At 53.4% G+C, this 142,315-nt stretch overlaps 2 protein-coding genes and 1 non-coding gene across 6 annotated transcripts; 2 read left to right on the plus strand and 1 right to left on the minus strand.

The window, feature by feature from the left end:
- Positions 1–56,327: 56,327 nt before the first annotated feature.
- On the minus strand, positions 56,328–110,745 carry USP46 (ubiquitin specific peptidase 46). 4 transcript variants are annotated; one of them, XM_040966867.1, is made up of 9 exons: positions 110,601–110,745; positions 86,476–86,556; positions 83,216–83,429; positions 80,108–80,337; positions 74,918–74,994; positions 64,939–65,022; positions 62,291–62,488; positions 59,917–59,995; positions 56,328–59,595 (listed from the first exon to the last, which is right to left on the minus strand). In XM_040966867.1, the coding sequence occupies exons 1-9, from the start codon at positions 110,634–110,636 to the stop codon at positions 59,494–59,496; spliced, it is 1,101 nt and encodes a 366-aa protein (XP_040822801.1). In that variant the 5' UTR covers positions 110,637–110,745; the 3' UTR covers positions 56,328–59,493. The 4 variants fall into 4 exon arrangements, with proteins under 4 accessions (XP_040822801.1, XP_040822798.1, XP_040822799.1 ...); XM_040966864.1 differs by lacking the exon at positions 110,601–110,745 and adding an exon at positions 108,377–108,625; XM_040966865.1 differs by lacking the exons at positions 64,939–65,022; positions 110,601–110,745 and adding an exon at positions 108,377–108,635.
- A 22,354-nt stretch (positions 110,746–133,099) lies between these two features.
- On the plus strand, positions 133,100–135,076 carry LOC121146994 (60S ribosomal protein L39). Its single transcript, XM_040966600.1, has 2 exons — positions 133,100–133,167; positions 134,711–135,076. The coding sequence occupies exon 2, from the start codon at positions 134,805–134,807 to the stop codon at positions 134,958–134,960; it is 156 nt and encodes a 51-aa protein (XP_040822534.1). The 5' UTR covers positions 133,100–133,167; positions 134,711–134,804; the 3' UTR covers positions 134,961–135,076.
- Positions 133,223–133,343, plus strand: LOC121147637. The gene has a single exon (XR_005882451.1). It is a non-coding gene; the product is annotated as a small nucleolar RNA SNORA26 (small nucleolar RNA).
- Positions 135,077–142,315: the final 7,239 nt, after the last annotated feature.

Below are 142,315 nucleotides of genomic sequence, written 5' to 3' on the forward strand. Positions count from 1 at the left end.
CATGATTGTGCCATTCCCCAGGAGGCCCTTATCAGGGGATGCCTGACCTTGAACTTGCAGCTTCCAAATCTGTGAGCTAAAGAAGTCTTTCTTCTGTAAAATTTCAGGTCTGGGGTTTATTTTACAAAAAGGGGTGTTTCAAAAATGGAGTGACAGGAGAACATTTGCTTTCCACACACTTCTTAGTTGTCTCTGCAAAGGTCCATTTCCCTGGCTCACTGCCACCCTTCTGGCCTCATGTAAGCTAAATGGTTGCCGAAGAGGCCCATCTCCTACTCAGCTACAGTGCAAAGGGCTTCAACCCTGAATCATGGTGAAACATGAGCATTCAGTCTGTAACACAGCAGAACATCCAGTATGCAAGATCAATAAATGCTATCTATTTCTGGATGCTTCTCTTGGCTTCTGAGAAGATTCATGCTGAGAACTCTCAGACACAGAATAGAGTGCCGCTGTCAGTAGAAACCAGAGGATGTTGCCTTCTCAGAGAAGGGCTAGGAAGCCGTACAGGTCTGCCTCCAGGGCCCAGGGAAGCCCAAGACACACCTGTGCTGAAGGACCCGCACACAGCGCTGCTGCCTGATTCTAACCCACGGAGGCCGGTTGGGTATCTTGTTGAGCTGCGCCTTTAAATCTGACTCAGTCTGGGTAAAAACACTGCAGGATGAAGCAAGGAGGTGAGGCAAAACATTCACATCGAGGCAAGCTGGGATGTCACAAAAACACAAGGAGGCCAGATCAGAGCAAAGCCAGTAACTGGAAGAGAGCTGAGGGGTCAGAGGGGCAAGCGAGGCAGGAGAGCAGACCCTGAGAGAGACGGGCAGGCTGAGGGAGAGGGAAGCACATTGTCACTCAACACAGCTCCAAGAGTTCTCTTCTTTCCCACAGTTCTTTAGTCTGGTCTCAACTTGACTTTCTTGTTGGAGCCTTTCTTGTCTTCTGAGTGGGCTGGCTTTCAAAAGGCAACTTTAAATAAGCGTGTCCATAAAAATAAAGAGAACCAACCCAACATGAGTATGTTTCTATTTAATGATGCATGCATCTTCCCAACATCATGAATGCCGAGTCCCGCTCCCTGCTGCCTGGCACGGATGCAGGGAGGGACCAAGCCAGCAGCCAGAGGGCTGCTCTCCAGGAGCAAAGCACGAGGCCCGAGTGCCCTGGACACGTACACAAGATGGGGACTGTGGTACAACAGTCCTCTCTTGCTTCGCCGTACCAGCACGTTCTCGCAGCCTTTTCTACGCTCCATGCTTACTGCTTCTCAGACACATGACAGAGTTCACAAAATGAATCCCGTTGGAAGACGGAGGCAGAGCCAGCTGGGCGTTTAGGAAAACCAGACTCTTTTAGAAATTGTTACGGCCATGGAAGGAATCAACATAAATTTGCATGCAGACTAGCATTAAGCACTTGGCTGAGGTTTGAAATATTTTATGGTATTTATGCCTCACAATGACTTTATAATCCTCCGATTTTCAGAAGAGGAGATTAAGCTCACAGACATCAGTGGGGACCTAAACAAAGCCACGACTCCAGCCAGGATCTGCAAACAGGTCTGACTTGTGAGCCACAATCAAGGACCTTGGAGTGCAAAGAAACGCAGATAGCTGTCGTGAGAATTCAGTGCTGGGAAGGCAGGAGGCTAGCCTTGCCCACGTTCTCACAAATGCTCGGAATCCAGTGAAACGTCAGTGTCTCCTTCCTGGTTTTAGATTCGAGCTCCGAGATGAAGTGCATCTCCAACGATTTGTCCGAAGACGAAGGCTAGCAATGGTTTGAAGCTGATTAGCGATGTAGCCAAAGGGACCCAGCTGAATCAAAATAAGATGTCTTTTAATTGAAAACAAATGAGATTTTTTGCCAGACACGATTAGTACAAGTTGTGCTCAGTGGAATGGAAGATAATCTGTGATGGTGTGATGGCAAACATCTGGATTCGGGGAAATGCGTGGCGGAACCGAATTGTCCGTGCTTGCACAGCTGGACCTGATCATCTTAGGGCAGAATCTTCTCACCCTGTCGCTCTCATTCCACCAAACAAAAACAAGTGTTTGCTCCAAGCCAGTCCTAGGTCCCATCTCCAGCCTCTCCGGGGACTCGGATAGCCGCGGCAGGAGACCGTCACCTCATCAAGCCGCTGACCTACAGCCTCGGTCGGGCTACTGGGATTAGGCCGGAAGCTGAGTGTCTGCCAGTCACAGTTGTACAAGCACAGGGTTAGACTTGGGCAATAAATCTCTCTCTCAGCTTCTGACAAAGTCCCATCATGCTGCTGCTGTTTATTTCTCTTTGTTCTCTGCTCGGAAAAGGAAACAGAGTCATCCAATCTGACAGTGTGGTGGGTTAGTTTTGGGTTTGTTTTTTTTTTTCAACAATTCAAGGCCCCTGTTAAAAGTGACTTTCTGAAATGTCCTTGCTTTCTCCAAGAATTTACTTAATCACTGACATTCATTTTGTAAGGAAGAGATAAAGGGATGGCCCCTATTTATATACAAGAACATTCACTGTCAATAGCAAGAACAATGAAGCTAGCTAACACAGTTCTTGCAACATCTGCAGCTCTGTACTGTGGGACTGGTGAAGGTGGCATGTCAGAGCACCAAGGGGCATGGGCAGAAAACCCCCGTGGACCACACGTAGCGGCCTGTGACGCCAGGGCCCCAGCCACGGCAGTGTAGACGAGGGGTGCTGATGTGTCATTGCTTACACGGGGGGGAGGGGAGCAGTGATGATTCAGGAGGCGGCAGCAGGCAGAATGATGGCAGTGGCAACGATGGGTATCAGAGTAACTGGAAGAGGAGATGAGGGAGAGGAGGAGGACCACTGGCCTGTACAATAGCTTAGAGAGAAGCGGTACGCACTGGGTCGTTGCTGTCCACCTTGCCTGACTTAACCTCTCTCCGCACATGGCCACCTCAGTCCCAGCTGTGCTGCCCTCCCAGGCTTACTTATGTGTGTCTGCCCTGTCCTGTTGTCCACTTCTCTAAATTACTAGCCTTCAAGTCAAGGGAAGTTATTTTTTAAAGCCTTTCATTTCCTACTACTCATCAGAAATTTATTTTTTGAAACAAGTTCAACTATTATAGTAAGTAAAAAATAGTACATCACTTGGCATAAATTAGAAACGCTACTAAAATCTAAAAGCAAGCCTCTGCCATCAGCTCCTTCTCTGACACGGGCTTTGAACCTGAGGTGTTATTTCTTGAATAAAACCGAAGATGGAGAGTGTTAGAAAACTGACAGATGTCCTCAAGTCAGCATTGAACTCAACTCTTCCCTTCCGTGAACTCAAAGTTCTGAACAAGAGTTGGAAAATGAACGGCTTTCTTGGTGAGCGACAAAACGCCGTTTCAGGACACTAAGATCAGTTAGTCGGGTCCCACACTGCACAGACTCTGCAGGGAAAGGTGGTTTTTCCGCCTCTGGAACACTGGAGATCCCATGTCCAGGCACACCGGGTGCAGGAAGAGGGACGGAGCAGGGGCAGCTGTGCCATGGCTGCAGAGCCACTGGGAGAGTGGGCTGGTGACTTGGAATTTTAAAAGACAAAACAAACGTTGAGCAAGAAAGAAACCTAAGCAATTGGAAGTAGGTCAAGGGACCACAGGGGACAATAGCCAGGCAGGCTGGCAAACAAGCCAGGCAGGCAGACCAGCACAGGCCATCTGAGAACCGTGCTCCTTCTCAGGTGTCAGCTGTGGCCACGCAAACACAACAGACAATGAACAACAATAAAACCCAGAGCAGAGTGTTGACACACCCCTCCAGCATACAAAGCCAATTTCTCACTGTCAGACATTTTCCTCGGGGCAGTTGATGGCAGGTGACAGGCCTCTCTGTGTCTTCCCAGCATTACACAGACGCCCATGGCAATGCTATCTGCTTCGTGCTCATGCCAGCACTGAGAGTGAGGGGGTACTCCCCATGGTCATGATGCCCAAGGGCCCTGGAGCTAGGCTGGGCAGCTAACCCAGGAGGACTAGCCACATTGGAGCCATCGCCACTATCTCGATGGCTCCGCGAACAGGAACAAGATCTTTAGTGACTTAAACTTTATTAATTCCCTTGTGGTGCTCAGGAGGACTGCTGCTCTCTGCTCGGCATCACCCCCTGGGTGGCCAGCACAGCACCCGCCTCAGTCCCAGCATGTGGCTGGTCATGGACACCCAGGCCTTGAGCTGCCTCCACCTCTGGTGCACACCTCTCTTACAGAAGCAGGCAGGGGCGAATGCCCAGTGCATACCCACACGGTACCCACAAATCCTACTGAATCACTTGATTCTTCAGTCTAGACTATCCATGCCCCACGTGCCCTTTCCTTAGGGGTTGCTATTAAGGAGCTGGGGTTTGATGAACAGATATTAGCACCCTCAAGTGGCAATTTTGCAGCGCCCACACGTGCCTGGAAGCCTGTGGGCCTGTGTGGAGTGCAGGCAGAGTAATGAGTGGCTTACACACTAATCACCAGGGTCCTGGTGACACCTCCCAGGAGGATGCCAAGAGAATGTCCTGTGGACCCACCTCCCGTGGATATTCTTGTTTCATAGGAGCACAGAACAGCTTCCTGAGTCCAAAGACACACGCCCTCTGGCACCGTGGCACACCAGGGCATGCCCTGCCCCTGCTTGCCTGCCTGCCTTCATGAGAGGCTTCTGCCTAAGACGACCCTGGACAGGCTGAGGGGTGAGGCACATGCTCAGTGGGAGACACCATGTCTAAGGACTGGCCCTGTGTCCAGGTCCGTCCCACCTTCTCCAATCTTGGTGGGCAAGTGGGTAAGTACTGTGAGGAGTGGTCAAGGTGGCAGGGGAGGGGAGGCCAAGAGGTCAGCCCTCTCTGCATCCCTGGGCTGTGTGAGAAGCATTCCCTGAGAGAACTGGTTAGAAAACAAACAATAAAAAACCAAGCCTAGAATTCTGCTGTCTGGAGCTTAAATGTTGGTTAGAGAAGTTTGTACAATGCAGAGTTTCTCAGAAGGAACTACCACAGCAATGCCAAAAAGGTGGAGAGGCTCTGTGGTTTGGGTCTGTTTGGTCTTTGCTTTTGTTTTTAAGATGTATTTACTTCATTGGAAGGGAGAGTGGTACAGAGAGGCAGGGAGACAAAGACAGAGAGATCTCCGATAGACTCATGCATAATGGCCACAAAATGGCCACTAACCAAGTGGCCAGGACTGGGCCAGGTCAAGGCCAAGAATCAAAAACTCCATCTGGGTCTCCCATATGGGTGCAGGCCCCCACGGGTTCAGTCCGTCTGCTGCTGCTTCCCCAGGAGCATTATCAGTAACTGGATCACAGGTCAATGGCTGGGACTTGAACCTGTGTCCTCATGGGATACAGGCATCACAGGGCTGGCTTATCAGACCTGTAGCAAACATTCCTGCGCACAGAAATTGCCCCCAGCCAAGTCCTCAGCAGGAGGCAATACGCAAACGTTCTGTGTTGTAATCCGGGGCCTCCAATTCTGGGTCAGACTCAGACAATCCTTGGGAACGTGGGCTCATTTATAAACCAGTGCTGCCCAGGCTGAATGTGGGCGTACTCGGAAAGCTGCTACGAAGAATTAGCCCAGCAGGCTTGACACAGCTCTCTCAAGAAGGGATTGCTTGCAAGGCTGACCCTGGGCTGACATTTGGGTGTTCCCAACCAACAGTTACCTGGTATCAACAAACAAGTAGCAGTGGTAACCACCAAATGCAAGAAAAGTTTACACGTGGGAGTTGTTCATTTCTAGAATTTTCCATCCAATATTTTCCAGAACGCAATTGATCCTGGGCAACTAAAACCATAAAGGAGGGCCATGGATGGAGGCCTTGGTTGGTGAGGGGCTACTGGCGTTCATTATAATTTCTAAATGTTTTACAATTCAGTCACACCGATTGGCCACACCAGCTGCAAGGGGACGGAAAGGTGGCTTTATGGTGACAATTCCGTCATCAGCGGGCTTTCTGGCTTTCTCTACTGAGCAACAAGAACACGAACGCTGAGGAACAATGAATGGTCTGCCATACAAACAAGGGCTTGGAGCACAGTCAAGGATCTTTATACCACAGCACAAAACTAAACAGGCCAAAGTATTATGTCGGTTTTAGCAGACTTCTTATCTATAAAAAGCTTTATTCTGTTAAATTATTTACAAGCTGTGAAATGTTCCACATTTGGATGGAAGTGAGAATGTCCTTGACATTGAATCCCTGTCACTCTCTTTCTCTTTCTTTTCCTTCTGTTTCCTAAATGTTTCTAAAAATGTTCAGAAATCTATAAAACAAAGGTCAAAATCAGGGCCTGGTGCAGTAGCCTAGTGGCTAAAGGCCCTGCCTTGCGTGCACCAGGATCCCACATGGGTGCTGGTTTGTGTCCCAACTGCTGTATTTCCTTCCAGCTCCCTGCTTGTGGCCTGGGAAAGCAGATGAGGACAGCCCAGAGCCTTGGGACCCTGCACCCACATGGGATACCCGGAGGAAGCTCCGGGCTCCTGGCTTCGGATCAGCTCAGCAATGGCCATTATGGCCACCTGGGGAGTGAATCAGCAGAGGAAGATCATTCTCTCTCTGTCTCTGTAACTCTGACTTTCCAATGAACATCACTAAATCTTAAAAAGGACAAAATCAAGCCTCTTGTTCCTGGTTCTCCGTGCATCTCATAAAATACAGCGAACACAGGGTTTTACCAAGTTAGCACATGACAAACTGAATCCTGGGTCATGCTCTCCTGCAGAGACACTGCTGCCTGTCAGCTGGAGCTGTACAGTCTGTCAATCGGGGATTAACAAGGCTTCCTTAGCATTCTGGGAACATCCCTGAAATGGCACACGAAATCATGGGTGAGCACGCATCCCTCCATAAGCTCCATCGCTGAGCAAAGGAGTCTGTAAGCTACACGATGGCAAATGCTTCATTCACGGTTTACTTCTGATTTTTGAAAAATGATACATATGTTATGACCTGGCGCTGACAACTTCCCAGTATCATGGGAAGAGAAATTCGCCAGCCAACCAGCCAAGGCCAGACGCATGAACAGGCCCTGCCGGCTGGCACTCACAAGGGGGTCTTAATTACAGGGTGCTTCTACCACCCACAGCTTGTCTTGGAACAAGCAATTCTTCAATGACATGCCTGAGTTTTGTTTAGGATGACTCACGCTCTCCCAAATCGGCAGTTAGGACCAATCCTAGAACTTCTACTTTCCGTTGTAAGCCCCTCGTTTCTTCTCCTCACCCTCCTGCAATGGCTCATATCTTCAGTGTGACTTTGACTGCATCCTGGTGAGGTCTACAGTGATGTGATCAGAGCGAAATCCAGAGACCCATGTCCAATCAGGCACTGTGTTACATCTACTTGAACATGCCAAGATCCATGCAATCTACAACAAATCAAAAGACCCACACGCTAAGGAAAATGAGTGATAAAATTTGCTTTTGTGTTGCATTTTTCCTTAATTTGACTAGAAGTGTGCAAGGCACATGGAGTGATAATCTGAGCCATTCAGCTCAGCCACAGGAAATACGTATACCTCGTGAGGTTAACAGTCTGGGCTTCGGAGTGATGACAGCTCCTAGCAGCTATTGTTAGGTGTGGGCAGGCTGCGGGCAGGCGTGCCCAAGTCTCACTGCTTAGGGATTAAGTCTCGCACTGCCACATGGTAAGCAGACACTTGCCAAGGACACTTTAGGTGACCACTCTTCAGGACTTGCACCTGCAAAGACAGTTCTGTCACCTTAACAAGTTTCACTACAGCTCTCAAATCATGTAAAATGTATCAGGAACTGAAGTACTATAGTAGCTCAAATGGGATGCAAGCTTCTCTCTCACCAATTGCTCAGAAATAGCCAAGAGACCTAAATTCCCCTCCCACAGCGTGTCCCACAATTTGGGTTCTTTCCAACTTGTCCCTTCTTCCTTATCAGGGAAAGACCACCAGCAGCACGGCAGTGTTACTGTCTGTAGCCAGGGGGAAGGGGAGAGAGAGGAGAGCAGAGAGGGGAGGGGAGGCACTGGGTCAGAGCAGGGTGGCGCTCAGTTCCCCGTGCCCTGTGGACCCGCAGCCCAAGCTCGTGCCTCACTGCCCGACACAGTGCGTGAGGTGCGGGTCACAGCTGGACCTCTGAGAGACTGGCCATGTGTGCATCACTGCCAGGCCAGTGGACTCCCGGGAGCAGGGACGGGCTCAGCCTTGGAGTGGCTTCCTAGAATTAGCAGAGGCAGAATACAATAGAAAGGGTATTAGATGTTGAGTACAACACACACTTCTCAACCCTGTGTTTCTCCCCATTTGTGAGATTTTTAAAACTTGTTATTTATTTGAAAGGCAGAGAGAGGGAGAATGAGAGAGAGGGGAAAGATTCTATTTCTTAGTTCATTTACCCAAATGGCCACCGTGGTCAGGGATGGGCCTGGAACTCCATCTGGGTCTCCCATCTGCATACTGGGTGCACAGGTACTTGAGCCACCTTTTGCTTCTCCCCCAGGCTCATTAACAAGGAGCTGTACTGGAAACAGGGCATGCGAGACTGGCACCAGTGCCCATGTGGGATGCCCACATGATAGGATATGGCTTTGACAGGGAAACACAAAGCAGGAGAACAGAGCTACTAAGATGCTCCAACAGCGGCTGTGCCCTGTTATCTGAGGAAGCAACTGCCTGCCGTTATTCTTGTCTGGGGAAGAAAAACATCCTAACATCTGCTCTCCATACGCCCTCCCATAAATCAGCTTGACCAACCAGCCTTGGCGGGAGCTGGGAGCTTTCTGTGAGTGTGGCCACAAGTCACACAGATCGGTCCTCTGCGTGTGGTCCCAAGACTGTGATCTGAACCCATCAGTGCTGTGCCTGGGAGTGCTGTAAGAAGCCTTAGTTTGGGATCAGCCTCATTGGAGGTGACTCTGCTGAACCTTCTGACCTTCCACTTCGCTTCTGACGCCTGCCTGACCGTCGGTCCTGTTTCCTGGGACAGCTGGTCCCCCTGTGCCACAAGGTCAGCGTGGAATCTCCCTGTTACTCTGCTTTAGTGAACTGCCGTTCACCTTACCACATCACGGAGTAACAGTCCCTCCCGCCCCCATTCACGGTGAGGACTTAGTGTCTGACACATGGGAAAATGACGAAAGCAGGGAGGGAGACAAAGTGGGGGTACCTAACAGAGACAGGGGACCCCGGAACCAGTGTTCCCCAGACACAAGGCACAGCGTGAGGACAAGAGCAAGGACCACGTGCTCCAGTCCACGTCCATGTTCCCTGTTCATTGTTGGTTCTCTCCTCCTCCAGCCCCCACGACTAAACTCACACCATCCAGGCGCAAGAACTAAGAAGGGCAAATGGATGATGAGGAGAATTCCCACGGGCCCGACCCCAGTGTCTGGGGACGGTACACACTGAGTGAAAGATGAGGACTGTGCCCTGCTGAAGCGACACACTGGCGATAAGGAGCTGCTCTCCCATCCTGATGGTTCTGCGGAAGTGACACGCGCTCGGCTCCTCAGGATCCACGCATCTCCCAGCGACCCAGCGCGGCTCCGGGTGTCACGTGGCTCTTTGTGGCTGCTCATGCTTTCTCAGCCCGATGTGGACGGTGGCAGCTGTCCTGCTGTCGCACGGAGGGCTGTGGGAGGAGGGGTGAGATCTCTCTTGGGACCCTCTACAGCCTTGCAATGTCTGAGGTCAAGCTGTACAAGTAGTTTCCATTTTACGGCCCATAAAACCGAGTCCTGCCCCGTGGCCCTCCTGCCCCACAGCCGCAGAAGCCCTCCCAGCCCAGGCTCGAGCTTTCCTTTGTTTCGGGGGAGCGACCTCCCATCTCTCCTAAACGAGTTCCAAGCCTTGAGAGGCACTTAAAATCAAATCTAAATTGATCCAGTGAATCAAAGAAGTAAGTGAGTTGACCCAACCTCTCATTTTCCCCTTAGATCAGACCTGGTATGTTCTATGTCTACAGAGACACGCCCGACTCCCGCCTTCTGGCCCGGAATGCGCAGATAATCTACTAACTCCAAAGGAAATTCTGCAAAAATAAAGTTTAGCTGCAATGATGGATGAAGGCCGCCCTCACTGAGAAGATGCCAACAGGACGACTAGCAAGTCTGTCAAGCTGGATGCCTCACGGGGAGAGTCTAGGTCCCCGGGCTACCCTCTCTCACATCACAGGGCTTGATAAGGACAAGTGATGTGGTTTTAGGGTTTCACCAGAAAGGACAGGAGCGCAGAATGTAGCCGGAAACCTGCAAATGCCTGCAAGTCAAAGGCTCTGTCCCCAGGGCAAGCCAAAAAGACTCAGGGAAAGCACAGCAGATGAGTGACGTCCAGTCCAGAAACCCCCCCCCCCCCCCCCGTTGTGCAAGCAATGCAGGGCGCAGCAGCACGACTGAGTGGGGCTGAGCGGGGCTGAGTGGGGAGGAGAGTGGGCACTGTGCCCGTGAAGGACGCCCTGGGATGCACTGGCAAGGCCATGCCTTCAGTGCAGGCCAGCTCACTCACAGCACTGGGGAGAGGAGCTGCCCTCGTGAGCAGAGATGAGGTGGGAGGTTCTTCATGCAACAGGGAATTCAGATATGAGACACAAGTGTGGGCAAGGCAGACGGACTCTGAGAGGGAGAGCGGCCAGGCACTGAGACTGGGGAGAGCCAGGTGACATGGTGGGGAGAACAGACATGGGGGCTCGGGGGGAGCTGAGTGCTCAGCCTGTATTCAGGTTGGGCCTTCTAGGGGACTCGGTCAAGTTCTTCCTGCCATTTCTCCTTGCCCTGGTCCTTATTCTCCTGGGCAGAAAGTTTTCTGGGTGTGAAATTGGTAAGGTTCCTCCCCTGGTTTTATTACCTGGTGTTCTCAGAGTGGATAGCCCACTTGGCACTGGGCAGAGGAGATCCCCCTGCTGCGACTGCCTCACCGAGACCACCTGCTAAGCTACTGAGGTGTGGCTAGTTTAAAATACTGGGTAGCTTCCACTGTGTGCTTCCAGCCTGCTAAAGGCTGCTGCATTTCCCCTGAGCCACTCACACAAATCCAGGTTAATTGCCAGCTTCCTGTCTAACACCCGTGTATTAAAGGATGTGCAGCAGCTTCCAGGATTTCTACCTGCTGGCTAACAACATTCTCTGAGAAGCGAGAATTAGAAACATCCCCAGGCATAGCCAAATGTTCCTCCCACCCCACTAAGAACCTTCCGGAACCTTTGGACACTAAGAGACGTGGGGCTCAGTTCTTAGTCTCTGTGCCCATGCCTGGTTTAGAAAGTTTACCCTGTGGCTTAGGAGAAACCTGCCAACCTTTAATTTACTCAAACATAGATAGCCATAGGGGAAACAGGATTGTACTGGAAGAACCGTGCGAGCGTAGCAGGCTGGGTTTGGAACTGTGGGGTGGGGGCAGGGCCCCAGCCGTTGACCACGCACAGAGGCATGTCAGTGGGGGAATCGTTGGGTCAGGTCAACTCGCGCAGGATCCTGGGTCAGCAGCCTAGGCAGAAGTCAGCAAGAACAGGCAGAGAGAACGGCAGCGCTCACCGTCAAGACAAGCCTCAGCCTGCAGAAGCCACAGCTCTTCAGGAGCCCCAAGCCCCATCGTCTCCCCTGCCGAGCTTTATAATTGCAGCTTGGCCTCCACAGGAGGCCAAGAAGATAACTTGACATTGGCACAAAAACAATACTGATTTTTTGCCATCATACCTGCTGCCTGTGAACTTTTTAAAGACCTTGCTTAGACCAAAATAAACTTATTTTTAAACATTTCTCCAGGAAACCTTTGACATTTCCTTGTACACTTGGGAGGTGATAGGGCCCTTAAGACTTTTAGGGTCACAAAATTATAGAAAACTCTACTTAAAATGACTTAGGCAAGAAGAACACTTACTATCTTGGAGGAGAAAATGTGCAGAGATGAAATGCCTTGGGGGTTGGGTGATTCAGTGGCTATCCAATGTCAGCAGCCCCACGGCCTCTCCTTTCTGCTGTGCCACTGCCAGCAAGGTGACTTGTCCTTGACTAATTCTAGAAGGACCACCACAGTCCCCCAAATCACACCCAGAGACAATATCTGGTAACAGTAGAAAAACCATTTCCTGTATGTCTGTGACCAGTGGGGGGCGCGCTTTGACTCATTCCCTAGAGCCTACAGCTGGAGTTACCTTGAGTCTGGGTAACAGGGATCTCCCAGCAAAACTGGGATACCCTGGCAAGGAAGAAATGGAAAGTTATTCCACAGTAGACATCTAAGCACGCCGTGAGGAGTGACTCGAACACGGGCCCTGCAGACTACAGCCTTTTGATTCTGTGACCTCCTGCCTTTCTGGCTATCTCCTGGTATCTTGCCTGAGACCTCATCCACCGTTCTCGCGCCCCCCCCACCCATCACCCGTGGTCATCTCAGTCACCTGTCCCTGGGGCCCACCCGCAGCCTCTCCCAACAGTCCCATGCCCCACACCTGGCAGGCGCATCTGGGTTGTATAAATGAGCCTCCACGCATGCCCCCTCCTTTTCCTCGCTCTCCCGACCTCCTCCATCTTGCCCCTGCCCCTGCCCTGGCAGCCTCATTCTGCCACCAAGGCAAGAAACATTGCCCTTCCTGTTCCCCCCCTCCACCCTCACTCTCGGTCCTACCCTGCTGGAATAGAGGACCGCCCAAGCACCTCACTGTGTCTGGGATTTTGGCTTGCGGTAAATTTACCATAAAAAGATGACTTGGCTGTGGGAATTAGCTGCTTGTTAGAGCTTTACACTTGATCTTACCCAAAAGGCCAAGAAGTAATACTTTGTAAGAACTTTAAGTGTCTTTAAAACCTAACACACACAATTTAATTTTGTTTAAATTTCACTACTATCCTGTGAGAGAAGAACATCACTAATTTTGCTTAACAGCTTAAAAACTTGAGCAAAGTCAAGCACCTTGTCCAAGGTCCTCCTGCAGGCTGGCAGTGGGGGTGAGGATTCTGACAAGCGCGCTGGCTTCAGACAGCACTTAATCATCCAGAGTGCCCAGCACCACCACACTGGTACCGAGCTAGGCCTCCGCTAGCACCCTGCTCCATCACGAAGAGGTCACAAGCCGAAGAAACCCCACCAGCTTTTTAAAGGACAAACACAAAAGCCAGTGGAGTACACTGGGGACATTTTGTTGCTACAGCAATCGCAACTATCTTCTAAGGAGAAAGGCTCATGGGGCTCAGGATTGGGCAGCCTGGCTCCCAGGTCCCCGAGAGTGTGCGAGTGTGTGTGAAGGGATTCTGTGGTGTGCAGGGGAGAAGGTGATCAAAAAACAAAGTTTCAATTAAACAAGAAGAAAATGAAATAAGCATTTGATTCAGTCATGGGAGCCCAGAGGAGAGCGCGGGAGGGCTGTGGCCTGGTCTGTGCCTGGTAGAACTGCTCATTTTATTTTGATTAGTTAGTCTATTTATTTGAGAAACAGATCTCATCTCCTGATTCGCTCCCCAAATCCCTACAAAAATTCAGGCTGCATCAAGCCAAAGCGAGGAGCCAGGGACTCAATTCAAGTCCTCCACGTGATGAGCAGGACATAGTCACATTATCCCATCTGTTGCCACCCACAGCCTGCATTGGCAGAAAGCTGGAATCGGGGACACGGCCAGGCTCAGACCCAGGACCTCCAATCTGGGATACAAGAATCCCAGCAGGTGTCCTGCAGTGGTAGGCCAAAATCAACCCCACTCAGAAGCCTCCTTTTAAAAGATCTACTTATTGGGCCCGGCGCGGTGGCGCAAGTGGTTAAAGGTCCTCGCCTTGCACGCCCGAGATCCCATATGGGCGCCGGTTCTAATCCCGGCAGCCCCGCTTCCCTTCCAGCTCCTTGCTTGTGGCCTGGGAAAGCAGTCGAGGACGGCCTAAAGCTTTGGGAACCTGCACCCGCGTGGGAGACCCGGAAGAGGCTCCTGGCTTCGGATCGGCATAGTATCGGCCCGTTGCGCTCACTTGGGGAGTGAATCATCGGACGGAAGATCTTCCTCTCTGTCTCTCCTCTCTGTATATCCGCCTTTCCAATAAAAAAATAATAAAAATAAATCTTTAAAAAAAATAAAAAAAATAAAAGATCTACTTATTTTTATTGCAAAATCAGATATACAGAGAGGAGAGACAGAGAGGAAGATCTTCCATCTGATGATTCACTCCCCAAGTGGCAGCAATGGCCAGGACTAAGCCGATCCGGAGCCAGGAACCAGGAGCCTCTCCTAGGTCTCCCAGGTAGGTGCAGGGTCCCAAAGCTTTAGGTCGTCCTCGACTGCTTTCCCAGGCAACAAGCAGGGAGCTGGATGAGAAGCGGGGCCGCTGGAATTAGAATCAATGCCAATTTGAGATCGCGGTGCTTGCAAGGCTAGGACTTTAGCCACTAGGATACTGCGCCCAGCCCAGAAGCCTCCTTCTTAAGAAACTGTTTGGATTCAGCGGTTTCTTTGTTTTTTGGCACATTCTGATTTGGACTCTGTTCTGCTCATCCGTGCTCCTGCTTGGTTAGAAAGCTTGTCCTGGCCTGGGGTTTCCTTGTTGAAGCTTCTTGGAATGGCTGATTATCTTATTCCATCGTTTGCTGAATAACAGCCAGAACAGCTCTTTCCTCTTTCTCTCTTCTCCATTCCCGACTGCCATTGTCAGATTTGGCAGGTTATAACTGGCGCCACCATTTGCTACTTGATTTTTTTTGTAACTCTCTTTTATAAGCTTACAGCCCTTGCCTGGAACTTTTGAATCACACTCTATTGGAACACAAATGGATTTTGAACTCTGTCGTTCACATTTGCAATGATAATAAGTACTAGAGTCAAGCTGAGCAAAGAAAATCCGCAGTTCTCCACAGAAGAACACGAATAATGCCGTGACTCATTCGCTGCGCACACCCACGCCTGGACGCTCCTTGCGATGAGTCTCCCACTCTGCCCCCGTGCCTGCCGCAGTCACAGTGTCTGTCGCTGGTACAAAAGCGCCAAAGCACAGCAGCGGTTTCTTCCACAGTGACCCAAGGGGCTGAAAGTAAGCTGTTAGTAACGGTAAAACACCTGTTATTGTGAGCACGAAATTCCACGTCAGAGTCCCTGCCATGGAGAGCCGACGGAACAGCCAGCGAGCAAAGCACGCAAAGCGTGTCCCTCCCATTCGAATCAATTTTAATTGCAAGTGGTCCTTCTGGAAAAATATGACCCTCAAAAGCTTCACCGGTTCAACTTGCTAGCTCCTTGAAATACGCAGGTTCAAGAAATTCTGGATGTGGGTGTCCCCCAAGATCCCCATATTTAAAGCCATAATCCCAAGGTTATGATGCCAGGAGATTGGGCCTTTAGAAGGTGGGTGCATAAGAGACCCCAGAACGCTGCGTGGCTCCCCTGCTCTTGGGGGACACAGTGAGAACATGGTCGTCATGGAAGCAGGAAGCAGCCCCCCCAGTCAGACAGCAGGTCTGTCCACACTCAGATGGCAGAGCTGGAGTGGCAGCTGTGGGACACCCCCAGTCCGCGGTGCTCGGGTGTGGCAGCGAGGTCTAGGACAGGGTCCTGAAGAGCGGAGCAAGAGGACTCAACGACAGCGAGCGCAGTTCACTTGCCGCAAGAGCGCCGCTGAACTGAGGCTTCCGCTTGGCTCAAGACCCTGGAAATCTCCCACAAAAACTTACCGTGCGGGTCATTGTAAGGCTAGGCACTGTGCTAGAGGGAATAGTAGACTTGTAGGCCTTCCGAACTGTGGTCTGGGCTTCTTATCTGTAGTAATTCTGAATTTGTCAGCTCTTCTAGTCTGCCAAGGAAAAATACATCTTCAAATTACAGTGCTGTGTCACAGAGGAATTCCCAGGGAAGATAATGGACATGACTGTGTACTGGCTGACAAAAGCCAAATGGAGAACGCTCGCTCTCCTCGCCACGATGCAGACGCTGGCCTTGGCCGAGGGAACACTGAAAGCAGCTGGGATGCTGACGAAGGTGCAGGAGACCAGGAGGCTGAGAACTGTGGTCCCTGTGTGGAGTGAAATGAGAGTGAGCACGCACGCCTGCCCAGCTCGTCCAGGGCTGTGACACAGGCCGACAAGCCGCCTCCGTGAGCTCGGTGCCAACAGGAGCCATCCGCAGAGCTGGGCAGAGGGCTGGCCGCTGTGTGGCCATAGCTGTACTGCATGGCTGAGCAAGGCAAAGACGCTGCTTCTGGAATGTTCCAGAAGCCACCCCACCTTCGTGGAACCCTCCTTCCCCTCCTCCATGGCTGGGTTTCTTACAGAGAATCCAACCTGCCACAAGGTAGATTCTATCAGAAAGCAACTCCAGGCACACTCAGAACATAGAGGCGAAACGACCCGGCTCCTAGCAGAGGCCTGAATAACGAAGTCACTCAGAAGAACGTTGCAGCTAAGCTACAGAGCCCTTATAAACATGGACGGGGAAACGCTTGGCCAAAACAAAAATTACTAAAACAAATAATAAAAAGGAAAGAGTATCAGAATAAGTGGGTTTTGCTCTAGGAGTGCAACGCAGAAGTATCTTCAGAAAAGCACGTCAACACATGCGGAGAAGGGCGGGGCAGCTGTCTGAATGTAGAAGGCAGTGCGAGGGGAACGGGTGGCGTGAGGCTGAACGCCGGGAACTGACACACACTCAGATCAAAGTGCTGACGTATCACAGCTCAGTGGGGTGTCTGTCATAACATACACTATTCTGGGCCTGGTGCGGTGGCGCAAGTGGTTAAGGTCCTCGCCTTGCAAGCCCGGGATCCCATATGGGCGCCGGTTCTAATCCCGGCAGCCCCGCTTCCCTTCCAGCTCCCTGCCTGTGGCCTGGGAAAGCAGTCAAGGATGGCCCAAAGCTTTGGGACCCTGCACCCGCATGGGAGACCCGGAAGAGGCTCCTGGCTTTGGATCGGCATAGCATCGGCCATTGCGCTCACTTGGGGAGTGAATCATCGGATGGAAGATCTTCCTCTCTGTCTCTCCTCTCTGTATATCCGCCTTTCCAATAAAAAAAAAATAATAAAAATAAATCTTTAAAAAAAAACATACACTATTCTGCATGAAGAAGCTGAGAAGAAACTGGTAGGCTCAAAAGGGAAGGTGGCTGATGCCTTGATTAGTTTATGCTGTGCGCCCATTGAGATATTACACTCCACTGCACAAAATGGTAAGAACTAAAAAAAGTTTTAATACTAAAATGATTTTTTAAAAAAATCAACAAATTTTAACATCCACAGTAACCCAGTGGCTATCGCCAAGACCCCATATAGGTGTCACTTCATGTCCCAGCTGCTCCACTTCCCCTCCAGCTCCCTGCCTGTGGCCTGGGAAAGCAGGCGAGGACGGCCCAAAGCCCTGGGACTCTGCTGGCTCCTGGCTTTGAATCAGCTCAGCTCTGACTGTTGTGGTCACTTGGGGAGTGAACCAACAGACAGAAGATTCTTCTCTCTATCTCATTTTCTCTCTATAAGTCTGACTTCCCAATAAAAAATTTTTTAAAACGAATATGTCCCCCCAATAAATTGAAAATAGGTCCACACAAAAATATTTGTATGCTAATATTTATAGAATCACTATTAATAATAGCCAAAAATTCAAAACAATGCAAATCGCCATTTGACCTAGAAGTAAATGGATAAATAAAATGTGGCTTTTTGACACAATGGTGAATTTTTGTCCTTGAAAAGGAATAATTTTTTTAGTATTTATTTTTATTGGAAAAGCAGATTTACAGAGAGATGGCGAGACAGAGAGTGGGAGAGACAGAGGAGAACTTCCTTATGCTGATTCATTCCTCAAGTGGCCACAATGGCCAGAGCTGAGCCGATCCGAAGCCAGGAGCCTCTTCCAGGTCGCCCACACAGGTGCAGGGTCCCAAGGCTTTGGGCCGTCCTCCACTGCTTTCCCAGGCGACAAGCAGGGAGCTGGATGGGAAGCGGGATACCAGAGTACTAAACGGTGCCCATATGGGACCCTGGCATGTGCAAGGCAAGGACTTTAGCCACTAGGCTACCACACTGGGCCCAAGGAATAATATTTTAATACATGCTGTAATGTGGATGAATTATAAGAACATTATGGAAAATGGGAGAAGACAGGTCCAACAGCAACATCTTCTGAGATGTCATTTCAATGAAATGTCTAGAATAGACATATGTAGGTGGCTGGAGAGGGGACTCGTGGCTCACGGCCCGCGTGGGAAGGGAGTGGAAGTCAGTGCTAGAGCTGATGATGTGCTGGAATTAGATCATGGCGAAGGTTACGCAGCATCGGAGCAAACGAAAAGCCACTCAGCTGTACACTTTAGATGAAGTGGCTGGACTTTCTGGAAAGGCTGTTTTCTTATGTAAAAATATAATAACTGGCACATATTTCTCAGACCTTATCAAAACAAAGTTTATATTAACTTCTTTCTGAGAGCCAGCCCTGACATGACCTAATCTTCATAGAGAAAATGCTGTCACTCTGTGCATAGAAGTTACTGCCACCCAACCCGTCCAGGAGTCGGGCATCTCTCCCCTTGCACCCGTACAGAAGGGAGCACAGGACACGCCACAGCAAGAGGTTAACTTATTGTTAAGATCTGGCAGATCAAGCTAGATCATGGCCCGCTCGCTGCAGGGGCTCACCGTCTCTTTCTGTTCTAATGTGTTTTTACTTTGGTGGTGCCGGTGGTGCTGGCGTGTGCTCATGGAATTCAATCAGTTCAGCTACCAGACAGATTTTAAAGGATATTCTGTTCCAGTGATGACCAAACATCACTGGAACATTCCCATCATTTCAGCCTAGAAAAAGTGGATTTGCACACTGCAGTTTCGGTGGAGAATGCCACACTTAAAAGCCCAGGATGCTGCACTCCAGACCAGTGCACCAAGCGCCTTCCAGCAAAGCCTGGAGGATGTTACCTGGGATGTGAGCTCAAAAACCAGGAAGAGCTCAGCGCCTGGTCTTAGAACAACCGTTTGAGGACCTGGCTCTAGTCTTGAGTCCTCCGCACTCACCTGATTCATGGAAGCCTCTGTGGCTCTGGGCCCCAATTCCCCTCTGTCACTTACAGGCCAAAATCAGTGGTAGATTCTTGGTATTTTAGTTTAATAAACTAAAGTTCTCCAGAAAAGCAGATCTCATGGGATATGTCTCTCCATCAATACGTCTATCTCAATCACAGATGCGTGTGTTCATAAAGGTCAAACACATAGATGCAGAGAAGGATGGACAGATGATTGATCGGCTGACTGATAGGCAGAAAGATAGGTGCTGACTTATTTGAAGGGATTGGCTTATATGATTCTGGAGGCTGATGAGCCCCAGTTTGCGCAATGAGCAAGCTGTAAGCTGTGACGGCAGGCAGTGAGGTGCCCGTCTGAAGGCCAGTAGACTGCAGACCCAAGAAAAGGCTAACGCTTCCAGCTGGGCTCTGAAAGCACCAAGACATCTGACCCAGCACAGAACAATCAGAGAGGAGGAGCTGCTTTGCTGCAGACAGGCTCCGTCTGTATTTTTCTTCTCGGGCCTTTAACAGAATCAGTGAGGCCCACCTGCACAGGACAGAGCCATCTGCCTTCTCAACCTACTGACTCAAATGCGAATCCCACCCAAAAGCACAGCCCACCCAAATGCTTGACCGAATCTCAGTGCCTCGTGCTTAGCCGAGCCGACACCTCAAATTCACCAGCACAACGGGCAAGCCTTGTCTTCAAACAGAATCAACGCAGAGGCTGCTACACTTGCTGAAAACTTCCGTGGTTCATCTGACCCACCTGCCTCACTTTTGGGGCGATGCCCAGGCTAGCACAGCAGGCCAGCCGGGTGCCGAAGCGCCAGCGTCCAAGGGCCCGCCAGGCGCCTAGAGCCTCACAGGGACGTTAGAGGCAGAGACTGCTGGTTCTGCATCCCTAGCCAGCGTTCACTATCTCACAGTGATGTCGGTGCTTTTTGGAGCACTCGAGCCTCTTACCTCCCCCTTCCTCCAGGTGTGGGAAGAAGAAAAAAGAAACTGTGGATGCGACGGCCTCACCTGCCCCGACCCTCAAACCTTCCCACCCTAATCAACTATGTAAACATCATCAGAAGTCAAACTAAGAACAAGAAACAGTGTTTGTAACTCCTAGAGAAGATCACTTCTGCCCTGCCCTGCTCTGCGCGACGGCAGCGTGGCCAGCTCCGTGCTCTTTTCCACATTTACATGATTCTCAAGATCTAGTCTCTATATTCCACGAAAATTTTTTTTAATTATTTATTTTTTATTGTAGAGTCAGGTATACAGAAAGGAGGAGAGACAGAGAGGAAGATCTTCCGTCCAATGATTCACTCCTCAAACGGCTGGAGCTGACCCAATTTGAAGCCAGGATCCAAGAACTTCATGCAGGTCTCCCACGCGGGTGCAGGGTCCCAAGGCTTCGGGCCGTCCTGACTGCTTTCCCAGGCCACAAGCAGGGAGCTGGATGGGAAGCGGGGCCACCAAGATATGGGATCCGTACGGATCCATATGGGATCCTGGCCCTCAAATGGCAAGGACTTTAGCCGCTGAGCTACTGCGCTGGGCCCCATTCTCTTTTTTTGTTTGTTTTTGTTGTTTTGTTTTTACACAAGGAGCTAGAAGGAAGTAGAGCAGCCAGGATATGAACTGGCATCCATAGGGGATCCTGGTGCATGCAAGGTAAAGACTTAAGTTACTCTGCTACTGTACTGGGCCCATATTTCTTCTTTTCCTTAAAAAAAAAAAAAAGCTGAATCCGAAAGCTTCTTACACTGAAGTGTTAAAGTCACATATACTAAGTATTATAATTTATGAAATTGGTTGCCTTTTAGATTGTAATATTCGTCCTTAACTTATCACAGTATATCTTGATTTATATTTAATGTATAATGTAAGAATTTTGTAAGAATAAAATTCCATTTGAACTCCTTGTCCTTGATGCTATTGCTGTTTTATATTTTAAATCTATGACTTATTAACCTCAAGTGATTTTGTCATTGTTTTTTGACAAGTTACATTGTCACTTTCTTTAACATATAGTTAATTCTCATTAAAAGTAACTGAACAGCCACGAAAACTGCTGAGTAGAAAAATTCTTCTTAAAGATGTATGTATGTATTTAACTAGGCAGAGTTAGAGATCAGGCAAGTCTTCTATCTTCTGGTTCAGTCCCCCAAAAGGCCTGAGCAGTCAAGGCTGGGCCAGGCCTCCCTGGGGAGCCAGCGGCTCCAGCACCGGGGCCACCTGCCACTGCCTTCCCACGAGCATTAGCAGGGAGCTGGATTCCAAGAGGAGCAGCTGGGTTTCACGGTGGCCCCATGGGAATGCTGGTCCTGCGGTAAGCAGCCTAACGCTCCGTGACAGCTCCAGCCCCAGTTCAGCTCTTCCCATATCCACCCACAATGTCCCATTGCGGTGCTCGCGGTGCTGCCATGCCTGACTGACAGTCGCCTTCCGCCCGAGGAACAGTCCCCAGCATTTCCTACAACGTGAGCGGACAAAGAATTCTCCCGCTTCTGATTTTTCACCTTCCTTTTTGAAGCATGTGTTTTGCAGACAGAGAATTTGCCACTGACAGCCCGTCGTTCCGGGACTGCTCGCTGTCCTCTGGCCCTAAGTTGAGGTAGTCAGCTAGAGGGATCGTACTCCGCCGGCCTCATCACGCTCTTGCCTCCTGCCGTGTGGCTTGTGTCCAGAGCGGCTGGCGTCCTGCCTGGCTGGTGGCTTGCCTGCGTCGTGCCGAGGTATGGTTTCGTCCTGCTCTGTGACGCTTCTCAGCAGGTGGGCATCTCTGCCGGGATTCCCAGCGCACGGAGCTCCACGCGTCCTCAGCCAGGCCAAGCTTCCTCACGCACTCTGGGTCGGCTCTCCAGTTTGGGTCACATGGCTGTCAAGCTCCAGAGTTCACGTTCATTCCCAACCCAAGGTCGTCCCTTAGAGCCACCTCCTCTGGTGGCTCCTTACTCTACACTATTTTTTCAATAATTCTTTCAGTCCTTTCCACTTGATGACGTTTTTGTTTGTTGTCTATTGTTTTCCTCACTGGGACAAAAGCCCCCAAAGGACTTACTTTGTCTAGTCTGGGACCTGTGCGGCGCTGTCTCCCGCCGTGTGCTCTGATCCATCCAGTTCCTAATGACTTCCTCCCGGGCTCCTGGAACCTCTGGATGCAGCAGAGCTCCGGGAGGCTGCGCAAGGTGAAAGCTGCACACAGCTTCTCTGTGCCTTAACACGCAGCTGTGATCTCATAAAAGAACACTTGCCAAAGATAGAACTAGGGAGATCCGCCAGAAAATGTCTGGAGGCAAAATGCTCATACCTGCCTGCATAGTTACCCCGTGAGCTGGGACTCTGTAACTAATCACAGGGGAATAACAGCTTCCCAGGAGCCCTTGTCTCCGTGTCCAGAGCGCTGGCCAGCTGATCCCCGCTGCTCCGGTACAGAAGCAATCTGAGATGAAGGCGCCCAGGGGGATGGACTGCCATCCATGTCCCTCTCTGCCCCTTAGCAGGAGGCAGCGCAACGGGACGCAACCCAAGAAACTGTCCTTAAACAACCACTCTGTTGGCTGCTCCCTGGAAGAGGAGCAAGTACAAATTTTTTTTTAAAGATTTATTTATTTATTGGAAAGTCAGATATACAGACAGGAGGAGAGACAGAGAGGAAGATCTTCCATCCGATGATTCACTCCCCAAGTGAGCGCAACGGCTGATGCTATGCTGATCCGAAGCCAGGATCCAGGAACTTCTTCTGGGTATCCCACATGGGTGCAGGGTCCCAAATCTTTGGGCCATCCTCAACTGCTTTCCCAGGCCACAAGCAGGGAGCTGGATGGGAAGTGGAGCTGCTGGGATTAGAACCGGCGCCCATATGGGATCCTGGCGCGTTCAAGGCGAGGACTTTAGCCACTAGGCCACGCCACTGGGCCCAGGAGCAAGTACAAATTAACAACTACATCATAATCCACACCTGGACATGGGTGTGATGAGCTGGCAAAATCTGGCCTATCAGCAGTCTAACCAAGTTTAAGAGCAAAATATATTTTTTTCCAACTCTACTGTATTTCTCATTATTCTGGAAAGAGACTAGACTCTCAAATTTGAAGATCTTTTGTCATTTTCAAAACAAATCCAAATAAAACGTACCCTTTTCACATTGTTAGACTGTATCACAGCTCTTGGGGCAGTGCAAGCCCTCACATCCCCCCCGGGGCTCTGTGGGAATGCTCTGAGCTGTCACAGGGCAGGCCAGCTCTGCCCATCTGATGTGGCTGTCAGCTTGAATAGAGTCAGCTGGGTGTGCTAGCCACAGTAATCAGGGGGCAGCAGCCTAGCAACCCCAGAGGAAGAAGCCTCCCGCCTCGGCCTTCTTTCTGCCTGCTTACTTCCCTGATAAGAAAAACAAATGAGCTTTCCCATTAAGCCAGAGCTCTGCTTCATTTGGGAAGGTCACATATCTCGCCAAACCAAGGGCCGAATGCTTAATCCTGGGTTAAAAAGCCAGGGGGCTTTCCAGTTTACAGCTAACGCTGGTTCAGTGCCAAGGGCGGCAGAACTCGAGCACTAGGTTGGCTCAGCTTGGACCGTTAGTCCCATTCATCTCCACAGTCCCCATACGGGGCAGACAACCCACCACGCTGACAACAACCCTCATGACATTGAGGCCGTTTGTTGGGGCACCCCCTTGCCAACAGCGTCTCAGTTGATGCCAACAGCCATCTCACTGATCCCCAAATCTCTCTCTCCCTCCCAGCTGCCACCCCTCCACTCCCCATGCAAACCAAGTGTCATCAGAACCCACAAAGCTTGTCCTCTGTCCAACTGATCAGCGCACAGCAAGCGTGAGCATCTGTCTTTGCGAGGGAGACCCCGACGGCACTGAAGGCGCTCCGTCCCCCCAAGCTCTGCTGAAAACCACACCCGTTCTCAAAATAATGTCCGCCACACTTTAATCTACTGGGATCTGTAAAACATTTTGCTTATTTGGGTCAGGCTGATTGATATCTACCAATTACAGGCTAAAGAAACAAATGTTAAAGTATTAATATTTAATGCATTTTAAAACAAATTAACCCATTACTTGGTAGCATCAAAACATATATTATTAAGCATACCTCTGTTGAAGCCCTTTAATTCTTTTTTCTTAAGATTTGTTTTTCTGGAAAGGCAGAGTTACGTAGAGAGGAGAGGGAGAGAAGAATCAAGACTTGCTCCAGCCTCGAGTTCAGGAGCCCAAGGTCCTGAGCCATCCTCCGCCGCTTTTCTAGGCCATTAGTGGGGCGCTGGGTAGGAAGTAGAGCAGCCAGGGCTCGAACCGATGCCCATGTAGGACGCTGGTGCCACAGAGAGAGGATCAGCCTGACATGCCACTGCATGGGCCCTGAAGTCCTTTATTTCCATCAAGACATATTAAGGTTGTATTTTATCAGCTTGGGCATTTACCTCATTAAAAAAAAAAAAGATTTTTTTTAAATTAGAAAGGTGGCTTATACAGAGAGGAGGAGAGGCAGAGAGGAAGGTCTTCCTTCCAATGATTCACTCCCCAAGTGGCAACAATGTCCAGAGCTGTGCCAGTCCGAAGCTAGGAACGTGGAGCTTCTTCCGGGTCTCCCACGTGGGTACAGGGTCCCAAAGCTTTGAATCATCCTCTACTGCTTTCCCAGACCACAAGCAGGGAGTTGGATAGGAAGTGGAGCTACTGGGGCACAAACGAGCACCCATATGGGATCCCAACATGTACAAGGCAAGGACTTTAGACACTAGGCTACTGCGCCAGGCTCAAGATATATATTTCAAAAGGGCCCGGCGGCGTGGCCTAGCGGCTAAAGTCCTTGCCTTGAACGCACCAGGATCCCATACAGGCACTGGTTCTAATCCCGGCAGCTCCACTTCCCATCCAGCTCCCTGCTTGTGGCCTGGGAAAGCAGTTGAGGACGGCCCAAAGCTTTGGGACCCTGCACCCATGTGGGATACCCAGAAGAAGTTCCTGGATCCTGGCTTCGGATCAGCGTAGCATCAGCCGTTGCGCTCACTTGGGGAGTGAATCATCGGATGCAAGATCTTCCTCTCTGTCTCTCCTCCTCTCTGTATATCTGACTTTCCAATAAATAAATAAATCTTTAAATATATATATATTTTTTTGAAAATAACTCTCAAGGCATTAAACATGATAGCAAAATCCCCTAAAGAAGTGAGCTGGTTACTCAGGATCAGCTGACACTATTCATAAATGGCTGTATAGTGTGCATTTTAACGTGTCTGCCTCACCTAGAGCTACCAGACAGTGGTCTGGAAGAAAAAGTGCAAGTAGAGCATGTCCGCCGGTTTGAGTGCATGGAATTGAGTGGCTGTAACAAGATGCACAGCACAAAGCTTGGAAAGGATAGAGTTCCATGCACGGCAAACTTGAGAGATCTTTAGGGGTCTCCTGGGGCGTGTGGATGGACACTGAGCAGCCACATGTGTGGAGACACCTCCCAACGCTGGGAAGAACTGCTGGAAAGCATTAGCACGGTGCCAGGAATAGTCGCCTCCCCAACAACTGGAGAGAAAACTGCGTGACTCACAGACCAGGAACAGCAGAGCGCAACAAAAGCCCGCCTCACCAGGGCGGAAATCGGACTCAGTTAAAAACCTCACACACACACACACACACACACACACACGCGCACACCCCAAGGGCCAACCAAGCCAAGTCCCTTCACTGCATTCCAAAACAATGTTCGCAAATACCCAGGACCCTAAGAGGTAAAATCCACAATTCTTGGCCTCCAATTAAAATAAAATTATCAGACATTTAAAAACAACCAGGAAAATGTCACCTACAATGACCAAAAGCAATGGAGTCACATTGGGCCCAAACATGATACAGATAACAAGTGCAGTAGGCATGAAACCTTAGACGTGTTCCAAAGTTCACGTTATCAGGGGAGGGAGGGACCGAACAGCATGCCTTTAGAATTGTATCTGCAAACGCATACTGAATCTGTTCAAAATGAATTTAAAAATTTTTTAAACTCAAGAATAAAATTATTATTCTGCAAACAAAAAAGATCAAATCAACTGTCAGAGCCACTAGATTCACGGACATCGGCACGAACATGAAAACTACAGAGAAAAAAATCAACATAACTGAAGATATTTCAATGAATTAAAATTACACGATCCAAAGAGGATAAGGAGCAGGGCTGCAAGCGGATGCAGAGAGCCGAGGCCCCGGGCGCCCAGCAGGCTCTGCGTGTGCTCATGCTGGAAGCCTGGGCGGACGGGCGGGGAGAGGCCTGAAGGGATGACGCGCCACAAACTTCGCACATTTATGAAAGACTAACTTACTCATTGAGAAGCACAAATTACCCTAAATAAATAGACCCACACCAAGGCGCCGTGTAATCAGTCAAAGGCAAGAGGGTCTCAGGCACAGCAAGAGAACAAGTCCCCACCCAGGTGTCCCAGCAAGCGCTCGGCCGGAGGCTGTGGGGACGCATTCAGAGTGCTACAGGAACTGCCACTCAAATGACACAGCAAGCAGAGCTGTCACTCAAAAACGAGGAGGAAGTAACACATGTCCAGGGAAGCAAAAACTGGCAGCTCTTCCCGAGCACACGTGGCCGGAGAAATGATAAAGAACGCATTGGGATCAGAGCCTGAGGCTGCGGCGTTCGCCTGTGTGAAGGTCAACGGCGACACAGATCAATATGAAGTCATTATCGCTATCTTTTTGAGTTTTGACTCTGCCTTTTGACCTGTTATTTAAAAAGCTGCGACACAAAATAGTAATTCTAAATGTACAGGCATACAACATAACAGGATGGAATTTATGCAAGTATCGTAGTCAGTGAAGGAGAAAAATGCATGGCATTGGAATTACATTAGTACTAGATCGCTGTAAATTAAAGTATTAATTGGGGCCAAACTCAATAACCTAAATCCTTACCTTGCATGTGCTGGGATCCCATGAGGATGCCGTTTGTGTCCTGGATGCTCCACTTCCCATTCTGTTCCCTGCCTGTGGCCTGGGAAGGCAGTGAAGGACGGCCCAAAGCCTTGGGATCCTGGAAGAAACTCCACGCTCCTGGCTTCAGAGCAGCTTGGCTCCAGCTCAGCTCCAGCCAACACAGAAACTTCGGGACTGAAGCAGCAACGGAGGGGCTTTGTGTCTCTCCATCTCTCGGTAATTCTGCCTTTCCAATAAAAATAAATAAATTTTTAAAAATATTCATTGTAATCTCAAATTACTAAAATTAAACTAAATTAATTTTAAATTAAAGTACATATATATAATAAAACAAACAAGAAATGGAGCAAGTTAGTTCACTAGAAAATCACGTAAGCAAAAACAGCTTTACTTTAAGTTCAGCAGAGTCCTCGCCTGCCGCCTGCACCCCAAGGTCCACACCAGCCGCCTGCACCCCAAGGTCCACACCAGCCACCTGCACCCCAAGGTCCACACCAGCAGGAATCCGGACTCAGAAGCAAAGTGATCCACAGTGTGTCAGCAAATCAACGACGCGTCAAAGGAGTGCTCTGTAACCACCAGGCCTCACACCTGATTGCTAACGTTGGCCTAAGGTTAATCTTATATAGTTTACCATATTAAGGTACTTGAAATACGTGTGATCATCTGAGTGGATACAGAAAGGGGCTTGACAAGGTGTAACACCTGATCTCGAGGAAACCTAATGGCAACTCAGAATGAACGGGAACTCCGTCCGCTGGAGAAGCAGCTTTTGCGAAACCCTGAAGATAGCACCATTCAAACTGAAAAAAGACCAAGCCCTTAACTCCTACGAACAGGGACAAAGAAAGAACAAACAAAGAATTAATTCTTAAGAAATACAAACAGCAAGCCACAGGTTGGAAGAAATACATGTAGCTAAAATATCTTATTAGGCTGTTCAGAATTTTTTTAAATGCTCAAGACTGATAGGAAAAACATCTCACTTTCAGACGGGCAAAGGAGACACGCGATACCAATGACAAGCAAACACGTCAAAAATGTACCTTGCGGATCAGTATTGTTGGTAAATGTTGGTGACGATGTGGGAGAACCCCGTCACACACTGGTGATGGGCCAGCCATTTCAGACCCAGCTGGCGGTTTCTGAAAATGTCAAACCCGCACTAGCACCTGGCCCAGTCCTTTGCAACCTACTTCCTCAAGAGGAATGATAGAATAATGTGAATGTGAATTTCCAAGCAGTTTTATTTGTAATAACCAAAACCTTAAACCAAACGGTCTTAAATGAATAGAGGTACAAATTATACTGTTTCCACACAATGAAAGAATACTCAGATCTGAAGATGAAGGAGCTTTTGATGCATACAAAAACGTGGTGAATCTCAAAGCACTTATTAAAAAAGACAGAAATTGTACAGGGCCTGTTATTCCACATGTAAAATTCTGTAAGCTGCAAATTAAAATACAGCATAAGTAGTAAGACCAGGAATTGCTGAGCAGCCAGGGAGGCAGGAAGTGGAGGGCAGGAGGTGGAGAGGCACAGAGGGCACTTGGCAGAGGCCGTGGCTAGCTCATGGCCTTAGTGAGGGGAGGAGTCCATGGGCACAGCCCTGCCAAAATTTATTAAATCACATGCACTTTAACCATGTAGTTTTTCCTATTTCAATTACACTTTAATAGCTACTCAAAGAAATAATTGTATTTTCCAAAACAAATCAGTGAGAAAATTGTCATTGTCTGACATTCTTACACATCTGCTTTATGTAACACTTGATAAAAAGCAGCTGGGTTCTCATATCTGCTTACTGTATTCAATATTCTTTAAGTATATTTTTAAAAAGTCCATTTTCATACAAATATAGTTGGGAAGGGGAGAAATATTTCCACAGCTTTTTCAAGTCATTGTGGCTACTCCTCTTTAATGCCACACTGGAATGTCATAAATGGTAGCTTTTTAAAGATTAATTGCAAGATTCAAAGCTATGGTCCAGTGGCTAAATCCTCACCTTGCAAATACCAGGATCCCATATGAGTGCTGGTTAATATCCTGGCTATTCCACTTCCCATCCTGTTCCCTGATTATGACCTGGGAAAGCAGTAGAGGATGGCCCAAAACCTTGGGACTCTGCCCCACATGGGAGACACAGAAGAAGCTCCTGGCTCCTTACTTTGGGCTAGCTCAGCTCCCACTGTTGGCGGCCACTTGGGGAATGAACCAGTAGAAGGTTCCTTCTGTTTTTCCTCTCTATAAATTTGGCTTTCCAAGAAAAAGTAAATCTTTAAAAGCAAATCTTTGCAGCATGGGATCTGATGCTAGATTAACAACTTTTCTCCTTCTGCTATGTTAAAGCTCATTCGGCCACTGTCTACTTTGTAAGTCTTCTTCTCTAAATACTTTTGGATAACAGCATGGTGATTCAGAAAACATTGGTTCAGTTAATCTTGCAGATCTGCCCAATGCTGACACGAGTCATTGTGTGTGTATGTACATGTACACACACACGTTTGTATATAACTATATCACTAATATTATCAAGATTGAGAACCTGGCCAACTCAGAGTGATGGGACCAAATTATAACACAAGGTGTTAAGCTGTACTTTCCTTCTCATTCATACATTGGAGAGTCAACCCCCAATGCATCAGAACACGATATGACTTGCAAATAAAGAGTTTAAGTAGATGTTTAAGTTAAGTGAGCATGTTAATCCAGTAAGACTGAAGTGCTTGTAAGAAGAGAAAGGAGAAGGTGTGTGGTGGAGGAACCACCATGTGAGGAGCCATCAGCACAAGAGTGTGGCCATCAGCAAACCACAGAGAAGTCCGAGGAAAGCAAGCCTGCTGGCACCTCTACCAACAGGGTCCGGCATCCAAAATGGAAAGAAATGTCCATGGCTTACGCCACCCAGTCTACCGCGGCCGCTAACCACCCAGCCCACCAGCCATTTCTCACACTTCCACTCTGGTCACCAACCATTAAGCACGAAGAATCCTTGCCTTGCAATGCAGCTCCTGAGTACCTGGCAGTGTCCTGGGAACCCACTGCCCACAGGATGACTCCCACGTCAATGGTGAGACGGTATTAAGAACACACTTACCATGGAGTTGACTTTCAGAGAGCACCAGCCAGGTTCTTAAACTCAGCAATCCACAGTTGTTTGTGGACAAAAAAATGCTGACCATCACCACTCAGGTTCAGTGAGATACATACAGCAGATGGTAAGAGTGTGCCCTCCTTGTTGCCTGGCGTCTTAGAAGCCTGGAGAGGAGGGTGGTCATGTGATACCGCGCCCAGTCGGCAACAGGTGCAGGAGGACACAGGAGCAGCCAGCAGGACAAGGCTGCAGGGAGAGGGCGCTGTGTGTGGGCAGCTGGCGGCTTCATGTGCAGAAACCCAGTGGAGCAGATGGAAGCCCTGGACTCAGCCTTCGCACTTGCTGGCCTCTCGCTGACCTGCAGAGTTAGCTTTGCCCCCATAAAGAAAGCTGTAGGTGCTCCCTTGGCCATAATACAACTTTAAAACGAAGTCATGGGCAAGAAAATAATAAAGCTTTAAGGAGAGAAGAGATAGCGGTTAGGTGGGATGGAGAGAACTCCCCAGAGAGCACTTCAAGGGCCCACGTGAGACCGTGGATGCCCAGCTCCTGAAGGCTCTGATTTCTTCGTTTGCAAAATGGGAGCGTTGAGTCAGCTGACTTCTCGCATCACTTCCTGCCCTAACAGGGAGTTGACTCCACAGTCTGTTTAGAGAACGTGGAGGATGCAGGATGGAGTCTGAGACAGCCTTCCATCCATGTGCTCTACAAGGGAGTCACGCTAGCGAGGGTGTGCGCCCGAGGCTGTGACAGTCCACCTCCCAGTGCCTCCCGCAGGATCGGCATAATGTTCCTCAGCACCAAACGCCATGTTCCAGGTGGCCATCCATCTTAACTCGGAATACCACCCACCTCTGCTTCCTGTCTCGCTCCTCTCCCATCCAAGCGCAATGGCACCAGCAGATGAATTCATGGAGCGTAAATGCTATGGCCCACACTCTGAGTAGGCAGGGGACCAAGCCACCAGGGCCCTAGGTTCTGCATCTGTCTCACAGCAGACGCATCTGGTTTCTGCTGTTCTGCCAACCAGGCCATCTCTGACCAACATCCCCACCTGTGCGATATAGCAGTTGATTTGTGAGCCACTCAGGCTGGCAGTGTACCAAAGATAAGGGTTCGAGTCCCATCTTCACCAGTCATCTGTATGCAGAGTTCTTGGGAACAATACTCAAGAACTTGTTTCAGGGGCCAAAGCTTCAATATTGCAACAGGTTAAACTCCACTTGGGACACCAGAATCCTGTCTCAGAGTGCTGGTCCCCATCCTGGGAGCTCTGTCCAGCACGGTAATCTGGGGGGAAAAAAATACTGAGGCAAGAAACCCCAAGCCAGACTCCACAACACAGCTGGCACTCCCAGAGTGGCCCAGTTCCACCTTGTCTTTATTAGGTCATGTACATTCTTTCACGTGGATAACCGGATGGGGCTGGGAGTCCCTTCCAGGCCACTGTATGAATGCTGATCCAGGCACTGCTCCTCCTCCCTGCAGCTGACTGGCAGGTGCAGCTCAGAGCAAAACATAGACAAGGCCCTGTTGGTACCTGGTGGGCCTGCAGGGAGAGTAGCACGCAGAATAATGCTTCCCACCTCCACCTGTCCAGGCTGTGCAATCCTTGGAAACCATGAACACAGGAGGGCCCACACAGGGCAGAGGCAGCGAGAGCCAGGGAAGCGTCCAGAGGCCGGAGACTGCGCTGGATTTTCCAGGGAGACCCAACACCATCCCAAGTGCACTGCCAAGAGGGAAGCCGGAAGAGGAGAGGAAGGAGTGAGACAGCTGATGACAGCGGCCGGAGGTCACAGTGAGGGGAATCAGGGCCTCAGTCCGGCAGGACCTATGGCTTACAGCCGCTGAACACAGCAAGGAAGCGGGTTCTCCCCAGAGGCCTCTGAAAGCACGCAGCCCTGCCAACAGTGAGAGGTGAGAGAAGAAATGTGTGGTGTGCTAGCTGTGATAACCAGAAAAGACATCGCTGTGTGCGGGATGGGCTGGCTCCACCAGAGAGCCGGGGCAGTCTCCTGGTGTGGCACATGTGTAAGAATCCACGTGCTTATGTGGTTCGATTGCCCAGATGAAATCCCAGCCCCACCATGCCCATGGCTACTTGCCCAGCAGCAATCCAACAGCAAAAGATACAGAAAATTGTAACTGAGGTTTGCACAGTGCCTGGGAGAAAGCCATGCCCTCACTGGATCCTCACTCCCCCATGAGGTCTGTGGTCATCCACTCCATGTTACAGAAGAGAATGCGAAGGCAGAGAGGTTAAGTAACTTGCACCGCATCACACAGCAGAGGAAGCAGAGCTGGCTTCAAAACCAGGCCTTCATGCTATCCTCCATGAGTGCCGTCCAGGGCTCAGGGGGTCCAGCAGGGGCAGAGGCACAGGGTACAGGAGAAAAGGACTGTCAATGGCCCCCAGTGGCTCAGGGCTGCAAAGCTGACCTCTGGCAAGCTCCTCCCCGGCTCATAGGCAGGGTCAGCATCGCAGCCTTCCTGCCTGCTCGTGGGTACCAGTACATGAAGCCAGGCCTCGGAGGCCCCATGTTGTGGGATTGCAGGGGTCCTGATCACAGCAGAAGATGACCAGCAGAAGGTCCTGAGGCAGTGACCATGGACGTGGTCCAGCAGACCAGCACCATGGGGCAGACTCACCTCGGCTACCTGCTAACGATCCAGCCTGGCCATATTCCACACCTGCACCAGCTGGCTTGGGCTTCGGTGCTGGCGGGTGCAGGCATTCAATGCACTATCCAGACTGGTGGCTTGGCCACACACAGCAGTCAGCCTCAGCCCCGGCCGTGGGAGAGCCAGACCCTGCGCCCTAAATAGGAGGAAATAGGAAGAGAACCTGAAACAAGGCGGCTGGAGGCCCAAGTACAGAATGGGCATCATCATCACCAACCACACTGGGGTGGTAGAGCTGGGCACCTGCAGCTCCTGCCCCCTTGGCTCCCAAAACCAACAGGAGGGAGCAGGACAGGTCCACAGTACCTGCCCACCCTCCTTCCTGGCAGTAAGTGACTCAGACCCCCCTTCCCTCAGGGGAAGCAATGTCCCCTCTGGCAGCAGCTCATCAGTCTGGTCAGTGCACAGGGTTGCCTGACCATCCTGCTGTCTGTCCCGCTGTCTTGCTCAGCACTCCAGGCCTCTGTTGCTGCCTTTGTCTCTGTCACCCCATCACTGTGTGTGCCTTTCACACTCACACACACCTACTCACACTGAGACACTTGTACGCACATACTCACACTGACACACACACACACACACACACACACACACACACACATCAGCTCTGTCGCTTCTATGAGCCCCATCACCACGGGGGTGACCTCAGGATTAGAAGCCCCCAGAGGGCGTCCCTCCTGATAACTGAATGTACTAATGGTGGGTAAACCTCAATCCTTGCTCAGCTTCAAGGCCACGGGCATCTCCATGCAGCCATAGAATGCAGTGTGAGGATGGCTGGGATTCGGACGTCTCTGAGGATTCACCTGTGCTATTCTGTTCTCGGGAGCTGCTGACATGCCTCAGCGCCACTCGGCCACACGAGGACCTTGGAGGACCCTGGGCATTCCCTGATCTCAGCTGTGTGTAGGGCTCCCCGACCCCTGTCCTCCCTGGGCTTTGTGACTGAGGCCTGCTTGTCTGGCTCTGCAGGGTTGGGAGCAGCAAGGCCTGGGCCAGAGGTGAAAACAGGGCACCAGCCCAGCCCAGGCAGAGTCACCACGGAGCAGGACTCGGCCGTGAACTGGGAGTCTACAGCCTGTGATGTCTGAGTTGGACCAACCATTGGCAGTGCTCAACAAGTCCCCTTAACTGGCCCCATGCAGGCACAGGGCCCGCATACACCTGTCTGGGACCCAGACTCCACATGGAAGGAGCATTCCAGGTGGGACACAAGAGCACAGGTTACCTCGATGGCTTCATTGCATAGGGTTTGGGATGAGGACAAGATGGTGATTGACCCAGGTGGCTGGGGTCACTTCATCCAGCTTCCTTGCGTGGCCACCTCTGACCAAGGTGGCTGTGTCTGTGCCAAGTTAGCTGCTCGCATGCACACCTCCAACGGAAGGGAGGGATATACAGTGGGAGGAGGAGGTTTCTGCAGGAGGTTTCTGGGCTTTGGGTGTGTTGCTTCCTGGCCCAGGAGACAGATTCTTGTGCTGTAGTGTTACTATAGTTTGTTTTGCACAAATATGCTTTATGTACTTTGGTAAAAAAAAAAAACCAAAAGGGTGCTTCCTGGGGGTCCAGTAGAGTGGCACAGCAAGTCAAGCCTCCGTCTGCTACCGTAGCATCCCAGATCGGAGCTCCGTTTCAAGTCCAGCTGCTCAGCTGCAGATCCAGCTTACTGCTAACGTGCCTGTTCAGGCAGCAGATTATAACGTAAGCGCTTGGCTTCCTCCCAACCGTGAGGTAAGGATGCACTTCCTGCTTCCTGCTTGTCTTCGGCCTGGCCCAACCCTGGCCATTTTAGCCATCTGGGGAGTGAAGCAGCAGAAGGAAGATCTCCCTTTCCTGCCCCTTTCCACCACTCTGCCTTTCAAATAAATATAATATTTTTTTAAATATGTAGTATCACAGCATCATTAATAAGAACTAGAAGACAACTCAGTGAATTGGCTCAAATCCGGGATTTATGAAACAGATAAGGCAAAACGCCACCACGCAGATGGCAGCTGTGAGGCCACGCCTCTGCTGAACACACACTCACTGCCATCAATTCACCAACCAGAAAACTCAAAGGAGCCAGGCTCTGCAGGAAACCAGGGCCCACCTCGCCGCTGTCACCCTGAGGGCGCAGGGGCTGAGGACCAGGGGCAGCCCCGCCGTCCCAGGGCTCTGCTCACCCAGCTCCTCAAGCTGGTGCAGCGGGGTTCCTCACACAGCTGAAGCCTGCCTGGAAATGAAGCAACAGTTCAGCCCATCAAAGTTCCAGGGTGTTCAGCAAGTGGACTTGGAGAGCAGAATCGAGCCCATGGTCTTTTTCACTTGGGAAATTAGTGACCGAGGGGATCTGCGTTCATGGCTGTGGGAAGACTTGGCTGCGGCCACGACACACAGGAGGATCTGGAAGCCATTGCGCCTGCGCTTTGAAGCTGTCCGAGGCTCCTGTTCAGCCTTGCACCTGACTCGGGTGTTCTCTGCACTTGAAATTCCATAAATTCAATTGCCCTCAAAGTCCTTCCCAAGAGGCAGCGCCTCTCAGGGTCTTTTCACAGTAGGGCCATTTTTCCTCTCACTCGGCCTGCCTGAGCTGGGGGCTGCATGCTCCTGTGGGTATCAGCCTGGATGGGCAAATCCGTTCCCAACCCCTCACTTCTTGCCTGGTAGGTTTGCAAGGTGCTAGTGCCGAAAGCAAGACTAAAGCAAGCCTAGTTCATCCAAAGGCTGGGCCTGCCACAGCTGAGCGTGGCTTCTCCAGGCTTCTACTGCCCCAGCAGCTCCAAGCCAGCTTCACAACAACTATGTGGGCCTGAGAACTGACTCCCGTATTTAGCAGAGTAGCAGGTACATGGTAATGGTTAACTTAGCTTTCCTTACACTCTGCTAGACTATGTAGCCACCCTGTAAGCCTCACTAGTTGTCCTCCTTTCTTGGCTTGTAGCCTCCAAAGTGGAGGGTCCTTTGCCCCACTCTCGTTGCCCACCTCCCAAGGGGAGCTCACCTAGTCCCCTGACTTTTACTGCCATCTCTCTGGCAGCATATACCTCACCTGTACCTAGAGTTCTCTGCCCAGCATGCATCACCCGTCCAAGCACTAGGTTGGCCTCTCCAGCCATCTGCCTACTGTGTCACCTTAGATACCCTGTTGGCGCCCCACAGAACCCACAGGCAATCATGCACTAAGCGTTTTCACCTTCTGTCCTCTCAAGCACTCGACCCAGCTCAGTCTCCCACTGGAAAATCATGCTGCCCCCCACATTTCTACACCCTCCCTTGACAAATGCTGAGATCCCAAAAAAAAAAAAAAGGGTGGGGGGGGGGGGGTGATAAAGGGATGGGGGTATATAATATAAGGGGGGGGGGGGGGGGGGGGGGGGGGAGGGGGGGGGGGGGGGGGGGGGGGGGGGGGGGGGGGGGGGGGGGGGGGGGGGGGGGGGGGGGGGGGGGGGGGGGGGGGGGGGGGGGGGGGGGGGGGGGGGGGGGGAGGTTGTTTTTTTTTTTAAAATAAATAATAATGTATTAAAAGTATTTAAATAAGAAATAAAAGGGAAGTATAATAAAAAAAGATAATAGATTGAGGATTTTGTTAATTTAAAATTTTTATTAGGGTTAGTTTTGTTAAGAATATTGAATGTATTTGTAGTTATGTTTATTTAGACTTTTATTATGGTGTGTTAGAGGATTTAAGTTGGAGGAAGGGTAGAATACGAATGGTGGAAGGGTGGGGGTTATGTATTTTAGAAATGCGGAGTCACACGCAAGTTCGGTCGCCACCCTCGTCTGCCGTCCCGCGGCCAAGTTCCATGAAAAGATCTTGGTTTTATTGGTGTGTCCCTCTTTCTGTTACTGTGCATAGCAAACACATAAACAAATCAAACCAAAAGATCCAAGCTGTGGCTTGCACATGGCCTGTCTTTGCACTGGATGCTAAGGTTAAGTTCCCCGACGCAGTGACGCTGAGTAGCGGCCTCGCCCTGCATAGCTCACATTCCCTCTTCCCCTTCCTCTGCCCCAGCCTGCCTCTTCTCCCACCAGGGCCACCTGCTAACGCACTGCAGTTCACATCCCTGGGGCCACTCTTGGTGGTCTTTCTGCCTCACTAAGGTGGAACTCTCGATCTGTTTGGTTCATTAGTCTAGCACCTGGCTCCTTACAGGTGCATAGCTTTGGTGCCTGAACAGAATGGGTGCAGGGGACACAAATGTGAACCAAGAATGCACGCTCCTCTCCAAGGCACCCCTTCGTCCGCCCCATCTCCTGGTCATGTACACGGGGTCTTCCACGGGGTCACAGCAAACTATGTCAGTGTGACACCATCACCATCTACCCGTCCAATGTCACAAAGCCCTCAGGCCATCCGTGTAAGATTCCAATTTCACACTCGCTGTTAAGAAAATAGCCCTCACTTTCGAACACAAAGGCCCCAGGATCTCATGGGTCGAGCTTCTGCACCTCTGCATGGCATAACCTCTGGGCTTCGGGAAGAAACGTATTTGTTTTTATACTTCGCAAATCAGTCAAGCAGGCTTACAAAGCAGCTACTTTAGCCAAGATTTAAGATGACAATGTCCTCCTACCCCCGCATTTCAAGCTGTGGAAAAGACAAACTCCCCAGAAGCTGCATCGAAGCAAGAACATTCTGCTGACAGCTTTATAACAGGATGCAGCAAACAGGAAGGTTCAAAGAAGGACAGATGGAGTTCAACATGGGGCTGCAGAGGACAGAGTCAACATGCTGCATGAACACAATCACCAGAAAGCGTCAAGGAGGGGCTCCTGAGCGCGCGTGAGCCTGGTCGCGGCCTGACGCGCTACCTGCCGCCTTTCGCACAGGTGGTTACAGGAGCTCATGGTGCAGATTGAAGACAAAACGGCATCAAAAAGCAAAAGACAAACAGGGCTGGACGCAGGGACAGGAAGGCAGAGCGTGAGCAGAGAGGAATGCCGCTGCCACCAACCACGGGAGCTGTCTCCAGAATCAAAGGCGCATGCTCATACAAGGGACACTGAAGAACCGCTCTGGCTTTGTGGCTTTCTCTAAAGAAAACAGTACATTTGCTGTGGCCAAGATACACAGATTCTCAAGGGCTAAGCATGCAACAAGAAGGCCACTGCACCTGTGCAATCAAGAACTTCGTGTGTGTGTGTGTGTGTGTGTGTGTGTGTGAATGCATATGAGAATGTGCATGTAAGGTTATGTGTATGCGTGTGTGTGTTGAGAGCAATGCAGCCCCGTGTGGGTCTCCAATTAGGGTGCGGAGGGTCTAGGTACCAGAGGAAGATGGGTAGAATAAATATTTCTTTTTTTTCATGTGTCCACAGGTGGAGAAGGGACCACCCACAGCTGTCAAACCACATCAACACCTGAGGATGGGGGACGGTCATTTGATGAAACCTTAGAGACCCGGATGTGGGAGAGTGTTCCAAGGATGTTTTGATAGTGATGACACATTGTTGGTTTTGTTGCACTAAGGTTGAGAAAATTTTCCAAGGTCTATTGGTTGACTAAGTCCACCTTAATGCATCCACAGGCCCAGGAACATGTTGCAAAGCTTGGTCAGGAGAGCGGTCCAACCTGTTCTGCTTTCCAGGCACTCAGTATCCTCTGCTGGCCTACATGAGCTGGCTGTCATAGCCCCAGTGCGTACCTGAGAATGATGCTCAATGCACAAGCAATAGCAACTGAGGAGTCCCAGTTCTGACACATGCACTCCAAAGTCAGACCACCCTGTAGTCAAAGTTTTGAGTCCTGCAGTCCAGTTAGCAGGGTCCCCCAAGAAACCTCATCTGGGGTGACCTCAGTCTTGACTCTTGCATGCATCAGCCACTGCAGGGTCAGGTTCATTCTGTAATCTGCACCAGCCAACACACATACCTGTAGGTGAAGCTGCCTGGTCCCAATCCCACTTCTCATGTGAACTGATGGGCCTGGCCCAGCCCAACCTGCCACAGGCACTGCCTTCACACCGGCAGGTGCTGCAGCCTTGTAGGGACAATCCTCAACAACCCCACCAGGCCCACCCCAAGCCCGTTTTTGCACATGCTAGAATGTGCTGCAGCCTACCCTGGTCCGTCCTGCATTCCATCTGGCTCTTGTGCACACCCGCAGGTGCTGCAGCTTAGTTCAGCCAAAATTGCTCCCAGACCTGGGCCACATATGTGTTATTGGATGCTATCGCCTTGCCCAGCCTGGTTTGCCCCGGCTCTAATTCTCACCAGTGGAAACTAACCCAGTAAGAGAGTACCCACAGTTCCCTTACCAGACCCACTCCCAGCCCAAGGTCTTGTGTATGCCAGCACGTGATGTGACCCAGTCTGAGATGACCTACCCCCCAGTGTCAAAATTAGCCAGCGGGTGCTACAACCTGGCTCAACCTTGCCTGCCTCCAGTCCCAGCTCTCACTGACAAGTGCAGCAGCCTGGCCCAGCCTGGCCCACTTGTAACCCTCATTTGAGCTGGCAAGTGTTGCAATCCAACCCAGCCTGGCCTGAATCCCAGCCTGGCTTCCACTCATGCCCGTTTGTGCTGCAGACTGCCCACATTCTGGCTCTTGCCAGTGGTGCTATAGCCTAGCCCAGCCTATCCTGAGTCTTCCCCCAGCCCCGACTCTCATGCCTACCAGTGGATGCTGTAGCCTGGCAGTGAATCCCCAGGGATCCCCTACTAGGTCCATTCCCAGCCCTGGATCTTTTGCGTGCTGGGGGTGCTTCAACTCATCCTGGCATGGCCAACCCACAGTCTCAGCTCTCACTGGTGGGTGTTGCAGCCTAGCCCAGGCAGGCATGGCCCACACCCTGTCCTGGTTCTTGTGTGTGCTAGCAAATGCTGTGGCCTGACCCAGCCCAGATCTGATCCATACTAATGATGATGAGTGCTATAATCTTGCCTGGACTAGCCAGCCCCCAGCCCCATGCACTGTGCTCTCCAGTCAGCAGAAGCGTGGACTAGCAGAGGAGTGCTCCAAGTTCCCCTACCAGGCCCATGAGAGCAGGGGTCATGGCCCTGCTTGGCATGATCTGTCCTCAGACCTGGCCTTTGCGTGTGCTAACAGGCACTGCAGCCTGGCCCTGCCCAGACTCCTCCCAGCCCCAGCTCCCACATGTGTCGGGTGGGTTCCTGTCAGGTGAGTTCTGTGGTCCATCCTTGTGTAGCCCATCACTACCCCCAGATCTCTGCATGAAGCAGTGGTACCACAATCCCAGAGACAAGCCCACAATCCCTACAGAATCTTGCTCCAGATCCAGTGCTTTCGCATTCTGGTGGGTGCTGCTGCCGAGCCTCACGTGGCCCACCCCTGCAGGCAGGTACTGTGGTCAGGCATACGTCCCAGCCCGTTTCTGCATGTGCCAGCAGGCCACTGGTGATGCTATTTAGCACAGCTGAAGTGTCCCAGGTCTGCCAGGTGGATGAGTGCCTTGGCCTGACCCAGACATGTCCCCAGTTGCCCCCTCTAAACCACTCAGCTCAGCTCTTTCAGCCACCTGTAAGTGCAGTGACTGGTCTGTGGAAGCCCCCCGAAGTCCCTCCTCCCCTGGTGAACATTCCCACTGCCAGCTGCTCCCACTCCGGTGTGTCTCCAGGTCCTCAGGCCAGGCAATCTGCAGCCCCTCGCCTGGGGACCATGGTAGCATGTCCTGACCCAGAGTCCCCCACCTTCACCACAGATCTTTAAAACAAAAGGATAGGCAACTATGCTGGCACACTGGTATAGTTAGCACAAATATGGCTACTCTTTCTCTCTCTGTAACTCTGCAGATAGATGAATAAACTAATAAATAAAGGTTTCTAAGCCGCTGTGATGCTCACCAGCTGGTAGGAATGGCACATGCATGAGCCAATGGCAGCAGGTACATCAGAGTAATGCCCCTTTAGCTAGAACTGGAGCTCAGAGCAATGTTGCCGAGACACCCAAAAGACAGGCTCTGAATCCGCTGACACCGAGACCTGACTCCATGGCAACTGTCACCAGGGGACGGGGTGGGACGAGCACCTGCCGGTGGGTTCTGCAGCCAGTCTCCGTGCCTGGCTCCCTTCCTTTAGGAAAAAATCCTTTACGTTGATTTTTTTTCAAGATTTAATTTGTATTTATTTGAAAACTCTGAGCCATAGAAAGAGATGGAAAGAGAGGTCTTCCATCTGCTGTTTTGCCTCACAAATGGATGCACTGCCTGGGAATGGCAGAACTGGAGACAAACCCCAATGATGCAGGGCCCAGAGAGGTGGATCTGGAGAAGGATAGCTGCGGTCAGCATTGCTGCTGGTATGGAGGCCGGCGTCGCGGGAGGTGGTTTAGCACACTACGCCGCACACGGGCCCCGGCGCTGTCTGTGCGGGGAGTGAGCCACGCCGCACACGGCCCCGGAGCTGTCTGTGCCGGGAGTGAGCCACGCCGCACACCGGCCCGGCACTGTCTGTGCGGGGAGTAAGCCACGCCGCACACGGCCCCGGAGCTGTCTGTGCGGGGAGTGAGCCACGCCGCACACGGCCCCAGAGCTGTCTGTGCGGGGAGTGAGCCACGCCGCACACGGGCCCCGGCGCTGTCTGTGCCGGGAGTGAGCCACGCCGCACACGGCCCCGGAGCTGTCTGTGCGGGGAGGGAGCCACGCCGCACACGGCCCCGGAGCTGTCTGTGCCGGGAGTGAGCCCCGCCGCACACGGACCCGGAGCTGTCTGTGCGGGGAGTGAGCTGACTGGCCCTGCAGCAAGGCGGTTTCTGTTTGTGCACAGCCTCCACGGACTCCCTTACATCTCTCGTCTACCTTTTCAAATTCTGTTTCAAAATCTGTTTTATTTGAAAGACAGAGTAAGTGAGAGAGGGGGAGACAGAGAGATTCTCCACGCACCAGTTCACTCCCGCAACGGCCATAACAGCTGAGGCTGAGCAGGATCCCAGCCAGGAGCCAGGAGCTCCCTCCGAGTCTCCTGAGTGAAAGGTGTCCAGGCACGTGGGCCATCCTCTGCTACTTTCCCAGGCGCATTAACAGGGAACTGGATGGGAAGTACAGCAGTCAAGACTCAAATTGGCACTCCCATGGGATATAGTGATACAAGCAGAGGCCTCACTCACTACACAACAGCCAAGCTCCTCTGCCTTATCCAGGCAAGGTCCCTTAAGCCATACGGGTACCAGGTGCAGCAACGGGGCCTCTGTGTGCACAGGTGACTGCTGGGCTTCTCGGGGAACCAGAGTTGAAATCTGGGATTTCCGCAGGATGGCACCAGCCACCGCTGAATCCTCCAGGGCGACAGATGTCCCTGGGGAAGAGCCTTCCTGGCCTGCCACAGACCAGAGTGAGCCTCTTGGCCTGCCCCTGTGTTTTCACAGAGTCGGGGAGTAACCTGCAGCCAGGCTGGTGGCCTCCTGCGAGTTTGCCTTCAGCTGTCCCTTTTTCAGCCACTAGGGTAGCAGGTGACGCTGACACAAAGCCAAGTTTTCCACCTGCTCTCAGAACTTCAGCTGTTCCCAGTGCTGTGGGAGAGGGGTGTGTCCCACACTGGCTGCAAGGACAGCAAGTGACAATGTGACACAGAGACCCTGCAACTTCAGCACCAGAAACAAAGCTGCCCTCCAGCTGACCCATGGTCCCAGGCTCTCACTTACCTGTGTCTTCCTAAAGCACTGAAGACATTCAGCAAAGAACATTCCAGAAAGAGCCATGCTCTGCCTCTGCCCTCCAGGCTCTCAGCCAGCCCTGTGCACAAGGCCTGGTGCTTGGAATCACGATTTGAAAGGCATGGGAACAATGCTGGACAGGTGGTCACTGCCTTGGGAAGAGCTGCTCAGAGCTCACCAGCCGGGTAGCGTCCTCCGTGGTGAGGGTGGGCCTCTGAGAGCCCCTCTGCCTTCAGGGAGTGGCTGACTGCCAGCTGGCCCCCAGGCTGATTCCAACCCAGGAAGGCAGGAGATGCTGTGTAATTGGGGGAGCCCCAAGTTTCCTGTAAGGCGCCTTCTCTTCTGATTGCCAAGGAAGTGGCAGGAAGGAGCTTGTACACAGGGGGATGAAATGGAGTTTAAATGTGAGGACAGCGAGGTCACTTGTAGGGAAAGCCTTTCCACCTTGCCCACCTAGTGAGAAAAGGAACATGAGGGACATTTATGCTTTTAACTTGTAGGAGATGCCGGGTCTCCAAACCCTAAGACACAGGAGCATAGCATCAGAAGAGTGAGTCGGAAGTTACCTCTGAGCCCCCACACTATCTAATATCAGGGCCAGACAATCCTGCCCCACTCTCAGGGAAGTTGTAATCCACAGCCTAATTTTTTTTTATTTGACTTATTTGAAAGAGGGATTCCATCCACTGATTGATTCCTCAAAAACAACACCCAGGACTGGGCCAAACCAAAGCCAGGGGCCAGACTCAACCCAGGTCTCCCACCGCGTGAGCCACCTGCTGCCTCCCAGCATGCGCATAGGTGGGAAGCTGGAAAGGCAGTGGAGCTGGACCTCAGCCTCAGGTACAACGGCACGGGGTGTGGGCATACTCACTGGCAGCTTGGGCACCTGCCGAATACCGGCACCGCAGATTTCTAAGGTCGGAATTGTCTCTGACGAACATAGAAAGACTGCAAGTGCTGAGCGCAGCCCCAGGGGTGGACACTGACCGGACAGCTGCTGGGAGGGCTCCTGTGTACCTCCAGAAACACCCCTCTTATCTGAAGCTCTGTTCCCCCAAGATACTCCGACTTACATGCAAGAAAAAGATTTGAAGTCATGCCAAGCAAAAATAGTGGGAAAACTGAAATTTCCTCTTACCATTTAGGGGATTCGAGAGTTCATTTGTTATCTTAATGCTGAGGTCAGAGTCAGCCTGATAATGGGTAAGTGTTAGCTTGGGGCCATCCAGGACCCACTCACCCTGCTTCCGCGAACAGCCCTAATCTCGCTCTCCCCCACTCCCACGTTCTGTGATTCAGACACGCCTCACCTTTCACCCTCCTCAAACACACATCGCCTTAGGAACACAGATGAGGCCTGGGCCCCTGCCAAGCAGCGGAGTCCAGCTCTCATCCCTGGAGAGGGGTCCAAATCGCCAACACCTGTTCGCACCAGATCTCTTGCTGAAGCCTAGGATGGAAGCAAGTGCTCCTTGCTGATGAACTTGGACTTCACACATTGGAAACAGGCCTAGGACCTCAGCTAGCTTGGACTAGCTGAAATAGAGCTAAAACTGTAGGTGCACGGGAGAAAGACATCAATAAAGCAAGACAGGCAGGAGGAAAGGGAAGAGACTGGATGTGGTGTTTGACCCAGGATCAGCAAGCCTAACGGAGCACGTGGGAGCAGGGCGCTGCTGTGTGAGGAAGGCAACACAGCAGCCAGGTCCTGATAGATCTGGGAAGGACTTACAGTTCAAGTGACCACACTTACAGAACAGCAACCCCCGGGGGGTGGAGTTTCCAGTGTTCTCAGACTCCAGAGAGGCACATGTCCCCATAAGGGGTCTACCTTCCACACTGAACCAGAGAAGAACCAACTCCTGCCGTGTATACTCAGAGACTCTCCACACTCGGGCATTGAGCACAGGGCGCAGGCATCCAGCCTGCAACGAAGATGCTGTGGGTTCTGCGCCAGAGGACTGGGCTCGCCTGCCCGCTCCACGCCATCAGCTGGCAGGCCGCGGCGATGGCCTGCGTCCGTGTGGGGCACCTTGCTGGAGCCCCCTGCTCTCCGTGCTCAGCTTTGCTCTGGCTCAGTCCCAGCTGGCTGTGAGCCAGTAGATGGGCACACTCTCTCACTCTCTCTCCAATCTACTTTTCAAATAAATGTATTATGAAACAAGCAACTATGTGACATTCAAGTCCAAGCCAATCACCACAAAATGATGTGGCTGACGTACAAATTTTGAGCCATTCCAAAGAGATTCTGGGGTGCAGCTGCTGGGGAGGTGTGACAGCTGAGGTCCCGACCGGCTGTGAGTACCCACTCCTCGCGAGTTTGTGGGCGCCCTTCTCGGAATGCCGTGCCCTCCGACTAGGAGCCTGGGCTCTTGCAAGGGTAAGCTGCGCTTGTCAGTCGGCCTTCTTTCTGGGGCTGAGCACCGAGAGAGAGGGAGGGAGAGAGAGAGAAGAGGGAGAGAGAGAGAGAGAGAGAGACCCCCTGCTGTGAAAGCTTAACTTCAACCACATTCCACGAATCATGCCTCCTGGGGAACCCCCAGCCGAAGCCGGTGATTGCACTTAGGGTTTTTCAAACAGAGATCTGAACCCTGTAAATTTTAGCAGGAATTCTCCACGGGATAATAAGATTTGGGGATAGGATTACTACCACAGTGTGCATGCCCAAAGTTTCAAAGAATTATTACTCTCCAAATCCTGTTTTTCATTTTGGTGGACAATGAAGTTAAGGGGAGAGAGAACTGTTTATCGGCTTGCTTGCTAATTCAAACAAGATGTGGCAAGAATGCCATGTTTGGTGAGCTTTTACAAAAAATCATTTTGTATCGACTGATAGCCTTGAATTTTAGGATATTATCTCTACCTGGTTACAAGAAAAAAGTGAAAGATTTACAGTGGGTCAGCACTGGCACCTCCTTACGCTCGCTGCTGTAAGAAACAACCCCATTCTTAGAGGGTGTAACCTGAGGTGACTGGCTTGCATGTGCAAAGCACAGCCAGTCTGGTAGGCACCGTCTGCCAAAGTCTCGGGGTCCTCCATGATGCCGTGCCCATACCGTGCCCCAGGCCTCTGTGTGTGCCCCAGGCCTCTGCATGTGCCCCAGGCCCTCGGCGTGTGCCCCAGGCCCTCTGCGTGTGCCCCAGGCCTCTGCGTGTGCCCCAACCCTCGGCATGTGCCCCAGGCCCTGTGCGTGTGCCCCAGCCCTCTGCATGTGCCCCAGGCCTCTGCGTGTGCCCCAACCCTCGGCATGTGCCCCAGGCCCTCTGCGTGTGCCCCAGGCCCTCTGCGTGTGCCCCAGGCCTCTGCGTGTGCCCCAGGCCCTCGGCATGTGCCCCAGGCCCTCGGCGTGTGCCCCAGGCCCTGTGCGTGCGCCCCAGGCCCTCGGCATGTGCCCCAGGCCCTCGGCATGTGCCCCAGGCCCTCTGCGTGTGCCCCAGGCCCTCGGCATGTGCCCCAGGCCCTCGGCGTGTGCCCCAGGCCCTCTGCATGTGCCCCAGGCCCTGTGCGTGTGCCCCAGCCCTCTGCATGTGCCCCAGCCCTCTGCATGTGCCCCAGCCCTCTGCATGTGCCCCAGGCCCTGTGCGTGTGCCCCAGCCCTCTGCATGTGCCCCAGGCCCTGTGCATGCGCCCCAGGCCCTCGGCATGTGCCCCAGGCCCTCGGCGTGTGCCCCAGGCCCTGTGCGTGTGCCCCAGGCCTCTGCGTGTGCCCCAACCCTCGGCATGTGCCCCAGGCCCTCTGCGTGTGCCCCAGGCCTCTGCGTGTGCCCCAGGCCCTCGGCATGTGCCCCAGGCCCTCTGCGTGTGCCCCAGCCCTCTGCATGTGCCCCAGGCCTCTGCGTGTGCCCCAACCCTCGGCATGTGCCCCAGGCCCTCTGCGTGTGCCCCAGGCCTCTGCGTGTGCCCCAGGCCCTCGGCATGTGCCCCAGGCCCTCGGCGTGTGCCCCAGGCCCTGTGCGTGCGCCCCAGGCCCTCGGCATGTGCCCCAGGCCCTGTGCGTGCGCCCCAGGCCCTCGGCATGTGCCCCAGGCCCTCGGCATGTGCCCCAGGCCCTCTGCGTGTGCCCCAGCCCTCTGCATGTGCCCCAGGCCCTGTGCGTGTGCCCCAGCCCTCTGCATGTGCCCCAGGCCCTGTGCGTGCGCCCCAGGCCCTCGGCATGTGCCCCAGGCCCTCGGCGTGTGCCCCAGGCCCTGTGCGTGCGCCCCAGGCCCTCGGCATGTGCCCCAGGCCCTGTGCGTGCGCCCCAGGCCCTCGGCATGTGCCCCAGGCCCTCGGCATGTGCCCCAGGCCCTCTGCGTGTGCCCCAACCCTCGGCATGTGCCCCAGGCCCTCTGCGTGTGCCCCAGGCCTCTGCGTGTGCCCCAGGCCCTCGGCATGTGCCCCAGGCCCTGTGCATGTGCCCCAGGCCCTGTGCGTGCGCCCCAGACCTCTGCGTGTGCCCCAACCCTCGGCATGTGCCCCAGGCCCTCTGCGTGTGCCCCAACCCTCGGCATGTGCCCCAGGCCTCTGCGTGTGCCCCAGGCCCTCGGCATGTGCCCCAGGCCCTGTGTGTGTGCCCCAGGCCTCTGCGTGTGCCCCAGGCCTCTGCGTATGCCCCAGGCCTCTGCGTGTGCCCCACAGACAAGGCAAGCAGAGATAATGAGGATGGCAGGCTGCGCTGGTGAACACACCAGGCAAGGATGCTGGGCAACGCAATCCCACAGGACTCACAGGAGGAGGCGTCTCCCTCGAACCTGCTGCCTCCTCCCCGTCACGGCAGTCCACGTGCCCCCCTCCCTTCTGGTGCTGACTTGGCGCTCCACAGCCAAGGCAGCCCTTGCACGACACTGGCTCTCCCCAAGACAACCATCAGTAGTTCCCACTTCGCAGACCAGCCAATGCAGGCAGAGTCCAAGGGTAGCAGAGCTGAGCCCTGACACCACAGTATGGCCTCTCACTGCTCAGTGGAGTGAGATGGGGGGCCAGGCTGGGCCACCACGTTGTGTGGCTGGAAGGAGAGCTCTACCATGCCCGGCTATAATGGATCAATGCACCAACAGGAAAGATGGCATTTCCCATTGCCATTACCAAAGTTAATGGAACTGAGTACTGGGGTCAAACAGCTTTGAACAGCAGGGCCAGTACCAGAGCCAGCCAGGGAGCCCCATCTCAGCATGGCAGGGCCAGTACCGGAGCCAGCCAGCGAGCCCCATCTCAGCATGGCAGGGCCAGTACCGGAGCCAGCCAGCGAGCCCCATCTCAGCACACAATCTCCTGGGAGTAGTGGGTGAGCAGTTGATTCTCCAGTAACCCCAGGAAAGGAAGGAAGGGAGAACGAGTGTGTGTGTGTGTGTGTAGATTCCAAAAGCTCATGGGAGAAGCATACTGTGGAAAACCTAGGCAAGCACTTCAACATATCCTGTCCGGATGAACATTTCTTTGATCCCACTTTCCATTATATGTGTGAAGCCTGCTCCCTCCTATCATGGGAAGACTGCTGCCCGTGGGGCGGAGGGTGGCACGGGGTGATCACGGGGAGGGTACAGCGGCTCTCTGCAGGAGCCGGGCTGGGACGGCAGGTGGCAGCTGGACAGGCGGGTGAAGGCATGAACTATTTGGAAGGCGGTCCGTGGGTGTTAAGGAGAGAGCGATGAAGGGTACGGGCTGTCCTCTCCCAGCCTCAGGCATTGTCGGCTGACCCTGACCGGTCACTGGGCTGCACTTGGCCTTGGTCCCCTTGCCTTTCCACCTCCTGCCACCACAGGGCCCAGGGACCCCTGGGCAGGCGAGACCACAGCCCTCCTAGACAGCAGGCCTGCCAGCGCCTCCAGGACAGACAGGACAAGCTGTGCGTGGTGTGCGGTAACAGCAGCACGCACAGGCAAGGCCACAGCTGACTGCCAGCTGCGTCTTCTGTGCCACGTGGAAGGATCAGCTACACGGGCATAGCCAGGTCCGCACACGGGCATAACCACCTGTCCACAAGGAACAGAAAGGTCTTCCGGGTTTTCAGAAACTGAGGAAATAAAGAATTTGCTGCCTTGAATGTGGCTGCGGAGAGCTGTACCAGGTCTTTGAAGCTGGGACAGGTGAAGGGCTGATGGTTTATTTGCCAGAATCAGCAGACAGCTTGAGATTAACGGAGGACTGTGGATGAATCGATGCTATCCCCGTCCATGAATGGTGGCTGCAAGGCTACCAGGAGTCACGGCAACTGAGCTCTGAACACTCCAGGCACGCAGGGCAGCCTGGAGCCGCTGGCTTTCGTTCCATCCCCTTCCTTCCTCTGTGGCAGCTGAAGACTACTCATGCCAAGTGTCCCACCCTGCGGACAGCGCCTCGCCTGCACGATCCCTGCATCGCCACCACAGCCCGAGGACAGTCATAACCCCGGCAGGAAAGAAGCCGGAGACAGCAGGAGGCTGAAGAGGGCGCAAGCGACTCGAACTCCAGCAGTTCAATACACTGTTTCAAAGCCGCCTCTATTTGAAAACCAGCCACAACAGGTGCCTGAGCCGCTGCAAGGCAGAGGACAGACCAGGACCGAGTTCTTGGCTCCCGGCTTCAGCCTGGCAGCCATTTGGAGAGTGAACCAAAGCATGGAAGATCTCTGTCTTTCTCTGTAGCTTAAGCTTTCATGTAAAAACAAATGTCCGGGGTTCCACCTCGATCTGCCTGGCATGGTCGGGTTGGAGAGGCAGCGACGTGCAATTGAGAAAAGCAGGTGGCCAGAGGGAAGCCCCCTCCTCTGCGGAAGGAGGTGGACCCAGAAGGCTGCCTGTCTCCTGTTGAGCTGCATGGGGAGTCGAACTCCCAGAGCTGCTGTGCCATGCCCAGTGCTCTTGTTAACCAGCCAATGCCCAATGCCCAGGAAGCAGCAGGGTCACCCAATTACAGAAGTGAGGCGACTGTCTCAAGGATGTTGTAAAGCATACGGTCCTGTGGCCTTGGACCACTGCCCAGCTGTGGACCCTCGTCCACAGGCCTCTGTCTTGGTCTCCGACTTCTGCCCACGAGTGCCATGGCCTGCAGAGTTTGACCTTGGTCTCCGGCACCAACAGTCTGCGAGCTCAAGATTCCAGCAACAGTCTGTCCTGCTCTTCTTTACCAAGTCATGCTGTTATTTTTCACAGATATTATAAAAAAATCATTTAGGAAAAAAAAAGAGTACAGAACATTACTGAAATCAGTAAATCTGCGTGAAGGGGAGTTAGGTGCCTATTGTTCCTTTGTGGCAACTTTTCTGTAGGCTTATAATTTCCCAGACTAAAAGGGCTGCCCTCATGAGCGGGTTGGAGGGATCAAGAGATGGTGACGTATGCCACTCAAGTACCACCCATCGGGGTCCTGAGACCCCTCCCGTTCCCTGACAGCAAAGAGCGGTGCCCCCCCCCGACCACAGGACAGAGGGAAAGTCGGAGTATTTCTCTCACCCACCTGCCCCCACCCCATCCCTATCTGTGGCCCACATGGGTCTGTAACAACTTCACCGTTGCAATAACTTTAAAATTAATCACATAAAAGAGAGAGAGACGGTGCACCCAGAGATGGAAAGGCAGCTTGCCTGGGGGTAAGGACAGGCGTGCAGCAAGGACCCCGCTGTGGACATGGCAGACACAGTGGACTGTGTCCTGGAGGTGAAGCAAGGGGCCTGGGCATGAGGAGGGAGGCAGCTCCCACAGGGACATCATTGGCTGCTTTCTGAATGCTCCATGAACGCAGGCTATTTCCAGTGTCTGACACTCGCTAAGTCACCAGCAGCATGGATGGCCTACATAAGCCTCATCGTGAATGCAGGCATTGCAAACTGCACGCTGCAAAGCTTGTTCCTGCTGGTGGGATAACGGCCCACTGATGCCTGCGACCACAGGCAGGGCCTGTGATGGTGGACGTGAGGGGCCCAGGGACAGCATGCAGCGGGCACCATGCCGCTTCCTCCTGGCTTTGGGTTCCAGACTCTGACCTTGCTGCATTTTTCCATCCTTCGGGATTCAAAGCAAACGCATCCTTGGGTGACAACGAGCTTATTCATCACCCTGCAGGAATTGTGCAACAAACAAGATTACATAAGCGTCATTCCAGTCACTGCTTTCAGCAAGGACTTTGAAGCAGTAGCTTCAGTCCTATTGCCAAGCGCTACTCTCCGGCTTTCCCCTGCACCTCCAGATGGCAGAACACCTTCTGTGGCGTTTACGATTCATGTCATATGACTTTGGCAACAGTCGCCAAAAGAATAAACAAATAAAAAGATCCCAGGAGAGATATTTCAGGAAGACAACAAACTTACCACTGAGCCACTTGAAAATCCCAGGGCAACAGTGGGAAAACAGCCCCACTCAGCTGCAAAGCCCTTTTGGGTCAAGGGCACTTGGGAAGCTAGAATTCTAGGCACCAGATGAAGGCTGACACCAAGCCCAGTCGGCTGTCTTCCAGCTGCCCTAAAGCTATGTCTAAGACTGTTCAACGATGGCCCAGTGCCTGTGTGCTTTAAGCAAATGTGCACTTCAACTTTTTGGGCCACCCCTAAATCCAAGTAGTTCTGGAGTTCAGCATTGGTTGCTTATCCAAAAGGACTTAAACCTCTCCTTTCTCCCAGGGCTTTCTCCAGCAGAAGGCAACATACACAACAGCTCCCCCCCAAAGTTTGTCAAGAGGGCTGCCTTGTGAGGAAAAGTTTTAGTCTTAAATGCTGTTTGCAAAGAGATACAAAGATATTCACTCCAATTGTACCACATAACTCAAAATTCAAAGTAAAAATATATTTAAAAAAAGATATTCACTCCAAGGTTGCTTATCCTATCAACCACTTCTCCCCAACCCCACCCCCTAAATCCTTAGTGAATGATGGTGCATCCATATTATGGGATTACACGCAGTGATTTGCATTTTAATGAAATGACTCTTCTGTCCTACAGGAAGACAGATGCTCAAGACTACTACGTTTTGGGATCTGGCATTATGATGCAGCAAGTTGCTGGGTCTCAGCATTCCAGCTCCCTGCGAAGGCCATGGCCAAAGGACTTGCTCAAGCTCCCATCCTTGGCATGTCACTAGACTTTCCCTCCAAACTCTTGAACCAAATGCCCCCAGGGTCTTCCCAGGGGGCCTACAGTTTGGGTTCAGGAGACATGACGACCCACCACAGCCACCAGCCAAAAACGGCACTGCTCTGGAGTGCAGTCACATAGCCTGACAAGCCCTGGAACCCAAGCCTAAACTGCAAGGGCAAAGCAGGCCATTTTACTCCTGGGCAGGGCAATGAGACACCCCGCTGGCTTTGCTGGCTTCACTGTGGGACTTGGTCCCTCCTGAGACCGCAGCTCCAGCTGACCTCAACGCTCCCACCTTGAGTTTCTCAAAGGCGACCTCCTCCTTTACAACAGTAACATCCACTGGGCCCTGGCCCCACCACCTGCTCTTCTGTGCCCCACCTCACCCCATATGGCGCTCTCCACTCAGCAACCTTTTCCAGGCCCAAAGCTGCAGTCCCTGTGCGCCCAGAGCTCCTTTTCTTGCAGGAAGGTGAGCTCCTGTGTGGTTTCAGCCATGGTTTGTATTCAAGATAACGGCTGTCAGGTTTTGTCTTAACAAAAGCCCATGGACAAGTAACATCCATAAAGTAAGGGCAAGATTTGCACGATTGGGAAACACCGGGGTTGGGGTGGGGTATTTTACACCGTTCCCATTAGAGGGCGCCAGACTCCGCACTGTGTGGTCACTGCCACAGCCGTCCTCTTTCCCCAGCCTTGGGTTCTAGAAAGCTCTGTGGCACACAAAACAAGACCCGGATAGAACTTGGACCTGTTCCATGGGCACAAATTGGGATTCCTGAAACACACTTGCAACGTTCCTTCGGAAGGAGCCTGGACCCTGTCCTCCCAGTTTCAGGCCTGCGTCCAACAGGGGTTCTGAACCCTTGGGGCTCCTGGGTCCTGGGAATCTAAGGTGAGTATAGGAGTGCTAGAAATCTAGAGCAGCAAGTGAAAACTCAGCTTCCAGTTCATGCCCACACTGGCCACCATGTACACCTATGGCACTTTCCGGAAGCTTCTACACACTGTAGGTATGCCTGCTCGCCAGACTCATTTTGTAGGCCAGGAAGTGCCCATGTCCAGCATTCCCCTTTAGGAAAAGGATGTGGCGCAATGGGTATATGCCCACATCCTATAGTTCAGTGCCACTTCCAACCCAGCATCCTGCAGAAGGGCACCCCCAGCCACCTGCATGGGCAGCCTGGGCAGAACTGGCCCAGGTCTGACTGATGCAGACTTTCGGAGAAGGAACCATAGGATGGGAGAGCTGTCTCTCTACCTTTCAAATAAAAGGAAAATAAATTTTGCATGTCTTTTTTCCTTTTTTAGAGAAAAAGAAATGGACCAGAACCCACTACCTTTGGCACTGGGCCCAGAATCACTGTCCCCTTGGGCAGGTGGACTGGGTGCAAAACATTGACACATCAGGACCTGAAGGCCGCCTCGGCACTCTCCTCACCCCAGTGGGTGCAGTGAACCCAGGGCGAATGCTGGGGACAGGGCACGAGTTGTGCCACCGGGAGGAAGGCCCAGGGGCCAGGCCGTGCTCTGGGGATGGGGAGACTCCTTTGGGAATCCTGACACTTGCAGCAAACTGGATGGAACTGGAGATAATTCTGTTGAGTAAAATAAACTAGACCCTGAAAGACAGCACTGCAAGTTCTCCCTCAACCACAGCAGTTGAAAACACAATGTAATTACGAGGTTCTGGGAAACATGGGGCACTGAAACGCAGCTGGCTAGACAGGGGTCCCGAGCTCACCAGACCGGCCCCCTGACGGCTCGCAGGCCAGCCAGAGGTGCGGGTGGGGGCACTGCTTCTGCACCCCCACCTCGCAGGAGCCCAAGTCCTCGCTGCACACACTTCCCACCGAGGCTGCGGTGGGGCCGTGGGCAAAGCAGGGCCTCTGCACTGGGGTCACCGGCAGGAATGCCTCCTTCTAAGGAGTGGCCACATACTGCAGTCCCCAAGACAGTGGAGGCCAGTGGCAGGCACCCCTGCTCCCGGGTGTCCTGGCCTTGGCCAGTGCATCTTCCGGTCACCTCCTGGCTGAGGTCCCTGGACTCCCTCTCCAGTTGGCAGGTGCATTGGGGCCATGAGGCTCAAACCCAGAACAGGAGGGTATGGCTGTCAAGAGGGGCCCTGCAGCTTCCAAGGACTGCTGCCTCCAAGGCAGAGCCCAGGCTGCTTTCCCGGCCAACCGCTGCCACTGTGGTAAGGGCAAGGCAAGACTTGAGCCCAAGCACCCAACTTCCCGTGGGCGGCACCTATGGACGCCACACGGCCAGGATGTGCACCTTGTAGGGGAGCCCTTCTTTGGTCACATCTAACGTCCTGGCTGACACTGGTGGCTTATAACCACCACAAAGTGATTTTGCCTTTGTCTTTTAGCTCTGAATGGGCTTTGCTCAAAGCACTGTGAAACAAGGAACCTTGAAGAGCGTGAGCGTGGGTGGCTCTGCCGATTCAATCCCGTCACAGCGCTCAGCTTCACGCCCTGCCTCATTTTGTAAAATCCACTGTTAGGGGGTGTGGTAACACGTTGGTTGAAGCTGCTCCCAGCAGTGCCGCCATCCCACAAGGGCACCAGTTGCAGCATAGCAGCTTCACTTCTGATCCATCCCCTTGCCAATCTGCCTGGGAGAACGGCGACAATGCTTCCACATCTATTAGGACTTTCAATAGGAAGTTTCACTTTCTTAGAAAACTGATTTATTTGAAAAGCAGAGACACAGAGAGAGAGCTCCTACCTGCTGGTCACTCGCCAACAGCCAGTGCTACTGAAGCCAGGAGCCAGGAGCTTCACCAGGCACCTCGGCCACCACCCATTGTTTGCTAGGCGCACCAGCAGGGAGCTGGACTGATGGAGCAGCAGGGACTGTCTGAACTGCACTGTGGCTCGGGATGCAGGATGCTGCACTCCACAACGCCCCCTACCCTGCCCTTGCTCTTCTACTGAGAACTGAAGGAAATGCTCAAGGCCACTGCTGCTACACAAGGCACTCAGGCTTGATGTTTAAGTCGAGTCATTCCCAGAAGCAGCTGAAAGGCAGGATGGAGAAAAACTGCTCCAAGGAGAAAAGGAAGAGGCTGGCTGTACGGCAGAGCAAGGCCAAGGGGCTGCCTCTGTCCGCCAGGCCGCACTGGGAGCTGCACAGAGGAGGACTGGCAACAATAGGACCCCAGTTACCCATGCCACTCATGCCATCTGGTGCGCGCCATGTGCACACGCCTGAAGGTAATTTCCCACACTTGGAGATTGCAGCTGTGGGCTCTCCCGCTGTGTGGCATTTCACTGGTGCCTAGAAAACTCCCAACTTAGGGCCCAACGCACTGGCCTAGCAGTTAAAATTCTCGCCTTGCACATGCCAGGATCCCATATGTGCACCAGTTCTAATCCTGGCAGCTCCACTTCCCATCCAGCTCCCTGCTTGTGGCCTGGGAAAGCAGCAGAGGACAAACCAAAGCCTTGGGACCCTACACCCACGTGGGAGAGACCTGGAGGAGGTTCCTGGCTCCTGGCTTCAGATCAGCACAGCACCAGCCATTGTGGTCACTTGGGGAGTGAATCATCAGACGGAATATCTTCCTGTCTCCCCTCCTCTCTGTATATGACTTTGTAATTAAAAAAAAAAAAAAAAAAGCCTTACCAACAAATAAAAATACACTCACAATTTGGGTGTGCCGTCATGTCTGGAGGGGGGGGGATGACCGACTGCGCCATCTGACCACCACCAGGGCAGCTTCCTGTCTCATCCACCCATTTCCACTCTTCATCACAGTGCCCAGTCCATGGCAGGCGCTACAACCTGCTTCAACACCTCTCCCCTGAGGCATACTGAGACAGCCACGGCACGCCCAGGAGAGCGAGCTGACCGGAAGCACTCCTTCCTTCATGTTAGTCCAAGGCAACGGGAATGTGTCCCTCTGTACACGGTGTCGTCGGCATCAAGGGAGAGAGCCAGAAGGGACCAGCACGGTAGCCTAGCGGCTAAAGTCCTCACTTTGCAGGCCTCAGGATCCCACATGGGTGCCAGTTCATGTCCCAGCTCTCTGCTTGTAGCCTCAGAAAGCAGCCAAGGATGGCCGCCAAGAGACTTGGGACCCTGCACCCACATGGGAGACCCAGAGGAAGCTCCTGGCTTTGGATCAGCTCAGCTCCAACTGTTATGGTCACCTGGGGAGTGACCCAGCAGATGTAAGCTCTTTCTCTCTGTGTATCTGCCTTTCCAATAAAAAAATAAAATAAAATGTTGAACAGGAGTAACACAGAACGCAGTTCCTGCCCCAGAAATTACTGTATGGGTGACTTGGTAGTGGCAGGCCTATCCTACAAGCTGCATTTAACCAACGGTCCACAAAAGTAAAATACGCTAACTAGGTTTGTGGCCTTCATGGCCTAACAGATGCTATTCGAACTCAGTCAGGTTCAACTGCACCGTGCAGGGCAGGGCTGGGCACTGGGAGACACACCACAGTCTGGCCTTGCTCCTGAAGGCAGGGTCCGGATCCTCAGCAGGACCTAGGCTCCCCTTCACCTACCCACCGTGACAGCAGGTACCACTGACACCACAGGACAGAGACATCTAATCCCCTTGGGGAGTGGTAGGAACCCCACTGCACATCCTGGGAGCCAGGGGTCGCCGCAGCTCAGGAACAGACCCAGAGGTCCCTTCCCCAGCGTGGGGAATCGATCTGCCACTCCTTAACTGGTAGGTATTTGCTGCAGTTTGAGAGAAGGGACCCACTGCCATGCCCACCGCTCGCCAGACTCCATGGCCCCAGTATTCTCCACTGTGTTACCCAGCAGTTACCAGCTTCTGCATTAACTCTGTGAGCCTTTTCCTTCCAAAGGTGCCGAGTGCTCCCTGCAGTGCTGGTCGCAGCAGCCTTCGCAGCCAGGCTGCCTGCCTATGTCCCAGTAAGCACACGCTCCCCGTTTCCACTGCTTTGCAAGTACGTGTGGGACGATGCAGCCTGGCCACCAGCTTCCTCTTGCAAAAGGGAGTTCAAGTCCACATGTGTAGCACGACCCAGATATAATTCTCTAAAAGAGAATTCCTATTTTATTATTTTATTTTCTTTTTTTTTTTTTTGCAAACAATTTTAGAGGCAGAGTGTTCAACTGATTGAAATGTCACAAGATTGACATTATTGCTTAAAGTGCTTGAATTGGTTACATTAAAAAAAATTAAGGTACAGATTATCCCAAATAAAAACTACATTTTTTTTAGCAACCAAACCAAATGAACGCTGCACAAATACAGTAACTACTTTTAATACAGAAACGGAAGCCAAAAATAAATTAACACGATGCGAGGAAAGAGAAAGGCAATTACGCAGAGAAGCAGAGAGAACTTCCGCTGGCCCGTGCCTCTCTCCTGAGCTCACCACAGCGCCGAGAAAGGGCCGGCCACTCAAACGGCAAACTTCATCACACATGAAGAAATGCAAGGTTTAAAGATAATAGCCATCTGCAATAAAACTACACTCGATATCTAACATAAGCGTTCTGCTCCACACAGTTCACAGCCACGGTCAGGAATGAAGGAGACCCATGGAAACCCACGCACGGGGGACACTTCAGTCTTTTTATTTTTCCCATTCCATCTTAAATCCAAAAGAAATCAGGCCATCCAACCACACACCACCCTCTTCCCATGCAAGCGGGCGGTCCATGGGTGTTGGTCCTTGCTAACTTCAAGCCGGTCCGCTTTTTACAGCCTGGGCACTAAACACACCGAAGCAGCAGGCCGGCCGCCAGCACTGTGCTCTTCAAGGAAGGGCAGCTGAGCCGCCCGTGCCAGGAGGTAACCAATGAAACAACGATGCACTCCCTTCGCAAAGTGCCCAACACCCAGCAGTGGGCACCGCGCGCTTCCGCCGCCCTGCTGCTGGACCTTTGTGCTCTCTGGGGGTCTGGAGAGGGCATCTCCCACCGCCCTCGGCTTTGCACCAGCAGTCGGGAACAGACAGCGACCGTGTTCACAGGCCACCAGCAAGAGATGCCCCGAGGCACAGATGCAGCTGCCAAGTCTGTCCCACCTGCCGAGGACGGAGTGGGACGCGGAGTGGGACGCAGCCGCCAGGCAGCTCCAGATCCCACACAGTGAAGGCGTGGGGGACAGATGCATTTTGGTCTATTCCGATCTTCTCTGTGTCATACAACCACTTTGAACACTGAATTTTAACTCGCTCTATTAAAAGAATTATTTCAGTAAAGTCACTGGAACATGTTTCACATACGCCCCTCCCTCCCAAAAAAATAAAAGACCAAACCTGTGACTTAGTGTATAAATACTACTCTTACCAGCTTCCAACTGAAACACTTTTGTCTAATAAATTAGCTTCAAGAGTTGTTTGAAAGACGATTTTAATAGTTTCTGTTAGGAATCAGTTCCAAACGTGTCAGAGTTGGACCTAGGTTCTCTGCAGCTTTGTAACTAGCAGCGCACGCGTTCCCCAGGGCAGGCACCTGCCCCTGGGGGGCGCTCCTGCTCCCAGATCAGCGATGGCTGCATGTTTAAGGAAAAATCAGAAAACTGTTTCTCAGTATGAATGTGCCCTTACACAGGCAAGGCACGTTTGTCGTCTGCATGAAGGTCACCCTGTTCGTCCTCTCTGGCGAAAAGCTTCAAGTAGGGACCGGCGAAGTGTGGGCGTGCGCACATCCGTCTCGTCTGCCAGCAAGTTCAAGATATTCCAAAAATACCAAATCCAGCTTGAGCTGGGTAAAGTGCTATCCTCCTCCAGGCCGCGCAGGGGCCTGAGTTCTCACTCGCAGTTGGCGTTCACATTACGCCCAGAGTGTCCTGGCCGTTTGCGCGTGTGCCGGGGGCCGGGCCTGCTCAGAGCACTGCGCAGGGGAACTGCCTGCCTCCCACACGGCAGCTACGTTGTAGTATTTATAGAAAACCATAAACCAGCAGAACACCAAACTGACCCTTTTAATCAAAGGTACAATACTCAAATGCTCTAATAAATACAGACATAACAAAAGTGAAAAATTAAAATTAAAAAAAAAAAAAAAGGCAAAGTCACTTTAGAGAAATGAGGTTCTTCCCGAACACTCCATCTTCTCGTGCCTTCTCAGGGTCTGAGCCAAGGAAACTGCCATCTGGCGCCAGCCTCCACCTGTCCGGAGAAGCCTTCCCTGGCCCGTCTTCCAGTCCAGCCAGCTCCAGGATGCCCTCCCCAGCAGGGTCAGCAGGTGGCTGAGGGCTCGGAGCAGTGCCCCAGCCGCTCCCCAAGAAGGACGCGGGTGCTGCCTGGCTGAGGAGGGCTGGGAAAGAGGCAGGCCCCACAGGGCCCCACAACATGGGGAGGACCTCAAAGCCGCACCGGCAAGGCAAGCTTGGCCATGCCAGACACGGCAGAACCGCAACCCACAGGAGCTAAACCCACACAGCCCAGCACATCTTCCTGAAACTTGGTTTTGGTAGAAAGGTAAAAAAGGGGACTCTGTTCTGTCCACATACGTCCTCCGCGTGGCCTTGCCTGCCCTGAGCTCCGCACTCCTCAGCCCTTGCAGACACGGTCTGCCACACAGCCTTGATCCCCTCTGTCCACACACACGTCCTCCGCGTGGCCTTGCCTGCCTGAGCTCTGCACTCCTCAGCCCTCACAGACATGGCCTGCCAACCCACAAGGCCTTGATCCCCTCCGCCCACACACACGTCCTCCTCGTGGCCTTGCCTGCCCTGAGCTCCGCTCTCCTCAGCCCTCACAGACACGGCCTGCCAACCCACGAGGCCTTGCTCCCCGCCACAGGCCACGTGGACGGGGCCGTGCGTGCGAGTCACTCGCTGCCACTAGCACACACTTGATACTGGAGGCCCAGGCTTTGGGGGGACACAGACACCGGAGGCAGCATTGAGGGGTCACACGTTACAGGAATGCACAGGAAGGAGACCCAGGTGGCCAGCACTGCCTCCATGGCAGGAGTGCCATCCCAGCTCGGCCAGCCAGAACGCGTGCGTGACAACCACCCAACCCCAACATGGCAGCTGCCAGGTCAGCCTTTCCTTCCGACAATCTCATTGCTGGGAATTCGACCTCACGCTAAAACCAAACCAAGAGTAGTGCTGCGTGGAAAACAGAGGGAGGGAGGCCAAGGTGGACCGTGGAGACCAGGAGTGACCTTGCGGGCGGCCGGCGGGAGGAGGCCAGTCTGCGGGGAGTCCAGGTCCCAGCGCCAGCTCACTTCCCCCGCGGCCAGTCGTCCCAGAGTCCCTTCGCTTATTCTCTTGACTGATAGAATAAAATATACCCAGATTCCGAATTTTTGGATATGTCTGATGTCAGGCCATAGAATTCCTCGATGGCTTGAGCGTCTATTTTCTACAATGAGGAAGAAACAAAACCATATGTGAGTTAGTAAGAGTCCCAGTGCAAGGGAATGAAGGAAATCCCCAATGACAGCAAGGAAACCCTCAAAGGCGAGCGGATCGTCCCATGCACGTGGCCGAGGAAAGCCAGCAAGGCAAGCCACACCCCCACCGCTCCACCGCCAAGTGGGGGTGCTGCTTCCAGCAAGCCACAGCAGCACCTTCCCCCTAATTGACCTTATCCTACCTCAAACTGCCACCCCTAGCCTGGCCCTCCACACCGACACATCCCCCATCCGGACCCTAGCCTGTCCCTACACCCCGACCCACTGACCTCCACGATGTCGTCATCAAACAGGAGCCAGAAGCCATGACTTTTCACAATGGTGATGTAATGCCCGCGATTGGGACCACTGAAAGGAAGGAAGAGCAGCGGGTCACTGTGGAGGCTCAGGGCGGGCTAGGGGTGGGAACTGACATGGGGAAAAGCGTACCAGGAATGTGGTGAACTGCTATCCGTGTCCAGAACTCAGGGTGGGGTGCCAGCCTGCCTAGGAATCCAAGTGTGTGCAAGCCAGAGGGCCTCCAAACAGCAGCCCACTGGGAAATCAGATCCTCAGGTCAGCAAAAACCAAGGAGCCATTACTGAAAACCTACTGCGGGCCAGGTCTTATCAGGGGGTCAGGAAAAGAACAGGGGGCAAACTAAACACACACACATGCACACACATGCACACACGCACACACATGCACACACACACACACACACACACACACACACACACACACACACTTTCTCAGGTCTCGGAACCACGGCTGACCAAGTTCCAGAATTCCACGAATGGGAAGAGGTCTCCACAGGGCACCAGCCTTGCAGGTGGCTGTTACCAGGGCTCTGCCAGCACGTCCTGGCCACAGCAGGTTTCCTCACAAGCCACCCAGTCCCTGCCCGTGCTCTCCCTCACGTGTGAATTGTGTAAGGCCTCCCACCACAGCAAAATGCACCAAGAGCTGCTCACCAGGCCTCTGGACTGCCACCCCCAGAATCAGGAGACCAGGACACTGCCCCAGCTGGTCCCAGCCCCGGCACCAGGACACTGCCCCAGCTGGTCACAGCCCCCAGCACCAGGACACTGCCCCAGCTGGTCCCAGCCCCGGCACCAGGACACTGCCCCAGCTGGTCCCAGCCCCCGGCACCAGGACACTGCCCCAGCTGCTCACAGCCCCGGCACCAGGACACTGCCCCAGCTGGTCCCAGCCCCGGCACCAGGACACTGCCCCAGCTGGTCCCAGCCCCCGGCACCAGGACACTGCCCCAGCTGGTCGCAGCCCCGGCACCAGGACACTTGGGGAAGGGGGGCAGGGGTAAGCTACACACAGGAGTAATTCAATGGGGTGGTAAATGTGCAGAGGAAGAGCCTGTGAGGACACTGGGGGACACAGGAGGTACAATGTGGCAACACGGGATCTGAGAAGAGAATTCTCCAGAAGGAAATGGGGATGGGGGTTGGGAAACATAGGCCATGTGGCTCCAAGATGGAATTTTCTAGAACAGATAACAGCAAATGCCAAGGGCCTGGGGCAGGGAACAGCAAGGCGGCCAGGTGAGCCAGGGTGAAGTAGAAGGTGGAGGGCCGGAGAGGCTGTGAGCTGAGCTGCCAGCAAGATTAGGGAACACCAGAGGCGGCTAAGGTTCAGAATCCACAACCAGGAATGCCGACTAACAACAGGGAATGGCAATCAGCAACACAGAAAGGGCAAAGCCACTCCCTGTCTGGCCAGCATCCCGGGGCCCCAGTTCAAGTCCTGGCTGTTCTAACTCCAGTCTAGCTCCCTGCTTATGTTTCCTGGGGAAGCAGTGAAGTGGTCCAAGAGCTGTGGCTCCTGCACCTACGGGAGAGACACAGATGCAGTCTTCTGGCTCCTGGCTTCAGCCCTTTGCAGCCCCAACCACTGGAGCCATTTAGAAAGTGAACCATCAGATGGAAGATCTCTCGCTCTCTGCCTTACAAATAAATAATCTTTTAAAAAGGAAAGAAAGGAAGAAAGGGGTAGGAAGAGAGAGAAAGAGAAATAAAGATAGAGAAAGAGGAAGGAAGGAAGGAAAGAAGGAAGGAGGGAGGGAGGGAGGGAGGGAATAAGCAACTGTCCCTAAGGGGGACTCTGTGCTGAGTTTATTGTATTTTTGCATTCTTGAACCACTTCAGATGGACTGCTTCTCATTAACCATACAGGAGGTATCCCCTGGCTCTGTTTGTCCCATAAGATCTATTAAGTAAATAGATCTTTTAAATAAAAAGGCAGAGTTACAAAAACAGAGAGGGGGGAGAGAGAGCGACAGAGAGAGATCTTCCATCTGCTAGGTCATTTCCCAAATGACAACATGTAATCAGGGCTATTCTACAGTCAGGAGCCAGAGCTTCACTCAGGCCTCCCATGTGAGCGCAGTGACCCAAAGCTTCTGGGTCATCCTCAGCTGCCTCCCAGACCAACCAGAAGTGGAACAGCCAGGACTTGAACTCGTACCGCTTTCAGTGCTGTCAGTACAGGCAGTGGCTTAAATCGGTTCCAGCGCAGTGCCAGCCCGTCTAGCCAGTTTTCTGCCTCTAGGTAAATACAAGGTTCCGAGAGCCACAACCTAGGGAGGGTGCAGCCAGGTCTGTTCTGGCAAAGCAAGAAGCTCCGTGTGGATGGGTGAGACCGCCTCACCTGCCACAGTGGACGACCACAGCCACCAGGTCATACATGCGGTCGAGGTTCACAGCGTCACTGGATGTGTTGAAGAGCCGCAGTTCCAGGGGGAAGACGACGCGGTAGGACAGCTTAGTGTACCGGTGCAGCTGCTCCATGTACTTGAACCGCTTTAGATGCAGGGCCAGAATCATGGGCAGCTTTTTGACTCTCATCCTAGGAGACCATGAAACAGTAAGCCAGCAGGACCCAGGAGCAGTGGGGGCTTATTTTATAACCAGGGGTGCAGGAGAGGCCCGCAGACCGAGTCAGCCAGGCAGCCACTCACTCGTGCCCACTCCCCACAGCACTGCCAGAGCAAAGCACAGCCCTCATGCATGTGTGTGTGCATGCGTGCGCACGTGTGTGGTCACAGGAGCCAGCCCTGAACAAGAACAATGCACTACTGCTTTCTGCTGCCCGAGAAAACTGCCCGGACAATCCAATCCTACAACACAGGAAGGGGCTGTTCAGCCTGGTGGTTAGAGTGCTGCATGAGACGCGGCCCACAGCACAACACCCAGGGTCAGGATACAGGTCCAGGTTCAAGGCCCAGCTTCCGGCCAACACAGTCAAGAAGCCCAGATGGCCAGATCCCTGCCACCCACATGGACACCAGGCTTTGACTGCAGCACAGGCTGCCATGATGCCAGCAGACGGACCATCTCTCCATGTTTGTCTCTGCTTTACAGATGAATCAACCTTTAAAATGCAATGAATCAGTAAATGGCAGTGAGGAAGGTGACCAGGGCAAGGGTGTGGTTGCTTGGGAGAACCTGAGGCCTGGCAGGTGGTTCCCTGGCATCGGGCATCAGGTATGCCAAGCTCACACTTGGGCCCACTGCTCCAACCTGCGAAAGCCAATCCCGTTGTCCAGCTTGGCTTCCTCATTCAAGGCAGGGGTTCTCTGGGGCCACCAAGGCAGACTGCAGAGCACCTGGTGCTGTGAGTAGTGGGGAGGTCTTCGCGGCCAGCAGAGGTCCCGGCCCAAGGCCTCCGACGCACACCAGTGCGCTGACGTTCTGTGAACCCTGCAAAAGGACCCGCTGCCTTGCTGCCGGGTGCAGTAACTCCCAAGCACAGGAGGGCCAGCGTAAAGGATACTGGTGTGCATTTCCATGTTGTGAGACTTGAAGAGCATGAATGCTAGGAGCATATTACTAAGAAATCTTCCTAGGTGAAACATCACCAGGACGCTAGAAACACAGGGCACTTGGCCTTCACAGGGACATGCACAACTTCCGGACTAGAGGCCACCTGCGTGCCACATATGGGAAGACCTGGGGCTGGCCTTGGGGCCACAAGGACAGCGACTGGGGCATCTCTCCCGTCTCTTACCTGCCTCCCACCTGCACTCTTGCCGAGGTGACCAACAAGGAAAGGTACACTGGTCTGGAGGGAGGATGGATAACAGCCTCCCACCTCAGGTCACCTCTGAGGGTCTGGCGGCAGCCCTGCGCACCTGAAAGCTCCCCTGACTGCTGCACCACCACTGCCATGCGGAACGACTGGTCACATGAGTGTGTCCAGAATCTGTCACTAGTCCTTCTTACCTCCTGTTCCGGCAGCTGCTGCCCTGCTCCCTCCAGACACAATCTACCACATGACAGACTTACTCTCTCAGGACGAGTCCAGTGTGCTAAGTGCCACTAACACCAACGCTGGGCACGTTGTCAGCCACATGTTAAGATCCAGCGCTAAGTCACTGATGTAACTTACCTTTAATCCCACTGTTGTGGTTGGCATATGACTCTGCCCTTGAACTCAGGCACGAGTCTGAACTCTGGCATCCTGAATCAATGCCACTCAAAGGCTGGAAAGTACCCCAACTGTGGAACTCAGAGCTGGGCCAGCACCGTAGAGCAGCAAGTAAAGCCACCGCCTGTACTGCCGGCATCCCATATGGACACTGGTTTGAGTCCTGGCTGCTCCACTTGCAATCCAGTTCCCTGCTAATGTGCCTCAGAGGGCATCAGAAGGTGGCTCAAGTCCCTGGTTCCTTGCAACCTTGTGGGAGACTCAAAGGAAGCTGCTGGCTCTTGGCTTCAGATCAGCGCAGCTCCAACCACTGTGGATATCTGAGAACTGAACCAGTGAATTGAAGACCTCTGTGTCTCTCCTTCTCCCTTTCTCTCTCTCTCTAACTCTAACTTTCAAATAAATAAACAAAACTTGAGCGAGACAGAGGGAGAAAGAGGAGAGGTAGGGTCCCTGGGCAGTAACTAAGGGGAGATTAGCTATACAGCAGTGCACCCTGGTAGCTTAGTGAGGAGAGAGAGGCCAGGGAGTGACAGCAACAGCCAGCCAGGCGCACGTGCCATGTGTTGTCCTGTATTGCCGGACTCTGCCAGCAGGAAGCCATCACGGAGCCTGCCTCACCTGCCTCAGGCATCTCATGACAGTTCACCCAGACAGGCTACGATGCTACTGCAGTCTCACCTGCCTTCCGGTGCAGGCATGGGCAGACACTCAGGTCTTGCTGAATGAATACACGAATGAATGACCAGACAATTGCACCAAGAAATGATCCTCCAAGGCTGCCATTCTAGCCCCCGTGAAGCCAGGCACATCGCACAGCTGGGTCCCCGCTCCCCAGCCCAGGCTGCCTGAGCCAAACGTGCGCCTACCTTTTCTGGGCCTCCTGCTTGCTGCAGCAAGTTTCACAGTAATACTTCTGCTCACTGCACAGCGTCTCGGTGTTGCTGAAATCTCTGTAGAGAAAACACTGATGTACGTTCTGTAGGTCACATGGGAACCCAGAGCTGCTGGGGGAGAGTGGGCAGAGAGCCACTCGGCGAACAGCCCTCTGAGACCTGGGGCTCTGTGCCCGGCCGCAGGTGCACAAGCTGGGTTAGGAATACACCATGGAGAGTTTTCACATGTAACTTTCTAACACAGGTAGACATTAACTGGGATTTCCCAGTAAGACAGGGACAAACATATGATTTAACAGAACACCTGCCAACTGAAAACTAAAAATAACAATAGAAAAACACTGCCAATAGTAAAAGTATCATGAATGCACTAGGCTGAGAAAAGCAGGTTAAAACTTAAGATAATGGTGCAGGCACCACGGTGCTGGTTTGAGCCCTAGCTGCTCCACTTCTGATCCAGTTTCCTGCTAATGACCTTAGAAGACAGCAGAAAAGACCCAAAGCCTTCAGACTCTGCACCCACATGGGAGACGCTTTCAGCTCTGACATCGGCCTAGCCAGCTGACACCACTGCAGTCATTTGGGAAGTGGATCGGTGGATGTAAGCTCTCTCTGCCTTGCGCCCCCCTCCCCAACTCTTTAAAACAAAGAAACCTTGGAAAATAAATAAATAAAACAAAAATCAAGATAGACAAACCAGGAGACAAGTACATGGCAAAGACTAGAATGTACTTGCTACAGAACAGGGCGTCCTCAGAATCAGCAGAAGGAATTTCTTACGGAGGACTAAGTCGTCCAATCTAAAAGCTCTGGAAGAATTAACAGCCCTGACCTTTCTAGCCCTGGGAGAGTATTTTATTTTTTTATTTAAAAATTTTCTTTCTAGCATTATTTATATGATTGTGAGGGATTCACAGCTGTGCGGGCCTCTGGCTGGGGGGAGGCTCAGGTATGGAGGATGGGGAGGGGAGGAACATTTCACTTTTGGTTTGGCTTGGTTTTTCTCCTGTGCTCACCAGACAGGAAGGAGAGGCAGCTGCTGTTTGCTGGTCAGACTGCATCAGCACCCGGGATGGTGGGCAGTTACTCAGTGTGGTAATTCAGTGACACCTTCGAGACCCTAATGTGGGAAAGGATGGTACCTGAGAGGCTTATAAGCTCTGAGAAGTTGTTGGTTTCATAGCTCCAGGGTTGAGAAAATCTTTGTAAGGTCTATTGGTTGACAAAGTCCACCTTTGTGCATCACACACCCAGAAATGCACAGCAAAGTTTGGTGGAGAAGATCGTCCAACCTGTTCCACTTTCCAACATCTGATGAGGCACTCCATGTTCCCTGCTGGCCTAGAGGAGCTGGCCATCATGTCCCCTGGGGTACCTGGGCTCCACACCACACAGGCATCAGTCACAACACATGCTCCCCAAGGTAGGATCATTTATTTTGTGATTTTTCCCTCTGGCTGGGCTCTGAGTGCAATTGGGTAGCCCCCCAAGAAAACCTGCCTGGTGTGACCTCAGGCTTGACTCTTGAGGGCACCAGCCAATGTACATACCGGTGGACACAGCTGCCTGGTCAGTTCTGCCCCAACCTGCTGGGGTCCATAAGTGTGGAAGACTGGTGTAGAAGAATATTGTTCCATTGCAGGCAGGGCCGCAAGGAATTACCGCTGCACGGCAGGGCCCGGCAGATGTCTCTGCATCCACCTGAAGGCATTTCCACCTCCCTTTGCATGGACACTGGACAACCCCGCTGCAATTTCTGTAATCTATTTAGGCATTGTCTGACACTGCGGAGTTGGTCTTTACTATCAATGTGAGCTTGAAAGCTGATGCTGCTGGTAACGTCTTGACAAAAGAGCTGGTAATGTCTTGGCAAAACAGCCAGAGACAATTCATGCTGTCTCTGTCCCTGTCTCTGCTGCCCCCATTGGCCATGCTTGATCTTTAGGTGCCTCCTTCCATGATGCATTTCCTCCCTTAACTGATTCAAGATTAGGTTGTTGAATGAGGATTGTAGTAGGAATGTGTTACTGATTGATATGCACCATCTACTGAGAACTTCTTGACCACAGGGTCAGGATGGATAAAATCCTGCTTTAAGGTGAAACAAATGGCAGAATTATCCTTAGAAACACCCACCTGACCATGATGTAAAAAGTCTGTGCCAGAGTTTGACTGCTTCTGTATAAATAAAGGGGACAGCTTTCCCTCATTGTCCAACATGATCCTGGAATTGCAGTGGTCCATTTCTATTCTCTTTGTGTCTCATCCACGCACCCTTCTCGAGCCCCGAACTCAGCTGGAGCCCCAAATCGCATATGAACCAATGGGTGCTGCAGCCCAGCCCAGCCCAGCCCACCAGCCACAGACCCAGTCCTCAGGCATACCAGTGGTGCCATATTTATTTGGGGCAACCCCCAATAATTCCCATCAGGCTGCCTCCAGACCCAATTTTTGTACTTGCCAGCCTCTGCTGCAACCTAGCCCAGCCCAGTCCAGCCCACACCCATCTAGCTTTCATGCACACCCATGGGCGCTACAGCTTAGTTCAGCCTGTTCCACTGTCAGACCTGGCCCACACATACAAGAACATGTGTCATCACCTTGTTCAGTCTGGCCCTGTCCCTAGCCCTTTGTTCTCATGTTCACCAGCAGGAGTGACAGCTCAATAGGGGACAGCCCACAGTTCTCCTGCCAAGTATGTTTCCAGCTCCAGATCTTGTACCTGCTAGGTGCTACCGCAGTCTAACCTGACATGACTAGCACTCAGTCCTGGCACCTGCCATCAGATGCTGGCCTGCACCCATTCTAGTTCTCTCTCATGCCAGCAGGTATGACAGCCTAACCTAGCCTGGCTGGTTTACACCCAGACCCAGCCCAAATGCCAGCTGATGCTGGTGGGTGCTGCAGCCCTGCCCAAACTGTCCCACCCCCAGTCCCAGCTCTCACACTTACCTATGGAAGCAAAAGCCCAACAGGGGGGAACCAGAGATTCCCTGTTAGGCTCACCCCCAGCCCTGGGACTCACATGTGCCAGCAGGTGCTGTGGTCCTGCCTGAGACATCCTTCCCCAAGTCAGTATTCACCAGCAGGTGCTGCAGCCTACTTTTATTTTAAGATCTATTTATTTACGTGAGAGGTTCAGTGAGAAAGAGAGAGAAAGAGATTGTCCATTTGCTGGTTTACTCCCTGCATGGCTGTAACAGCCAGTGCTAGGCCACACCAAAGCCAGGAGCCTGGAGCTTCTTCTGGGTTTTCCAGATAGGTGCAGGGGCCCAAATACTTGGGCCATCCTCTGCTGCTTTCCCAGACCATCAGCAGGGAGCTGGACTGGAGTGGAGCAGCTAAGACTCACGTGAATTTCAACAAGAGACCAAGAGACAGGCAGAGGACAAAGATGGTGTCACAACACACAGCACTTGAGGAGCCCTGGGAAGGGTCCAAAAGGCCAGGCAAGGATAATTAACATCAGCCGGAGCAGCTCAAGCTTTCACTTGGGGCCATTCCTATCCTGAAATGGAAACACAATCTTTCCCAGCTTCCTCCTCTCAAAGGACAAGCATCGCTCAGGACACACAGCAATGGGCAGATGTGACTCCATTTTGGTTCCTTTAGTAAGTTTCAAGCACAGCTAACTGGAGCTCTCTGTTTTTGTAAATACACTTGCAGGCTGATTGGTTTAAAGTATGGCCTGAACTTAAGGTGACTGGATTACTTTGTGTTGTACGCCACTTAAATTGCGTGATTTATAATGCAAATCAAAGTTGACTGAATTGCTTGTGATGTGCTGATGTGCACCACCCAGATTGACTGGATAATTTGTACTCTGTGCCAATTAGAATGTGGTCCACTGATTGGATGGTTTGAGAAAAAAAAAATCTCTGGATGCTGCACACCAGTGGGAGCCTGAACACCCTGAATTTGGCCATGTGGCACAGCGGCTCCTGGAGTGCAGAAGGAGCTGCTGTCATCAAGCTTGACTACTGAAGCCCTCCTTATACCTGTGTCCAGCGGGCTTGCTCTGACTCTCTGTGACACTGCCATTGTTCAAATCGGAGCCAAGCAGCCTCTCGGGGACCCCAGGAGCCCAGGCCACCACTGCTACAGGTTCTTGGGATCCGAGTTCAATAAACGCATGGAAACCCATTACCCAAAGTCTGTCTGGAAAGAGTAGGCAGCTGCCACACTCCAACCCTACACTGGCGGCGGGGGAGAAAGGCACACGACCCAGCTAGCATCACCTGTGCCCAGCATCTGTCTCCTGTGCTTCCTTCCCTTGCCTCATCCCTTTCTCTCTCAACACAGGCTGGAAAGACGCCACCACAACCCAAGACTTCCCAACAACACTGCACCTTGCAGCTCCTCTCTTCATGTCTGTATAACAGCAGACATGGGTGCCATCAGTCAAGGTCAAGTTTGAGGGCAATGTAAAATGGGAGGTGGAGCAGGTGTCTATCACAGTGGAAAAGATATTACTTGGGACACCCACATGTCATCCTGGAGTGCCTGGGTTCAGGTCCCCTCTCTGACAGTGCATACTCCGAGAGGCAGCGGGTGCTGGTTCTGGCGACCTGCCCTTCATGTGAAAGACCCTGGCTGAGTTCTCAGGTCCAGGTCTCAACTTGGCCATCCTAGCTGCTGCAGTCACCTCGGGAGTGAACCAAAGCAGGAAAGATCTCTGTTTCTCTCCCCTCTGCTTTCCAAATAACATAAATCTTCTTTCAGATGGGGGTGAGGACATTGCAAGAACACCAGTCTACACAACCCAAGAGATGGAATGGGATGACCTTTACAAGTGCACAGAGGCCACTCCATGCCCAACTTCCTGGTTTCAGGCCACCCCAGCGCACAGAGCCCAGCTCATCAGATCCCCATTACCAAAGGGAAGTCAACCCAGAAGGCTCACTGCCTCAACCTTTTCATGAACTGCCTGGGGAGTCACATCACGGGATTGATGTGGCACAAACCTTGATAACCACGGACCATCTGTGCTACCCAACCAATGCTTAATGATCAGGAAGCAACAACATGGGCCAAGTACAAAGGCCAGCACAGGCCTGTCTCAGGGCATCACGAAGCACACAGCTCCGCGGTCTCAGCGCAGGCCTGTCTCAGGGCATCACGAAGCACAGGCCCGTCTCAGGGCATCACGAAGCACAGGCCCGTCTCAGGGCATCACGAAGCACAGGCCTGTCTCAGGGCATCACGGAGCATAGGCCTGTCTCAGGGCATCACGAAGCACAGGCCTGTCTCAGGGCATCACAAAGCACACAGCTCTGCGATCTCAGACCACTGTCCAACGTGGCCTTAGACGCAGTCTTGGACTTGTCCGCACTCATGAACCACTGCCTGCAGAATCTGACCTTGGTCTCCGGCACCAGCAGTCTATGAACTCAGATTCCAGGCACTGTCTGCCCTGCTCTTCTGTATCAAGTCACTGTGTGTGTGTGTGTGTGTGTGTGTGTGAGCATAGACGTGGGTCATACTTCTTTACACACCAGTTCCCCAACAGCTGACATTACTCCTGACCACTTTGCCCCTCACACAGCTGAATGGTCTCCAAGCCCAGCCGTGCCACCTACCCTCCTGACAGCAGAAATTGGCTGGAAGTGTTGGGAAGCAGCCGACATCTCTAACTCCAAATACTCACCAAGAAGGGAAATGGCTAAATTTTGCCTTTTCCCCTAGTCCCATTTCTGCCACTAACATTGGCACAAAACTTTTTCCAGGCCCTGTAATCATAAACTCAATAATGGCATATTAGAAACTTGTGCCACTCTCTCTTCTCCCTCTGGCCTGCCACCCCTTTCTCCTCCTTCCCCCTCGCCTTCCCACCACCCAGAAAAAGGTCCCTCTACCACAGGGGACATGCCACAAGCCCAAAAGACAAACTCATCCTAGACACCTGGACCACAACGCTTGGAGACAGGAGGCTCAGCCGCAGCCAGTGGGCAGTGGGAAGGCAGCCAGCGACTCCCTCTCACACGCAAGGCCTGTAACCTGCTCTACAGGACTCCAAGTGGGGCCAGTGTTGTGATACAGTGAATTAAGCCACTACCCACAACTTGCCATCACACATGGGTGCCAGTTCAAGTCCCAGCTCCTCCACTTCCGATCCAGCTCCCTACTAATGCACCTTGGAAAGCAGCAGAAGACAAGTTCAAGTGTGTGAGTCCCTGCTGCCCACGTCCTGGCTCTGGCCAGACATTGGAGAAGTGAACCAACAGACGGGAGATTTCCCCCTCTTTCTCTTTCTGTAACTATACCTTGCAAATAAAAATACATCTTTAAAAAAAATGCTTAAAAATAATGAAAACAAAATGCTCAGTAAGGTGCACTCCATCCCAGCTGTTACTGAGAGATCCACAGCACCTTGCTGTGCAGCCCCAAATGGCTCTGGGTCGGAACCCACATGCCCAGGAGAGGAAGGTGCACACACCCAGCCATCGCCCAGTGGCCCCGCTCCACACAGGCCTATAGAATTGAAATCAAAATGGAGTAAACATGACTCATTGCTAACAATACTTCTCGCTTTTTAAACCCCTGCTTTGCTTGCTTGGCTATGAAACTGTAGAGACTGTGAGCTCACAGATGGTGCCCAGTCCCAAGGAATCAAGGTCCGAGACGACTGTCTCATGGACGTCACCAAGGCCTGAGTGGGGTTATCTGCACTGCCGGACTGGAGGGCAGATGGACACAGGCTGCCCAGCTGCTAGGCAGGGAACGTACAGCACCCCCTCTCCTGCTACACTGCCCCATAGCAGCTCTGTAAATGTGCTGTTCAGGCTGCCCTCTGGTAAGGTGTGTCACTCCTGGTTGCTCGGTCGGGTGCCTTCACTCTCACTGTCACTAGGGCTTTGTGCTGTCACTAGTGCATGGAACATTCTGTTTTAGCGGCCAGGTGGGTGCAACAGGTCCACCTGCTTCCAAGCACTGACCCTGACTGTGTTCTTGTAAGGCCTTTCCAGCGCTCACATCCTCCTGCTGGAAGCGGGCAGGTGGGAAGGGGACCCTGTCTCCAGGGCAGCAGGGCAGTCCCGGGTGTGTCCCTCTGGCCACCCAGGTCTCTCCTCATCTCTGCAGCATCCCACCCCTGCCTTCTCCAGAGAGGCATTTCCTCCCCATGAGTGGTCTCCAAAGACACCGAAGGGATCTGGGGGAGGCACGTCCTTCACTGGTTCTCAGGACGAAAGGTCAAATCATTTAAGAGACACACTGCCTGAACAGAGTACGAGCAGGGAGCTGCACCACTTACTGAGCCGTAGGTTGTACATGTGTGAGTGAGTGTGGGAGAGGACTGGGAGGGTGTGAGGGTCTGTGTGAGGATATACTATTGTAATAATATGGGGAAATACGACAGGGGACGGAATATGGGGAGCTAGGGGAAATCCTACAGCCTATGGAATCGTACCAAAAACTAAACAGAGAAGAGAAAAAAGAAGAGTCTGTATGAGCACAAGCGTTAGAGTGTGTACGAGTGTGGAACTGTGGGACTGCTCCGTGGACATGCACGTGAGTGTGTGAGTGTGGAATCATGGGACTGCTCCGTGGGCACGCACATGAACATGTTAGTGTGGATCTGTGGACTGCTCCGTGGGCACGCATGTGAGTGTGTGAGTGTGGAACTGTGGACTGCTCCGTGGGCACGCACGTGAACGTGTGAGTGTGGAATCGTGGGACTGCTCCGTGGGCACGCACGTGAGTGTGTGAGTGTGGTTCTGTGGGACTGCTCCATGGGCACGCACGTGAACGTGTGTGTGGATCTGTGGGACTGCTCCGTGGGCACGCACGTGAGTGTGGATCTGTGGGACTGCTCCGTGGGCACGCACGTGAGTGTGAGTGTGTATCTGTGGGACTGCTCCGTGGGCACGCACGTGAGTGTGAGTGTGGAATCGTGGTACTGCTCTGTGGGCACGCACGTGAGTGTGAATGTGTGAGTGTGGGCCTGCTCTGTGGGCACGCACGTGAGTGTGAGTGTGTATCTGTGGGACTGCTCCATGGGCACGCACGTGAGTGTGTGAGTGTGGATCTGTGGGACTGCTCCGTGGGCACGCACGTGAGTGTGAGTGTGGATCTGTGGGACTGCTCCGTGGGCACGCACGTGAGTGTGAGTGTGGATCTGTGGGACTGCTCCGTGGGCACGCACGTGAGTGTGAGTGTGAGTGTGGATCTGTGGGACTGCTCCGTGGGCACGCACGTGAGTGTGTGAGTGTGGATCTGTGGGACTGCTCCGTGGGCACGCACGTGAGTGTGTGAGTGTGGATCTGTGGGACTGCTCCGTGGGCACGCACGTGAGTGTGTGAGTGTGGATCTGTGGGACTGCTCCGTGGGCACGCACGTGAGTGTGTGAGTGTGGATCTGTGGGACTGCTCTGTGGGCACGCACGTGAGTGTGTGAGTGTGGATCTGTGGGACTGCTCCATGGGCACGCACGTGAGTGTGTGAGTGTGGTTCTGTGGGACTGCTCCATGGGCACGCACGTGAGTGTGGATCTGTGGGACTGCTCCGTGGGCACGCACGTGAGTGTGAGTGTGGAATCGTGGTACTGCTCTGTGGGCACGCACGTGAGTGTGTGAATGTGGAATCGTGGTACTGCTCCGTGGGCACGCACGTGAGTGTGAATGTGTGAGTGTGGGCCTGCTCTGTGGGCACGCACGTGAGTGTGAGTGTGTAACTGTGGGACTGCTCCAAGGGCACGCACGTGAGTGTGAGTGTGAGTGTGGATCTGTGGGACTGCTCCGTGGGCACGCACGTGAGTGTGTGAGTGTGGATCTGTGGGACTGCTCCGTGGGCACGCACGTGAGTGTGTGAGTGTGGATCTGTGGGACTGCTCCGTGGGCACGCACGTGAGTGTGTGAGTGTGGATCTGTGGGACTGCTCCGTGGGCACACACGTGAGTGTGAGTGTGGATCTGTGGGACTGCTCCATGGGCACGCACGTGAGTGTGTGAGTGTGGATCTGTGGGACTGCTCCAAGGGCACGCACGTGAACGTGTGAGTGTGGATCTGTGGGACTGCCCCGTGGGCACGCACGTGAATGTACGAGTGTGGATCTGTGGGACTGCTCCGTGGGCACGCACGTGAGTGTGAGTGTGGATCTGTGGACTGCTCCGTGGGCACGCATGTGAGTGTGAGTGTGAATCTGTGGGACTGCTCCGTGGGCACGCACGTGAGTGTATGAGTGTGGATCTGTGGCACTGCTCCGTGGACACGCACGTGAGTGTGAGTGTGGATCTGTGGACTGCCCCGTGGGCACGCACGTGAACGTGTGAGTGTGTGTACTGTATGAGGGAAAGCATGTGTCTATATGTTGAGTGTGTGTATGTTTACTGTGAGAATGTTTGTGAATATGTGTAAGAGTGCAAGTGTGTGAATGTGTATGTGTAAGCATGTGTGTATATGTTGAATGTGTGTTTGAATGTGGATTGTAAGAACGTGTGTAAATGTGTAACTGTGTGTGAATGTGTACCTGTGAGCATGTATGGGTGTGTACGTGTCTCAGTGTTGGTGTGCATGCGTACACGAGTGTGTGTGAGTGTGTGTATGAGTCCAAGCATATATACCCTGTGTTGAGTGCAGACGTGTGTATGTGAATGTCAGTGTGTAAATGTGTATGTGCAAGCATGTGTGCATGAGCTGAGTGTGGGTGTGAACGTGAGTGTAAACGTGTGACTATACTAGTGTACCTGTGTATGTGTGTGCACGTGGCTGACAGCCAGCGGGAGAGCCCAGTGACGGGAGCCAAAGCCCGGGCTGCGGAGACGGGACCTCCCTGAGCACACCCACCTCGCTCTCTCCACGGTCACACTCAGTCTACTCTCTCGGGAAGAAGAAATGAAACATAATGAGACACTGGGGCAGGAAGAGATTCTCTCCTGGCAGAACACACCCTGCTCCTCCCGCGTCTGTTTGACATCTGAGTGCCACATGCACCTGCAGCTGCCACCGTGAAGTTACCTCAGACAGTGCGTGATGGACGTGTTCTGTTCCACATCAACAGAAAGGTCAAGAAAATCTTCATCTTTGCTACTAACCTGAAGCCAAACACAGGGTTGGGGAGAGAGAACAACATGTTAGGTACACAATATGTTAACAGACCTAACAGAGAAAACCAAACATTTACAGATCAGCGAAAAACTCCCATGCGCCAGCGCCGGGCAGCACGTTACACCACCTAAGACTGCTTCCATTCCCGGCCACCAATACAAGTCCAGAACACTCCATTCAACGGCACAATACACACTTTTCAGCTCAGTGTTTCTCACAGTCACAATTTTGCCTGCAGGGGACAACGCCTCCGGACACTGTCCATTGTCTGGCGGCCAATGGGGGAGGCCAAGGGTGCTGCTCTCCTTTCTGTACCACCCCAGTCAGCCCCAGACCCAATAATTATCTGGGGGCTGGCATGGTGACACAGTGAGTCTAACCAGAGCCTGCGACACAGCAGCCCGCATGAATGCCGGCCTGAGTCCTGGCTGCTCCACTTCCGATCCAGCTCCCTGTTGGAGCACTTGGGAAAGCGGTGGGAGATGGCACAAGTGCCTGAACCCCTTCCACCCTCACAAGAGACCCAGACTGACTTCCAGGAGTTGGCTCTGGCCTGGCCATTTGGGGAATTCCGTCCCTGTATAATCCTGCTTTCAAATAAACAAAATAAAATTCTAAAAAAAAAAAAAAAGTAATCCACAACATCAAAACTTCCAGGGGTTGAGAAAGCCCTGCACGCAAGTCCAGATGGTGGAGCACACACACTCGGCGCATTCCCTAACCATGACAGAATCAGAAACCAGTACCATCACATTCAGGAAAACACCAAATAGCTGGAAACTAAAAAATATGTCCCTACCTAATGCACGCGTCAAAGAAAAAAAAAAGTCACAAGAAAAATTAAGAAATAGTTTGAATTAATGGCAAAGAAAATACAGCACCAGGGCCTGGCTCTGTGGCACAGCAAGGAAAACCACCACCTATAGTGTCAGCATCCCACGCGGGCACCTGTTCAGGAGCCAGCCACCACCCCATGCGGGCACCTGTTCAGGAGCCAGCCTCCACCCCACATGGGCACCTGTTCACAAGCCAGCCTCCACCCCATGTGGGGACCTGTTCACGAGCCAGCCTCCACCCCACGCAGGCACCTGTTCAGGAGCCAGCCTCCACCCCAAGCGGGCACCTGCTCAGGAGCCAGCCTCTACCCAATGTGGGCACCTCTTCAGGAGCCAGCCTCCACCCCACGTGGGCACCTCTTCAGGAGCCAGCCTCTACCCCACGTGGGCACCTTTTCAGGAGCCAGCCTTTTTGGAAAGGGTTGGTCTGGATTTCAGTGGGGGGCACAGAGGCCTTTTCTCTTGCAACGAAGCTTCCAGAAGGGGAAGCACCCGTTTCCCTGACCTTAGATCTGCCACATCCAAGGCCAGCATTTGGCCTGAGTGGACTCAGAGGCCTCGGAGGTTGGCCCCAAGGCTGTGATACTCTCAGCAAGCACAGGTTTGGCCTCTCTGCTCTCATCCAAGTCTGAAGCAGAGAATAAAACTCCCAGAAGCTCTGGTTTAAGGGAGAGGGGCTGGTGCTGTGGTGTAGCACATTAAGCCTCTGCCTGCAGTACAGGTATCCCATAAGGGAGCTGGTTCACACCCCAGCTGCTCCATGTCCAATTCAGCTCCCTTTCCTGCCAATGCACTTCAAAAATCAGTGGAGGATGGCCACAGAATCTGGGCCGCTACAGCCACCTGCAAGATTCAAAAAGGCTTCCTGGCTGCTAATCAGCCAGGACACAGCAGCTGTGGCATTTGAAAAACAAACCAGAGGACAGAAGATCTCTCTGTATCTCTCTCCCCTCTCTGTAACTGCCTTTCAAATAAATAGATAAATCTTAAAAAATAATACTAATAATAACAAATAGGCCTGGCGTGCTAGCCTAGTGACTAGAGTCCTCGTGCCTTGCACATACCAGGATCCCACACGGGTGCCAGTTCGTGTCCTAGCGGCCCCTCTTCCCATCCAGCTCCCTGCTTGTGGCCTGGGAGAGCAGTCAAGAATGGCTCAAAGCCTTGGGACCCTACACCTGCATGGGAGACCCAGAAGAAGCTCCAGGCTCCTGGCTTCGGATCGGCTCAGCTCCAACAGTTGCAGCCACTTGGAGAGTGAATCAACAGATGAAAAATCCTTCTCTCTCCTTCTGTCTGTATATCTGACTTTCCAATAATAAAAAACTTTCTTTAAATCTTAAAAAAAAAAAAGGAGAAGGGCAAAGGAACCCCTACTTCCCCTACTTGCTTTTCTTTCTGAAGTAATTGGTTACAAACCAATAAAGAGGGTCCAGTGCAATGGCTTAATTGGCTGATCTTCCCTCTGCAAGCCCTGGGATCCCATCAGGATGCCAGTTCATGTCCTGGCTGCCCCACTTCCCATCCAGCTTCCTGCTTATTGGCCGGGGAAAGTAGCAGAGGATGGTCCAAGGCCTTAGAACCCTGTTCCCACATGGGAGACCTGGAAGAAACTCCTGCCTCCTGGCTTCCGATCAGCTCAGTTCTGACCACTGCAACCATCTGGAGTATGAACTGGCAAATGGAAGACATTTGTCTCTCCTCCTCTCTGCAAATCTGCCTTTTCAATATAAACAAATAAATCTTTAAAAAAAAAAAAAAAGACAAATCTGTGTCAAGGCCACACACACACATACCCGTCAGAGGCGGTGTTGAGCTCACAACCTTGCTTCCTACCCAGAGTCCTCCCGGGCCCAGCAGCAGCCCCATGCTGCTCAGCTGAGAACAGGTAACAGCACAGGGCGGGGCCAGGCACGGCGGACACTTCCACCACCCGAATCCGGGGATCAGACTCTCCACTGAGGGAGCACACCCCCACATCACCCAGCCCCCTACTGGGTCTGCAAAGTGGCCTGAACCGATGGCCAGTGTGGCCCTGGGCACATCTAAGAAGAAGAGAGACCTCACCTGCTGTGCACCCCCAAACAAGTGCACAAGCTGGACCCCAGCCAGGGGCAAGGCAGCAGCCAGGCACTGCAGCCGGTCTCCACATCAGTGGGGGCCCAATCCTCGAGGCCCATGCTGCCTCCAGGGCGTGCATTAGCGGGAAGCTGGAGTGAGGAAGCCAACCCAGGACTCTACTTTGGGCTGCGGCCTCCTAACCACTAGGCTAAATGGCCTCACTGCCACAATGCTTGATGTGCTTTGTTTTAAGATCCCAGAGAAACACTGGAAGTCCAGATTCACACAGCAAAACTTCAACTTAAATGGGAAGGGAGAAAACGGAAACAGACAGCATAATTCAGCTGCAGCCGGCCTAACGAAGCTTACGAGGCAAATAGAGACAATCAAGGAAGCGGTTGCTGGCTGCGGTGCAGAACCCTCAAGCTCCAGTTCCGAGGAGCCCTTATCAAGGTTATCAGGAAAAGTCAGCCACCAACTGCCCCTCAGCCACTCTGCAGCTCTCCTGCCAAAGGAATCTGTAAATCCCACGGCTGACATTTGCTCTGCAAGCAGAAGCAACGTTCGCCAGGACCGAGCCGCATGGGGCAAACCTCGTGGCTTTTGTGAGACACAAAGGCTGGCACTGCTCGCACTGAGGTTTCCCCATAACTGGAGGAGTCAGAGGCTGAGCGGGCACGGGGGCAAGGAGCCCCTGCGGCTAAGCGGCTGCTCAGGACCTAGGGCACCGGAATCCCACCACGGGGTGGCACACACATGGATCCCCCAGGCAAAGACCTTCATGGTGGGTGGCACCACACTTCCCATCCTACAGAGGACATAGTGGCACCACGCTCTGTCCACTCTAATTCACTAACTCCTGCCACCCTGTTGCACAATGCCAAGCAGCCTGCAGGGCACGAGCCTTCTTAGAAAGTGAGGGCTTTCCAACAATTGGAGCTTTCTAAAAATAGAAGGCATCGCCTTGGGAGATTGGGTTCCCTGCCTCTGGACGCAGTCCTTCAGAGGCCGGTGACCCAGCTGGCCAACACATCACAGCAGGGACTGGCACACTGGGAGGAGAGCTATTACAGGACTCCCAGGATCCCATCCAGTCAAAGGGTCTAAAAACAAAATGGCAGTGACTGAGCAGGTGACTTCAGAGGGAACGACACGCCCGCCTCCAGCCATCTAACCACTGCACAGGGAAAACCAGGATGTGCAACACGGTCCACACGCTCTCAACGACTTCACACTGCCAGCACCCACAGGCAGTATCCCACTATGCACACACCTGGGGGTCATCTCTCAGGACCTCTAAGACCAAGACTTCCTACCCAGACCCTTGGGACCTCAGACACTGGGCGACAATTCCTGTACTGCAAATTTCCCAGGATGCGATACTTGCCACTACTGGGATCATCCTCTCTAATCCGGGACCGAGCGGTGGATGTGAAGACACCATTTAGGATGCATGCAAGTCCTGGCTCTAGCCCCTGGTTCCCGCCTCCTGGCTGACGCGGGCCCTGGCAGGCAGCACTGACGGCTCACCCTGCTGGGTCCCCAGACACTCACTGGGGAGACCGGCAGTGAGTTCCTAACTCCCAGCTTTGGCCCGGCTCAGCCCCACCTACTGCAGGTGTTCAGGGAGGGAACCAGCAAAGGAAAGGTTTGCATTACTCCCTCTCCCACCCCACTGTCCTCTCCCTGTTTCTCAAATCTGTTGTTTTTCAATGTGACTGAGCCTAACAATGTTGGGACAGGTGCTAAAGCAGAGCAGGATAAGCCACTGCCTGGGACGCCCACACCCCATAGTGGAATGCCAGATTCGAGTCTTGGCTGCTTTACCTTTGTGACCCCCGCTTCTAACTAAAGTACCTAGAAGGCAGCAGAAGATGGCCCAAAGACCTGAGTCACAGCCCCCTGCACGGGAGACCTGACCTCTCCATGAGCAACATCGTCTCAAGACAACAGGTCGAGGTCCGGCTCAGTGCTTCAACAAGTGGACTGCATACTGCCCACAGTGCAAGGCCAGCCAATGCACGGCAACCCGCACCTCTCACAACCCAGACATCGCTTTGGCACAGCTGTCTATAAGTTTGCACATGAATTGCACACTTGCGCTGGGTCTGTTGGTGTATAGCAGAGGCAGCTGCTTTGCGCTGCTGTACCACGCCACACACAGCACAGCCCCAGGGAGCAGGCACGTGTCCCCAGTACTCACAGTTTCACAGTTCAAACATCGGGTTTCATTGGTGAGCGTTCCCTGAAAAATCTCATGGACCCATGTGAGCTCCGGCTTGCTGTTCTCAGCAGGCTCATTCATGTTGCCATTTTTTAATTTTCCATTCTGCTTCTCCTGCTTCTTCTCTTCCTGCAGGATGTCGGCGATGGTGTTCAGCAGGTAATTTAAAAACTCGTGGGCATCCTGCTGCATGTAGTTATCAAAGAGATCTGAAAGGTAGAGGACCAACATTCCAATGCGCTTCACCAAGCGCAAACAGTCACACTCAGCCTGACAGGCCACACGTGGATGTGTGGAAAGGGTGGGCACAGAACAGGAACAGCCCACAGTTTCCACAGGCAGGTCTCCAAAGCACTTGCTCATTTCTATCTTGTGCCACCCACCAAGATCTAATGTGCAGTAACTCCCCAGATTTGTACGTCTAAGACACCAGCACAACTTGTATTGGAAGACATTCCCTGTAAGTGCGAGACTGAATAGCGTGTGACCACCAATGCTCACTATTCATTGGGTCGTTTACCCCAAGCAACTGGGACCTCTTGTCCAGGATGGCAATAAGCCCCAGACCAGCCTGGAAGCAGCTTGAATGGAACAGATGAGAGATAAGAAGGCAGTGTGCGTGGGTACCTATCTCACCAACATCTAGCTGCTGCTGCCTCCCAGCAGACATACGGGACACCTGAAGAATGCCACGGCCACCGAGACTGCCAGGCTCTGCTTCCTCCCCCACTCAACTCAATGAAATAACACACACTGAACACTCTAAGTCTGTGGGAGTAAGGTTCAACCTAAGACAAGACACATATCCAGAGTCATAAAAAACTACCAATGCAGGGGCCAGCACTGCACACAGCAAGGTAACCCACTGCCTGCGATCTCAGCATCCTGCGTGAACGCAGATTCAAGTCCTGCTGCTCCACTTGGGAAAGTCATGGAAGACGGTCCAAATGCTTGGGTTCCTGCCACACGGGAGATGCAGAGACAGTCGACTCCAGAGGCCAGCACTGCGGATTAGCACATTAAGCTGCTGCCTTCAGGGCTAACATGCCATGGGCATCAGTTTGAATCCAAGCAGTTTCACTTCTGATATAGCTCCCTGCTAACGCACCTGGGAAAGCAGTAGAAGATTGCCCAAGTGCTTGGGCCCCTGCACTCACATGGGAAAACTGGAGGAAGCTCCTGGCTTCAAACTGGCCCAGCCTCTGCCGTTGTAGCCATTTGGGGAGTGAACCAATGGCTGGCAGATCTCTCTTTCTCTGCCACTGTGCCTTTTAAAGAAATAAATTGATTTTTCAAATTACTAATGCCAAACTTCTGAAATATACATTCCCACTTTCCCAACAAAGACACAAAACCAAGTGACAGCAAAGCCTGTTTATTACACAAGGATATCAAGCTGACGTCCTTCTGGAATGGGACCATCCAGCCTGCAAAATCACCTGATCTGGCCCTGCCAAGGCAACAGCAGGCAGGACTCAATGCAGCCAAGCCAAGAGCGGGCTTACTGCTAAGATGACAATGTCACATGGCCCGCGAGTTATAAATATCCACATGGCCTTGGGCACAGAGAAGGCAAATAAAAAGCCGGATGTGATATTTCCAAACCCACAGGAGCTGTGTTTAGACGTTAAGGCCTATTTTGGTCATACATGACCGAGTTATAAGCTAGCCTTGCTTTATATCAGCCCATCCATTCTGGCCTTGGCAATTTCTCCTCCTACAATGACCTGACCCGAGTGGAGCAAAGCGTTCTCAGGACCATAGATCTGAACTTTCAAACAATACTTTTAGCCTGGTTTTATGTATTCTGGATTAAGAAGAAGAAGCTTTCTTCTCTTTAAAATCACCGCTTGAGGGGCAGGCGCTAGTCACAGCAGTCAGTCAGGACGCCACCTGGGATGGCCCCATCTAACTAATCACCCACATTCTCCCTTTTCAAAGAAAAGCAGCTCTGGGTCCCAGGATGTACTCTACCGCCAACTGTCCCTGCCTGCCAGCCTGATGTCTATTCCACCCATCCCTGTCTGCCAGCCCAGTGCCCATTCTGCCCATCCCTGCCTGCCAGCCCAGTGCCCATTCTGCCCATCCCTGCCTGCCAGCCCAGTGCCCATTCTGCCCATCCCTGCCTGCCAGCCCGGTGTCCATCCCGCCCATCCCTGTCTGCCAGCCCAGTGCCCGTTCCACTCATCCCTGTCTGCCAGCCTGATGCCTGTTCCACCCACCCCTGTCTGCCAGCCGGTGCCCATTCTGCCCATCCCTGCCTGCCAGCCCGGTGCCCATCCCGCCCGTCCCTGTCTGCCAGCCCAGTGCCCATTCCACTCATCCCTGCCTGCCAGCCTGATGCCTGTTCCACCCACCCCTGTCTGCCAGCCCGGTGCCCATCCCGCCCGTCCCTGTCTGCCAGCCCAGTGCCCATCCCGCCCGTCCCTGTCTGCCAGCCCAGTGCCCGTTCCACTCATCCCTGCCTGCCAGCCTGATGCCTGTTCCACCCACCCCTGTCTGCCAGCCGGTGCCCATTCTGCCCATCCCTGCCTGCCAGCCCGGTGCCCATCCCGCCCGTCCCTGTCTGCCAGCCCGGTGCCCATCCCGCCCGTCCCTGTCTGCCAGCCCGGTGCCCATCCCGCCCGTCCCTGTCTGCCAGCCCGGTGCGCATCCCGCCCGTCCCTGTCTGCCAGCCCGGTGCCCATCCCGCCCGTCCCTGTCTGCCAGCCCGGTGCCCATCCCGCCCGTCCCTGTCTGCCAGCCCGGTGCCCATCCCGCCCGTCCCTGTCTGCCAGCCCGGTGCGCATCCCGCCCGTCCCTGTCTGCCAGCCCGGTGCCCATCCCGCCCGTCCCTGTCTGCCAGCCCGGTGCCCATCCCGCCCGTCCCTGTCTGCCAGCCCGGTGCCCATCCCGCCCGTCCCTGTCTGCCAGTCCAGTGCCCGTTCCACCCACCCCTGTCTGCCAGCCCGGTGTCCATCCCGCCCGTCCCTGTCTGCCAGCCCAGTGCCCATCCTGCCCGTCCCTGTCTGCCAGCCCGGTGCCCATTCTGCCCGTCCCTGTCTGCCAGCCCGGTGCCCGTTCCCCCTGTTCTGCTCCACAACTCACCATTCTCCTTCCTGAGCCTGGAGATGAACTTCTTCGGGGGGATGACGCCCACTTTCTTCTTCTGCGTGGCGATGCTGTGGAACAGGTCTGCCAGGCACGTCAGCAAATTTTCCTTCTTTTTCTGCTGGGCCTTGTATGCCAGCACATTCTCACGGAACGGGCGGCAGAAGTACAACGCCTGCAGCACGGAGTTACAGTAGCATGTGTTCCCGAACTGCGGAAGACAATGGGGGTGCGTGTCACCGCTGGGGACAAAAGCCACCGCCAGCTGGCACTTGTGGGGGAGGGAGCCAGTGGCCTCCAGGGCCCCAGAGTGCTCAACGTGTTAGAGGACTGCTGAACTCCTCTAACCACCAGCATCATGGAAACAGACAGCCGTGTGCAGCAATTTGGCCAGCCAGGGTTCCAGGAATAAAGGATGCACAGGTTTTCAATGGTGCACATGCTGAACACGGCAACATCCTACACCGTCGAGCTCCATCCGGGGGAGCACAAGCCCTGAGGCGAACGAGCTATGTCCACACTGCGGAGCCACTTAGAAGCCTAGGGGTCAGCGAGCAAGGGATCAGAACACTTACGTCGACCAGGCCTTAATTTACTTGGGAAAGCGAAAGCAAGGACAATGCTGGCCACTTCATTCCACGTGGCCTACAGCTGCTCTAGTCTATAGGACATTCACTATGGGTCCTCTTAACATCCTGTACATCAGAATGAACCTTCCTACTTAACCATACTTAAGGGAAAAAAGCTACATCTAGAAAATAAAACTACCTACAGTGCCGGGGGCCAGGGACGGCTTGGGCAGCTCTTTCCCAGGAGCTCAGGGGGCTGCCTTTTTCATGTCTGTGGTTCTGGAGAAGTGTCAACTCTGACGCGCAGGCCCTCACAGGTGAGCCTGCCCTGTGCTATTAGACTAAGCAGCCACCTGCAGCAAGACGCCCATGTGCTCGGGTGCCTGCATCTATGTAAGAGACCGAGGAGAAGCTCCAGGCTCCTGGCTTTAGATCAGATGAGCTCTGGCCACTGCAGCCATTTGGGGAGTGAACCAGCAGATGGAAGAACTGTCTCCCTCTTTCAACCTAACTCTGCCTTTCAAAAAAAAAAAGACTTAAGGAAAAAAAGCATCCCCAGGTACCGCCTTGGAGACATTCTGAGAAACAACACAGACTGAAACTGAAATAGTACATGACATCTTCTCCAGCCTGCTGCTGGCTGTGCGCCGGGCACCCGAGGAGACAGCTGCCGTGCCACCCCCACTGCAACACTCCCGCACCCCCAGGCCAGAACGCTTCCTGCTTCTCAATCTCCCTTGGCACGGCTCAGACAGAACCACGTCTCCGGAAACAAGCTGGGACTCTGACGTGCCCATCAAGCAAGTTGCTAACAATCACAGCTCTCAAGATCCTGCCCCCGGCTAGGACACACTTCCCTTCTTTCTCACCCACCTCAGCCTGCTGTGTCTTTTCTAAAGCCAGGCAGAGCTCCTGTGGCTAGAAGTAACCATCTCCATGGAGCCAGCCAGAGGTCTGTGCATCACAGCTAAAGCAGGTGCACTAACCTGAGACATGGGCACTGCATGCCAGTGCTTCCACCATCCTCCTCCCTGCTCTGCTCCAGCAACTGTCTCTCCCCTTTGCCTAGACACCCTTCAGCATCACTTGACCTTGACCTAGGAGAAAATTCCCAGGAATGCAAAGGAACCCATTGTTGGCTCAGACCCACCGCACTCCACCTCATGCTGGGTCTCAGCAGGGGCTCTCATCCACTGTCACTCTAGGAGGAGGACAGAGAGGCTAGAGGGCAAACCTCTCACCCCAGATCACCCAGCTAGGGGCAACACAGGCAACCGCAACTTGCAGGCACTGTCCCATCTTCCCTGAGAGAAGCCACTGCTTACAGTTCAGGACAGTGACCCCAAAACAGCGGGCATTTAGGAACCAACAGCCACTGTCCCTCCAAACCTCTGCCCAAGGCACTCCCCCATCGGGTTCCACACACCCCACCCTGCCATGGATGGGGCTGGGAGAACCAGACCCAGACCCACTCAGGACCGGGAGAATGGGCCGGGAACGGACTTTGAGATCCCAGTTTTCCCCCACACACAAACCATCGCTGCGTCAGGGAGGACACAGCCGGGCAGCCCCGTTACCCACTCCTCAGAGATCTACAAAGGGGACAAAACAAAAGCTTTGTGCACAAACAAAACCATTCCAGTGCCAGGGTGGAGAATGCCACACTGACCCAGGCATGCAATTTAAATCCATTCTAGGCCAACCCATAATTTGAAAATCTGATTAAATCCAATCTTTTAGGGCCTGGCACGACAGCCTAGTGGCTAAAGTCCTCACCTTACATGTACCAGGATCCCATATGGGTGCCAGTACATGTCCTGGATGCTCCACTTCCCAACCAGCTCCCTGCTTGTGGCCTGGGAGAGCAGTCAAGGACAGCCCAAAGGCTTGGAATTCTGCACCCGTGTGGGAGACCTGGAAGAAGCTCCTGGCTCTTGACTTTGGATCAGCTCAGCTCCAGCCGTTACGGCCACTTGAAGAGTGAACCAGCAGACGAAAGATCCTTCTGTCTGTCTCCTTGTCTCCACAGGTCTGACTTTCTGATAAAAATAAATAATTCTACCCCTTTCTTCAACACTTGCCACCTATGCTATGAGCATGAAGAATTATCTCAACACTGGCAACACTGGGGCAGGCATTTCGACACACCAAGGGGGACCCCTCCTGGGACACCCGCTGCCCACAGCAAATCCTCATCCCCTACTTCAGATGAGCTTCCTGCTCACACATCCTGGGCCGCAGCAAATGATGACTCAACTGCTTGGGTCCCTGCCACCCACATCTCCCAGCACAAAGCTCCCAGTTTCAGCCTGCTCCAGCCCAGGTGTTTGTGGCCATTTGGGGAGCAAACCAGCACACGGAATCGCTCGCCCTCTCTCCCTTTCAAGTAGCACACCAGAATCCATTATGGGCACAGGTTTAAGACCCAGCTCTTCCATTTCTGATCCAGCTCCCTGCTAATGTCACTTGGCAGGCAGCAGAGATGGCCCAAGTACATGGGCTTGTGCACCCAAATGAAAGACCCAGATTAACTCAGCTCAGACTGTCACGAGCAACTGGGCAGTGAGCCAGTGGATGGAAGAGCTCTTTCCCTCCCTCTTTCTCTCTAATGCTTTTAAGTAAAATATATAAATCTTAAAAAAACAACTGAGCAGTGCCAGATAAAAGCGATACAGCTTAAATACTCACATTGACCAATCCGAAGTAGTGTTCATTGATGGGAAACTGCTCTGGACCAATGTCTTTTTCCAGAGCAGAGGCATTGGTGCCCTGAAAGAGAAAAACACAAGTTCTACCACACGTGGGATCAACAAGAAAGCACTACTGCATTGGAGCGAATCCACCACTGGACCGTCCCAGCAGCTCCCAGGGGGTGTTAACCACTGGAAGAAAAAGTGCCAGCAGCAAACTGGAATACCAGCTCTGCTCCCTCCCTCATCTGACTTATTCATCCCCACACCCTGCCCACCCAGCCCACTTGGCCTCAATGTCCTTCTGGTAACGAAGGAGACCGGGTAAGCAAATAATTAAGGCAGCACAGAGCATGCCCGATGCAAAACGGTCACTGCCAACAGCTGCACCTGCTACAGGACATCTGCTGCTGAATACCTGTGCAAGATGCAGCTCCAGGTCAGCGAAGCCAGCCGCAGCCTGCCAAGCTAACAGCCACTGGGTCCTCAGACTGCACGCCATGGCCTGTGATACTCAGGCTTACGACCATCCTGTGAGCTAGGTGCTGCTGCCACCACCCCCTCTCCCACTCAGCGAGAAGGGACTCAGGCTCAGAAGATTCAACAACAGGTGCCCCCAGGGGCCACTGTAAGTGCATGGCACGGTCGACCCATGAATTCTTGACAGCCAGTCTTAGGAGCTGCGAGCCTACTCATATACCACACACAGCACTGTGAGATCAGATGAACCATGGCCACACAGTGCAGTGACACAGAAGGACAACATAAGCTGAGGCCACTGGACAGCCACAGCCACACACAAGACTGTGCAACTGGACAGCCATGGCCACACAGGACAAGACCATCAGAAACCGTGGCCTTGTGGAATACAGAATGCTACATGAAACAATGTTACGGGACAAACCATCGCCTGAGTCCCACTCAGGGGCCTGGATGATCTGCTGGCATGAGGAACACTGATGAAGGCTTGGTCCAATAAAGCAAACCCAGTCATCCCTGGTTCTCAGTGGGGGATTAGGTCAGGACACCACAGACACCAAATCTGACAATGCGCAAGGTCTCTCTGTAATAGCACAGCAGGTGTTCTGGCACAGCAAGTTAGACACCACTTGTGATGCCAGCATCCCATGGGAATACCAATTCAAGTCCCAGCGGCTCCACTTCCAACCCAGCTCCCTGCTGGTGTAAGTGGGAAAGCAGCAGAGGACGGCCCAACTGCTTGGGTCTCTAAGCCACACGGGAACACTTCCTGCCTTTGCCTGGCACAATCCCAGCCATTGTGGCCATGTCAAAATGAACTAAAAGATCTCTCTCTCTCTAACTCTGGCTTTCAAACAACTGAAATGGCAAATAGCCTACGCACATTCCCTCGGTTTACCATCGCTGGGTTACTTCCAACAACTAACAGAATACAGATGCTTCACTGCATCGTTTCAGGAAATCATGACAGGCAAAAGGTCCACGCACATTCAGCCAGGGGCCACGACCAGCCAGGGACCATGCTCAAACATGCACCACGTTCAGTCAGGGACCACGACCAGCCAGGGGCCATGCTCAAACAGGCACCACGACCAGCCAGGGGCCACGACCAGCCAGGGGCCACGACCAGCCAGGCGCCACGTTCAGCCAGGGGCCACGTTCAGCCAGGCGCCACGTTCAGCCAGGGGCCACGTTCAGCCAGGGGCCACGTTCAGCCAGGCACACAGCCAGGGGCCACATTCAGTCTAGAACCATTCTCTTCTTGTGTATTTTCAACCCAAGGGTAGTTAAAGCCCCGGATGTGGAGCACAGAGATGCGAGGCGACAAGGCTGGAATGCAGGTGGGCTGCCACTCCACGCGTGCCGGCTTCTCCCACTCCCCAGCTACCACGAGGCCTCACGGCTCCCAGAATCTCCAAGAGACAGGTGTTACAAAAAGAAAGAGGCCTACAATTTATCAAACGGGAATCTGCCACTACGACTTATTCCTGAGTCATACCATGAGCCCCTCCTTACACAGCTAAAAAAAAAAAAGTATGCTGAGAACCAGCAAAGATGCCACTTGTCACCAAGGATACGTGAAATGCAAATAACACGACATTCTGCAGAAAGAGCTACAGCAGAAAGGGCATCCCACATGGGCCCTGGCTCCCCGGGTCGGCCCAGCTGCATTCCTCTGGGGTCACCTGAGGCCTGGAGGTCAAGGGTCAGGAGTGCACCAACAGCCCCACTCCTCCCCGTGGGCACTACACACAAGATCCCATGGTGTGGCCCAGAATCACACAAAACATAGTTAACCTCTCATTCATGAATCCATGTACAGAGCGTGCATTAAATCTGCCCACAGCCTTTTTCAAGCAAAATTAAATACATGGCTTAGAGCCCATAAGAAATGTCGGATACAGAAATAGGGCCCCCCAGAAACAGATCCTGTGAAACCATCCCTGATGAGGAGTAAGCCATTCCAAGTGGAAATGCTGGAATCTGCTTTCTTCCACTTTCTCAGGGACTCCCCATCTGGGGGTCTCAGGCGAGACTAGGGGCAGGGAGGAAGCGACAACACAGGGACAGCAACCTAGGACAAAGGCCCAGAGCCACAGGCGGGGGCTGGGGAGCACCAGGCATGGGGCCGAAGGGGGCCGACCGCCCCTGCCCCCTCCACGGCCTGGCTCCCCGCTGAGCCCACACCACCCCTCATGCCCTCACGCCACCCAGGGGAGGGCCTGGGAAGCTCTAGAGAAGCAAGCTGGGCAGCCATTCTAGTTGCTGCTTCCAGAACACCACACCTTCACCTTCTGGTCAGAACACGCACCGAGGCAGTGCCTGGCCTCCTGGGGCAGGAAGGAACCAGCTCAGGCGTACTTGGGGAGACTGAGTAAAGCAAAGGTCAAGGCTCTCACACAGTCCCGACCCATGTCCCGGGTCCAGCCCTCACCTCCCTCAGCCAGTAGAAGGGCTAGCTGGGGAAGCAGCTACCTAGGGAAGGCGCAGAAAGCCAAGCCAGCCCACACAGCTAAGAGGGCAGCTCTTACGGGGCCCATCAAGAAGCCACAAGCTTAGAAAACCTCCACGTGGCGGTTCTGAGTAGATGGAACGTCACTTCAAAGCTTTGTGCATAGTCAGGCAAGGGCCTCCACACACAGCCAACCCAGCAGCCTTCTCCATTCCCCCACATCCCAAGCCCCGGCCCACCAGCCTCCGAGTCTTCCTCCGCCTGCTGCCTCTATCCAATCCACTGCTCGGGATGGAGCCGGCCACCGTGGCCAGCAGTGATGCTCCCTGACCTGGGACCAGGATGCCTTACAGGGCAAAGGGGACTTTACTGCAGAGATGAACTCAAGGGTCCCGTTGGGAGAAGACTCACCTGGATTCTCTGAGCAGGCCCCGCACACAGAGGAGCCATATGGGCTAGAAACGGCAGGCAGCATGGAGCCGGAGGGCGTGGCCTGGCACCCAGGAGCCAGATAGGCTTGGGAACAGACTCTCCCTGTGGCGCGTCAGCAGGTGCACACAAGCCTGTGGACACCTTGACTCTGACTTCTGACCTCCATGACTGTGAGATAACACATGTGTCCTTCTGAGCTACTAAGTTTCTGGTACTTTTCTTACCGCAGCAATAGGGAACTCCCCCGCCCCTCCCCAACCTACACTCTCCAGGTACAGCAGCTTGGATGGGCTGTTACTCAAAGACCACTTGTGGCCTGCTCAGTGGCCAGCATGCAGCAGGCCCACCACACCACAGTGACGGGGCAGCCACGGCCATCCGCACCTTGGGGAGCTCTGCGCTCCTCCTGCACCAGAACCGGGACCTTCGGCTTGCCCACTCTCCCTTTCCTTGTGTGGACACGCTGAGGAATCAGTTTCCATGGATACAAAATGTCACTGATACTGACACATGAACCAAACACTGGCTTCACACACTAGCATCTTCCAGTGATGACTGGAATCTCTGCATCTTTAGCAGATTCTGGGATGAAATGTTACGTGTGAATGTGTGATGGAAGGACACAGTCAAGGCGGGGAATGAGATGGTGACAATGGTGATAATGGTGGTGGGAGGGTGGTGGTGGTAGTGATGGTAGTGGTAGGAGGGTGGTGATTGTGGCGGCAGCAGTGGTGGTAGTGGTGGTAAGTGGTGGTGGTGATGACAATGGCAACAAATACTGAAGAATTAATTTAAGCAAACTCAGCCAAAACTTTAAATGACTATATCCTCCAGTCCTGTAGAACTACTTTGGGTAATCTGTTGTACAAATACAAAAGTACTTCAAAACGTTCACAGAAAAAAAAGGGAAAAAAATGAATTAAAAGATAAGATGGCAAGTGCATTGTGGCACCACGCGTGAACCGCCACACCCATACCCCACACTGGAGCCCTGACCGAGTCCCGCTTCCAGGCCAGCTTCCTGCTAACGTGCTCGGAGGCAGGCACAACAACAGTCCAGCCTGTGGACCTCTGCTACCCACACAGGAGACCAACCACTACATACCACTGACAGCAGACCAGGGAGCAAGAGACCCCTCACTCTCCTTTCTTCTCTCTTTTGTTCTCCCTCGCTCTCTCTCTACCTTTCCAATAAATATCTTTCCTTTAAATAATATAAAAGTGAGCTTTTGGTGCAGAAATATCTGAAACCCACGCCAGCTTCTTTCATGACACATATTTTCCACAAACACTTTGAAGGTCCCTGGTACGCAGAGCAGTGGAAAAGGAGAGATCCTGTAACAGACCCAGTGAAGAGAAGTGGCTCCCGCAGCGTAAGGGCTTCCCTTGCTCCTGTAAGTTTCAAGACAGCTGGCCCGGGTGGAGGCTGTGCCATGTTGGGGAGCACACTCCGACTTTGCTGCTCCAACATCCACAAGAGTCAGCTCCCGGCAGGGCGACCAACTGCCAGCTGCGGCTGCCAGATCACTCCCGAGAGGGGCGGGAGGAAAGGGAAGAGCTGCCCCTCTCTTTCCAAGGATGCTCCTGCATGTGAACCCGTCACTTCAGCTCCTCACCCACAGGCCAAGCCACTCACATAGCCACGGTTCACTTCAGGGGAGCCCAGCAGAGGGCCCGCTCCCCGAGCACCCATGACCAGTCACGGGTCCTCTTCCACTCATGAAAAATGCATGCTGAGGACTGTCCAGTCACCTCTCAGAGGACCTCGCTGCAACATTGATAGTGGAAAAGAACTGGAAATAGCCTGAACTGGCTAAATTGTTACAGCTAGCCATGACACGGAACACCATGCATCTTTTCTTTCTCTCTCTCTCCCCTCTCTCTCTTTCTTTCTCTCCCCTTCTTATTTTAAAATGCATTTATTTGAAAGAGAGTTCCGGGGGGGGGAGAGATTTTTTTCTTCCTGGTTCATTCCTTACATGGCCATAACAGCTGAGGCCAGGCCGGGCTGAAGCCAGGAATCAGGAGCTTCATCCAGGTCTCCCAGGAGATGCAGGGGCCCAAGCACTCTGGCATCTTCCACTGCCTCCCCAGGCCCAGTCCCAGGGACCTCGATCAGAATCACAGCATCCAGAAGCCGATATTCATGGGGAATGCGGGGTAGGGTTAGGCAGGAGCTCCACTGGGCGTGCCACCCCAGGCTCCCTGGCTGAGCCCTCCAGCCCCCCTCCTCCTGTCCACACACAAGGACCATCATGTCCACTTCCTCAGCACATCAGCAGGAAGCTGGCTCTGAGGCCAGGACTCCATCAGGGCTCCAGTATGGGACGTGGGTGTCGCAGGCTGTGTGTGGCAGTTGAACAGGCTGTACCACAATGCCTTGACAATGCTGTTCTACAGGTGTTCTATGAGAATCCGTCCACACACAGAGATAAGCAAAAGGCTGGCACAGGTTACAATATGCAAAGGACAACGCTGGAGACATCAGTCGGTCCACAGCCTAGGAGCCCTGCTTTGTGTCCAGCACGAGCCTCCCGCTGAGGACCATGGCCACCACCCACACCCCAGTGGGCATCCCTGGAAGAATGCTGATACACTGCAAGTAACCATCCCAGGGACAGTGGAGGACCGGGACAGGAGGACACAGCCAAGGAACTCTGTCCTCTCAACTCTGATCTTATCCCACAAGAATCGTGCTTAGTATTAAATATGTCAGACACTTCATACAAGTGAAAGAAATGAATGCCCAGCAGGGCAGGTACTGAAGACCAGCAACAACCCCCGCGCTGGCACTATTTCCTCCTGGTACAAATCTGCATTAAACTTCACCAACCGGCCTGCCTGCACCCTGGTCAGGCTGCAGGTGTCCAGGCTGCCTACTGCTCTGCACAGCAGGGAACAAGAAGCAAGACCAGGCTACCATCAGCACTACACCAATGGCCAAGCAAGTGACAGGCCCAGGAGCCTGCCTGCTACTGCCTCCAGCGTGACACAAGAAGCAGAGGCAAGGCAGCGAAAGACAACTGCCACTTGGCCAGATGCAAAGCCAAGAGCGTCCTAGGGGTGCGGCCCAGGTCTGGAGGGCTGCTGGGCTGCTGCTTCCACTGGCAAAATGAGGTAACCTTGGGGAGACCCTGCAGCTGACCTGGCTAAGTTCCAGCAAGAGCCCACAATGCCAGCTCTTCCAAGCATCTGTGCAGGTCCAGGGGCGCCCCCAAAACACAAGGCAAACAACAAGAGCTCACAAACACAAGAGACAGGCACGGAAGGGGGCGACGTGGAAGGCAAACAAGGCACCAGCCCTGCCTTCAATGACAGACAGAACCTTGCCCATTATGGGGGTGGGGGGCACAATCCACACAGCATCACCATGCAGGGGACCTGGAACACACAGAGACTAGGAAGGGTCCCAAGGGGGGCAGCCAGACCACAACACAGGTGCAAAACCAAGCCCAGAGGAAGAACTTCCAGAGCTAAAATCACCCCAGGGAAACTGGCCTTGCACATTGTGGCCCATGCAGCCTGGGTGTCTGGTGTGGGCAGGGCAGTAAAGCCCTTGCACAGAGAACATGGCACTGGGGGCCAGCAGCGAGCAGGGCTGTGAGGCCAGGGCTGTGAGGTTCGGCTCTGAAGGCTCCTCTCTTAGCAAAACTATTTTCAGAGAACAGAGTGTGCAGGCCACAACTCCCAGGCTTCTGATGCCATCCTGAGTGATGCCTGCCACTGGAAGACCTGAGCAGGGTTCTGGAGGGTCTGAGGCTGTCGCCTAAGGGGTAATGCGCACCAAGAGGCTGTGTCCAATCATTGCTCTAAAGACATGACTTGCATTCCAAACATTTGAGCACTGTCACCTTAGGAGGCAGATGCCACTGCGGCCCCCATTAAAGATACAAAGACTGAGACACAAAGAAGGGAATTTCCTTTATCCGTGTTTACACAGCTCTGAAGTGGTGGAACCGGTCTGAACTCACGTCCCAGGGTGTGTGTCCCTGAGCACAATTCTGGCCGGACCTCCTCAGAAGCAGAGGAATGGAACAGGCGGGCCACCAAGCCAGGGGCAGCGAGCGACCACCCAGCTGGCAGGGCAGTGTTCTGGGCCCAGGACACAAAGCCTGCTCTGTGGGATCCCCCAGCGCCCTGCAGCCACTCCAAGGAAATGCAAAGTTGAGGCTGGCAGAAGGGGACAAACAGAAAACAGATTGTGTGTCAAAACCATTTCAAATGCAATGAGTCCGGTCAAATATGAAAAGGAAATAATAACCCCAAATTCTAAATGGCAAAAAGAGAAAATAAGGACAAAAAGGGGGAAAAAAAGAAACCAAAGGGTCTGCACCCTGGCATAGCAAGTTAAATAAGCTTTGGCCTGTGGCGCTGGCATCCCACGCGGCCGCCAGCTCAAGTCCTGGGTGTTCCACTTTCAATCCCGGCCTCTGTTCTGGCCTGGGCAAACAGCGGAGGATGGCTAAATCCCTGGGCCCCAGAACCCACTGGGAGCCCCAGAGGAGGTTCCTGGTCCCTGCCTTTGCATCAACTCTACTCAACTCTGCCCACTGCAACCAGCTGGGAGGTGAACCAGTGGGTGGAGGAGCTCATCGTCTCTTTTTTCTCTGTAAACCATCTTTCAAATACAAATAAATAAATCTTTAAGCAAAAATGGTTAGATAGATAGATAGTTAGATAGATAGATAGATAGATAGAAATAGTGCGATAGCTTACTGGTTGAAGTCCTCGCCTTGAATGCTTCGGGATCCCATAGGGTCCCATATGGGCACCGGTTCTAATCCCGGCAGCACCACTTCCCATCCAGCTCCCTGCCTGTGGCCCGGGAAAGCAGTCGAGGACGGCCCAAAGCCTTGGGACCCTGCACCCATGTGGGAGACCCGGAAGAGCTCCTGGCTCCTGTCTTCAGATCGGCTCAGTTCAAGCCACTGCAGTCACTTGGGGAGTAAACCATCGGACAGAAGATCTTCCTCTCTGTCTCTCCTCCACTATATATATATCTGCCTTTCCAATAAAAATAAATATTTTAAAAAATAAATGAATACTAGGAAGAAACCAAGTAGACCACTTTACAGCTAACCCCAGGATGAGGCACATACCCACTTTCCCTAACTCTCAAATTCTTGGAAAGACATTCAAAACAAGAGGGGACCCAAAAGGTTGTAGAAAGATGACATCAAAAGAAGAGTTCAGGGGGCCCGGCGCGGTGGCGCAAGTGGTTAAGGTCCTCGCCTTGCACGCCCGGGATCCCATATGGGCACCGGTTCTATCCCGGCAGCCCCGCTTCCCTTCCAGCTCCCTGCCTATGGCCCGGGAAAGCAGTCAAGGACTGCCCAAGGCTTTGGGACCCTGCACCCGCGTGGGAGACCCGGAAGAGGCTCCTGGCTTCGGATCAGCATAGCATTGGCTGTTGCGCTCACTTAGGGAGTGAATCATCGGACGGAAGATCTTCCTCTCTGTCTCTCCTCTCTGTATATCTGCCTTTGCAATAAAATAAATAAATAAATAAATCTTTAAAAAAAGAAGAAGAAGAAGAGTTCAGGGCCCAGCGCTGTGGCCTAGCAGCTAAAGTCCTTGCCTTGAGTACGCCGGAATCCCGTATGGGCAACGGTTCTAGTCCTGGCAGCTCCACTTCCCATCCAGCTCTGACTTGGCAATAAAAAACAAAATAAATCTTTAAAAAAAAAAAAAAGAGTTCGCTTTGGTGCAAAAAGTTTTGAATTCACATATAATACATTTCCATGACATTTTTTTAAAGACTTACCTATCTGAAAGGCAGATTCAGAGAGACAAATTATCCATCTACTGGTTAATGACCACCACAGCCAGGAGGTGGCCAAGCTGAAACCAGGAGCCCAGCACCTCATGTGCACCTCCCATGGGTGCAATGACCCAAGCACTTGGGCCATCTGCTGTTTCCCAGCGCCTTAGCAGGGCGCTGATGGAGAGCAGAGCCCCAGGACTCACACTGACACTCTGATCTGGGGTGCAGACATCGCAATAAGCAGTTTAACCCACCGCGCCACCACATCCTCCTGGAGTCCTCATTTCAGACCACAGCTGGGAGACAGGATCTCCTTGTGAACACTTTTAGTGACCCCCAAGCTACAGGGCAGAAGGCCAAGACTGTCACCACCATACCCCAGGCACAGACCCAGGGTAGACACAGCCTTGGGTTCTGTGCAGAGAGCAGACAGCTTTCTGGGGAGCCTCCTGGTAACACTGACTAGAAGCCCCTGGTAGGACATTCACCTATGGAATCTCTCTGCACGGGCGACGGAGAGCAGGCTGGCACAGGCAGCATGAACTGTAAGGCCCCATGGCAAGAGGCAGAAGTCAGCAGTGAAGCTGCCATCTTTCTCCAGGCCTCCATGAGGAGGCAGCAAGGGGGGTCTGCGCCGTGCACCCCAGGCGCCTGTCACATCCATGCCTCAGACCATGCTGCAAAAAAACCTCCGTGTGACTTCACTCTGGGTCTGGGACAGCTGACTGAGGACCGCACACTGCCATAGGAACAGTCAAGAGGGCTCCAGCTGCCTCCACGTGGTTAGAGCCCCTGGAGAAAGGGAAAACCTCAGCACACACAGAACGGAGAGGGAGCAGGCAAGTGGGAGCTGGCGATGCCCAGCTCCAGTCCTTACCCATGCATGACGCAGAAGATGGCACCCACATGACAGACCCACCATCATGCCCAGGCCCCTGCCAGCAGCCAGTGTGGGTGTCTGGGGGTGACCTAGCAGAAGGGAGGCCTCTGTACCTCTCCCCTGTGACAGGGCAGAGGGAGAGGTGAGGCCCCATGGTCCCCCAGTTCAGTGGGCTGCAAGCAAGAGCCTCACTCCAAACCTCTGTTCTCTAAAGCCACGGACGCCTCCAGGGGAACAGCTGGGCACTCCCACTCTGCTCCCAGATTCACCCCATGCTGCGGAGGGCGTGAGGGCCCACGCAGGACAAGGGGACAGAGGCAGCTCTGCAGGGGTCCTGTCATCATCCCACCCTCCCAAGCTCAAACCAGTGCTCGGGGCAAGCACCACCCTACAGCAGGCAGGACACAGCCAGTAAGGGCACCAAGTCAGTAAAGCCCAATGCAATGAACACAGCCTCGAGTGGACCGACGCGGGAGCCGTGGCCCTCGGCCCAGGGGGTCACAACAGAGAGGCACAGCCACCCTTGGCAGCTGCAATGGGAGATGCATTCGTCAGCCAAAAACGTGTGCAGGGCAGATGAAGCCGTGTCGGAGCTCAAGTTGATAGCAAAAATTGAGATTCACATTGTATTCATCCAGGAAGGCTTTTGATTCCCCTTTGCTTCGGATTGTCTTTTACCATATTTTACAAAAATACTGGTCTAAGCAGATTGAAAGTAAAAATCAAACCGGCCCTTCCCTTCAGGCTAAGGAAACAAATGCTCACAGCTAAACACTGAAAAAAAATTGAATTTTTTTCCTCAAGTTCACTTTTAATAAAGAAAAATAGCAAACTAAAAATATACCAAGACAATCCTTTTCTAGGAAGGCAGCAACAGCTCACTCCCACACAAGCAGCATGCTGCGTGGACAGAGCTGTGCCTAGCAGCCTCCTTCTCAAAGCAGACTAGATGACCTGCATGTCCCGGGCAGCTGAGCTCAGTGGATACCCTGCAGCCAGAAACAATAATGAGTAGGAAGTATAAACAAAAGGTGCTCCCCAATCCACAGCCCTCACCCCCAACCCTAACCCCCAGCTCCCACCCCAACCCTAACCCCCAGCCCTCACCCCCAGCCCCCACCCCAGCCCCCACCCCCAGCCCCCACCCCAGCCCCCACCCCCAGCCCAACCCACACCCCCCACCCCAGCCCCCACCCCCAGCCCTAACCCCCAGCTCCCACCCCAACCCTAACCCCCAGCCCTCACCCCCCACCCCAGCCCCCACCCCAGCCCCCACCCCCAGCCCCAACCCCCAGCCCCCACCCCAACCCTAACCCCCAGCCCCCACCCCAGCCCCCACCCCCAGCCCAACCCACACCCCCCACCCCAGCCCCCACCCCCAGCCCAACCCACACCCCCCACCCCAGCCCAGCCCCCACCCCCCACCCCAGCCCCCAGCCCAGCCCCCCCCCCCAGCCCCCACCCCCCACCCAGCCTATCTAAATTTGCCCTGCAAAAGTGCCCCAAGAAATCCAGAGCTGCAGCTCTATTTTGGTTGGTTTGTTTGCTTATAATTTATTTATTTACTTGAAAACCAGAGTTAAAGGAGAGGGGAGAGAGGAAGAGAGAGGAGAGAGGAAGAGACAGTGGTCTTCCATCCCCTGGTTTACTTCTGCCAACAGCGGGGGATGCACCAGGCCAAAGCCAGGAAGCAGGAGCTACTTCCGGGTCCCATGTGGATGTAGAGGCCTAAGCACTCATCCTGCACTGCTTTTCAGGAACATTACCAGGGAGCAGGATCAGAAATGGAACAGCCAGGACTAGAACTGGCACTGCAGAAGGCCGCTAAACTAGCTGCGCCACAGTGCCAGCCCCCACCCACCTCATTTCCACCATAAATGGTAAACTGGGCATCATGCTGCATGCCAGGAAATTAACCCTGAATGAGACTCATAACCCTGGCCTTCAGGGAGCTGCCAGTCTTCCATGATGGCCCCTCATCCTTGGAAACTCAACAGAACCCATTGTAACACCTGAACTACACACACACACCCACACACACACACACTCACATACACAATCACACACACAAACTCACTCTCACATACACATTTTCACACACACATACACACATTCACACACACCAGCAGGTACCTAAATCCCACCCAGACAACATATACCTACATCAGCCACATACCCCAAGATCAGTGCCCTCAAAGCTGCATTGTCACACAGATCCAACAGGGGGAAGCACTTTGGAGAGCCAGCTGAGAACACCTAGGCTGTAGTGCACATTCCAGACACTTCCAGCTACCCTTCAGGAAGGCAACACGTATGTCAGCCAGTTACAGGAATGAACAAACAAGGTCTCCACATGTTGACATAGACCAGACACATCTGCTGAGCACAGAAAGGTGGTCACAAAGGCATCATGGTGCCACGTGGGGCTTAAACCCATCTGAGCACCAATTCAAGTCCTGGCTGCTCCACTTCCAACCCAGCGCCCTGCTAATGTCCCTGGGAAAGCAGCAGAGGACGGCCCAATGCCTTGCCCCTCACATGTGAAGCTCCTGGGTCCCACCTGGCCCATCCCAGACCATTGCAGCCATCTGGAGAATAAACCAGTGGATGAAAGATCTCTTTTTGTCTTTTTCTCTAAAAGAAATCCTTTAAAAAGAAAAAATACTGCACATGTGTACACAACACACTAATGGGCTCATAAATACAAAGGTAGTGCAAGACACAGGGTAAAAACCCTAAGAACTTGACCAAAAAATGGCTACCATGGGACAGAAAAGAGACCAGATTGGTGAGTGCAATTTTATTTACTTATTTTTAAAGACTGACTTATTTTCCTTGAAAGTCAGTTACAGAAAGAGGGAGAAAAGAAGAAGAGAGAGAGTGTACCCCCCAAATGGCTGCATCGTCCAGAGCTGGTCCGAAGCTGGGAACCAAGGGCTTCCTCCTGGTCCCTACACAGGTGCAGGGCCCACGGCCTTGGCTCATCCTGCACGGACTTGGCAGGCCAATCAGAGCGAGCTGAATCAGGAGAGAAACCACCAGAATTGACCTGGTGCCTGTAATAAGATGCCAGTGCCACGGCAGAGGACAAACCCATGCAGCACCATGCCAGCGAGTAGATTTTTTAAATCACTATGGTTAGAAAACCAAACCAAATATGGCTCAGTTTTAATATCAGTTAAAACTCCAAGGGGACCCTTTGGACATATAGCCCACCCTCTATGCTGGTCCATGCTCTTTCGGTTATTACTATTTTGTGGTTTCTTGACTTTTTTTTTTTTAAGATTCATTTATTTTGTTGGAAAGATAGATGTACAGAGAGGAGGAGAGACAGAGAAGATCTTCTGTCCAATGATTCACTCCCCAAGCGAGCACAACGGCCGATGCTATGCCGATCCAAAGCCAGGTTTCAGGAACTTTCTCCGGGTCTCCCACATGGGTGCAGGGTCCCCAGGCTTTGGGCTGTCCTCGACTGCTTTCCCAGGCCACAGGCAGGGAGCTGGGTGGGAAGTGGAACTGCCAGGATTAGAACCAGCACCCATATGGGATCCTGGGCGTTCAAGGCGAGGACTTAAACCATTATGCTATTGTGCCGGGCCCCAATTTCTTGACTTTTAGTTGCTCCCAAAAGCTGCACAGGTGATGTGATACACAGTCAAGGCTGTGGCTCCACTCCAGGAGCATAAAGTAATAAAGGCCTACTTAACACAAAGACCTCCGCGGACGGGCCGAATGCCGCAGCTCTTAGATAATTTTACATTGATTTTAAAGACCTTCCCACAATGGGTAAGAGGCTGTTACACAAGAAAAGCAAAGTTTCTCAATGTGTGAGCCTCTGCTCTCATACAGCAAATATGGACTAAGCAGGGAAAGAGGCTCGGTCCCAAGGCAGAGCTGTGGCACCACTGCAGCGGTGGCAGCCGTGTGAGCACCAGCTTGGTCCTGAACGCACCACTTCTGCTCCGGCTCCCTGTTTTCGTCAGACACTGCTGCAGTTCCTTGTCCTAGCTTCATTTGGCCCAACCTTGGCCATTTCAGGCATTTAGGAATGAACCAGTGAATGGGAGGCATCTCTCACTCTGCAATCCAAATAAATAAAATAAATGCGTTTTGAATAAAAGTTAGCCTGTGGCTAAATCCTCTCCTTGTAACCATGGGATCTCATAACAGTACTTGTTTGTGCCCCGGATTCTCCACTGCCCATCCTGCTCTCTGCCTGTGACCTGGGAAAGCAGTAGAGGATGGCCCAAAACCTTGGGACCCTGCACCTGCATGGGAGATCAGAAAGAAGCTCCTGGTTCCTGGCTTCAGATTGGCTCAGTTCCAGCAGCTACAGCCACTTGGGGAGTGAACCAACGAACAAGGAAGACCTTTAACTCTGGCTCTATTTCTCTCTGTATATCTGCCTTTACAATAAAAATAAATAAATCCTTTTAAAAAGAAAGGTTTTTTTAAGGTTTAAAGAGAAAAAGAGAAGTTGACACCATAGCATAATATACCAAGCTTTCGCCTGCAGGGCCAGCATCCCATATGGAAGCCGGTTCGTGTCCCAGCTGTTCCACTTTCAACCTAGATCCCTGCTTGTGGCCTGAGAAAGTGGCGGAGAATGGCTCAGTGCCTTGAGCCCCTATACCCACTTGAAAGACCTGGAAAAGGCTCCCGACTCCTGCTTTGACGAGCTCGGCTCTGGCCATCGCAGCCGTTTGGGGAATGAACCAAGCGATGGAAAAATCTCTTGCCTCTCCTTCTCTCTGTAATTCTGCCTTTCAAATAAAAATAAGATAAATCATACACTGATTTCTCTTCAGATCAAACAAATCTTTCACCTTTTAGTAAAAAAAAAAAAAATAAAAAGAAGACAAAGCTTCTTAAAAAAAAAAAAAGGAAGGAGGGAAAGGGGAAGGAAGAAGAGAGGGAAAGTTAAGTGCAGCTTCCAGGGCTCCACTCCAGATGAGCCCAAAACTCACGGGTCAAACTTCAGAGTCGGAATTTCCAAAGAGAAAACACACACACACACACACACACGCGCGCGCGCGCGCCCCAGTCTTCACTCCACTCAAGAGCCAGGAGCTCGTGCAGGCAGCAAGTTGACATTCCCTGCCCTCTGAAAAGCCCAGCCAAGGGTAGGGAGAACCTAACCCAGGCTCCTGCAGGATGACCCAGCACATCAGATAACAGCCATTTCTGAAATAGCATCCTTATCTCCAAGAACAGAGAAACAGACTTGGGGAAGAAGACCGCAACTTCACGCTACCGCTAGCAACCAACTTGAAAACAGGAAAACTCAAGGCCCAGGGCACTGCTGTCCTCACCATAAGGAGCTTCACCAAGCCAACCTCACCAAACAAGCGTGCACAGGGCCAGGTGCCGTCCCGGACCGCGCCGGGTGGACTGTCAGCATTGGAGATCCATCTCTGCTGCAGTCCAGAATCTCCCTGCGGCACGCCCTCACCCCTCCATGGACCCTCCTGCTCCTCCTCCTCCATCCCGCAGCTTCCCTGGCACCCCGAGCTCTGCACCGTGCCTTTCCCCATTTCCAGACAGAACTGACACTGTGCTTTGCTGACTCCCTGGGAAGTCACTCCTGGGTGAGCAAACACCAAAACCTCCCCGAAAAACATCAAAGTCCAGCTTTTAAAGCACAAAGACAATCTCATCATGGGGGCAAAGTCACAAACCTAACACCACCAAGCATGGGCAGGATGGAACCGCCTTGAACAGCGGAACTGCTGCCTGGAATGAAAACTGGCCCAGGCAGAGATCTGGCAACATATATTTTTAAAGGAAGTATTTATTTATTTGGAAGGCAGAGTGATGGAGAAGCAGAGAGAGTCTTCCATAGCCTGGTCCACAACCCAAATGCCACAACAGCTATGACTGGGCAGCCAAAGCCAGGAGCCAGAGACTTCCTCCCAGCCTCCCACACCGAGGGCGGAGGTTCAGAAAGCTGAGCAGTCACACACTGCTTTGCCGGGGCATTGGCAGAGAGCTGGAACTCCAACAGGGCGCGAGCATCACAAATGGCAGCTGCCTCACTGGACCATGACGCCTCCCCCAACCTGGCAATACATTAAAGTGAAAGGTGCCCACTTAGAAACACGCCAGAGGGAGACAGGTTCACTCCTGTTCACAGCATTAAAACAGCACACACGAAACTGTACAAGCTTGACAGCATGAACACACTGTAGCAGTCAGGCGAAGGTGTGCCATGCAGCAGCTATAACCAACCAGAACTGCCAGTACAGCAGATATATCTCAAACCACCATCTGAACAACAGTAAACTGAGATAGAGCTGTGCACTACTGTTCATTTACAACACAAGCAAACAGCACCACACAGGTCAAACAGCCCTTACCCAAAATGCCTGGGGCCGGGAGTACGCCAGATTTCACAGTTCTGAGACGGTGGGTTGCTGCACATAGGTAATGAGATAGCTTGCGGATGGAACCCAAGTCTAAACATGAAAGTTATTTCCGTCATGTACTTCCTAGCCATGTGGCTTGCAGAACTCGGCACATGCTACTTGTAGTGCACCTGCTTCTCACTATGAAACCATCACAGATGGTCAGGGACTAAACCGTGCACTGGTGCCACCATGTTGAAGCTTTTCCCAAAAAGTAAAATTTTTAAGAAAAAAAAAACTAATCTAGCTATTGTTTTCACCACAACTTAAGTTTTCTCTAAGGGGGCGTTAAAATATCTAGACCAGAGAAGTTTACTAGACTAAAAGATGTTCATTTTTTCAACTCTTGGGTCACTCTGCTTGGCACTGGCTTCACAGACAGCCAGACATAACAGCCCCACAGGGGCTAGCATCATGACATAGCAAGTTAAGCCTCCACCTGTGGTGCTGCCATCCCACACGGGCACCAGTTCGAATCTTGGCTGCTCCACTTCTGATCCAGTTCCCTGCTAATACACCTGGGGGGGGGGAGGGGAGATGTCCTAAGCGCTTGGGCCCCTGCACCCACATGGCAGACCTAGAAGAAGCTCCTGGCTTCTGACTGGCCTGGCTCCGGCCACTGCGGCCATTTTGGGAGTGAACCAGTAGTTGGAAAATCTCTTTTTCTGTGTCCCTTTTTCTCTGTAACTCTGCCTTTAAGAAAAAAAAAAAAACTGTCAACAGTGAATTAAAATTGAAAATTACTTTCACTGACAAGGCACACACACACTCCAAAGTTCCAAATTACCAAAAACTGAACAGGTTGTCTGCTATAATTCACAGGACACACGGAGCTGGTGGCCAAAGGAGTGACTCCCATGCTCAATCCTCATTAAATTAAGACTTCATTTTCCCCGTGGAGTCCAAGAAAAACAGAAGAATCTGCCAACGTGCTGGTCGCACTGTGAGCCAGCTTAGACTCCTGTGCGCGAGAGCCGCGGGGCCACAGGAGAAGGTCTTTTCCTTAAACATTAACCACCACTCTCAGTGCTTTTTTTGAAAATCTAGCCACTGTCCAGAGTAGAGACTGTGGCGACTGCACCCACTCCCTGCTGACCCGCTAACCACCTCTGCAGCTGTGCTTCTTCAAGGACGGAAAGGCTGAGCAGTGACCACAGCCAGGCAAGCTGTCCCTTCCTCCCAACTAGCAGGTCGACACACTTTCATTAAAAATAAAATTTCCAGGCCTAGCGCAATAGTTCAGTGGCTAAAATCCTCACCTTGCATACATCAGGATCCCATAAGGCCGCTGGCGCCCCGGTGCTCCACTTCCCATCCAGCTCCCTGCGCGTGGCCTGGGAAAGCAGCAGGGGCTGACCCAAAGCCTTGGGACCCTGCACCACCAGAGAGACCCAGAAGAAAGTCCCAGCTCCTGGCTTTGGATCAGCTCAGCTCTGGCCACTCCCTTGGGGAGTGAACCAGTGGACACAAGATCTTTCTGTCTCTCCATCTCTTTGTAAATTTGTCTTCCCAGACCCCACTCCCCCGCCCTGGCTCCCATCCAGCTGTTCCGCTTTCAATCCAGCTTCCCACCAAGGTGCCTTGGAAGGCGACAGGGGGTGACATAAGTACTTGGCCACCCCATGGGAGACCCGGATAGAATTCCTGCTCCTGGCTTCAGTTAAGCCCAGCCTAGCCACTGCATCCATTTGGGAGATAAATCAATGGGTGATAGATTTCTCTCCCTCTCTCTCTTTTACTCTTTCAAACAGATGAAAATAAATGAAACAAAATTTGAAAAAAAATTAAAATTTTTTCTCAAACAAAACTTTACAATTTCAAAATGTTCAGTCCAAGTAGTTGATTTACCAAGACAAAAGCTATTTTTATTTAAAAAAAATCCCCTAGGCTTCAATGTTTTTCCAAATTCTTACCAATTTTACTCTCCCTTCATTTCAAAGTGACTTCATTTGTGTGAAAGAAGTCAAACATGGCACTCAAAAAACTGGTGTCAAGCAGCACCTTGGGGTTGTGCCCTGGATGCTAAAATGCTACCAAATGAGACATCAGCACGGCCAGCTACTCCAGGAGGTACTGGCCAATTAAGAAATGCAGAGTTTCATTTAAAAAAAAAAAATGCTCTTAAAAATCCCATTCACAGGCCAGTGCTCCGGCACAGTCAGTATGGCACAGGTATCTTGGGGGTGGTGCTGGTTTAAATTCACCCTGCTCCACTTCCGACCCAACTCCCTGCTAGTGTTCCTCAAAAAACAGGGAGGACAGCCCTGGGGCCTCTGACCCACGTGGGACCCAGAAGACGCTCCTGGCTCCTGGCTTCAGACCAGCCCAGGCTGACGGCCGTGGCCACTTGGGAAGTAAACCAGTGAACAGCTCTCTCTCCAGTGTCTCCCCCTCCCTCCCTCTCCCTCTAATCTCCAACTCTTTCAAGCAAAATAAATAAAGTCTTGTTTTAAAAAGCTTCTCATAACACACATATCTCAGTTTTACACACTGGAGGAGGAAGCGGGAACTGACACGGAAGAAACAGCAATTTGCCCAAAGCTACTATGAGATGCACGCTTATCAGGGCAGCTGCACAAGGCACAGCTCCCAGCTCCCACACACTCCCCAGGACCCCCTATAAAAGAAAAGTTACAAACACCTAACTTTGCCAAATTTCAGTCAAAAAAAGCATATCAAAGATATGTCCTGCTGTGTCCATCAGCTTTAATGTTCACTTATTTATATGGAAGACAGTTATAGAGAGAGGAAGAGAGTCAGAAAGAGATATTCCATCTGCTGGTTTAATCTACAAATGGCCGTAACAGCCAATGCTGAGCTGGTCTGGAGCCAGGAGTCAGGAGTTTCCGCCAGGTCTCCCACTTTCAGTGGGTGCAGGACCCAAGCACTTGGGCCATCCTCTACTGCTTTCCCAGCTACATTAGCATGACGCTGAATGGAAAGTAGAGCAGCTGGGACACAAACGGAATGCTGGCATTGCAGTCAGTGACAGCTTAACCCACTGTGCGACGCCAACCCCTCACTGATCCTGTACTCTGCAGCTTGCTCCTGGGGCTCTGTTCAGCCTCCATCCATGCAAATATCACACTGCCCAGAAATGGTCTCATCTTGCCAACACTATGCCCACAAAATGAGGAATGGTAGAGCTGCCGGGGGCATGTCCTCACCTTCTCCACTGACCAGGCACCCGTGGGCCACAGGTGCAGCAACAACATGGCTGATGACAACACTTGGTCATTTGTGCAAACACAGCTTGTAATCAGCTTGGTGCAAGGCATTTCCTCAGAAGCCCATTTCCCAGCACCAGCAGCAAATGAAAGGAAGACAGGATGACCTGGAGCAACTCCAAGAGCACAGGCCACTTTGCTTCCTCCAGACAAGCCCTTTCAACAGAAACCTTAAGAACCATCCATTGGGCCTGGCGGCATGGCCTAGTGGTTAAAGTCCTCACCTTGAACGTGCCGGGATCCCATATGGGCATCGGTTTTAATCCCCGCAGCTCCACTTCCCATCCAACTCCCTGCTTGTGGCCTGGGAAAGCAGTTGAGGACGGCCCAAAGCTTTGGGACCCTGCCCCCACATGGGAAACTTGGAAGAGGTTCCTGGTTCCCGGCTTCAGATTGGCGCAGCACCGGCTGTTGTGGTCACTTGGGGAGTGAATCATTGGACAGAAGATCTTCCTCTCTGTCTCTCCTCCACTCTGTATATCTGCCTTTCCAATAAAAATAAATAAAAATCTTAAAAAAAAAAAGAACCATCTATTGGACAAGGCCACAAAAACATGCACCAAGTCCTGGGACCAGTGCTATGTGCAGCGGGTAGAACCAGCATCCCACATGAGGACCAGTTGGAGTCCCAGCTGCTCCACTTCCAATCTGGCTCCTGATTAATGTGCCTGGGAAAGCAGCAGAGGATGGCCCACATGAAAGACACAGATGGAGGCCCAAGCTCCTGACTTTCGCCTAGCCCAGCCCTGGCCACTATAACCATTTCAAAAACTAAATACACCTTTTTAAAAACAGATAGGAAGTCAAAAATTAGCCTACTCATGTAGGAGGAGCCCAAGGCAAACAGACAGAAGTTGCATCCTGTAAAGAAGCAGGCCAGCATCTTACACTTCAGGGGAGCTACCAAGTCTGGTAACAGCAAGTAATAAAACCTGAGGCCGAATCTTACCTATTTCACACCCAGCAAACCTTCTGCCCAGGAGAAGAAGGACCAGGGGAAGGAGAAATGGCAGGAAGAACATGACCGAGTCCCCTAGAAGGCCCAACCTGAATACAGGCTGAGCACTCAGCTTCCCCCGAGCCCCCACGTCTGTTCTCCCCGCCATGTCACCTGGCTCTCCCCAGTCTCAGTGCCTGGCCGCTCTCCCTCTCAGAGTCCGTCTTTTCTGACAGATGCCTCACCCCATTAAACCTCGCTGCCTTGCCCACACTAGTGTCTCACATCTGAATTCATTCTTGCACAAACACTAGAACCTTCTCTGATCATCTCTGCTAACAAACCCATTGGTCCGGACACAAGTCAGAGGATTACCAACAGGGGCCACTCCTTCATGCCTGATAGCAGTGAGTGTAGTCTGAAAGTTACAACACACCAGCCAGACAAGCTCGCCTCTCCGAACCACCTGCGGGGCCAGGCCAACACCAGCCAGACAAGCTCACCTCTCCGAACCACCTGCGGGGCCAGGCCAACTCGCCCTGAGCAAGGCGATCAAGAATGACCATGGCAAGAGTTCGCCCAGAAGAGGAAGAAGGAGAAGTGAATGGAAACCAGCAACCAACTCCCAGGGCCCCAGGGGCCACAGAAACTTCGGCAGGTCAGGGGCAAGTGGACAGGAGGCAACATCTGAACCCGGAAGTACCTGCAGGGGGTCAGGGGAAGCATGGGGACCTTGGCTCTTGGTTCCGGGTTGACTCCTGGTTCCCGGCCTCAGATCAACTCAGCTCTGGCTACTGAGGAGTGAACCAGCACCAGCAGATGGAAATACTTCTCACTCCTTCTCTCTGCAAATCTACCTTTCAAAGGAAAATAACTCAAAACAAATAAATGCATCTTTAAAAAAACTGAAATTAGAAAAATTCAGGGGCTGGCACTGTGGCATAGCAAGTTTCTGCCTGCGATGGGGCAGAATGATTCGAGTCCTGGCTGCTCCAATTGCGCCCAGCTCCCTGCTAATGCACCTGGGAGAGCAGCAGAGGACGGTCCGAGTGCCTGAGCCACTGAACCCAACGGGAGAACTGCAACAAGTGCCAGAATCCTGGCTTTGACCTGGCCTAGACCCACATCCCGCCACAGCGGTCATCTGGGGAGTGACCAAACCAGCAGATGGACGCTACCTCTCTCTCTCACTCTATCCCTGCCCCTCAAATAATAAAATCTTCAAAGAGGAGACTACAACCCCCACAGGCTCTTACCACCAACACCAGCCAGCGGGGAGGAGGGGCCAGGTGACGGCGAGTTGGGGGAGAAGCAGAGACTTACCTGGAAACAGTTCATCGCTGAGGGGAGGCCCAGGAGAGGGGTGCACCGGACACTGGCGTCTGACGGGGCCACAGCACAGCAGTCTCTCTGCTGCCCACCCTCCTCCTCAGGGGCGAGGGGCCCTGAGCAGCCTGCACGAGGGGCCACCATCCCAGCCCCACACCAACCCACAGGGGCCACACACCAACCCACAGGGCTGCGCGTCCTCTGCTGTGCCTGAACCCACTGGATGGTGTTGACCTGAACAGCTAGCAGTCCCTGTCCCGAGGAGATAAAGCAATGTCCCCGCCCCATTCCTGCAGGGAGATAAGGAGAGACCAAGGCCAGGGAGGCCCTGAGAGCTCAAAGTCCCCACACAGGGATGCAGCGAGAGCAGATATTTCCTCTGAGGAACTGCCAAGAGCTCTCTCAGAACGGCGCCTGTCCAGGTGTCTACCTGGGACGCAGTGCCAGCCTGCCGCCCTCCCAGAGGCTTGTCCTCCCGCTGCATCTCACTGGAGACAGACTGTGACATTCTGCCAAGTGGGCCAAGAGCCCCAGGTGCGCCATGAGCAAAATAAAAGCAGCTAGAGGCTGGCACCCCCTGGGACCCGGCCAACGCTTGGAGTATCCAACCTGCTTCAGGATTTGGAGTGCAGAACAGCACCAGGAGCAGGCCAGCCTCGGCCACCAAGCAGGCCTGCGGCCACCAGGCGGGCACAAAGGCGGCTCTGCTTTCACAGCTCCCCTCAGGAGCCAGCTGCAGCAGAGAGAAGGCGAGAAAAAATAACAGCTTCTCCCTCTCACTGCACCAAGCAACGCTGATGCCACTCGACAGGGAGAAGCAGGGAAGCCGGCTGCTGCGGAAGCCAGAAGATGGAGAGACCACGCACGGAGCTCGCCCTGTGCCAGCACCTGTGCCGGCCCCTCTGGGCAGCCACACCGAGCTCGCCCTGCGCCAGCACCTGTGCCGGCCCCTCTGGGCAGCCACGCCAAGCTCGCCCTGCGCCAGCACCTGTGTCGGCCCCTCTGGGCAGCCACACCGAGCTCGCCCTGTGCCAGCACCTGTGCCGGGCCCCTCTGGGCAGCCAGACCGAGCTCGCCCTGTGCCAGCACCTGTGCCGGGCCCCTCTGGGCAGCCCCGCCGAGCTCGCCCTGTGCCAGCACCTGTGCCGGCCCCTCTGGGCAGCCCCGCCTCTGCTTGGCCTCGGCCAAGTCCAGAGGGTGGAAAGCTGAAGCCTGCCCCGAACTGACCAGGACTGCCAACAGAATGTGGGGCACGAGCGTTAAAGGGCCGGTGGTCCGGGAGGGGCGGGCGGCGAGCCTTATCCCAAGACTGCTCATCTCCAACCTCTTCCGGGGTCCCCGTTTAGGGACAGCTATCCCCTCAAAGGAGTCCCCCCACCACTAAGATGAGAGGCTCTAAAGGAGGAGTGTCCCGGCTGGAGAGAGGTGCGGGGACAGGAGCAGGCACACACGCCTCCACTCCCCCGGCGCGGCCAGGCTGAGCGCCCCAAGGCCGACAAGTGGGAGGCCGGCAGGGAGAGCCCAGGGGACCCCGTGGGCGCTGTGTCCGCACAAACTGTAAAGGGAGGGACGGCAGGTCGCGGCCCGAGACGGCAGAGGAGCCCAGGGCCGGGCGCCTTGGCCGGGTCCTCGCCAACCGGCAGCACCCCGGAGCCGGCGGCACAGCCCGGGACACCTCCCCAGCGCACACAGCCCGCTCCCGGGGCCTGCCACCGTTCCTGCCACGGAGAGCCCATCCCTCCTTCACACACCGGGAAACAGAGGCATCAGCAGCCCCCGCCGCTCAAGTTCACTCGTGCGACCGCAACACCGCGCTCGGCCGCGGCCGGAGCACACGGCAGGTCTCTCCAGACACACCGACCGCCGCAGCCAAGTGGCGGTCACGCACCCGAGAACTGACCTCGGAAGGAGACGGGGGCCAGCCCGGGGGTCCCGGGGGGGCTCAATAACACCGCCAGGCAGAGGGCGGGCGCCCCTCCCCCGGCACGCCCGGCCCCCGAGCTACGGCCCGGGGTCCCCCGAGGCAGCCGCCGAGCAGCCGGTCGCCCGAGTGTCCCCCAGGGCGCTCGGCCCCAGTGGCCGGCGCTCCGGGGCTGAGGCCGCGCGCCCGGCCCGGCCGAGAACTTCCGGCGAGGAGACCCGCGCCCGGGCCCCCGCCCCGGCGTGCGCGCGGCTCAGGTCCCCTTTCGCGGCCCGGGGCGGCGGCGGCCGCACTCACCATATTACAGATGGAGGCGATGTTGCGGACAGTCATTAGTCTAAAGGTGGCGGCGAGCGCGCACCGCCATCTTTACCAGGGGAGAACGGCGCGGGCCATGGCGGGCGCGGGCGGCGAGGCCGGGCCCGGCGGCCTGGGTCCGGCTTCCAGCTCGGCCGGGCGAGGAGGCCGGGAGGGCGGGACGCGGGGCCCGGGAGGCGGCGGCGGGGGCGGGGCGCGCGCGGGGGGCGGGCCGGGGCGGGGCGCGCGGGCCGCGGGGCTCCCGGCGCCGCTCGGCCTCGGAGGCGCATCCCGCGGCCCCGGCGCCCCGGACGCGCGCGCGGTGCCGGGGTCGCCCGTGACCGCGGGACTCCCGCCTGCCCCCGCAGCGCCCGGTCCGGCTGTTCTTTGGCTGGGAGAGCAGAGGGGACTGAGGTGAGCGCGGCCAACTTTTGTTTTCTCTCCGGGCCTGCAGCCACTCGGACCCAGCGGGGACCCAAGGTGGAAAGTAGGTTCAGTGCAGGGGAGTGGTCAGGAAGCCTGGCCTGCCTGGGCAGGCCTGGGCCCCCTCGGCGGGGAGGGCCAGGAAGCGCGTGCTCCGTAGTTTGCGGGGCGAGCAGGTACCTGGGAGGAGTCCGGGGCAGTCCAAGAAGTGGAAACAAAACTTTCCCAGGTCCCCAAGAACACGCACCCGCGTCCGAAGGACCCCCCCCCATAGATGATTTTTTTTTAAAGATTCACCCATTTTTATTTGAAAGGCAGAACCACAAGATAGTCCACGGTGCGATGACTCAGTGGTTAAATGCTCGCCTTGCGTGCACTGGGATCCCATTCGCATCCCAGCTGCTCCACTTCCCATTCAGCTCCCTGCTTGTGGCCTGGGAAACCAACGGAGGATGGTCCAAGGCCTTGGGATCCTGCATCCGGAAGAAGCCCCTGGCTCCTGGCTTCAGATGGATTCAGCTTGGGCCGTTGCAGTCACTGGGGTGTAAGCCAGTGGACAGATCTTTCTCTCTGTATCTCCTCTCTATAGATCTGCCTTAGCAATAACAATAAATACAACTTAAAGGGAGCATTATCCAGTCTCCCACGTGGGTAAAGAGGCTGGAGTACCGGGCCATCCTCTGCTACTTTGTCAGGCTGTCTGCAGGGAGCTGGATCCCAGTGCAGCAGCAGGTCTAGAACCAGAATCTTCCTGGGATGATGTGCTGCGGGCAGAGGCTTAGCCTACCATCCCATAGCAGCAGCCCCCAAACCTGTGTGATCTCTACAAACACGTTTGTATCTCTTGAGTGAAGCTCATGAAACAGTGTAGCTAATGGCAAATTGAATTAAAGAGAAATGAATACTATTAAAGGTTACTTTTACCAAACTGAAAACAGTTTCCTTGGATGACCTTGTGAGAAGATGGGTTATGGAGGTGCGGAGCTGCTAAAGGCCAATTCCCAACGACCCAGGCACCCAGGCGTGGGGGAGATAAAAGTCAAACGCCCATGAAAGCTTTGAAGGGTATAGGGGTGAGGGGCCCAGTCTCCCCAGTGTGTCTCAGTGGATCCAACGATTAATATTCCCATTGTGTTAAGTCGCTCTACCTAAATGTGATTTCCAACTAGATTGACGGATACTGCAGCCCATGGGCAGTGGTCACCCTGCCTGCCTCCATGATCTGTGGCCCCACCCTGTGGCATTTCAACAAGAGGAGGCAAGGCTGGGAACATTTTTTCTGCCATGATCATTTGGAAATTTATAGCATTCTCCACAGACTTTGGTAAAAATTAGCCTATTATAGATTGGATCTGGGGTCCCACTTGAGGTTGCTTTGGTAGGGCCAGACCCAATGATTCAGGGTCCTAAGATAGACTGCAGGCAGAACCCCCCGGCCTGGACTGCAGAGGAACAAGTAACCATCCTGCTTATGTGGCCCCCGAGTCGCACACGAAGCAGGTGTGCTCAGCTGGGCTAGGGGAAGGGAAGACAGCAAAACACCTCAGCTGCGACCAGCCAGGCACCCAAGTCCCCGGGGAGACCAGTTCAGGAGCTGAGACGCAGGCCTCGGAGTTCCGTGTCGGAGAGATCCCACCAACTGTACATGAAATAGAGACTTTATAAGGGTTCGATACTTTCGTAACATGGGCACACAGATTGAAAGTCTACCGGACTGAAAATGCCATTGATATACTGAGAAAGACAGTACCTGACGGCCGAGTGTCCATCAGCACTTGAAAGAAGGCCCTTGTACGCGGCCTGTGACAGCCTGCAGCCTAAGGCCACATGTCCCAGGGCCACGGCCACCGGGAGGGAAGCCCCGGCAGAGAGCGCACAGACAGCAGGCCAACCCACACAGATCTTGTCAGACTCGTAGATGATTCCATTTATTTTTTACAGATTTTGTATTATTTATTTTTCACTGCTATTTTTTGTTTTTCATGTAGACTGGGATTCTGCCCCAACACTCTAAAGATTCTATCTTTATTGGAAAGTCAGATATAAAGAAAGGAGGAGAGACAGAGAGGAAGATCTTCATCCGCTGATTCACTCCCCAAGTGGCCTCAGTGGCCAAAATTGAGCCAATCTGGAGCCAGGAACCAGGAGCCTCTTTCAGATCTCCCACGCAGGTACAGGGTCCCAAGGCCTTGGACCGTCTTCAACAGCTTTCGCAGGCAACAAGCAGGGAGCTGGATGGGAAGCAGGGCCACCGGGATTAGAACCAGTGCCCATATGGGATCCCAGTGTGTGCAAGGTGAGCACTTTAGCAGCTAGGCTACCACACTGGCCCTGATTCAATACATTTTAAGCTCCCTCAAGGTTGGTGCTCACAGGTAGAAACCAGAAAACAAAGAAGGTTCCTAAGCTGACCACTGAGTAAGAGGGGACCATCCTTATAGGAACTTTGCCCAGCGTTTTTGCTCGCTCACCCTGTGTTCACCAGAGGCCTGCCCTGTGGTGTTCCCTGCATGAGGCACTGTGACCCTGAGCTGATGCGAGACTGCCCAGTGCCTGCCGGGATGGGTTTCAGGCTACAGTGCTAGTATATACTATAAGCATAAAATAACATTATATTACAATTTCTATAGCAAACACATCTAACATCACAAGTGTATTTCACAAGTGGTTCTGATTGCCCAAGCCTTTGTCACCATCGTCTCAGTTTGAAGTGCGCATTGAAGCGCCGTTGAAGGGTTTTCCGGGCAGGCTGGAGCTTGATTAGGTTTTTATTGGATAATGCATCGTGATGAGCTGAAGAGCAGATTACAGCAGTTAGCTGCACTGTGGGGAGAGAGGACTGAGGGACAGCGGGCATGTTCCAGAAATCCACCACACGAGGGTCCCTGAGTGCTCGGGAGCCTGGATTTAGCAGAGTGGCCATTGAATGAGACGAGGGAGTTTGCAGGCCGTTTCTGGAAGAGCCAGCCTTGCACCTGTGCTTGACCTGAGGCATAAGGGTGCACCTGGGTTTCTAACTAGAATGGACGCAGTGTCGGTCTGTTCTTCCCAGTAACAGATGCTTGAGGACAAGGTTCCAGCATCAGTTGAGGGGAGAGGTGAGTTGGTTCCAGGAGCGGATGTTGAGATGAGATCTGCATGTTACACCAGGTAAGCCTGGCAGCGTACAAAGCTGGGGCTCAGGGAGAGGTCTGCACTGGAGAAGGCAATGCCAGAGCAGCCGCTACAGAGAACACAGCCTAGGATGCGTGGTGCTGGACGACAGGGCCAGGGAGAGCGTGGTGGGGGGAATGGCCAAGCACTAACCACGCCAGCTGGCAGCAGGGGAAGAAGGGAAACCAGGGAAAGCCACACACTTCCAGGGCACATGGGCAAACCACCACCTCCCAGCATGCGAGTCACAAGGAGCATCGCAGGATGCGGCTGGGAGGTGGTCAGCCTGGCCTGCATCCCACGCAGTGGTCCCTGGGTTCCAGGGCCCGCAGCGACTCCAGGTTCCCACTAATGCATACCTTGACAGGCAGGTGATGGCTCAGTAACTGGGTCCTTTGCACCGCCCCAGGAGCCCTCGATCGAGTTCTTCGCTCCTGGCTTCGGCCCAGCTCATCTCTTGCCATTGTAAACATTCAGGGAGTAAACCAGTGAAGGGGAGTGTCTATCTCAGATAAAGTAATTAAACTTTTTAAGAGCTTAGTAATCGAGTATGTCAAGGGATGCAGCTGGGAAGTCAAGGAAGCTAAACAATAATAGTGTTAATTTTAACTACTAAACTCCCATATTAGGGCCGGCACCGTGGCATAGCAAGCTAGGCCTCTGCCTATGGTGCCAACATCCTCCAGGGGCACTGGTTGAGGTTCCATCTGCTCCACTTCCAATCCAGCTCCCTGCTAATGTGGCTGGCAAGGCAGCAGAGGACGGCCCAAGTCTTTGGGCTCCTATAACCACAAGGAAGACCCAGAGGAAGTTCCTGGTTCCTGGCTATGGGACAAGGCCAGCTCCAGCCCTTGTGGCCATTTGGTGAGTGAACCAGTGGATGGGAGACCTGCCCCGCCTCTCTCTGTGACTTCTGCCTTTGAGGTAAAAATAGGTCATTTTTAAAAGTAGAATAAAAATGGCCTCAAGCAACAAAACTTGTATGTCTCATACACACACACAAATACCCCACATGTATACGCATGCATCCATACACCTCACATGCAGGCACACACTCCCCACTGGGCACTCCCAGGCTGCGGCCAACCCCTCACCATGCGCCCTTCCCTTTCTGGTGCACACAGACCTCAGAGCTGATTCCGCAGGACACATCCCCAGGCTCCTCTCCCCAGGAACAGCACTCATCCAGTGCCTCATTGTGTAATTCCTTCGTGCACCCAGCCAGCTCTGTGTCAGGAGCCCGCACAGGACGCCTTCAGACACTCTGCTGGCACGCATTGCCTCTCAATTCTGCAGGTCCTCGGTCCTCCAGTTTAATTCTACAGTTGGCACGCACCGCCCCCCCCCCCCCCGGCCGGGCCAGGGCGGGGGGCAGAGCCAGTGAGCCGCCCTGCGACGTGAGGTGAGCTGCACACACTTCCTGCAGAGGCAGGGCCCCCAGGTGAGAGCCCAGACAGCAGGCTGAGGCAGGCACGGCACTCGGGGGGGCTGCCAAAGGATCCCCTTTGATTTGCGTGTCAGCGGGAAGGACCTTGACTGTGGCTGTCATGAGATGGGACGGTGCCAATGGACCGGAAGCATGATGGAGCAATGGCGGGTGGCTGTATGATGGAGCAAAGGGCCCGGAGGCTGTGGGAAAAAGGAAGTCCTTCCATCGGGCAAGGGACAGCCTAATGTTCCCAGCGGAGGGGGCAGGACTCGATTCTGCTCCTTGCTCTGTGTCCTGCCTTGGTGTGCGCACTGTGAGCCTGAAAGGTTTGGCAGGCAGCAACTGCAGCCTGTGGGGACATGCACACTGCTTCCCGTTGCCAGTCACTGATTGCAGTGGAGCCCAGCATCCTTGCAGCTCACAGTGCAGGCTGGGGGATCACCTCCACGGCTTTCCCAACCCTGCTGTGGCCCCAGTTCCCAGTGGGCAGGCAATGATTTCGGTCATGGTAGGCTAAAAATCAGAAAAGACCGTCCTCAAGTTTTGCTGTTCAATTCCACCCCCTTGGCTCTGTTCCCACCCTCCCACATCATAGAAGTGGCAGGTCACACGGCTGCAGGAAGGCTTTCCGTAGTGACACCCCGAGAGTACTATCCTCCGGCTGGGGCTCTGAACTGTGTAACACACTGTACAAGCGCTGGTCCTTGCTCGTCAGCACGTGGAGCTAAATACGGGTGAGCTCCGAGGAGCTGGCTGGCATGTGGGAACCCCTCAGGCTGGCCGTGAGCCAGTGAGAAATGCAGCAGTCCCAAGAGCATGTGTCAACTCAAACAATGCTGTATGGCTTATGCTGTTTTCCCCCAGAATTCTAGTTCTATTGCAGTCTGAAAACATTCGTACTGGGGCTGGCGCAGTAGCATAGTAGGTTAAGCCACTACAGTGTCAGCATCCCACAAGTGCATCGATGTGATCTCCAGCTGCTCCACTTATGAGCCAGCTCCCTGTTGATGGCCTGAGAAAGCAGCTGAGGATGGCTCAAATGCTGGGCCCCTGCACCACTGACTGCATCCAAACCTGGGAACCAAGAGCCTCTTCTGGGTCTCCCACACAGGTGCAAAGTCCCAAGGCTTTGGGTCATCCTCTACTGTTTCCCAGGACACAAGCAGGGAGCTAGATGGGAACTGGAGCAGCCAGGACACAAACTGGAGCCCATATGGGTTCCTGGCACTTGGAGGTGGAGGATTAGCCAGCTGAGCCATTGTGCTGGCCCCACAACATGATTTTTCTGTCTTTAACATTCTTAATTAAATATAACATATATTACGGAATGCCAAGGTGAGGTGAGCTGCACCAGATGTGGCCACAGTGCCCAAACAGCACACGTGAGAACCAGGGAGGGAGGGGGCAAAGCCGGCAGGGGGAATGTGGGTTCCCCTGCTGGACAACCACTCCCACTGGAGAGCATGAGTTGGGATGGGGGCAGATCAGACCAGGCAGGGCTACAACACCTGGGCGCCTCATGTGAGCTAGATCAGGAAAAAGCCAGGTTTGGCTGATTGTTCTGATTGGTGCAAGCATAAATTAGAGTGGGTGAGGGTTGGTTGGGCTTTGCCACAGCATCAGCTGGCAGAGGCTGGCACTGGGAGCTAAATCTGTCAAGTTAAAGTCTAGAACCACCTGGAGAGTGCATAATCTGGGAGTGGGAGTGGCCTAGTAGGGATGCTGAGTGGGCACCTCCCTCTTGGGTTACCACTTCCACTGGAGAGCGTGAAAACCAGGACAGGGACAGAGGGTTGCTAGACAGAAAGGCACCCACCAGTATGTATGTGGACTGGATAGTAGGTTGGTTGAGCAGAACTAGGCCTCAATGCCCATTGACATGTACGAGAGCTAAATGGGATGTGGGACAGACTGAACAAGTCTGCAGTACAATCTGGCAAGCATGGGAACCAGGGTAGGGGACAGGCCTGGTGGGGGTTATGGGGAGTCACCCCAACTAGGCTGCAACTCCCACTGGTTTGTATTAGGGCCGAGTATGAAGTGAACTGGATCGAGCTGGACTGCAACACCCATCAGTTCATGTGGAAGACAGGGCTGGAAACAGAACCGACCCAGCAGTTGCAACCACCAGCATGTGCATAAGCTGATTGGGGCAACGGACAGTGCCAGACCCTGTACTGGCAAGCACACATAAGAATCAGGTCTGGGATCACCTCAGACAAAGTTTCTCTGGAGATCCCTCCAACTGAACTGCTGATCTCAGAACCCCAACCATGAAGGGCCTATGTCAGCCAGTGGATTCTGAAGAGATTTCATCATGATTGGAATGGCGAGATTGGCAGCAATTCAGAACAGTTGAACTATCAAAACTGCTTGAGCAGGACCCTTGGAGCGTGCCTCACATGGGGACCTGGAATGGGAGGGAGGCTGGGTGGGGCTTCTCCCTCTGTTTCTCCCCTGACCCCTGATACAGGGGGAAAATGATAATATTAGTGTGGAAACAATGATATTACTCACTTTCCTGTAGCTCTTGACCCTTTGTGCCCTAATCAACTATATAAGAGTATAAAAATAAAATGTATGGGACATGAAAAAAATAAATATAACATATGTAGAAAATACCAAATTCCATGAAGCAGACACATCTGTAATAACACAGGCGAAGGATGAGACCACGCCCAGCACCACTGAGCCCGCCTCCTCCGGGTCACCATCCTGCTTCCCATGAATAATCCCCATCCTGATTCTAACACGATCATTCCGTTTTGCTCACGGTCTGTGCTTGTGTGAGTTTATAGTAATAAAAGCTTGGGCCTGGCATGATGGCACAAGGCTAAATCCTCGCCTTATACGTGCTGGGATCTTATATGGGTGCCAGTTCATGTCCTGGCTTCTCCACTTCCCATCTAGCTCCCAGCTGTGGCCTGAGAAACCAGTAGAGGATGGCCAGAGTCTTGGGACCCTGTGTTCACGTGGGAGACCCGGAAGAAGCTCCTGGCTCCTGGCTTCAGACCAGCCCACCTCTGGCTGTTGTGGCCATTTGGGGAGTGAGCCAGTGGATGGAAGAGCTCTCTCTCTCTCTTTCTGTGTAATTCTGCTTAATAAAGAAGAAGCTGCAGTCCATCAGTTTTCATGTGTAACATTTCTGTATAATATTTTTCATATATCATGTTTTTATGTATAGTATTCTGCATGAAGATGTCACAACCGATTTGCAAATTTAACACTAGGGAATATGAGGCTGTTTTCCAGCACAGAGCTACCACACAGAGGTTAGTGTGAGCCATTCGCCATGTATCCTTGTATCCCATATGCCATGTATCCCATACGCCAAGTTCTCTTTTGTAAAGACTAACCCAGGCATAAAGTTGCTGAGTCATAGAGAATGCACAGATTCAGCTCTTGGGAGATGCTGCCAAACAGGTTTCCACGTGGTCGGGGTGACAGTGCCACTGGCAGGCTCAGAGCTCCAGCTGTTCCACGTGGTCGGGGTGACGCTGCCACTGGCAGGCTCAGAGCTCCAGCTGTTCCACGTGGTTGGGGTGACAGTGCCACTGGCAGGCTCAGAGCTCCAGCTGTTCCACGTGGTCGGGGTGACGCTGCCACTGGCAGGCTCAGAGCTCCAGCTGTTCCACGTGGTCGGGGTGACAGTGCCACTGGCAGGCTCAGAGCTCCAGCTGTTCCACGTGGTCGGGGTGACGCTGCCACTGGCAGGCTCAGAGCTCCAGCTGTTCCACGTGGTCGGGGTGACAGTGCCACTGGCAGGCTCAGAGCTCCAGCTGTTCCACGTGGTCGGGGTGACGCTGCCACTGGCAGGCTCAGAGCTCCAGCTGTTCCACGTGGTCGGGGTGACGCTGCCACTGGCAGGCTCAGAGCTCCAGCTGTTCCACCTCTCCCCATACCTGTTAGCCTGTTGTCAGGCTTCTTAACAATAGAGACATATAGCTATGTGAGCTAATTTTTTTTAAAGATTTATTGATTTGTATTGGAAAGGCAGATTTACAGAGCTAGGGGGTGAGACAGAGAAACATTTCTTGTGTTGTTTGCTTCACTCCCCAAATGGCTCCGATGGTTTTTGGTGTGCCTGTCCAAAGCAGGAGCCAGGCGCTCCTTCCAGCTCTCCCACATAGGAGTGTTGAGTCCCAAGGCTTTCAGCCCTCATCCACTACTTTACCAGGCACGTTAGCAGAGAGCCAGAAAGGAAGTCGAGAATCCGGGACTCAAATCAGCACCCATATGGGATGGTCATGTCGCAGGCAGTAGCTTTGCATGCTGTGACACCGTGCCAGCCCCCTGAAGCAGTCCACGATCAGTGGATGCACTCGACACCAAAGCAGTGCGGACCGAGATGCAGTGAGCAGAGAGACCCATCGTGTGTGCTGGAAACAAAACCCATGGAGATACATGGGACCAAAACCTATAAGCAATAACAGAAAGACAGCTCGCTTTTACAAAATAGAATGTTAAAAAAATAAAATGTAACCTGGAAAAAATGGAAAAGTACAGGAGAGTCACCTAATTCAATCAGTTTGGAGCCAAGAGCATTTAAATAATTCAAGACCCATCCACAGCCAGAACCACAGGATTGACCCACATATCCTCTTACAGCCCATTCGTAGTTTCACCTGACACCCTTTTTTCTGGTATAAATGTTCTCTTAGAGCTGAGGCTGTGGTGCAGTAGACTAGGCCTCTGCCTGCAGTTCGAGTCCTGGTTGCTCCACTTCCAGACAAGCTACCTGCCTACAGCCTGGGAAAGCAGAGGATGGTCTGGGTTGAGCCTCTGCACCTACGCAGGAGACTCAGAAGAGACTCCTGGATCCTGGCTTTGAATACACCCAGCTCCGGCCCTGAGGTCGTTGAGGGAGTAAACAGGCAGATGGAAATTCTTTCTGTCTCTGGCTCTCACTCTCTCTAATTCTGCCTTTCAAATAAAAGTAAAAGTGAGTCTTTAAAAAGAAAAAAGTTCTCTGCAAACTCAGTTTCCCAAAGTTCTGATTCCTTTTGCAAGCACACTGAACTATCCATGAAGATCGGAGTGTGTATATATTGTTGATGATATAGCCGCACCTGCTGCCTCTGATTAGAGGACAGCGCAGCCCTGAAATCCAGTCTAACAAAGCCGTCACGTGGCTGTCAGTCCTCAGAAAGACAGAGCAGTCTCTAAATTCCGTGGCTTGTCAGCAGTCCATGGAAATCCTCAGCCCTTGTTCCCTCTGGATTCTCTGGGACTGAGTCGAACACATCATTTCCTTGGAGGAAGATGTCATCACTGGCCCACGATCAATAGAGCAAGGACACAGCCCTGCTCTCATCCGTATGTTCCCGTCCACAGCTGCTGGGTGACAAATGGCTTCCAGGGACAGGAGTCTGGCTCCCGGCTACTAACCCGAATAAAAGCTAATTTGTCTCTCTAAGGTTTATGGTTTCCGCCTCCACTAACGGCATCAGCAACCAGCTTGGGACTTTGTCACTCGTCTTAATCTGAGAAAAATAAAGCTCTGCTGAGGTGGCCATTTGATGCAGTGGTTAGAGCCACCACTTGGGATGCCCACATTACAAATGGGAGCCACTGGTTCGAGTCCTAACTCCTCTGCTTCGCATCCAGCATCTTGGAAATGGCACAACCAGGACCAGCCATGGTGGCTCAAGCACTTGGGCCTCGGCCACCCATGTGGGAGATGTGGACTGAGTGCCAGCCGCCTAGCTTACACCCAGGCCGCCTCCAGCTGTTGCTGACATTTGAGGAGTAAAATACAGAGTGGAAGATTGTGCACTCTCTCTCTCTCTTTCTGCCTTTCAAATTAAAAAGTGGCAGCCAGTGTGCTGGCATACTGTTAATCCTCTGCAGCTCATTGGGGGCACCAGTTCGAATTCTGTCAGCCCCACTTCCCATCCAACTCCCTGCTTACAGCCTGGGAAAGCACTGTGGGCAAGTTCAAGTCCTTGGGCCCCTGTACTCGCTTAGGAGGCCCAGATGAAGCTTCTGGCTCCTGGATTCAGATCAGCTCATCTCTGGCCATTGCACTACCTGGTGAGTGAACCAGCAGTTGGAAGACCAAGCTCTATGTGTGTGTGTGTATCTTTCTCTATATAACTTTGCCTTTCAAAAATTAAATGACTCTTTAAAAAAAAAAGTTAGAGGACTCTCCAAACAGGCCGTGTCTGCTCATGCGGGACCCCTTTAGATCCAGCAGTCCTGCCGCCATGGTGTCCCTGCTAAGGGCTGCATGTTGGTATGCAAGGGACCTGGCATCCCTCCAGAGCGATCTAGGATTTTTTTCCCTAGATTTTCTACCAGCTTTGTTCTCATCCCCTCTTCCCAAGGATGCACCAGAAAAATGCTGCGAGATGTGGTTCAGCTTTCTCTAATCTGCCAGAAATTTAATTGATAAACACTTCTGCAAGAGGAACTCTGTAGGACGCATCCATATTTCCCCCTGTGGGTCAGTATATTCAACAATGCTATTTAAAATTCAATAAATGAAATTACAAAACTGGATCATCACTTTGATAGAAAAACAACTAAGCAACTGTTTTGCTGAAAATGTCAAGCATTACCGACTTGGATAGAATCATGAAGGTAGGCTCCCCAGGGGAGACAAGCAAGTCAGAGACACAGCCCAAGACAACAGGACGACTGCGAAGGGGACTCTGTGCTCACAGCAGGGGAAGACACAGACTGTGCAGCAGGGGTCTTGGTGACAAGTGGATGGCAGCTGTGCAGGAGCTGAGCCTGTGGAGTGAGCAACTCTGTGTCCCTGGAAATCTCTCAGGGAGTCGAGTTCATTGCCACGTAGAACCACATTGTAAGGGTTTATTACAGTAAGCACTTCCACAAGTTCCAAACACAATGGGCAGACAGAACTGAGTGTCTCCACCAAGATCCAGGATCGCAAGGAGTGCAGCACAGCCCAGTTCCACTCCTGTCGCCTGGAGCCCCCCGAAGGAGCTAAGCTGCTGCCGCCTGCCCCCCGAAGGAGCTAAGCTGCTGCCGCCTGCTCTGAGTCATCAGTGGCTGACTCTCTGGGCTGACTCTGGAGGAGCTGCTCAGGCGTACACCCGCTTAGTCTTCTACTCTCCAACCCTGGGGCGGAAATGTTGCCTGGACTTGGCAAAATAGCTTAGCTGGCTAATCTTCATCTTGCAAGTGTCGTGATCCCACATGGGCAATGGTTCGTGTCCAGGCTGCTCCACTTCCCATCCAGCTCCCTGCTTGTGGCCTGGGAAAGCAGTTAAGGACAGCCCAGAGCCTTGGGACCTTGTACCCGCGTGGGAAACCTGGAAGAAGCTCCTGGCTCCTGGTTTTAGATTGGGTCGGTTCCAGCCCTTGCGGCCACTTGGGGAGTGAACCAGTACATGGAAGCTCTTTCTGTGTCTCTCCTTCACACTGTAAATCTGCCTTTCCAATTAAAATGAATAAATCTTTTTTAAAAAGCTTTAAGTCACCATTTTAGAGCTAAGGACATGAGGCTGTAAGCAGGGCAATGGATGAGCAGTCCTTCTATCACAAAGCATTAACTGCCATGTCCTGGGGGGACCTGTTGGTACCTCAAGGGCCTCTGAGCAAGCTAGACAAATGTATACCATTTCCTTGCTTCCCACACCCAAATTCGCCCTGCATTTCATCCAGCTAGGAAATAGACAATATGGGAGATGAGAAGCAGATTGCAAGAAGGCAATGAAAAGGAAAAAATAAAAACAAAACGAAAAACAAATTTTAAAATAAGGCAATGAGACCGTGCAGAGAGTGGCCATCTTACAGAACAGTCAGCTCGATTTCCATGAAAAATTGCCGGATAGGGCCCGGCGCAGTGGCACAGTGATCAAGGTCCTCGCCTTGCATGCCCGGGATCCCATATGGGCGCCGGTTCTATCCCTGCAGCCCCGCTTCCCTTCCAGCTCCCTGCCTGTGGCCCAGGAAAGCAGTTGAGGACTTGAGGACGGACGCCCCTGCACCCGCGTGGGAGACCCGGAAGAAGTTCCTGGCTTTGGATCGGCATAGTATCGGCCGTTGCGCTCACTTGGGGACTGAAACATTGGACGGAAGATCTTCCTCTCTGTCTCTCCTCTCTGTATATCTGCCTTTCCAATAAAAATAAAATAAATCTTTAAAAAAGAAATTGCCGGATAAGAAGAATTGTTAAAAACCAAAACTGACCGAGCGCTGGCTGATGAGGAGAAAATGACTAAAGACAACTCTGAAACAGTCAGTGAAGTTTTTTTTTTTTTTATTTTTTTGCAGAAAGTTGTACAAAAATAAGGGTGACGAGATTATATTAGCAAAATATTGCGAGGCAGTGGTACAAGTCGCTAGCTTTGTGCCACCCATGTGGCACACGTGGCACGAGTTCCGGCTTCCTGGCATTTGGGAGGTCTATGACCTCTCCTCTCGCTCTCAAATAAATGTTTAAAAATTTTAATATTGGTAATTGCTAACGTTTATTATACTCTTCTAACTTTTGGGAAATAGGACTTTTTAAAAAGTATATATTCTTCTGCTCTCACAACCTACTTCTATTTTTTTAAAAAGGACAAACTTATCTTTCACTGATTTTTAAAAGTTACAGAAAGAGTGAATCAGAGAGAGCAGATTTTCCATCCACTGATTCACTCCCTGGATGCTGCAACAACCAGGGCTGAGCCGGGCTGGGCCGGGCTGGGCCGGGCCGGGCCCGGCTGAGCTGGGAACCCAGGTTTCCCACGTGTGTGCAGGGGCCGAAACACTAGGGCCATATTCAGCTGCTGTTCCTGGATGAGGATCTGGATCGGAAATGGAGCCGCAGGGACACAGACCAGAGCTCATATGGGAGACTCGTGTTGCAGAGGGTGGCTTTACCATCTACGCCACATTCTGGCTCTAGTACCCGCCTCTTCCAAGTCTGATGAGGTCAGCACTGAACACGAGGTAAGGTTTTTATTCCTTGGAAATCAAATTTTCTCTTCCAGTGGTAGCTTGTGTATGAATGCCTTTGGAGAAGGCCAGATTCAGGATGCCATTTTCAGGGCCTTTTCTTCCCAAGGCCAAAATATCACGTCACTTCCTGCTGTGCTGAGTTCCGGTCTCCTGCAGTGACTTATAAATACACACATGGGGAATGGAACTCCACACTGGGGAGACCGAAGATCCTCAGCAGCATCCTTCAGGAAGGGGGACCAAGCTCTTTAATTCCAGTATGGGGCAGCAACTCTCCCCATTCAGGAACTGATGTGTGGGAAGGATGGCACTGGATCATACCTAAGTCTGGTACCAGTCAGGGCAGTATGCTGTTGAAGCTGTCTTAGAAGACCTACTGCTTTCTTAGTCACCTTGAAGAGGATGGCTTAGGGGACAGCCCTTGTGGTGACACCTGTATCCCATCTGGGAGTGCCTGGTTGAGCTTCAGCTACCCAGCTTCGGATCCAGCTTCCTGCAGTGTGCCTCGGAAGCCACAGAGGACAGCTCGAGGGCTTGGATCCTTCCACTCACCTGGGGAGACCCGGATGGAGGTCCCAGCTTCCAGCATCAGCCTAGCCCAGCCATGGCTGGAAGGTGGAAATCTCAGGAGCAAAGCAGATCAAAACAGAGGACAGATGGAAAAGTTCTCTGTTGTGGTCTCTGTCACTTTGCCTTGCATACAAATAATCAAGAGCTTTAAAAAGAATAAGATGGCTTTATATCCAGATTTAAGTTTACTGAATCAAAAGTACTTTATTACTAAGTATGCATCTGTAGTTTAAAAAAATATTTATTTACTTGGCCAGTGTTGTAGCAGAGTGTGTTGAGCTGTTGCTGTCTACAACAGCAGCTTTCCATCTGAATACTGGCTTGAGTCCCAGCTATTCCACTTCCAATCCAGCTCCCTGCTTGTGGCCTGGGGAAAACAGCCCAAGATGGCCCAAGTGGTTGGGGCTCTGCAATCCACATAGGAGACCTGGGTGGATTTCTTGGCTTCTCATTTCAGACTGGTCCTGCCCCCCAGACATTGTGCTTTCTTTGTTTGTTTGTTTGTTAAGGTTTTTATTTGTTTCAAAGTCAGTTACAGAGACAAATATTTACCATCTGGTGGTACACACCCCAAATGGCAGCAAGGAAGAGGGTTGTACCAGGCTGAGGCCAGGCCCAAGAGCATCATCTGGTCTCTGGAGTGTCTCCAGTGTGTTCAGTAGCGGCCCAATCACCTAGGCCGTCCTCACTGCTGGGCCACCCTCACTGCCGTGGCCACCCTCACTGCCGTGGCCACCCTCACTGCCGGGGCCGTCCTCACTGCCGCGGCCGTCCTCACTGCCGTGGCGTCCTCATTGCCGTGGCCGTCCTCACCGCCGGGGCCGTCCTCACCGCCGGGGCCGTCCTCACTGCCGTGGCGTCCTCACTGCCGTGGCCGTCCTCACTGCTGTGGCCGTCCTCACTGCTGAGCCACCCTCACTGCCTGGGCCGTCCTCACTGCTGGGCCATCCTCACTGCTGGGCCATCCTCACTTCTGGGCAGTCCTCACTGCTGGGCCGTCCTCACTGCCGTGGCTGTCCTCACTGCTGGGCTGTCTTCACTGCTGGGCCGTCCTCACTGCCGTGGCCGTCCTCACTGCCGTGGCGTCCTCACTGCCGGGGCCGTCCTCATTGCCGTGGCCGTCCTCACTGCTGGGCCGTCCTCACTGCTGGGCCGTCCTCACTGCTGGGCCGTCCTCACTGCTGGGCCGTCTTCACTGCTGGGCCGTCCTCACTGCCGTGGCCGTCCTCACTGCCGTGGCCGTCCTCACTGCCGGGGCCGTCCTCACTGCCGTGGCTGTCCTCACTGCTGGGCCGTCCTCACTGCTGGGCCGTCCTCACTGCTGGGCCGTCTTCACTGCTGGGCCGTCCTCACTGCCGTGGCCGTCCTCACTGCCGTGGCCGTCCTCACTGCCGTGGCGTCCTCACTGCCGGGGCCGTCCTCATTGCCGTGGCCGTCCTCACTGCTGGGCCGTCCTCACTGCTGGGCCGTCTTCACTGCTGGGCCGTCCTCATTGCCGTGGCCGTCCTCACTGCCGGGCAGTCCTCACTGCTGGGCCATCCTCACTGCCGGGGCCGTCCTCATTGCCGTGGCCGTCCTCACTGCTGGGCAGTCCTCACTGCTGTGGCCGTCCTCACTGCCGGGTCCGTCCTCATTGCCGTGGCCGTCCTCACTGCCGTGGCGTTCTCACTGCCGGGGCCGTCCTCACTGCTGGGCAGTCCTCACTGCTGGGCCGTCCTCACTGCCGTGGCCGTCCTCTGCTTTCCCAGGCACATTAGCAGAGAGCAGGCCAGCAGCAGAGCAGCAGGACCAGAGCCAGAGCCCCTGTGGGACACGAGCATCTCAGGTGTCTGTTCACTCTGACGGCTCTGCTGTGGCTGTTTGAAGACTGACCCTGGGATGGAAGCTCTCTGTTTATCTCTCTGTGTAACTCTGTCTTTCAAATAAATAGATAGATCTTGGCCCAGTGCTATAAAATCCATGCAGGGATTGGCTTCCTAGAGGCAGTTTGGCTTCTATTTGCCTTTGAACTTCATTTGCCTGTTTCACTCACTCCAGGGGAGCTCATTAAATCCCATATCACCAATCTCCAGGCCATCATTTCTACAAATGCTCATCGCCACCCCGGAATCAGCAGCCAGGATATTAACTTGGGCCCTTTGCACTAACCCTATAAATAACATTCCCAGCTTTATTTTTAAAAAGTCTTCTTAGCCAATGACCTACCCATCACTTTTATGACTTAGCTGTGAAATGCCAAGTACCATTAAAATCAAGGCTTAAGGAGAGCTCGCAGTGCTTTCTCAAACTGTGTTCTGGGGACACCTGCATTAGAATCAGCCGGGCCGTCACACTGCCGATACTCCCGCCCCCCGAGCCATGAAAGTCAGACTGAGGCAACGGGGCCTGGACCCGTGCAGCCTGTCCCTGCATGCCGATGACTTTGTCGCCAGGCTCGAGTTTGACCCCCAAGTTATGAAGAACATTGGCTGCCTGTAAGTCTTTGAAACAGACACCAGTTGCGCAGCACTGTTCGTCAGTAGTCAGGCAAAGCAGGTGTGCAAACCTTCGGCTCTAAGACAACTTGGTGTGCAGAAACGCAAAGGCATGTCCATCTGCGGAGGAATGCACCGACAACATGCAGCAGAGCCATACACGGTAACATGATTCAATCACAAAGTGGAACAAAGCCCAGGGCCAGTGCTGTGGCACAGCAAGTTAAGCCTCTGCCTGTGATGGCAGCATCCCGTATGGGCACTGCTTTCAGACCCAGCTGCTCTACTTCTGATCCAGCTCCCTGTTAATGTACCTGGGAGCACAGTGAAAGACAGCCCAGGCACTTGGGCCACTGCCTCCCATGTGAGAGATCTGGAAGAAGCTGCAATCTTTTTTTTTTTTTTTTTAAGATTTATTTATTTATTTATTGGAAAATCAGATATACAGAGAGGAGGAGAGACAGAAAGGAAGATCTTCCATCGATGATTCACTCCCCAAGTGAGTGCAACGGCCGATGCTATGCCGATCGGAAGTCAGGATCCAGGAACTTCTTCCGGGTATCCCACACGGGTGCAGGATCCCAAAGCTTAGGGCCATCCTTGACTGCCTTCCCAGGCCACAGGCAGGGAGCTAGATGGGAAGCAGGGCTGCCGGAATTAGAACCAGTGCCCAATTGGGATCCTGGCATGTGCAAGGCAAGGAGTTTAGGCACTAGGCTACCGCACCAGGCCCAGATATTTTATTTTTAATATTTACATAGTTGAGAGAGATTCATGCCCAAGTGGACCTCTGATTAGAGTGGGGAGGATTAGGCATGAAGGGAAGGACACACATTTCAGTCCCTTCTTTCCTCCTGTGTTCACGGCGGATGAGGGGGAGGGGATGCCTCCTAGCAGTCAGATTCCACCAGCACCCGGGCTGAGGGACAACCCTGATATGGAAAAGAAGGTTCCCAGGTGTTGAGTGGTTTTGATACTTCTGACAAGTTGTTGGCTTTGCTGCACCAGGGTTTCAAAACTTTCTCAGGTCCATCAGCTGACCAAGTCCACCTCAGTGCATCCACAGGCCCAGGAACATGCTGCAAAGCCTGGCCGGGAGAGTGGTCCCAACTGTTCTGCTTATGCTTGGGTTTAATTGCAGAGGTTTTCATAGTGCTTTTCTGAACAGGGATTCCTAAATCTGTATAAACTTCAGACTTCACAGCGTCTGGGTCTGCCCAGGTTTCCAGGTCACGTTAGGTCTCCGGAGGCAGCAGGCAGGGCAAGGCAGGTGCTGACAGTAACACACTGATCAAATGGGTAAGGGTTTCTAAGTGCAACTGAGAGCTGAAATGCTGCACTGTTACTCGCATGAGCACCCTGTGTTCTGAAATAAGGAATCTGTTTGTTCTGACAGGAGTTTGCGATGGGATTAATGTGGGACTGGCACCTGGCACTGCAAGCTAAGCCTCTGCCTGTAGCAGATATTGCATATGAACAGACTGCAGTCCCAGCTGCTCCATTTCCCATCGAGCACCTCAATTTTCAGTCTGCAGCCAGAGCTGGGACCTGAGTTAGGGCCAGGAGAAGGGGCTGTTGCTGTGGTGTTAGGATTCTGTCTTCCTGGAGGGAGACAGACCCAAAGAGAACAGAGAACCCATCACAGGAGCGCCCTGTCCCACTCCCAGGTCAGTAGTTACCAGTGCCAGGGCTGCTGCCCCCTCCATGAAAAGCTGGCAGGTGTGGGCTCCCTTGCTTGTACAGCTCTTCAAATTTTCCTGATAGTACCTCCTTGCAATCACCTAGCAAGTTAGAAACTCCATGACTGTCTCACGAGTGCCTCTCAATGCGGTTGTTAATCTCATCTCCCTTGCAGAACTGCTTTACGACTTAGAGATAATATCAGTAAAGGAGTTTTATTGTCCTGCCTGGGACATTGGTGAACAACTCTGCAGAGTACAATGTTTTTGTTTTGTTTTGTTTTGAAAAGGGGGTGGAGAGGGGGATGGGCCCTGGTGTGGTGGCACAGTAGCCCAAGCCTCTACCTGCAGTACTGACACCTGCATCCCATATGGATGCCAGTTAGAGTCCTGGCTGTTCCACTTATGGCATCGTCCCTGGTGACATTTTCTTTTGAAAATCCTTTCCCCCCATCCTTCCTATCTTCTCGGTTTTGTCACATTAGCAACTATGCAGTTAGGTGGAACCCTACTGGAACGCGAGTTTTATTATGAAATAGAGAGGGGTTGGTAATTAGGAAGTTCCCTGAGGACATGCAAAGGGCCTTCCCCCAAACTATCCTGGACCAAATCAAAGCACCCATCCCCACCTGTTTGAATGTTCACCATGAGGAAGCACAGAGCTGGAGCCTGGGATTCCAGTTAACTATGAGAACGGAAGAAGAGACTGCCAGCTGCACCCTCCTCCACAGGGTTGGCTCTATCACCCACATCCGTCCATGCACACACTGCTTGTTGCAATTGCTCGGAGCAAGCGACAGGATCAGACTTCTGACCTGTGGTTGTTCATTGCTGGTGTCTCTTTTGTATCCCCTCACAATTGTGCTTAAAAAACACCAGGTCCGGGCCTGCCACGATACAGTACTGGTTCAAGTCCTCACCTTACATGTGCCAGGATCCCATATGGTCTCTGGTTCTAATCATGGCAGCCCTGCTTCCCATGCAGTTCCTTTCCTGTGGCCTGGGAGGGCCGTGGAGGACGGCCCAAAGCCTCTGGTTCCTACACCCACGTGGGAGACCCAGAGCAGGCTCCTGGCTTCGGATTGGCTCAGCTCGCCCCGGCCATTGTGGTCACTTGGGGAGTGAACCATCGGACGGAGGATCTTCCTTTCTGTCTCTCCTCCACTCTGTGTATCTGCCTTTCCAGTAAAAATAAATAAATCTTTTAAAAAACGCCAGTTCCATTATTTTATCGGGCGTTTCTCTCTTGACAACCCCTCTCCTGATGTTCCTATTTCCGTCTTTAATCTTGCTCTGCACACCTAAATGTCTGTGTTTGACATCTTCTGTCATGTGAGGTAAGAACTGAGGTCCCTTTCATCTTCCCGTGAATTCCCCACACTAAAGGCCCTGGGAAGGGAGAGGAGACGGTCCAAGTGCGTGAGTCCCTGAGCAAGCAAGGCAGAGGGTGGGCTTATTTTTTATTTCACATATTCTGAAAGATGCTGAGAAGTAGACAAAACAGGAGACAGGCTCAGAAAGAACTGTGCCCACTCAGGGGTCCGGTCAGGCCGGCAGAGACTGGGCCCAGAGCTAAGTGGTCAGGGGGCGGGGGAGTGCACCTGCCTGCTGAGCTGGGAGGGGGGTGCGGGTCTCCTGCACAGCGCTTCGAACAGGGTGAGCCAGGGTATCTTCTTTCTCTCCAACTGACAGACTCGTTTCTCCCACATAATCAGGCCCCCGGTTACTGGGGATCGGCTGCTCGCCATTCTGATCTTCACGACCGATTGAGACACGAGGTGGAGTGCGGCGGGGAGCACGGCGCATCTGCCACGGGAGGCAGGAACCCTGGTAAAGAACCGAGAGCCGGCGGGCTGCACGCAAGCTCCTGGGTACTTTTCTCCACTGCCTGGACCCTCTCCTGGAATACTGTCAGGTGCAGGGCTTGCTGAATCCTTCCCGGGGCTCCCTACCAGTTACCCCCAACCCTGTGAAGGGCAGAGTCCTCAAGCTGCCCCAGGGAGCAGGCTGGGACCCTCCGACTGGGTTACTGAGCCATGGGAAGGACTTGTGGATGGAAACACTGGTTTGCTACTTTTTTCCATCACACAGAGATTCCCATTTTCCTTCCCTGCCTTTCACACACAGGCTCTTCCCAGCTACCTTAACACTAACATTAAACACAACGTGATCAATATCTTTAAATGGCACTTAAAAAAAGAGAGAGATTAATGTATTATTTTAAAGTCAGTTATAAAGAGTTCACCCACTGGGCAAGGCTGAAGCCAGGAGCCCCATTGGGGTCCCCACAGAGTGGCAGGGGCCCAAGCACCTGGGCCGTTTTCCACAGCTTCTCGCAGGCCAGCAGCAGGGAGCAGGATCCAGGCAGAGCAGGTGGGAGGATTTCTAACGCAAACGTGAGAGCCGCTCCCCCAGGGCTTCATCTGACTGGTGATTTCTATCTGCCATTCTCACAGATGTGGCTGGGGCCAAGCTCTCTCCACCAGGGCTCCCATCTCCCCTGAACTGGGCTCCCACAGGTGTGACGTTGACTGCTGGGGTAAGCCCCGCACTTGGGACATTCCACACAGCTAGGACAATACCCCATCAACCTCACAAGCAACCTAGATTTCCAACCCTAAGCCCCACCCACCGGATCTGGGTCCCTGCCGCTCCCCAAGGCGCAGCTCACCAGGGACTCTGCCGCCCCGACCCTCGGGGTCCCAGCGAGCTCAACCCCCACTCCGGCCCCTTCCATCCCGTGCCCCCTAAAAGAGTCTTATGCTGTAACCAACTGCCTCCTCACCATCTTGAAACGCCACATTCTCCGAACCCCCGCTAGCTGAGCCCTGAACACCTACACTTCGTTCTGGGCTGGGGGCGTCTTCTCCTTGTCCACCACTTGACCTAATTAAGAGCCATTATCTCTCAGCTATCCCGAGGAAGCAGGAAAAATACAGATTCCGGTGGAGGGAGATCGGTGCAAGAGGCAGTCACCGGGTGTTTCCTCTTCCAACAGGATGGATGCTACGGAGAGCGACGGTTCCCGGGCAAATCCAGGAGCGTGGTCCCGAGCCAGCCCCTTCCTTAGCGGGATAGGCAGACTGGCCGGGGAAGCATGCAAGGTGCAACCGGAGGCCTCGCTGCTCGGACCGGGGCCACCGAGGGGGCTCGCCCCTAGGACCCCAGTTCGCTAGGAGGAAGGGGAGCCGAGACGCGAGGGCCTCTCGAGCAGGAAGACACCCGGCCTGACAGAGCCGGTTCCACGAGGCCCGGGACTAGGGCGGGAACGGAAGAGCAACGTCCGGGACCAGGTTCCCGGGACACCTTGCAGCGCCGGAAGCACCCGGCTGTCTTTGTGGGGATTGGCTACTCACCCCCTTATCCCGCCTTCCGACCTCAGGCTTCCCAAGGATTGGCTGCCCCCTGCTTCGTCCGGATTGGACGGCGGCCCCAGCGTGGTCGGTATTGGCTGGCAGGAGCCGCCGCTCTCAGCGCAGCCCGGGCGAGGCTTGAGGTCCCCTCGCGCGTGAGTCGGCATCCTCTTTGTTCCGCCGGCGGGCTGCAGGTAGGACCGAGCTGCGGTCAGCGGTCGGCGGGCAGGACGGGGCGGCGGGCAGGACGGGGCGGCGGGCAGGACGGGGCCGTGGAAGGACGGGGCGGCCCGTCTCGAACCCTTCCCCGCATCCCCTCGAGCTTTGCCCGCTCGGAGCTGCCGCTGCTCCGGGCGGCCAGAACGCAGGGGTAGAGCAGCCCTCGGGGGTCCGGGGGGCGGGCGGCCGTGCCCGTCCCGGGACCGCGCGAGGCACAAGGCAGCCCTACTGCAGCCGTCTGCGCGGGGACGGCTGCCGGGGCGCCCGCCATACGGTGCGCTTTGCTTTCCAGGGCGGACCCACGCGGCTGCAGGGAGGAGCCAGAGCCCGCCCGGCGGCGTCCGAGCGCAGGTAAGGCAGGGGCTGGGGGTGGCGATCCCGGGGCGGCCGCGGTACACCCTCTCCTAGGCCCTCGTGCCGCCGACGCAGTGCGGCTTGAGGCCAACACAGGAGGGTAGAGGGACTCCTCCATGAAACCCAGGGACGAGGCCGCTCCTCCTCTCTGGAGCCTGTCTGGAGGCACAGTTGAGCCGTCACCTCCCGGTGACTGCAGGGCCGTGGCTGAAGGGGGGATGGGGTAGATTTGAACCTGTGGGGCGGAGAGAGGCCAGCTTCCTTCCCCGGCAGAGGGAGGAACAGCCGCCACTTGGAGCCTGATAAGATGGGCGTGGGGTGTAAGGGCTGGGAGTTGAGGATGGCTGAAGGTCTGAAGCAAGAGGCTCCACGTGGGTGCAGGGGCCCAAGCACTTTGGCCATTCTCTGCTGGCAGATCAGAAGTGGAGCAACTGTGACTCGAACCAACATTCCTGCGATTCCAGTGCTTAAGGCTGTGTGCGGCTTATGCACCACAAGTCGCAGTCCCTTCAGACAGTGTCTTTAAAGCCCCTATTTTTTTCCATAGGGTTTTACTTATACAGAAGAAGAGCTGGAGGTCTCGGATTTGCTGGCTCACTCTGTAAATGGCCTCAGTGTCCAGAACCAGGCTACCTTGCAGTTAGAGCTGCCTCTGGGTCTGCCACGGGGCTACCCGGCGCCAAGTATTTGAGCCTTTTTCTGCTGCTCTCTGTGGTGCACTAGCAGAGAGCAGGTTCAGAAGTGGGGCACCAATGAGAAAGTGGCAGTGTGGATGGAGGTTTAGCCAGCTATGCCACACACTGCCCTCCCCTCCTTTTTGATGTTACTGATTTGAAGGAGTTATAGAGGAGAGGCAGATAGGAGCATACGTCAGGAGCCTAGCACGTGGGCCCTCTGCTAACCCAGAAATATTAAGCAGAGATGTAGCTTAGAAGTGGGACAGGCTGGGCCTGGCTTAGTAGCCTAGTAGCTAAAGTCCTCACCTTGCATGCACTAGGATCCCATATGGGCAGTGGTTCCTATCCTGGCTGCTCCACTCCCCATCCAACTCCCTGCTGTGGCCTGGGAAAGCAGTTGAGGATAACCCAAAGCCTTGGGACCCTGCACCTGTGTGGGAGACCCAGAGGGGGCTCCTGGTTCCGGCCCCCTGCTTTGGATCAGCTCAGCTGCGTCTGTTGCAGCTACTTGGAGTGAATTGGCAGATGGAAGATCTCTCTGCCTCTCCTCTCTGTATGTCTGACTTTACAAAAAAAAAGTAGGATGTGGGCTTCCAGTACCCTAGTGTCAGACCCTTCTGGGTGGTGCCAGCAAGGTTCACCCAGTTAGCATAGTCAAGAAGCGGTCTGCAGTCGCCACTAATTCCTCATTTGCAACTTGCCCTCCCCTAGTAAACTTAGCTGCCCTGCCTCCCCTTCTGCGTGTTCCTTACTCCTCACAAGTCGGAGTTGATCAGAACCACAGATTGCCACCTCGTCTTGGGGGCCTTGGGACCTTGGCAGGGTGAGGAAGCTGACAGCTCTCACCTCCCCTGTCCCCACAGAGCTCCTGTTGGAAACGCCAGACCTCTGTCAGCCCAGAACAACTGGGACGGCCTACCTCCGTCCTTCACCGCTGAGACTCGCTGAGTCCTTGCCATGTCTTCTCACAAAACCTTCAGAATCAAGAGATTCCTGGCCAAGAAACAGAAACAGAATCGTCCCATTCCCCAGTGGATTCGAATGAAAACTGGTAACAAGATCAGGTACAACTCCAAGAGGAGACACTGGAGGAGAACCAAGCTGGGTCTGTGAGGAGCTGCGCTTCAGCATGAGACATGTCACTGCCGACCGTCAGCTAAGGACACCACCGCCACTGGGCAGTGACATGTGACCACGCCAGTAATAAATGTGTGAGATGCTTTGAAAAACAAGGTGGCTTAGCTGTCCATTCTGCCGCTGGGACGTTTGGTGGGGTCTCGGTATTTTTCTTAGAAATGCATGGGAGAGACATTTGGAGGGTTCCGGCCAGGTTGCCTTCCTGGACGGACCCGGCCTCCACCCACCTGTATGGGTATCAGATTCCTGTGCCGCTCTGCTCCACCTGGGATCTCATGTTCTGCCTGCTGGCATTGCCCCCTCACCTCCCTCGGGTCTTCAGGGTTTTCCTGCTGGATTCTGCCGAGCAGCAGGCCACCCTCCTTCGGTAGCCCAGCCGCCTGGCTGCCCTTTCCCTGCGACACTTTGAGCCCCTGGGAGGACCTGCGGGCTTAGCTAGGTCCAGACTCAATCTGTTCCTTAATCTACCTCTTTGCAGATATTGGGTCCAGTCCTGCATCCCAGGAAGCCCACTTTGAGCTGCGGGCATGGGGGCACAGGGGCTGGTTGCCAGGCTTGATAGATGTGGGTTTAGAGCTAGTGCCTCAGGAATACCTAGGCAGGAGTGTGACAATGCTTCCGTTCACTCCCTGGGCCCCAGCATGCTCTGCTCCTACAGCCTAGGCGCGTGGGCACAGGCAGGACCCTGGGGATCCCTTGGCTTTCTCCACTCAGATGGGCAGTGAGTCATCTGTGGCTTATGCCCCTTGAGTGCATCCTTGGCCCCTGGCTTGGCTTGCAGTCCTTGAAGAGGAGACGTAACCCTGGCCTTCGGTGTGCCACGGCATGGATAGCTTGCCCCACAAACTGCAGCACCTCCCTGAGCCAGACCTGTTATGCCACAGGGCAGAAAGTACTCTGGTGGCCTCCGTGTGGCGTTTCCTGCTCTGATGGATTCAGCTCTGGCAGCCACCCCAGGACTTTGGGGGCCCAAACTCGTCCCTACTGAGCTGTGCTCAGCTCTGCTTCCAAGCCCTGCTTCTGCAGCACCCTCTGCTGATCAGCCTGACCCAGAATTCCCCACCATTCATCCCCGAGGTTCCTGGAGAGTTCCTAAGCCCCGGGCTCGCAGCGCCCCCTTCTCGCTGAGGATCTTTGGGAAGTAGAGGAAGGCCTGGGAAACTTCATGGTCTTACCAGGCGTGTCGGCCTTACAGCATTCGAACTAGCGTGCTGGTCTGTTGCCTCACCTGGGGAACTTACTGCTGCTCTTAACCTCAGACCAGCAACAGGCAGTCTACCAGGCCGCAGAAGTCAGGGTCTGTATGGTCTTTGGCTCCTGCCCAGTTAGCCCCCATAGGAGTAGTGGCTACCTCAGCATCTGCCTCAATGTGCATGGAAACCGGGCAATCCTGTAGTTGAATGCAGAAGGAAAGATTTAGTTGCCTGCCTCAAAGGGCTGAGGAGGACCAAGATCAAGCCGCTGGAGTGCCCCGAGCTGTCCACGATGGATCCCGGCAGGAGGAAAGCCCCCTTCCTTGTGCAGGGGCTGCAGGGGCCCTGGTCTGGCGTGTGCCTGCAGAGGACAGCTGGGCGCTGAGGGACAGGTCTGTTGCCCGTTGTGCTCCAGGTACTGTGAGGAAGCTCCAGAAGCGGGATCTTAAACCCCAGACACTGCAGTCTCCAGCCTGCCACCTTGATCTTTGCAGCCGGGACATGACAGTGCCAGCAGTGGGAGAGGAGAGCCGAGGAAAGGGCCACAGTGCTGGCAGGGCATTGCAGTCACAGCAACCGAGGGTCCTTGAAGCAGTAAGACTGGGCAAAGGGGTCAGTGTCTCCATGCTGCAACTGGAAAAGGCCTCCAGGATCCTGTCCTGTCTGCAGTAGGGATCACTGGAGACAAAGTCCTGGGGGGTTGGTTCCTCTACCTGGGGTGACCCTGCCAGGCTGCCCCTACCAGATCCTAAGGTTGGGGTGAGGAAGCAGATGGCTTCCTTTTGGACACTGGAGCTGCCTTTGTGTTCTACCCAGGTCTTCCCTCAACATGACCAGGAGAGCTGTCTCTAGGAGATGAACTATCAGATGTTCCACTCAGTCCCCTGGGGTGTCGCTAGGGCCTTCAGGTATTCTCAGGTGCCTCCCTGATCAGGGGGGGCCCAGCTACTCTGGCTAGCAGGGATCTCGACCCAGATGGGAGAGGGAGATCACCAGGATAGTCCTTCTCCTAATGGGGCACCCTGCCAGAGGGAGTGTACCTCGCCTCCCGGGACTTGTCAGTGTTTGGGAACCTCTCAACTCTGTCCTCTAGTTGGACTGTGCTGGGATTCTTACAATTGGGCAGGCCATGTCCACAGTACAGAACACCTGGGGGTCACTGCTGCGCAGGACAACCTCCTGCATCCCACAGAGAGCTGGAAGGCCCTTCTCCACTCGTGCCAAGGAGGCTGTGGAGTTTTGGTCCATCGCCCAGCCCTGCCAGGCTCCCTTTCCTGGGGAAACCTGGGCACAGGGTGGAGAATACAGCCCATAGCCACCTTTCCACTGCCACGGACCCTAGGGCAACTTTCATGGTGCCGATAAAAGGCAGCAGGTGCCAAGAGACCCAAAGGACCTGTACCCAACTTAAGCTTTGAGGTCCCAGCTTTAGGTCAAGGTAATAGAAAGCAGTGGCCTGAGGGACCACCCTGACTGCCCACGGGGTCCATGGGAACAACCAGGTGACTCCCCCAAGCGGTGGCAGCACTTTCCCTCATTCCCTGAAGCCACCAAACTGACCTCTTTCCAGGAAGCCATCACTCGGAGGAGCATGGCCTGGAGACCTCCGGCAGGGAGAAGAGGAAATGGCAATGAAGTGGTTCCTCCACGTGATCTTGGGGAGCCCCAAGCCCTTGCACCTCCCCTCTTCCTGGCGCGTGCTGGACCAGGGTGGAGATGCTGTGCACAAGCCCTCACTGCTGGGGGAGGGCGTCCCAGGCGGAGTGCTGTGCAGGAGGCCTAGCACTGGGCAGGCGTGTGCTCACTACCTCGAGGAGGTGCAGCGTGAACCCTGTGCCCTAACAGTGTCTGGGCTTCCCAAGCCAACTGCAGCAGCACCTGAGGGGGACGGGGACTCCGCCTGCTGTGGGACTGCAGGCTTGCTCATCTTGATTAAGTCAGACCTTTAAGGTGTTTGATCGTTTCTGACCACAGCTGGTCCAGGAAAATTCCTCAGACCGGGCTCTGCCCAGGAGGGCAGACGACTCAGCTGCTACCCTTGGTCTGGCCTGCTGCTGCTGCTGCCACAGGGTAAGGGGCGTCCCCAGGGGGACGGCACCCCACAGTGGGACGTGTTTCAGCCAGGGGACATGCTAAGGAGGTGGCTCTTGCCAGACTGCTACAGTGACATGCTCCACTGCCACAGCGCTCTTGGAAGCAGCATGCTTGGACCCGTGAAACCTGACCGGGCATTTCCATTACAGCACCCTGGCCCTCTCGTGCCAGCCCCTTCAGCTACACCTGCCTGGCCTGGAAACACGCCAAGGTCATTGCGCTCTAGGGAAAATTTGCACCCAGGCCATATTTTCTTTGAAGCTTTTTGTGTCGTAAGGATTTATTTTTGTTTGAAAGGCAGTTACTAAGAAAAGTCTACCATTCCCTGTTCCACTTCTCAAATGGCTGCAATGGCTGGAGCTGTGGCCGTGAGGCCGGGATCTTGGTTCCCACTGCGCTGCCCCTGCAGAAGGACCTAAGGAAGGATTTTATATGAGTAATGTGCTTTGCATAATGGTCACTTGACAAAAGTTTTTTTTTTTTTTTAAAGATGTATTTTTTTCTATTACAAAGTCAGATATACAGAAAGGAAAAGAAACAGGAGGAAGATCTTCCGTCCGATGATTCACTCCCCAAGTGACCACAACGGCCGGTGCTGTGCCGATCCGGAGCCAGGAGCCAGGAATTTCCTTCAGGTCTCCCATGCAGGTGCAGGGTCCCAAGGCTTTGGGCCGTCCTTGACTGCTTTCCTAGGCCATAAGAAGGGAGCTGGATGGGAAGTGGGGCTGCCGGGATTAGAACTGGCGCCCAAAAGGGATCCCGACTTACTGCTAGGCCACGTTGCCGGGCCCAGGAAAGGTGTTTATTGCTGATGACTAGTTGGCAAAGCTGGAAGCACTATGGTGGCGAGCTGGAGCGTGTTAGGCAGCTCCTCTGACAGCAGTCCTACTGTCTGGGTCAACCAGTAGGAAGCACTAGGCCCCGCTCCAGCAGTGCAAACAGGTCGGAGAAGTTAATCAAGCTTGTGTCATTGCTCAAATGCCTGCTCTCCGTTCTGTGTAGAATCAGTAGTTTTCATTCTCAAATGAGCACAATGCTTTATGTATCCACTTCAAACAAAACATTTCTTGGTCCTGGCATGGTAGCCTGGCCACTTAGGTCCTCACCTTGCACGTGGTGGGATCTCATATGGGTGCCACTTCCCATCCAGCTCCCTGCTTGTGGCCTGGGAAAGCTGTCAAGGACGGCCTAAAGCCTTGGGACCCTGTGCCTGGGAGACCCGAAAGAGGCTCCTGGCTCCTAGCTTTGGATTGGCTCAGCTCCTGCTGTTGCCACTGAGGGAGTGAGTCAGAATGGGAGATCTTTCTCTCAGTCTCTTCTATTTCTGACTTTTTCCAATAAGAGTAAATAAAGTGAGGTAGTGGGCCTGCTTCCTGCCTGTGACGTTGGCATCCTCGTGTTTGTCCCGGGTGCTACACCTCTGAACCAGTGACCTGCGTGTGGCCTCCGGAAGCATAGAGAATGACCACTGCGTGCACGTGGGAGACCTCAAGAAGCTTCTGGCTCCCACTTTGTAACAGGCTCAGCTGCCACTGTGCCCATTTGGGGAGTGCATCAGCTGATGGGAGACCCAAAATCTGCCTTCATTTCTGAATTGCCCCAGGTTTCAACTAGTTAGAGTGCCGTAGTTTGATTTTTTTTTTTTTAAGATTTATTTTTGGAAAGGCACATATAGAGAGGAGAGACAGGAAGATCTTCTGTCTGCTGATTCACCCCCCAAGTGGCCACAATGGCCAAACCTGAGTCGATTCGAAGTCAGGAGCCAGGAGCCTCTTCTGGGTCTCCCACGCAGGTGTAGGGTCCCAAGGCTTTGGGCTGTCCTCGACTGATTTCCAAGGCGCCTTCGAGACCCTGATATGGAAAAGAAGGTTCCCAGGTGCTACTTGAGTGGTTTTGATACTTCTGACAAGTTGTTGGCTTTGCTGCACCAGGGTTTCAAAACTTTCTCAGGTCCATCAGCTGACCAAGTCCATTAGGTCTCCGGAGGCAGCAGGCAGGGCAAGGCAGGTGCTGACAGTAACACACTGATCAAATGGGTAAGGGTTTCTAAGTGCAACTGAGAGCTGAAATGCTGCACTGTTACTCGCATGAGCACCCTGTGTTCTGAAATAAGGAATCTGTTCTGACAGGAGTTTGCGATGGGATTAATGTGGGACTGGCACCTGGCACTGCAAGCTAAGCCTCTGCCTGTAGCAGATATTGCATATGAACAGACTGCAGTCCCAGCTGCTCCATTTCCCATCGAGCACCTCAAGGGCCAGGGGAAGGGGCTGTTGCTGTGGTGTTAGGATTCTGTCTTCCTGGTGGGTGTGTCCTCCCATGGCTCAGCTGGACCAGAGCATGCATGGTGCACTGGTGGTGAAGGTCCCATGCCCCCTCAGGCTGCACGTTGGCCCAGCTGGGGGATGTGTGGCCACAGTCTTTGTGGCCATTGTAACATTTCCAGGGAAGCTGGTGCACACGTAAGTGTGTGATAGGCTGCATGGCTCCATCATCAGAAATAAAAAGCAGGTTTAAGGTTCCCGCAAGTTAGTGGTTCTAAGACTTGGCCTTATGTTACTTGAGCCAGATGCCTAGCAGAGTTCCCAGCCCCGTGCAGCGCCCCGGACACACTGTCCAGTAACCCCGGGGGGCGGTCAGGCCTCAGCGGCTCCTGCAGGGTTTCCCAGGTGTTTTCCAGCCTGGGATTCAGAGTCCTAAAGAGTTGCTTCATCAGTACTGTTCCATATAAGGTTTGTCTCCTTTCCCTACAATCTCTTTAAGTTGCAGAGTTCCCATACATCAAGCGCAACTTGACTGACTTTAATTCATTTTCATGTTTTATTTTATTTTTTGCTTTTTCACGCAAAGTCGGATATATAGAGTGTGAAGGAGAGACACAGAGAAATAGCTTCCATCTGATGATTCACTCCCTAAGTGACTGCAACAGCTGGTGATGGCGCTGATCCGAAACCAGGAGCCAGGAGCTCTTCCAGGTGTCCCACGTGGGAACAGGGTCCCAAGGCTGTGGGTTATCCTGGACTGCTTTCTCGGGCCACAAGCACAGAGCTGGATGGGAAGCAGGGCTGCTGGAGCACGAACTGGTGCCCATATGGGATTCCAGTGCATTCCAAGATGAGGACTTTAGCTGTTAGGCCACAGCGTTGGGCCCTTCATGTTTCAGGGTCCTTCCAAACGAAGCACTTGCATGTGTGTTTTGGACAGAAGAGGAAAACCCGTATTTTGAAGCTTGAAGATGGGTTTAGCTAACTGCGCGAGGCGCTGTGCCAGTTCTCCAGGACCTCAGTGGAAGGTGTGTTCTTGGTTGCTCCAGGATCATCTGGACTGAGCCTGAGCCTGTGTCAGCTTGGGAAGCAGGGAAAGTGCTGCCCACACCCTCGTGTGTGGTGTGTGTGTGTGTGTGTGTGGTGTGTGTGGGTCTGGGAGCCGCCTTTGCCCTGGAACACAATGTTTTCTTAGACTCCTACAAGGCCAGACGCAAAAGGTAAACAGCTGCTAAATTTGTTTGTTGGAGGCACAGCCTAGCAATTTTGAAACTATGTAACGAGTTTACTTGCAGAGCAGGGGTCTGACAAAGGTAAACTGTAGGTAACTGGAGACAGGCTTCTTCTTGTTACAGAAAAGTGAGCTTGCTGAGATGAGGTAAGAGGAAGCAGACATGGCAGGACCTGATGAGGGCTGGACCTCCGCGTGTGGGCAAGGACCCGGATGCACACTTCCCGGCTTCCCCAGCAGAGGCGCAAGGAGCTCATTCCATGCCCGGATCCGGGAATCTAAAGCCTTTTGTCCCCACAGTTCCTTGGGAATAGGAACTGGGTAGCAAGAATGCAAGATGAGCCTAGACTGAAGTGAGCACAGGCCAGGGGCACGCTGCAAGCCCGCCACGGCCAGCTTCAAAGAACGCCCGAGGGCCAGAGCTGGGGCAGGGTACGCAGCTGTGTGGCAGTGTTGGATTGCAGTTCCAGCCAGCATATACACCCGCAGGGCCACCCTGATCAAATGACAGAGTAACAAATCATCCTTGGGGGAGTTCTACTCCGCCAG

Source organism: Ochotona curzoniae, unplaced genomic scaffold (assembly GCF_017591425.1).
Source record: "Ochotona curzoniae isolate NIBS_2020 unplaced genomic scaffold, NIBS_Ocur_1.0 scaffold_4506, whole genome shotgun sequence".
In the NCBI taxonomy this organism is placed as follows: Eukaryota; Metazoa; Chordata; class Mammalia; order Lagomorpha; family Ochotonidae; genus Ochotona; species Ochotona curzoniae.

Bases quoted from the DNA above. Each gene is read 5' to 3' on its own strand.
- USP46 (XM_040966864.1), bottom strand. From the start codon at position 108,526: ATGGTGGCCCCTCGTGCAGGCTGCTCAGGGCCCCTCGCCCCTGAGGAG. The intron at 83,430-86,475 runs GTGAGTATTTAA...TGTCTTCCGCAG, and splicing joins ACTACTTCGGATTGGTCAAT to TTCGGGAACACATGCTACTG. The intron at 59,596-59,916 runs GTCAGTGGGTCG...TCCTCATTGTAG, and splicing joins TTGATGACGACATCGTGGAG to AAAATAGACGCTCAAGCCAT.
- LOC121146994 (XM_040966600.1), top strand. From the start codon at position 134,805: ATGTCTTCTCACAAAACCTTCAGAATCAAGAGATTCCTGGCCAAGAAA.